Source organism: Erpetoichthys calabaricus, chromosome 2, assembly GCF_900747795.2.
Source record: "Erpetoichthys calabaricus chromosome 2, fErpCal1.3, whole genome shotgun sequence".
Lineage (NCBI taxonomy): Eukaryota > Metazoa > Chordata > Cladistia > Polypteriformes > Polypteridae > Erpetoichthys > Erpetoichthys calabaricus.
Genome location: NC_041395.2, coordinates 132,160,334 through 132,304,512, shown reverse-complemented (window position 1 = coordinate 132,304,512; position 144,179 = coordinate 132,160,334). Strand labels below are relative to the sequence as shown.

At 37.9% G+C, this 144,179-nt stretch overlaps 4 protein-coding genes across 4 annotated transcripts in view; all 4 read right to left on the bottom strand.

The window, feature by feature from the left end:
* LOC127526833 (extracellular calcium-sensing receptor-like) overlaps window positions 1-4,551 on the bottom strand; it is a 6,390-nt gene extending 1,839 nt beyond the window's left edge. Inside the window, exons 1-3 of the mRNA XM_051923779.1 lie at window positions 4,072-4,551; window positions 3,761-3,988; window positions 3,437-3,560 (exon numbers count right to left, since the gene is read on the bottom strand). Of these exons, the coding sequence (XP_051779739.1) occupies window positions 3,437-3,560; window positions 3,761-3,988; window positions 4,072-4,446 (727 nt within the window). The 5' untranslated portion in view covers window positions 4,447-4,551. The remainder of the gene's footprint in view (window positions 1-3,436; window positions 3,561-3,760; window positions 3,989-4,071) is intronic.
* On the bottom strand, window positions 4,469-7,148 carry LOC127526631 (vomeronasal type-2 receptor 1-like). The gene is made up of 4 exons (XM_051922546.1): window positions 6,946-7,148; window positions 6,216-6,507; window positions 4,655-4,866; window positions 4,469-4,535 (listed from the first exon to the last, which is right to left on the bottom strand). The coding sequence occupies exons 1-4, from the start codon at window positions 7,146-7,148 to the stop codon at window positions 4,469-4,471; spliced, it is 774 nt and encodes a 257-aa protein (XP_051778506.1).
* Window positions 7,149-23,371: 16,223 nt separating this feature from the next.
* On the bottom strand, window positions 23,372-132,351 carry LOC114645395 (extracellular calcium-sensing receptor-like). Its single transcript, XM_051922545.1, has 10 exons — window positions 132,069-132,351; window positions 131,189-131,941; window positions 130,859-131,086; window positions 34,072-34,195; window positions 33,781-33,944; window positions 25,637-25,797; window positions 25,098-25,389; window positions 23,816-24,622; window positions 23,503-23,730; window positions 23,372-23,389 (listed from the first exon to the last, which is right to left on the bottom strand). Exons 1-10 carry the CDS (start codon window positions 132,321-132,323, stop codon window positions 23,372-23,374), a joined length of 3,030 nt encoding a protein of 1,009 aa, XP_051778505.1. The 5' UTR covers window positions 132,324-132,351.
* On the bottom strand, window positions 54,455-74,936 carry LOC114643277 (extracellular calcium-sensing receptor-like). Its single transcript, XM_028791885.2, has 6 exons — window positions 74,731-74,936; window positions 74,273-74,561; window positions 72,833-73,642; window positions 72,119-72,346; window positions 61,574-61,697; window positions 54,455-56,074 (listed from the first exon to the last, which is right to left on the bottom strand). Exons 1-6 carry the CDS (start codon window positions 74,934-74,936, stop codon window positions 55,173-55,175), a joined length of 2,559 nt encoding a protein of 852 aa, XP_028647718.2. The 3' UTR covers window positions 54,455-55,172.
* Window positions 132,352-144,179: the final 11,828 nt, after the last annotated feature.

Genomic DNA, 144,179 nt, shown 5'->3' with positions numbered 1-144,179 from the left:
AGGCAACAGCCATTAGTGGTGATCAAAGACAATTAGAATAGTAAACTACAATAACTAAAAATATTTATTGTACTTTATAGATAAAATATTCTCTGATGTCTGTGTGAAATAAGGAAATGATGCTTCACTGTAATTCTTCATGCTATCAACTAACAAAAGTATTCTTAACTTGTTGTTTTGTTTTGATATACTGAATAATTATGCATTTACTCCTGGTCTTGTTTTGCCCTTTCGATGACATTGAAAAACTGATTTAAAAACTAAGTGTCACTTGTTAATTTTTGTTATAACCCTAAGCAATTATAGATTAATTTGGTAGAAGTGTCAGAAACTATTCTTTTCTGTTATGCCAAGCCTTTTAAGAAATATTTTGATCCTCCTTATTTGACAAAAATGATTTGTGCTGTTTGTAATGGGCAAGAAACTTATTTACCAATATAAAGGTAAGACTGAACATTTTAACAAACCAAAATGTACATTCTTATACAACTGGCAATGACACCAAATATGCGACTAATCAGGTAAATGTTTCAGAAAAATCATGCAAAAAATTAAAATAGCACAAACAGCACATGCGCCATAATAAGGGAGATCCGATTAGTGGCATAGTCCCACCACACCTTTATAGTAGTTGCCTTTGTCCTGTATTGTATAATAATTTCATAACCACATTTCAAAATTATCTATATCTTTAAATAGCATAACATGGTTTTTTTTTTTTAGATAAATATGTAAGATGGGCTCATATCTAATGACACTTCTTTTGGTCCTCCAGATATTTGCACAGAATATGTTTCCTTGGTGTGGCTTTTTACCTTTTTTATTAAAATCAGCACTTATTTTGTTGTGAAAATAATCAGGAAATCCTAGGACTCTAGCTTTAGAAGACAGAGGAAAAGATTAAATTTTTTTTTTCTACATTCAGATATAAAAATCATTGTAACATGCATTAGAGACGGAATTGCGTTCCCTTTCTTTGAAATACTTAATATTTTAGATGTAAGTAGCATTGAAAAATGAAGTGTTTCATTACCAGCATCAGTGTTTCATACCTCAATTTAAATTACAGTCACTCTAATATTTCAGTCAATCTGCCTTTTCATATGATCACGTTTTGTCATGTATTTCTAAAATGTTAACTCACAGAAAAATGATGCACCTTTGGGAAAAGGGTCTGCATTCCTCATTCACTAAGTTTCCATCCAGTTTTTTGCGACGTTTTGTTATCGACAAACAGAATATACGTAAAAAAAAATGTGCGAAATTTGCTGTCTCCAGCCTATTTCCATCAAACTGGCTTTTTATCGATAAAATGGTGTGCGTGATGACGTCATCCCCCCCAAAACGAACTGTCGCATAACTTTTGTTGTATCGCGAAAAAAATCTGCCCTTGAGCCGTTTCCATACATAATTTTGTGTATGTCGCAAATTATCTACCTTTTGTTTTCCACGTTACACCCCCTCCACTAAACAAAGAAACAAAGAAATGGAGAGATTATTCAGACAGTTTTTTGAAATTTGCCAGCTTACTGTTATTTCAGTTTCACAAATAATTGGAATTGTACATAATATCCGAAGACGACAGCAATATGAAGCAGTTGCTTGTCTGATAGCCTTAGAGCTCGAAGAAAGTACCCCAGTGCGACGAAACCCACGGGTATGGGAGAGACGACGGAATAAGACCTTCTGGGAGGAGGTGGTGGAGAGACACGTAACAGAAAATCTCTGGCTGCAACATTTTATAATGACATGGCCGACGTTTGAGATGTTGTGTGGATTCATCAGTCCTGATGTTGCGCCCATCACAGGTTGCCACCGACCACCGGTTCCAACCCAAAAGCGGATTGCCATCGCCCTTTACAAGCTGGCAACCTGCGCCGAGTACAGAGTAGTTGGAGAAACTTTCGGGGTTAGTAAAACTACCGTCCATCGATGTGTATATGCTGTGTGCACCGCTATTAAAGAAAAATTAATGCGGCGTTATATCAGACTTCTGACTGTAGTGGAGGCCAATGAAATTGCATACCGCAATTCCTTGGTGCATCTTGTGCCACAGATTTACGGTGCGCTGGATGGCACGCATGTGCCTATTCTTCCCCCGACGGAAGGCTACCGCGATTACATTAATCGCAAAGGGTGGCCATCTATTGTTCTCCAGGCCCTTGTTGATGACAGGTGCATGATACGAGACATTTGCGTTGGCACTCCTGGAAGTGCCCATGATGCAGCTGTGTTTGCAGCATCGGATCTGTACAGATGAGCCTACCTTTCAACATCCCTTCACAGTGCGATAACAACTGAATTAACCTGCTTCCCTTAAGGTTTTTAATTAAAACTGAAATTTGAATTAATACAAAATAACGACGTTTAATCAAAAAAAAAACTCTTCATCAGACCATGCGAACCGCTCCGCCATTCTCGTTTTGATTGCACGTGATGAAAATGTGACACATTTATTTGCGTTAAAGCCCTTTTTTCCAACAAAAACTGTTTCCAATGTAGTTTTTGCGACATCTGAAGTATCGATATGGAATTTATGCGCTAAAGTTAAATGGAAAAATATTATGTCGACATGTACAACATTTTATCGATAATTAGCATTTCCATCAGCTATATCGGTAAAAAAATTTGAAGCGCTAAATATTTTTTCGCAAAAACTCCTTGGATGGAAACCTGGCTACTGTCACTTTGTCCACTCTGCCCTTATATTACATTCATAAGTTTGGAAAGAAATACATTGTAATAAAAATAAAAAATATATTGTGGTCTGAGCATTATAGTTTGTAAAATTATGCCATTTTAAATTTTAAATTTGGAGAATCATATACATCAAAAACCAATGTTCTATTCAGTCTGGGCAGTTAAAATTTATGCTTGTTGTTTTATAAGACAAAGATCTTATATTTGCTAGCATTACAATTCTCAAGGAAGCTAAAAGTTGCCTTTGCTGTATGTAAAGTGTAAGAGCAGGGCTGGATTTACAAAGAGGCCAACCTAGGCCATTGCCTCAGGGCGCCACAATTTAGACAAAAAAATTTTTTTTTTAAGTAATGTGATTTCTCTTAAATTTCATTTTTATAGTAATAAATAATAAAAAAGGGGGGCCAGAAGAATATTGCCTAGGGGCGATGAAAACGCAAATCCGGGTCTGTGTAAGAGGGTTGCCATATAGTGATGCCAGTATAATGCAAAGTTAAAGCTTCCTAATACTGCAGCCTTTTGTATTTATAGCATATTCCAGCAAAAAAAGAAAAATGTACTTATACAGAATTGTCTATGGAAACTGTAAAGAAGCCATTTGTCAGTTCATAAACTTTTGAGGTATCTACATAAGACCACTCAAAATTTTATAAAGCCTATAGAAGACTTTCAGTTCATAGTCATTACATTGTAATAAAGTTACTTAGTTGTCATACAAAGTCACAATAGTCTGTACCTGTCGTGTTGCTGATTTCTCCTTCACCGCATATTAGGCAGTCAAAGCAACATATAGGTTTACCCTTTTGCACAGCCTTACGTGTGCCTGGCTGACAGCTCTCACTGCAGACAGATTTAGGCACCTACACAATAAAAACAATTACAGCATTTAGAAAAGAATATGGACATGTCAAAGCATTAGAAATCACTAGTTTCATAATGATGTCATATTGTGCAAAAACACACATTAGATAAACCAAATATTTTTTATATAAAAATAAATTTATGGTAAAAATAACAAAAAGCTCTGCAAAAAGACTGCAAAAATATATTTTTACCCAACCTTGTTATACCCATCTCTCCACATGATGCTAACATTATTCATGAAGAACTGCTTTCCCACTGGTAAGGAGGAATCATAGAGACCAACAGTGACAAATTTTATAGCCCCTTCCTCACTCTTCTGCCAGTTTATAAGATCATATTTTGCTACTGGATCTCCATTTTCATCAAAGTACACATTCTCTCCATAACTTGTGGTATAATTAACTTTTTTCAATTTTTCCAACACCTTGCAAAGAATAAAAAATGTACTTTAACACATGTGTTTTAATTAGTTACAAATGTTAAGTCATTTTAACCAAACTCTCTTACCTGCCAAGGTTCAACTTTGCTTTTATCACTGCATGTATCATTTGTTAAATTATACTGACATTCAAAGAGACTATGCAGAGAGTGTGCAATTGCATAGACTGCTTTGTATACATTGTTGGCAATTCTGACGTCAGGAACATCAGTGTATTGCTTGCTTATCTGTCTTGGTGCTTCTATACATGAGATATTGCGTAAGACTTCAGTTTCTAAGCTGCAGTTAAAGGCACTTACCCAAGACATGTTTAAATCAATACTCTTAGGAATTTCAGATGGACGTATATCGTTCAAATAATCTGGCAATGATGGTATTATGACATTACTGATTGCAAGTCCAAGTGCTCCCTTAAGAACACTGTAATTCTCCTTTGTTGCCATGTACTCACTTGAAATCCAACCTTCACTTCCTATCCACTGAAGGCTGGTGACATTCTGAAGGAAAAGCTCTTTTATCAGATCTTCTAAATCTGAGAATATGGCAAAAACAACAATTACTTTGGAGGAAGCCTTTTTTATAATATCCACAAGAGTAAGGACTTTTTCTCTTGGGCTGTTTCTATAAATTGAATGAGCGTATTCCACACACAAGCCTTCTTTCTGAACAGCTTCTATGAATGCTGCTATTCCAGCTTTGCCATAGTCATTGTCACTGCTTAATGCTCCAAGCCAAGTCCATCCAAAGTGCTTTACAAGCTGTGCCAGGGCTTTGCTTTGGTGATAGTCACTTGGGATAGTTCTGAAGAAAGTTGGAAAGTCCAGTTTCTTGCTGAGACATGCACATGTGGAATAGTAACTTATCTGGTCAAAATTAGGTCAAAGAGATTAAGAGAAAATATTAAAAGGATGATAGGTTTTACTGACAAAAAATTATATCTCATAGAATGTGTAACATATAATTATACAAAGATTGATGATTTTGATTTTAATACAATCCCCAGATAATTTCAGAAGACTGACCCAAATGGCAGAATATGAATACAATGTGTATAATTTAAAATACAGTTGAAAAGAATTGGATTAATTTTATTAATTGTTTTACATTTTTTTGGAATATTACATATCTATTTGGTAATGTCATTATTAAAATGAATATACTTTACTCATATAACTATACTATATCTATACATATACAATTGAATTTCTGTCTGTCTTCCTGTTAGAGTCTGATATGAATATCAGTGTACCTATTTCAGATTAGAACAATCTGAGGTTTTCTATGTATTAACCTCTAGAAAAAAATAAAGCTGAGACAACCTCCCTAAAAGTTAACCATTATCAGCTGAAGACAATAGTGTGCCTTATTGACATTGCTCAGAAGGAATGTCACTTTATTTATTTAGAATTTGTCTTATTTTATATTATATACCATATATATATATAGAAAATAATTAAAAACTGAGACAATCTTACTAAAAGTTGCTATTTTTGCTGGACCTTTGTGCCAATTAATCTTAGTATCTCCAGAACACAACAAGATATTGACATGATTTTTGCTTCGAAAAAATTTGAAACAATTGCGTAACAAAACAACGGCAATTTCAGGTGATTAGGTTGATCACTATACTTATTGGGAATTTAAAAATATTTAGGAGTGTTACTTTTGCCGCTCAAAGTTAATTGTATCATAAATCCGTTCCCTCTTTTATGATGAACAGAAAAGAGCATATTACATTTTTTCCTAGGACAAATAATAAGGAAGCAAATGACCAATTTGTGACATGATTAGTGCTTGGACTGGAGTAACAAAAATATTTTGAGACAGCTGGAGTGAGAGCAGACACTTTTTGGGGATCTGCCAGGATTGCTGCTGAGGGGGCGGGAGGGTATGTGTGCCACTTGACCCTCATTTGTTTCTCAGCAGTGTCTATTACTACTTAACTATTGAGATAATTATTACTGTTCTATGACTTGTTGTTTGCTACTAAATTGCTATTTCTCTAAATTTACTTTTAATTCAACTAGAAGTTAAATAATACTAAAAGATACATTTATTTCTTCCATGCTGAGGAGGACATATGTGTCAGAAATGCATTTTATTTATTTTCCTCATGTAATATACATTTTAAAACTTTTCTACACAAAGCTGGACTGATCAGCTAGTATCACTATAAATAACTGTATAAATGTATATATCATGCATGACTTACCACTGGTATATGGTACGATCTAATAGATGTTGTAACTGCTATGGTTGGCGTTGAATCAGACATTCCTATAATTGCATAAAAGTTTGAAGGTTTAGTGCATGAAAAATTGGTTACTGACTTTTCTAGGCCATTTACTAAAGCCATTGCTGCTTTCATTGCTAAAGGAACTGAACTGCAGTCATCATATATTTTATAACCCATAGAAATTCCAGGAAGAATATTTGAATTGTTGTTAATTTCTTCAGCAGCAAAAGCCATTGTTTTGGCAAAGAGAAATTCTTTAATATTAAAACTGTGAATGAAACAGAAAAGGTATACTTAGAATTTATGGATTCTCAAACAATCCCAACACAAAATGCATAGAAATAGAACATTAAAATTGTTTATATACCTACACAACACTGACTTTTACAGAAAAAGCCGCACATCATTGAAAACTGTTAACACCATAGCACAGTATGTACTATAAGTGCATGGATGTTTTTATCTGAGCTTGAGAAATTACAATGGTACTAAAATATATCCACATAAACTGTTGCTTTAATCGAATGCTCAAGTATGAGATGCATATGACAGTTAAATGCATAAACCTAGTTGTACTAGAAAATCTCTTTACACTTTAACATTAAGAAATAAAGTCAATTGTGCTATAATATAAATACCTGAATTATAAAAAATGTTCTTTTGGTAATTATTTAAAGTTCTAATGAGTACTGGAATTGACACTTACTCTTTACATTTGTAGGGCCCAGGCATTTCCTTAAACATAGGTTTCTCATCTGCTATGCTGTTATGAAAAGAAAAAATTCCTCCAATTATGATGTCACCATCTTTTGCAAAGAGAGGTTCATCTGGTTGGGTTTGCAGCATTTTGCAAATAGTATCTTCAGCTTTTACAAAGACTGCAAGCAGTACTAGTGTCACAGCTATCATTTTAAAAATGTACAATATGTCTCTTATTCTGTATGAAATTCCCATAAAGTGCTTTTATAATGTTTGCTATCATCTAAACATTTATTCTCCAGAGACTACTGGTCATTTGAGTTTCCTTCTTGTATGGAAAAATCAGTCACGCATTCCTGTGTTATTTATCATCTGAGTAAGAGATACTCTACAATTAATCATAGCAAGTAGAAAGCAACACACTTGGGAGATATTAAAAAAGTGCTACAGATGTGAGTAAAATGTATTTACCTGTGGACTGAAATAACTATACAAAATAACATCAAAGCTATCTGAAGGCCATATCCAATAACATGTAAATGCATTTTTTAAATTTGTGTTTTATAACTATTTATGACATTTGTTTCTTTACTGTTGTTTGTTGTTGTCTGTTTTAATAAACATTTGATAAAAAACAGAGTGGCATGATGATGCAGTTATTTACTCTGTTACTGTTTTTGCTCCACAGTGTTGATTTTAGTATATTGTGTCCCCCTGGTTTTTCTTCTGGTACTTTAATATCTTATTGTTCTGGTTTATGGCACATTGATTTCATTTTCAACATTAGTCATTCCAAGTTCAGATAATGTTAATGGTGTTGTTTGGCATGTGTATCTTTTACGTTTTAGAGAGTATGGGTTGTTAATTGATAAAGATGAATTAGAAAATGAGTGATTGGAAGACACACACCATTAGGAGTCCACACAAAATATATGTTCCTATTTTATGTTGCTTTGGTCACAACTGTATAAGCCCCTTGTAAATGGGAAAAGTGCCATATAAATAAATATATATTATTATTATTATTATATAAAAAGCTGTATCATTTTATATAGAATTTGAAATTATATATTATTTTAGAAAGGAATAACAAAGGTGCCCTAGCATTTACATTATACATGTTAATGCTAGAAATCCAAGAGTTTTTCATCTTTTAAATACAGCTCATTCAATGTAATATCTCCTGGAAATTTCTAGCAAAACCTGTGAGGCTTTTGATGTATTTTCTAACCACAAAATACATTATATTAGGTGTAATATAATATATCCCTTAAAGTTTTTCTGTTGAACCCCCGGCATTCTCTATTTAACAAATTAAATTCCTTTACTAAAATTGGTCTACTTGAGCGTTGTGGAATAATTTTTTAATTTAAACTCTCCACTTATGTCTTTGACCTAATCCAAACTGTCTTTTTGAAGACCTCTCTGATGTAATACTTGATGAGTTAACTATACTCATCATTAGACTGCAGTTGTTAAACCCCTGTTCAAGACATAAGCTAGACTCCTCTGTCTTTGACAACTTTTGACATATTTCTAATTAGCTTTCCTTAAGTAAAACTCTAGAAAAAGCATTTTTTCAGAGGTTAAATGACTAATGAACAAACATTCTATACTTGATATGTTTCAGTCAGGTGAACAAATCATAGTACAGAAACTGCACTAGATAAAGTAGTAAATGACTTGCAGGTTAATGAGGACACAAGCCAAGTATTGCTCTATTAGACCTTAGTACAGAATTTGACACCATAGACCACAGTATTCTAAAAAATTGGCTTAGTGAATGGGATGGTCTCCTTGGTAGTGTCTTGTGGTTTCAGTCGTATTTAACAAATAGGCATTTTTTTTTAGTTGTGGTGATTGGGGATGTCCATAATGGTTTATACAGAATGATATTATATATTGTGTACCACAAGGATTTATTCTGGGTCCACTGCTTTTTTAAATCGACATGCTTCCTTTTTTTGTTTACTGTAGATTTTATTTGAAGAAAATAACATTCCATATGATCAAGTGTAACTTATATAACAAAGGAAGCAATGTTACATACAATGAAGTCAAACCTAACAAACCAGAATTCAATCCCCACTGAGAGAAGAGCAGGAGACCCAATTATAAGTTGAATGACTGAATGCTTTATGCATACGGAGCTAGAGTGTATTCAATGCATGGCTGCCTTTCACTATGTTAAGTGAAAGATCCTTTCCCCACCGTACCCTGGGATCTTTGAAAGAAAAGGACTTTAAAATGTTTTTATATATTATTGAAATGCTGTCTGAGTCATCAAGACTGATCAGTATTTCTTCTGGAATTACTTTTATTGAAGTAGTGGAAAAAATGTTTGGATGAAAAGTTATATTTGAAGTGTAATTGAGACATTATCCTTATATAGTGTTAATAATACCAGATGTTTACCAAATATTAAATACGGTGTAGGTCTGAGAGATTAGAAAAAGGTGATTCTCATATAAATGAAGGCCTTAAAGCACTTCTCTGCCTTAAAGAGCTTGCAGCCTTGGTTCCACATTTATTTTTTATTTTTATTATTTATTTTTTATTCATAGTATATTGATAATTTGTATTTATTGGGGTATAAAGTGGCGCATATAAAGAAGTACAGCAAGATTTTATTTCTGTTGTAGACCAGACCAGAGAAGGATGTTCATCTTAACAGCATTGATTTTACTTGCTAAAGTGAGATGGAGGGTAGACCATCTGTTCACATCTTGTTTAATTTTTTCCATGCTGACAACAAAATTTTGTTGATAAAGATCTTTATAGTTAAATGTGATGTTTACACCTAGGTGTTTATACTGATCTGCTAAAATAAACGGGTAGATGTCCAGTCTAATAGTGTGTGCTAGTGAGATCACTGGACGAAGCACACTTTTATTCAAATTCATTTTGAGTCCAGATATGTTTTGAAATTCTCCTAGCACATTAAGGACTATTGGTAAGGAAGTTTGTGGGTCCGATATATACAGTACCATATCATCTGTATATAGTGATACTTTCTGTTCAAGTCCTCTGGTAACCCCATTTATTTCTGATGCATTTTGAAAGTGAACGGCCAAAGGCTCGATGGCGATTACAAAAAGCAATGGTGATGGGGGCGTCCATGTCAGGTACCATGATCTAGTTTGAAGTAGTTTGAAATAATGTTTTTAATACAAACTTAGGCTTCTGAACTGGTATAAAGTAGTTTTATTAATGAACATATGTTTGGGCCAAACCCAAATTTGTGCAATGTGGTAAATAGGTAGTCCCTTTCAACCATATCAAATGCTTTTTCTGTGTCCACAGATAATAAGATCTCTGGTGTGTTTGATTTTTATGGGAGAGAATATTACATTAAACAAACATCAAAGATTAGAAGCTAACTGTCTCACTTTAATAAGTCCGGTTTGGTTTTGTGATATTACAGAAGGAAGCACTACAGTGATCCCTCGCTATATCGCGCTTCGCCTTTCGCGGCTTCACTCCATCGCGGATTTTATATGTAAGCATATTTAAATATATATCGCGGATTTTTCGCTGCTTCGCGGGTTTCTGCGGACAATGGGTCTTTTAATTTCTGGTACATGCTTCCTCAGTTGGTTTGCCCAGTTGATTTCATACAAGGGACGCTATTGGCAGATGGCTGAGAAGCTACCCAACTTACTTTCTCTCTCTCTCTCTCTCTTGCGCTGACGTAGGGGGGTGTGAGCAGGGGGGCTGTTCGCACACCTAGACGATAGGGACGTTGCTACCTTCTGTGTGCAGCTGCTTCCTGAAGGACATGCTGCACGGTGCTTCGCATACTTAAAAGCTCAAAGGGCACGTATTGATTTTTGACTTTGTTTTTCTCTGGCTCTCTCTCTCTCCCTGCTCCTGATGGAGGGGGTGTGAGCTGCCGCCTTCAACAGCTTTGTGCCGCGGTGCTTCGCATACTTAAAAGCAAACAGCCCTATTGATTTGTTTGCTTTCCTCTGTCTTTCTGACAGACTCTGCTCCTGATGGGCACTCCTTTGAAAAGGAAGATATGTTTGCATTCTTTTAATTGTGAGACAGAACTGTCATCTCTGTCTTGTCATGGAGCACAGTTTAAACTTTTGAAAAAGAGACAAATGTTTGTTTGCAGTGTTTGAATAACGTTCCTGTCTCTCTACAACCTCCTGTGTTTCTGCGCAAATCTGTGACCCAAGCATGACAATATAAAAATAACCATATAAACATATGGTTTCTACTTCGCGGATTTTCTTATTTCACGGGTGGCTCTGGAACGCAACCCCCGCGATGGAGGAGGGATTACTGTATTTCAGTCCTTCTAGCTAGAACTTTGAAGAGTATTTTAACATCATTATTCAGATGTGAAATATGTCTGTATGATGCACATTGTAATACATCCTTATTTTCCTGTGGAAAGATAGTAATTAATGCTTGCCGAAAAGTTTGAAGTAGAATTTTGTTGTCTCTAGCTTTTACAAACGTTGTTAATAATAGTGGAGCTAATTTATTTGAATTTTTTTATATAATTCAGGGCCTGCTGCTTTCCCACTCTGGAGTGAGTTTATAGCATCCAGTAATTCTGAGAATATCAGGTTTGTCCAGTTCCTTTGCAGTAAGAGTATCTAGCTGTGCTATTTGTAAAGCATCAGAAAACCCATTAGATTGTGCCTTATCTTCTTTATTCTTCTAGAATATAAGAACTTCTAATACTCTCTAAATGTGTGGATTATGTTTTTATGGTCATTGATTTTATCTCCATCTATGTTGGTAATTTCTGTTATTGCACTGTGAACATCCTGCTTATGAATATGTTGAATTAAGATCTTATTAGCCTTCTCTCCATGTTCATAGTAATGAGTCATGATTTAAAAATAAGCTGTTCCATTTCTTTTGTTGACAGAGTATACCTACAAAGACCTCTGAGGATGCATTTGTCTCTAAAAAACAGTTTGTTTGGAGATGAATTCTGTATAGTTCTCATCAGCTGATGACATTGGATTAAGACGCCAGATACAAAATGAGTGTGTAGGACATTTAAGCTCCATGATCAGAGTGGTGTGGTTGGAGATAACAATAGCATTGTACTTACAAGATTTGATAGTGAGCAGTAAGTTATTATCAATAAAGAAATAATGAATTCCTGAGTAACTATGTCACAATGATGAGAAGAAGGAATATGCATTTCAGTTTGGATTTTCAAATCTCCATGGGTCTGATAAGTTATGATCCATTGCAAACTGCGTGATTATTTTGTAGTATTAGATGCTATTGGCACTGTAGTTGAAGATCTATCCAACGCTGGATTAAAAACACAATTAAAGTCTCTACCCATTATAATTTTATGAATGTTCATATTAGGGACAAATGCAAATACACTTTGGATGAAATCTCTATCATCCACATTAGGTGCATAGATATTTATTGAAATTATTTTAGATTTGAGTAAATTACCCATCACCATAACATATTGCTCTTCAGGATCACGTACTATATGTGATACTGAAAATTATTATTTATATTTAATTATTTTATTATTAAGATTCCCACACCTTTATTTTTCTTTGTATAGCTGGATTGAAAGATTTGGCCAATTCAATCCCTTTGCAACCGAAACTGGTCCTCCTATCTTGGCATTTAGGCCTGCGAGAAAATTCATTTTTTCTCCTTAGATCATGATTAAGACCTTTGACATTCCATCTCACAAAGTTCACTATTTGGTCAGACAGTCACTGCTTCTGAAAGTTTGAGGACATTTTGTAACCTTAAGTAAAGGTAGCATGTTTTTTTCATACAAAAGTTTTAACCTTGCTATCATATTGTTGCCAGGTATTATGGCTAAGGAGGCTATTATTATTTTGGCGCTTACAGTTCTTAGGTAAAAAAAAATGAAAAAATAAGAAGTACTGTAACTTGTTTTCTTTCTCTCCCCTCTCAGAGTCCTCCCCCAATTTGCCTACCAAAGTTAGGCTAGACCACACTTCAAGAAGTCCCATTGACATGATTCCATTAGGCAAGATTATATCAAAGCACAAGGTGAACTACCACAGCTATGCAGACAGCATGCAACGTTACTTATCTGAAGTACCTAATGACCCTAATGCTATGGCCTCTATGATCAATGTCTTACTTGTATTTCTGAATGGACGAGTAGTAACTTTCTCAAGCCAAATAAGGTAATCCCAGAATCCTAAATTGTCAGCAATATGGAAATGGATATAATGAGGGCATTAGAAGACAGATGTGATGCCTTAGCTTTAAAAGTCAAGGGGCAGGTAAAAGAATTTAGGTGTACTCATGTACTCTGACCCAACTTTAAATTGCACATTAACCAGATTACTAGGACTGCATTATTTCACATTGCAAAAATTAAACCTTTTATAACACTGCAAGATGCTGAGAAATTCATTTGCACATTTGTATTTAGTCTAGATTACTGTAATACACTACTAACAGGACATCTTAATAGGACATCCTAACAAAGACATCAAACGGTTATAATTAGTTCAGAATGCAGCAGGAAGAATCTTAACCAGAAAAAGAATTTGAGCACATTTCTCCAGTTTTAGCATTGTTACATTGGTTACCCATGTTCTTTAGAAAGGAGTTGTAAATACTTACAGTGGTATTTAAAGCTTTAAGTAATCTTGCACCTTTCTATATTTTGGAGTGCCTGTTAATCTACTTTCCAAGTTACAAAGTTAAATCTTCTAATAGTGGTCTGCTTATTATTCCATGAGTGAAGCATAAAAGAAGTGGCTTAGGCAGCTTTTAGCTGTTACACACCACAAGTCTGGAATACCAGATCTTACCAGTATCATATTCCTTAGGAATTTGAAATCATTAATAATCTCTACTTTTCTCTGTTTTATTTTCTTTTTTGTCTGTGGTGGCAACCACCTGATTGAGGCACTGTTCAGCAACCTGAGATGCCTGAATGAAGGTGGGTGCCCCAGCTATCCATGAGACCCACTGCAGAGAATCCTCTGGGACAAACCCTGGATACAATGGCAAATGACTTAAGAACATTTACGTTAGGTAAAATGCACAGTGGGGGCTGGGAAGTGTTTTGGCCTTGGAACCCCTGCAGATTTTGTTTGTTTGGTTTTTTTTTTTCTGTCTTCCTGGCCATCTGACCTTATCATTGTTCTCGTCTATGGAGACTTAGAATATGATATTATATATAAGGACTCTATATTTCTATTAATTTTATATTGATGTTATGTAACTTACTCATTATTATTATTTGTCTAAATTAATTTTTTTCTCTTTTCTTGTAATCACTTCTTTGACATGTTATAATGAACTTTGAGCTACATTCTGTGTATGAAAATGTGCTATAGAAATAAATGATAATTTTGATGTAAGTTATATATATTTCCAAACTTTGCTTCATTAAAGCTGTGTCAAGCTGTGGGGAAATTTTCTTGCAATAGATTGGACAAATTTTTAAGACTTTATTGGACTCCTCTAACATTTAGGATTCTGTATGACAGAACAAATCCTATGACTCCACACAGAATGTTTGGAGATACTGTATGTGATGATTACATAATTTTAATAATGATAGGAATGGATTACATATTTAAATTATATTTAGTAATAAATATTTTCTCTTTCTCTCTGTCATCTGAAAGAAGCTTGCCAAGATGTGAATCCCAAAAATCTAATCTGACTATTTACAAAAATAACTAATTTGGGTGCTCAACAGATAAAGAAATAATTAAATCAGAGATACAAAAAGATGGAGAGATACTGTGTGTATATACGTACTTCATTGGGGATGGTCAGTAACCATTTAGTGTATACTTCATTTTAAATTTTGCAACCCAGACAGCAGCTCTCTCTGATTTAATGAAGAATGCAAAAATCACATGAATATTTAAACTGACTGCTCTGAAGGAGCATTTCTGAGACTGATAAATATTCTATCCTCAAATCCTTCACTGGGCAATTAACTTTTTAAAAAGAATTTATCTTATCAGTTTAGACTTAGTGCTACACTATCATAAATTTGACATGGAGAGTACTATTGTATCATCTTGAATAGAAAAAAAAAGTTGTCTATTGGTTGTCTTTGATAGATCATTAGCCAAATATATAATTTCCATTAGTATTTATTGTCAGTGTTTTACAATATGGATATATTGAATGTCACATCTTTACTCCATTGCTTAATTTGTTATTTTCCCAATGCCTGGATCCAAAATATTAACTTTATTACTTTATTATTTTTTTATGTTGATGATAAGCCTGAAATAAATAATAAGACCAAAGGTTCACAAGACAGAATTGTAAATATAATTAAACTGCATAAATGTATTATTTATCAACCTTGCTCAGGATTAGAAAATGGTAAGGTTTGCAATGAATGTAGTATTTAATATTTAGCAGAACATATTTAATGAATGTTACAAATCAGCATTTCTTATTAGGTTGTACATTAAAAGGGATCATTTATGCAGGTGGGTGTTATGGTAGTACAGTGGTAGTGCTGCTGCCTCACAGTAAGGAGACCAGGGGAGCACGGAGGTTGCATGTTCTTTCTGTGTCCGTGTGGTTTTCCTTCTGGTTCTCCGATTTCCTTCCACAGTTTATAAAGACATGCAGGTTAGGTGCATTAGTGATACTAAATTGGTTCTAATGTGTGATTTGGGTGCCTGTGTAAGTGTTTTTGCACCCTGTCCAGGGTTTGTGTCTGCCTTGTGCCCTGTAATGGTTGGGATAGGCTCCAGCACCCTCCGCGATCCTGTTCCGGACTAAGTGGTTTAGAAAATAGAAAATAAGTTTACACTGGTTTTTATCACCTAAAAGACTATTCTGACATTTGGACCCACTGGGTCCTAGAATTATTATAAAAACACAAGGGACTTTAGGCTATTTTATTCTATAAGATTTTGAGCCACTAAGAGTAGGAAAAAGTTTTAACCATTGAATTAATAATACAGTTTAGGCTGAAGTAATAAGAGGGTAGATTTATGGACAGTAGATGTGAGTGCAAGCCTATTCTGTAAGAGAAGACATAAATGTGAAAAAAGTTAGATCAAGGTTGGTAAAAACAATTGTGACAACACATGATCCAAAAATTTAAAGAAAGCACCGGCTCATCAAGTCCTTGCAATTGGACAAAGTGCCAGATCCAAGTATCACTTCAAAATGCAATTCAAGAGATAAATACATGATAATTACATCTGCTTTCAAGCAAATTACATGTGATGAAATGGAACTTGTCCAGAGTTGGTTCCTGCTTTGTACCCAGTGCTAGTGGAATAAACTGTATCACCTTGCAACACTGAATTGGCTAAAGTGGGGTTTATTCTATACTAATTAATAAAAGGCAAAGCCCTCACTGACTCACTGACTGACTGACTGACTGGCTGACTGACTGACTCACTCATCACTAATTGTCCAACTTCCCGTGTAGGTGGAAGGCTAAAATTTGGCAGGCTGATTCCTTATAGCTTACTTACAAAAGTTAGGCAGGTTTCATTTCGAAATTCAACGCGTAATAGTCATAACTGGAACCTCTTTTTTGACAATATACTGTAATGGACGGCAGCTTGATGGCCGTGGGAGGCGGAGTTGAGTGTCACGTCATCACGCCTCCCACGTAATCACGTGAAAAGACTGTGAACGCAGTAGGGAGAAATGAAGGAAGAGCCGCAAACAGCGAAGAACAAAAAATTCATTAAACAATTGAGAAGGGAGCGAAACAATAAGAAGGGAGCGAGTGAAGCATACAAGCATGTTCATAAGGGAAACAAAGCACGGTGTAAAACGTAAGTTTAAATTAAGTTTATAGAAACGCTCCCGCTGCGGATTGCAATAACATATTCGCGAGATAAAAGTTCAATGAGAAGACACGAGGTATAAACGAACCACACGCCATAGCGCAACGTTAGGGGCAACAGTTTCAACCATTCTATGATCTGCTTCTCGCAACTGAAAGACGGCACATGGCGGATGTTAGCTGACTTGCTGACCGCAATGTTAGGGGCTTCAACTCTGGCGCTGACGATAGAGATTCGATTCCTGAGAGGGGATGCAGTGAGTGTGTATGCCTGATGAGCCCAGAATTAGGGAGAAACACGTGTCGCATACTCTTTGCATTATTTGAAAGTAAACTATTAAAACCATTCTATGATCAGCTTCTGGGAACAGAAAGAGGGCACGTGGCGGATGTAAGGCGACTTCCTGACCAACCACAAGCGGAACCTGGCAGGTAACCACCCATACAGTCAGATTGTGATTCAGAAAATGAATGCCATGAATGTAATTACCACGATCTACATACTGTCAAATAAACGAAACATACTCTGTAGCGCGACAGCTGTGAAAAGTGAGGTTCACAAAAAACCAGATCCTTAACAAATTGTTATTGGTATATTTTCGATCAGTTTAAAAAGGTTTTCTTTTCTTCTTAAAAAATTAAAAGCAGTACTTCGCCGTAACGAAGCGCGAGAATTTGGCTATATATATCTGCTTCTCGCAATTAAAAGAGGGCACATATATGACAGCAACACTCATAACAATGACAACACAATTACATTGACAATCATGTTACGTTATTTTTAAAATGTTTCCTTTACTTTTTCATAACCTCTTTAACACACTACTTCTCCGCTGCGAAGCACAGGTATTTTGCTATAATGGATAACTGAATGTACCTGCACATTGTAAAGTAGGGTTCTGTTACCAGATGGTAAGGGAAAAGAACTGAGCACTGGAAGCTCACAGGACAAGATGGCATTAGATTTGGTAATTAATTTACTTTACCATTTCAAACACATTAAATGGTGCTGCACCAGATAGACCTGAAACACCATGAAAGCAGAAATATTTGACGCTGAAGATAACCCTGAGGTTGCAGGTTCAGATCTTGCTACTAACACTGTGTAACCATGAGCAAGTTACTTGACCTGCCTGTGCTCCAATTGGACAACCAAAAAAAATGTAACCAAGTGTATCATAAATGTTGTAAGTCGCCTTAGATAAACGCGTCAGCCAAATAAGTAATTGTAAATTTGTGAGGAATGGAAAAGTGGGGAGAAGAGAATGAGTTGAAAAAAAAGGGAAAAGTGTTGGTGTATAAATAAAGGTCATAAGAAAGAACTCATGTTTTGAACTTGAAGTTTTATTAACCTATTCAATGATAGTACAATATAAAGTATTATACTAGTTGTAATGCTTGATACTGACCAGAATTTTAGAGCAAACACAACTAAAACCTTAACTGGCACATGAATTCCAAATTGATCATTCACTGGGAAAAAGAAATGTAGAAAAGAACAAAGTTTGACAATAATGTTGGAAATGTAAAATGAATGAGACAGACACTAAAAGTATCAATACAGTACTGTATAACATTACATTGTACTGTATTTTGGCTCTGGTCCAACCACAACTTTCAGTTTAATTATGCAGGTATGAGAATGACATGCTATATATACAGTACTGTGTGAAATTTCTGGCTCTCTGTAAAATGCACATGTGACTGTTCATGATGTTTTCCACAGAAATTTCCTAAGATTTCCCCATTACAAATTTTTTTGTATTTCTTTCTGGTTTTAACAATATTATATAGCATTTAGGGAGAAAAATGCAGAAAAGTAAACCAAAACTAGAAGCTAAGATTGCAAATATTTCAACAGCCACAGTATATTTGCCTGGAGAGCTCACGTAAGCTGGGATAAATGTAAGCCAAACAGCACAAAATATCACCATGCTGAATGTGATAAATTTACCTTCATTGAAATTATCTGGCAATTTCTGAGCCAGAAATGCCAGAAGAAAGCATATGACTGACAGAAATCCAATGTATCCCAAAACACCATAAAAGGTTATTGCAGAGCCCAGGTCACATTCTAAAATTATCTTGTTTTTGTAATGCTGTATGTTTTTCATAGGAAAAGGTGGTGATATCATCAACCACATGGCACAAATCAAGATCTGAATTGCAGTTAAAATGCAAACACTTAAACGTTGCTGACCAGGGCCAAAATATTTCATTACATTGTTACTTGGGATTGTAGCTCTAAAGGCCATCAGCACAACTAAAGGTTTCCCCAGCACACAAGAGACACAAAGAACAAATGTGATGCCAAAAGCTGTATGTTGTAACATACATGACCAGTCAGAGGGTCGTCCAATGAAAGTGAGCGAACAAAGAAAACAACATGTCAAAGAGAAAAGGAGAAGAAAGCTGAGCTCTCAGTTATTAGCTTTTACAATTGGGGTATCTCTATAGTAATAAAACACAACAGCAATACTTATGGTTTTACAAGCTCCTAAAATTGCTAAGATGGTTAACAACATTCTCATAATTTCTCCAGATGATAAAAATTCAACTTCCTTTAGTGTGCATTGGTCACTTTGCTCGTTGGCTGTATATTCAAGTGAACATTTTATACAATCAATGGCATCTGTAAGAGAAAAACAGTTTGCTCTTAGAATAGTTGCAAGGTAAAACAATACTACACACATTGCAAGCACAACATATAAAAAGCTTCTTTGTTTAAAAAGAGGCGTGTGTATATATCTACTCTATATATGTAAAAAGATTAGCGAAATCTTGCAATGTTTTCATGTGATGTTTTCATGAAACACTCATTTTTCTTCAAAACTGTACATCATATAGTATACATCTATATAAACATTTTTTTTCATCTTCATTAGGAGACTACAACAATGATACTCTCATGACAATACAGTACAACCAATTTAACATGCTTATGTAAAAACAAAATACCTTATATACATAAGCTCCACCAAGAATAGCATTAGTACAGTTGTGTGTTAGCAATCGATAAATAAAGCTTATGTAATGGCACACACAAATTGTAAAACTGCATAAACATTCAATTGCTGGCAAAATCATGACAGGTGATCATGCAGGAGAAGTCATATTCCTTGGATACTGGCGATGTTTCAGCAAGTAGATTACCATTCATCTTACATAGATGAAAATAATTTCCAATAGTTTTAGCATTTACTGTAACTATAAATAAATCTCAGGGTTTTGACCATGTTGGAATATACTCATGGACTGACAGTGAGCAAAGAAATCTATTTTTATTGGGCCGCCATAGGTGTCCAGGGTGGGCACACTCACCTAGCATGTACATATATCATCATGTGGTATCAGAAGGTAGAGCACATGTCCTGTCTAGAGCAGTCATCAAAGCAGCGCACAAGCCTAAAAACACACTGTGCACCGTCCTTTTTAATGCTAGAAGGAAGAATTCAGCAGCAGAGACATGTATCTGGGTTTACAGCATACAATTTAATACATGTTCAGCGGTATACATGGGACAAAAATCAAAAACGCTTGCCATACTTGTACAGTAGCATCGCAATACAGTTTTCAAGAAAGGACCAACAGTCTCTGGTTTACACACATACAAGGTCGACTGGACACACATTTAAAAGGGACTCAGTGCAAGTAAAATGCAAGGCTATTACTAAAATTGCCAGATAACTGACTGAAATGTGGCTATCCAATGAAAATGCCATTAACAGACATGAACATGAACTTGAACCCAGCATATGCAGGCTTGAAAAGAAGAACATGCAAATAATAAATAAGACTTTATGATCAACATCCTCCAAACCCCACTTCATCAACCCCCCACCCATCCACCTATCCTCCCCTCCGTATTTGCTATATATTGTCTTGGGTTCCTACAAGTCTAATAATTTTCCTCTGATGATGATTCCTAGTAGGAATGAAAAGCTTAGGAATGAAAATTATTTTAAGAAATGTGATTCACTTGCTCCCTTTGTGGATTTCCAGCTACAAATATGCAAACCGTATCACAGAGCTTCACCGCCACATATATATATATAGTGACCTGATAGGGACGTACAGTTTCACAAACATGCGACACATACAAAAGAGCAGCAAAATAAAAGGCTTTTATTCAGTGAGAAACATTTTCCATCTGTTTCCCACCAGCTCTAATTACAGTACAGCCCAAAACTATACCACACAGCATTTCTTTCTTTCTTTCTTTCTTTCTTTCTTTCTTTCTTTCTTTCTTTCTTTCTTTCTTTCTTTCTTCCTCCACTGACAAGCTTCATCCCTCTTCCTCCCGACTCTGGCTCCTTTTAAGCCAAAATCAGAAGTATTCCAGGTGGCTTGTTAGAGAGGTCTGGAATTACTCCCAGGTGTGGCAAAAGCCCAAAATAGGGATCTGCAGCTCCCCCTGGTGGCATCCAAACAACCCAACAGGGCTGATCTGACAAACAGCAATTCCCATGCAGCCCTGTGGTAAAGATGTTGGCCATCCACTCACAATATGTATACTGTAGGTGTGTGTGTTAAAATTTAACAATTAATATTTTTAATATTGCATAGTAAAGCATATAAAAAGAATGTCCACACAGTTCTCATAAACAACTTCTCTGTTGGTACTGCTGATGTTATTCAGAATTTGTAGCAGATTTACTTCCAGAGTGGTTCCACTAGTTTTCATTTATAATGCCAATAATGTGCAGTGACTGCAGTCGATTTTCTCAGAAGCTGATGAAAGTATTAAGGAGGATCACTAGAATGCAATCAGAGCAACAACAAGGAATGAAAACTCCCTTTTGGGTTCAATATGTGCACAGTAATGCAAATGGTTTTCTTTTATAAGTTTTCTCGTTTGAGCTTATGATATCTAGTGATTGACTAGTTCATCACAGGGCCCACTCACTCTTTGCCAAATGACCTAAAACAGATACCCTACACAGACACAGGGAGTGAAGGCAGACAACATGCAAACTGTGACATACACAGAATTTAAACCCATTAGGTAGAAGTGCTAACCATTGGGCAACCTTATTTTATAATCAAACACATAATTTTTTTAGCTCTATAAATATTAGGATATCTGTGCAATATAGGCTTTTTGAAATTTCAACCAGAGCAAATAAATAAACAAACCAATAATGCATAATATGGTAAAATGTGTAAGGGTTAAGTAAAGTTTGAAAAAGATAGACACTGTAAATATGTTCTGAAAAAGTGGCAACTAATTCACATTCATTCTTGTCTGTGTGCTTATTATCAAGGCAAGATCATCTCAAATAGGAAATTTCTGTACTGGCATACAAAATGTACACATATCTAAGTAACACTCTGTTTAATTAAACCAGGAAACTAACTAAAGGCAAGATCTACTCTTTTTGAATATTACCGTGAATTTTCACTGCTACTGTATATTAATGTGATCAGTGTGTAACTTATTACCACTCTTTGGCACCATGTAGCTTTAATGAAATCATTTTCTGTTTCTTCCTCTCCAAAATCATGTTTGATAAAAAAACATGTAAACTGGAATGTGCCTGCTGCAAGGCGTAATTTCAGATTTTTGATTTAAATCTTCAGATAAAATATCGGGTAGCGCACGAAAAACTGAACCATCTCTGACTCCAACATTGATGCACGTTTCTTAGCCCATACACGAAACGAATGATATGCAATACAAAAATCCAATTGCAATTGTTTGAAGGAACCATGTGCAATAAAATACACGTTTTTCCTTATCGTCGCCCTTCAGTTCTTGGACAGAAGTCATTCTGTATGGCTTCATTTGTAATGAGTGCAACACACATTGACAAGACCTGTGCAAAATATTCGCTTGTTGTGCCAATTTACGTGTTGATTTCCTAGGGCTTCTAGCCATCCGTTCCTGAATATCTGCTACGACCGCAGGAGTATGAATGTACGGGGCCCAATTCTTTTTGCAGTTCTTTTTGCAACTGACCCAGTCTTACGCCACTTCTTCACCAACTCGTGAATACTGCTCTTTGCTGGTAGGTTTACATAATACTGTTCGAAAATGCTCACAGCTTCCTTACTAATGCACAATTGGGGCTGCTGACCCTGTTGCGACAATGATGCTCTGCAATCACGACGGCACCTGCCAGTATAATAGCCCGAGCCAGCCGATCAGAGATGGTTCTGTTTTTCATGTGCCACACTGTATTAGCTGGGATACCTGAACTTAAACAAATATACTGTAAATATAAATAAAATATTGTCAAAGTTTTCCCATTTTTTGCATGATTCATCTATTTCAATCAAGTGAAACAGAATGTGAATAAATACTGCATATCCTTAACATGTGTGCATTTTCTGGATTCCTTGAGAATAGAGGTGCTGAACACTCTAGCATGAGGCCATCTGTATATTTATACCTAGCAACTACATCCTTGTTAGTTTTTCTGGCAAGATTTTGTGCACATTGACACGCTTTACATAAGCTGTACCTGTCATATTACTTATTTCTCCTTCCCCACATTCTAAACAATCAAAGCAGCATGCAGGCTTTCCTTTCCGAACAGCTTTACGTGTGCCTGGCTGACAGCTCTCACTGCAGATTGATCTGGGTATCTAAAATAAAGAACATACTATAGTAAACAATTAAAACATCCTCACTGTAGTTTTAATTTAAAAAAAAACATTAACAATGGCTTATTTTCTCATAACATAATTATTTTTAAAACTTCTCAAAGTACTATTACTGATAATAATAATAATGATAATAATAATAATTATAACCCTAAAATATTGAAAAATTATGCAGATTCTAACCTTTATTTCTGCATTTTTCCAAATAATATTAATGTTATTCATAACAAATTGTTGTCCCTCTTGTAAAGAAGAATCATAGAGGCCAACAATGACAAATTGTATAGATCCTTTCTCATTTAACTGCCAGTTTATTATTTCATATCTTGCTACTGAGTTTCCATTGCTATCGAAATAAACATTTTCTCCATAACTGGTCGTATAATTAACTTGCTTTATCTTTTCTAACACCTGTTAAAAAAGTAGTCAATTTAAATGATTTTGAACAATAAATATTTACTTCTAATATACATAATGTAAAGTAATGAGTCCTTACCTGTCGAGAGTCAACTTTCCTGTTAGGGCTGCATGTATTATTTGTTTCAGTGATTTGGCATTCATAGAGATTATGCAGAGCATGTGCTACTGCATACATTGCTTTATAGACATTATTAGCGATTCTGACTTCAGGAATATCAAAATAAAGTTTGTTTATTTGCAATCCAAATTCAGGTGCTTGACATGAATTATTAGGTGGAGATTTGTTCTCTCTTTTTAAACTGCAGTTAAATGTGCTTCTCCAGGATATATTTAAGTCAATATTATTGGGAATTTCAGATGGACTTGTGTCTTTTAAATAATCTCCCAAAGACGGTATTGTGGAACTACTGATTGCAAGTCCAAGTGCTCCCCCAAGGACACCGTAATTCTCTTTGGTTGCCAGATATTCACTTGAAATCCAGCCTTCACTGCCAATCCACTGCAGGTTGGTGACATTCTGAAAATAAAGCTCTTTTAGAAGAGCTTCTAAATCTGTAAATGTGGCAAAGACAACTATTACTTTAGAAGAAGCCTGCTTCATAATATCTACAATTTTAAGCACTTTTGCTCTAGGGCTGTTTCTGTATATTGATTCAGAATATTCAATGCACAGCCCTTCTTTCTGAACAGCCTCTATGAATGTAGCAATGCCAGCTTTACCATAATCATCATCAGCACTTAAAGTTCCAAGCCAGTTCCATCCAAAATATTTGATAAGTTTTGCTAGAGCTCTACTTTGGTGGTAGTCACTTGGTATGGTTCGAAAGAAAGTTGGATAATTGTATTTGTTGCTGAGACACGCACAAGTCGAGTAGTAACTTATCTGTTGAAAAAGAAGTTACATATAAAAATAAATCTGTGTTTCCATGATGTTGTTATGGTCATAATACTATAACCATATATACCATATATTATATATAGACCATATAGACCATATATTATGCAAGTATAGTATAGTATTACTATACTATACTATACTTGCATAAATACATTTTTAAAAACTCTATGCATTGTCATGACCTTGTTAAATATTACTTTTGTATTATCTGCCAGTTACCAAACTGTCACCAGATTTTCTTGCTATATCTATTGCTATTTTTTTTTCTGTCACCCTTTTTCACTCATTCACTCTTTTCCTTATCTATCTATGCCCAAAAGGCTTCTTGCCATTAACAAAGCACTCCTGTTTGAAACTAATCCTATATTCCTTTGCCTTTATATACCCCTGCCCAGACTGTATACTGTGAACTGTATTCTGTAAATATATTTATAGGAGCAAAACCATGCTCATTTCTTACCAGTGGTATGAAATATGGTCCAAGTGTGGCTGCAATTGCAATGGCTGGTGTGGAATCAGACGTTCCTATAATAGCATAAACAGTAGATGGTTTGCCGCAAGTATCAAAGGCAAATGACTTTTCTTGTCCATTTGCTAATGCCAGTGCTGGTTTCATAGCTAAATTTAAAGATGTGCAATCATCATATATTTTGTACCCAAGAGAAATTCCAGGAAGAATGCTAGTATTGTTGTTTAATTCTTCAGAAGCAAACACCATTGCTTTTGCAAAAATAAATTCTTTAATATTAAAGCTGTCAGGAAATTCCAGAAAGTAACACATTTAAGATGATGATAACAGCAATAACAAATTATTACACACAATATTGCAGTTAATAGAATTTTTGTGTTTGTTGTTATTTTGAAGCATGCCCTATGCTATTGTATTTTCAATAATAAACACCTGAAATTCATTATGTCAGAGTTTGAGAAATATTTACCTATTATGTAGCATAAAAAAATTAATCACGTCTGTTCAAAAATATTATTGGTTTTACTTACTCTGTACATTTTAAAGGCTGTGGCATCTCTTTAAATGATAATTCAAAATCTTCAACACTTTTGTGGAATGAAAAGACTCCTCCAATGATAATGTCACCGTCCTTTGAGATCAAAGGTTGTGCAGGTTGTCTCTGTAGTAGCTCACAAACTGGATCTTCAGCCTTTACAAAGAGTGCTGCTAATGCTATTGCAATGAAGATCATTTTTAATAGAATGTCACCTTATAAAGAGTTAGTGTGATATTAGTCACTGATACTTCTTGACTTATTATACCTTTACCTCAGTATTTATGTCATTTATATCCATCATTACATGCATGTGTTTACCTAGGAACCACACTTTACTGTTCTGTTTTTGAATTAGTAGCTATTGAAAATTTATGATTTTATACTGTACGGACCACATTTATGTATCCTAAAGTGTGATAAGAAAGCAGTAAATGTTTTTGTATTCAAAACAAAATAATAACTTGGCTTTAGTCATTTATCATTGTCGTACAGCAGAAGTTGTTAGTCCATCCATCCATCCATCCTCTTCCGCTTATCCGAGGTCGGGTCGCGGGGGCAGCAGCTTGAGCAGAGATGCCCAGACTTCCCTCTCCCCGGCCATTTCTTCTAGCTCTTCCGGGAGAATCCCAAGGCGTTCCCAGGCCAGCCGGGAGACATAGTCCCTCCAGCGTGTCCTGGGTCTTCCCCGGGGCCTCCTCCCGGTTGGACGTGCCCAGAACACCTCACCAGGGAGTCGTCCAGGAGGCATCCTGATCAGATGCCCGAGCCACCTCATCTGACTCCTCTCGATGCGGAGGAGCAGCGTCTCTACTCTCAGCCCCTCCCGGATGACTGAGCTTCTCACCCTATCTTTAAGGGAGAGCCCAGACACCCTGCGGAGGAAACTCATTTCAGCCGCTTGTATTCGCGATCTCGTTCTTGCGGTCACTACCCATAGCTCATGACCATAGGTGAGGGTAGGAACATAGATCGACCGGTAAATTGAGAGCTTTGCCTTACGGCTGAGCTCCTTTTTCACCACGACAGACCGATTCAGAGCCCTCATCACTGCGGACACCGCACCGATCCGCCTGTCGATCTCACGCTCCATTCTTCCCTCACTCGTGAGCAAGACCCCGAGATACTTGAACTCCTCCACTTGAGGCAGGATCTCGCTCCCAACCCTGAGAGGGCACTCCACCCTTTTCCGGCTGAGGACCATGGTCTCAGATTTGGAGGTGCTGATTCCCATCCCAGCCGCTTCACAGTCAGCTGCGAACTGATCCAGAGAGAGCTGAAGATCACGGCCTGATGAAGCAAACAGGACAACATCATCTGCAAAAAGCAGTGACCCAATCCTGAGTCCACCAAACCGGACCCCCTCAACACCCTGGCTGCGCCTAGAAATTCTGTCCATAAAAGTTATGAACAGAATCGGTGACAAAGGGCAGCCCTGGCGGAGTCCAACTCTCACTGGAAACGGGTTCGACTTACTGCCAGCAATGCGGACCAAGCTCTGACACCGGTTGTACAGGGACCGAACAGCCCTGGTACCCCATACTCCTGGAGCACCCCCCACAGGATTCCCCGAGGGACACGGTCGGACGCCTTTTCCAAGTCCACAAAACACATGTAGACTGGTTGGGCGAACTCCCATGCACCCTCCAGGACTCTGCTAAGGGTGTAGAGCTGGTCCACTGTTCCGCGACCAGGACGAAAACCACACTGTTCCTCCTGAATCCGAGGTTTGACTATCCGACGGACCCTCCTCTCCAGAACCCCCAAATAGACTTTTCCAGGGAGGCTGAGGAGTGTGATCCCTCTGTAGTTGGAACACACCCTCCAGTCCCCCTTCTTAAAGAGGGGGACCACCACCCCGGTCTGCCAATCCAGAGGCACTGTCCCTGATGTCCATGCGATGTTGTAGAGACGTGTCAACCAAGACAGCCCTACAACATCCAGAGCCTTGAGGAACTCCGGGCGTATCTCATCCACCCCCGGGGCCCTGCCACCAAGGAGTTTTTTGACCACCTCGATGACCTCAGTCCCAGAGATGGGGGAGCCCACCTCCGAGTCCCCAGGCTCTGCTTCCTCATTGGAATGCATGTTATTGGGATTGAGGAGGTCTTCAAAGTACTCCCCCCCACCGACCCACAACGTCCCGAGTCGAGGTCAGCAGCGCACCATCCCCACCATATACAGTGTTGACACTGCACTGCTTCCCCCTCCTGAGACGCCGGATGGTGGACCAGAATCTCCTCGAAGCCATCCGAAAGTCGTTCTCCATGGCCTCCCCAAACTCCTCCCATGCCTGAGTTTTTGCCTCAGCAACCACCGAAGTTGCATTCCTCTTGGCCTGCAGGTACCTATTAGCTGCCTCCAGAGTCCCAGAGGACAAAAGGGACCGGTAGGACTCCTTCTTCAGCTTGACAGCATCCCTCACCGCCGGTGTCCACCAACGGGTTCGGGGATTGCCGCCACGACAGGCACCGACCACCTTACGGCCACAGCTCTGGTCAGCCGCCTCAACAATAGAGGCACGGAACATGGCCCATTCGGACTCAATGTCCCCCACCTCCCTCGGGACATGGTCAAAGTTCTGCCGGAGGTGGGAGTTGAAGCTACTTCTGACAGGGGGCTCTGCCAGACGTTCCCATCAGACCCTCACAACACGTTTGGGCCTACCAGGCCTGACCGGCATCCTCCCCCACCATCGAAGCCAACTCACCACCAGGTGGTGATCAGTTGATAGCTCCGCCCCTCTCTTCACCCGAGTGTCCAAGGCCTAGGGTGTCCTGGTGCCAAGTGCACATATGAACACCCCTATGCTTGAACATGGTGTTTGTTATGGACAATCCGTGATGAGCACATGAGTTAGTTTGTTAATAATATATAGTGTTATCTGCCTTCCCTTTAATTTATTTTCACCAGTATGTCAATGACTAATTTTTTTTGTTTTCTTCTTCCCTTAGCCAGGGCCTAACCCAGCAACAGTGGGCTCATGGCAGAAACCTGGCATACAGGGATCATAATCAGGAAAATAATGAGTAGAAGGTTAAAATATCTTATGGCTTTACATAAATGAATGAAAAGCTGATTATTATTTAACATGACTAAAGATAATCCAAAACCTTAATAATGGAGAGAACTATAGGATCATGTGGCTCTCTAAAGGTTATATATTACGTAGCCTCTTTTTGAAGCACACCGATGTAATAAAGATTGCTCCTCATTTGCATTCAAGGTACAGTAATGTGTAAGAAGTGAAACACATGGTTTTCCTAGTGTTAACTCAGATGGGTTCCATGGTTGTAAATTAGTTGGTTAGTTCTGAATATCTTGTTCTATCTCATTCCACTGCCTGACTGGAATAAGATTAGATGTGTTATAATTTTAAGGGAATGGAGCAATATTCTATTGTTTATTTTGTGACATTTTGTTCTGTTACCAGTTTTTTTTGACTTTTTGTTTCTCACATTTACTCCCATTTGCTGTGTTGCTTTGGGTTTTGCAGCCATCTTCTTAACATCAACATATTGCAGTTGCTATCACATAATGCTTGGAAGTTTTGTATTGTTGCATTTCTTCCAGAAGTTTATAAGGCAGTGGCAAATTTCTCCTCATGTCCAAGATTCTGGATTCAAAAACCAAACCAAAATCAATTGCAGCTATGTTAGAAGTGATATTTCAACAAGGATATTCAGGGGAAAAGACTTTAACGTATTTCTTGACTTCTAGCTTTGGGACATTTCTGGCTTAGTAGTTTTGGTTTCTTTTCTAACCTTCTGGTATAATTGACTTTAGCTTTGTTTATGATTTGTCTCTTCCATCTCCTGGTCCTATATAATCATTTTTTTTTTTTTACTTTAGCATTTTCTACTTGTGGCTGAACATGGTATTTATAATTCCTCAGACCAGATAATGTTTTTACAGGCATCCGTTGCCGATGTGTGTCTTAACCACTACAACTGCACCTTGTTGTTTTTACTGACAAAAGTGAAATCCAGCTGGACTACTGGCTATAATAAGCATTAATGTGCATCCAGCAGGGGATGCACACTCCCCTGTGATATGTTCGTTAGAGATTGTAGCTTTTATTGAACCAAAAGTCACAATAATGCAATTTTCAAAGGAATTCTCCTGGCAAAAATATGCAGTGCTAGGGTTGGCCACTTTTAGAGTGCAGGAGGCATATTTCCTAGGTAAGTGCAGGAGTGATGTCTTCCATCTACCCGTCAGTGAGCTTTAATGTTCAGTGCAGTTGCCAAAGCTTCATAGTTTTCCCACAGTTTTAGTTCTAAAATAAGCACATGCACTTGCCAAACATGGGCTAGAATCTTTTTCCGTCATAAGGTAAATGGAAATAGCATACAGTAATTGTTGATCATAAACATACCATCAGATTACACATACTCTCTTTTAATTGCCTGCCTGAGTTGTCTCCACTTGTCTCTTCCCTGATCCCTGTCAGTTTTCTTACCTGGCAGTAATGTTTCCTCCTTGTCAGCCTACCTCAGCTGTGTTTATTCCATGCCTTAGTTACCCATTTGGATTGCGCTGTGGAATAAACCTCACAGATCACAGTGGCACACTTCAAAACTTTGGCTACGTAATGACAAGATACAATTGTTGTAAACATACATGGAGCACACTTTATAGCTAATAGATAACAGAGGATTAATAAGCAAGTGTGAAGAATTTTTTTTTCTAGAAACATATTAGTTGCATTTCTGGATTCTCATTATGCATTTATTAGGTTATTTATGTATTTTATTGTTATTATGGTGATGGCATCTTATGTTCCAGTTTTCTGGATGGTGCTTCCATTTTGGCAATTGCCTATGTGTTCAGAAACACAACTTACGTTAATTATGATTTATTTTGAGACATTTGTACAGGTGATTTGGGGAGGGGAAGGTGGACTTTTGTTTTGTATTTCTTAGTTTTATTTCATGTTGGATTTTGGGGTACTGGGATTCAGTTGTTTTTGTTGCGAGGATCCCTCAAACTCAGTGTGATTGGAAAAATAATGAGTGTGTAACATTATTCCTTCTCTTTTTCCACAATCTTAATATTTCTCATTTAGACTTATTGCTAGGCTAATGGTTGCTTCCTGATGTCTGGGGTCTCAGCTTTAAAATGAAAAGAACCACCATCCTTGATATTTTTTGGTACAATCAATAGATATCATCACCTTTCTTAAGAGATTCTAAAATTCTAAGCAAAGATGGGCTCCAACATAATAACATGGGTAATTGCATGGCAGCTTTCTCCTCAGCAAACACTCGCAAATGTAATGTGATGATTGTGATGCAACAGAACTTGCAGTTTAAAACCATTGATTTAAATTCAGTGCACAAGTGCCAAATATTATATAACAGGAGCTAAGTAGCAGATTATTGGCACTCAGACGATTGTAAGTTGTTTTTATCTATCTGTCATTAAAAATTAATTTTAGTTCTCCATTAACCACAGGTTTCCTTTCCCCATTTTGTATGCACTCTCCCCTTTACCTCCTTAATGTTAAAGCCCCTTCTTTTTATATAGGGCCCTTTCATCCCTTTTGCTTTGAAGACATGACACTGGCTTGATAAGCTTTGAGATTCAATTCCTGTTTAGCACATAAACACTGCCATTTTTCATAATAAAGCTTTATGTATCAGTGGATACTCCATTTCTTTCCCATGTTGTTTTTTTCTTGTTTTGTACATTTTAATACTCTAGGAGATATTTTGATGACTTGGAACTGTAGACATTCCAGGCACTAAGGTCTCTTTTTTGATCCCCCCTGTCCCAAATTCCTCTTTCAACTAATATTTTCCTTCTTCTTCTTGCTGTCAGACTGGCATTGTCCTCTCACTGGAAAACTTTTGTTTTTCTTCATTGTATAACCTAATTCTTCTTGAGCTTTCAACAGTGACGATAATGGAGCATGTGGCCAAAACATCAGGGAATGATATAAATACAACAGAAATGTGTCATGATTTATTTTTATGCAAATTATTTAGTATATTTTTATACTTGTAGTTGCTTGAAATTAGTAATGGTTTAGATGTATTTTGTTTTGCAACATCCTGGCCACTATTTTAGGTCTTCAATTCCTTTATTAGGTCTGCTTCCCTGTGTTTCTAGGAGCATGGCCTCTGATGTTCATGACCTTTTTTATAATCAACACAATGGAATAAAAGGGTGGCTAGGGATTCATTAACTTATCTGATCTCTGATTACCAAAACTCTCAAAGAAGCTTTATTTGAACTTGTGCATTTTTTTGGTTTTGACATTTTTGCTTGTTCTCTCTTGTTTTGGCTTCTTTTTCCTTTTATTCTCAACCTTTTATTGTTTCCCTATCCACATCTTCTAATCTTGCTCAAAAAGTCAACCTGCCAGTTCGCTGACAGAACAAAAAGAATCTCTCTGTTAGCAACACTCTGATGATGAATTATTCTGACCCTGCAGTTATAATATTAGTTGACTTCAATGTATTATGTTAGGTTCATGGACACTACAAGGTGGACCTGCTTTTTTCAAATGTAAAACCGTAGCAAAGTTGTGCAGATGTGACCACTATCTATCTATCTATCTATCTATCTATCTATCTATCTATCTATCTATCTATCTATCTATCTATCTATCTATCTATCTATCGTCACACACGTGTGAATAGGAGGCAGCTAAAGGGCCTGAGTAATTGTAATTCCTCAACAGACCAGGGGGCAGCAGGGTGTGCTGACTGTCTCTCTCAGTTGCTTGCAGACTATTCTTGGGAAATCCCGCCAGGTTCCAGCGCTGCTCATGATGTCACTTTCTGTTCCCGATGACTTCACTTCCGTTTTCTGCCACCAATGATGACGGTATTTTCCGGTTCCGATAACATCACTTCTGGTTATGGGGCCAATGATGATGTCACTTCCTGTACTGACCTTTAAAGCCGCCATCTTGCCTCCAAAAAATCAGTGCTGTCTTGGACTCAGATCAGTGAACATCTCTGTTCAACTTAAATACTATTTTGCAGCTGTAGAACAATATATGGGTGGCTGCCCTAAACCTTTATAATGTCTTTGTCTCATCCTTATCACACTATTTATCTGTCTATCTATCTACAATATGTGAAATGCACAATTGAAATGTCATTTTAACAGTTAATCATATTTACAATACAGGGAAAATATGTACATGAATCTCCTGTTTGTTCTTATTCCCCTTTAAGATTGGCTTAAATGGCACTCTGTATGACTGTATTCAGTTTCCTTCAATGTAAAGATGATCATACACATACTTAATTTTGAAAACTATTTATTTAAAATGTAGTTTACAATAAACATATGTTGATAACTTTAGTAGACAATTGGGGAAAAATATAAACTTAAAGCTTAATGTGGTCTAAAACAAAACAGACTCATTATATGTTAAAGCGATGCCGACTGCACTTTACCCATTAAGAATTTTTTGGTATTTTTGTGTGGTTTCAGCAGTATCACATAACACTTTGGGACAAAAATGCAGAAAAGCAGACCAAAGCTTGAAGCTAAAATTGCAAATATTTCCACAGCTACAGTGTATTTTCCTGGGGAGCTGATATAAGCAGGAATGAAAGTAATCCAGACAGCACAGAATATTAACATGCTGAATGTGATGAATTTAGCTTCATTAAAATTATCGGGTAGCTTACGAGCCAGAAAAGCAAGAATGAAGCACATAGTGGACAGTAGACCAATGTAACCTAAAACTGCACAAAATGTTATTGTTGATCCAAGGCTGCATTCAAGTATAATTCTGTCTTTATAATGTTCTGTGTTTTTGCTAGGAAAGGGAGGTGATAAAATTATCCACAAAGCACAAATCAAGATCTGTATAAAAGTTAATATAAAAACACAAAAGCGTTGTTGACTGGGGCCAAACCATTTCATGATATTGTTACCAGGAAGGGTAGCCCGAAATGCCATTAACACTACTATAGTCTTCCCCAGGACACATGAAATGCATAAAACAAACGTGATCCCAAAAACCATGTGTCGCAACATGCAAGACCAATGCGACGGTTGACCAATAAATGTGAGTGAACAGAGGAAGCACAGAGAGAGTGAAAATAAGAGAAGGAAACTCAATTCAGAATTGTTGGCTCTAACAATTGGGGTGTCTCTGTAGGATAAAAATACCATTGTCACAGCCATGGTGAAACAAGTTCCCAGCAAGGAAAAAAACACTAGTAGTATTCCGGTAGTTTCTTCAAATGCTAAGAATTCAATCTCTTTTAAAATGCATTGGCTTTTTAGGTCATTTGATTTGTACTCAATGGGACACTTTAAACAGTCAGGAGAATCTGGAAACATAAAATCACACATGTATCAGTCCAAAGTAAACTATGGAACTGACAAAAAAGCCAATAATAAACATTCATTTTCTATATTATGAGTGCAAAAAGAAGAAAAAATCCTAATTGCCTATACCTGTTATATTAGTAATTTCCCCTTCAGCACAAGGAATACAATCAAAACAGCAAATAGGCTTTCCTTTCTGGACAGCCTTACGAGTGCCTGGAAAGCAACTTTGGCTACATGCAGATCTGGGAACCTACAAAAAAATGTGATTTTATTCAAAAACTATACAGAGTCTCTTACAGACAAAAGTAAAATATCAGCAAAATATTTAAAATTAAATATTTCTAGGACTACTTTCATAATTCAAACAAAACAGCATTGTAGATTTAAATATTGCATAAATTGTTAACCTTGCAACTGTACACTCACGTAGGGAATACACTGGCTATGAATTCCCTAAACTGTGTGGACAGCAGCCCGGACACAGGCAGGCATTATAAGTCACCCCAACACACACTTTATTTATAAATACTATATACAGTGAAGCACACAATCCTAAAACTCCCCCAAAGTTCAGGCCTATCCAAAATGCCTCTTTCTCTTCAGGCCACCTCCTTTCATCTCCTCCTGAGCTCCGTCCTTCTCCGCTCCCGACTCAAGCCCCTGAACGGAGGGAGGCAGCCCCTTTTATAATCACCCGGATGTGCTCCAGGTGCCTCCCGATTAACCTCCGCCGACACTCCCCAGTGTGGCGGAAGTACCGGCCACTCACCCGGAAGCACTCCGGGTGTCCCTGGTCGTCTTCCCCCCAGCACTTCCAGGTGTGGTGCAAGTGCTGAGGACCAGGGCTTTTCAGGCATCAGGGCGCTCCCTGGTGGTTACCACGGGCCCCTATAAGGTTGAGCTTCCAAGCTCAGTTCCTGTGGTCCCCAAAGCTACCAGGGCGGTCACCCCCTTGTGGTCTGGAGGAGGCATAATCCCTCCTCTGGTCCTTCCGGGCATCCCGGCTGGGTGCCACCCCCAGCCGCTTGCCACAGTGCCCCACCGCAAGCTGAGACCTCTAGGCACCAGCAGCCTGTCCCACGAGGGCAGGTGTCCCACAGCGGGAAGCCGACACGCTCCATTCCAGGGTCTGGTCCTGCAAAACATAAATCAGAACAAGGGGCGGAGATGTTGCCCTGACGCTGCCACTGACACGTCTCTCTGCTTTGAATACGGGCAACGCTCCCCCCCTCTGACCGGGACGCCGGTGCTTGCCACTTTGGCTCCCCTTCCGAGACCTCCGTGTGTTGGGACATCGGACGGAACCGCATACGCTTCCGTCACCTCAGCCGGCTGTGGGGTTTCCCTCTGCCTCCGCAGAGGGTGGCCCTTCTCTAGATGTGAGCTCCGGTTTGGGTCTTCCTATGGGAAAGGTATAGACCCTATCCCGCCTGCATCCCTGTGGAGCGACATGAGACCGTCGCTGGCTCGGGGCGTAGGGCGCTAGGACCTGCGGCACTCAGCAGCCAGCGTCCTGCCTGCCCTCTTGCTCTCTCCCCCCTCACCGTGCGCTCGGCTCTCACCATCGCGTTCACCATCGGAGCTCCCCCTACTTGAAGCCGATCACTTACGTCACGGTTCTTTTCGGTGGAGCCTCCCTTATCCTGTACGGGGCCGGTTCTACTCACCTGCCCCATCGTACCACTCCGGCTGAAGAATCCAGCATCGCGTCGTTCCGTCCACTCACGCAGCAACTTCACGGACGCGACTGCCTTCCTCTCCAGCTTCTTCAATTCCTCACGGAGGGCACATATCACCTGTGAAAGCGACTCTGCGGGCTGAAGGCACTCCTCCAGCTCACACAGAGCCGCCAGCAAGCACAGAAAGTGAGCTGACGTTGCACTTACCTGTCTATCAGTCACACTTGCTGGCTGGTTCCTGCGGGGCCTCTCTCTTGGCCCAATCAGGTCCTTCCCCGGCTCAGGATGGACATTCCTTGGTCCCACCTCCATCCAATCATCAGCGGGCACACAAGACACACCGTCCAACCCCTTGCCTGTCTCGGGGAGGGACTTCCGGTGTGTGGCCATCTTGTCTCCCCTCCTCCCGGTGCAGTGGCGTGCCTCCGGACAGCCTCGCAACTGCCTTGTCTTCTCAAGCTGCAGCAACTCCTCCTCCGCAGCCTCTCCTGCTGCTGCCACGCTGGGGAAGCCCCACAGACCAGCACGTGTCTGCCACCGACACGGATCCAGACAGTCCCTGCCTACAACACACAAAACACGCCTGGCCATCCAGGGCCGGCTGCCGGTGAACAGGGAACTTACGTCCTAGGTCCTGTCTGTCCAAAGAAATGTCCTCGGTGTGGCCTCGCTAGACGCAATACCGTCCCGGGCACCTCCAGCGACGGCGCGCTCATAGGAGCCCGCTACACTCCTGCAACACCCGTTGTCTTCCCGCACCAGGGGGAAACGGCCCTTCTGTGGACCGGTGGCGGTCTGTGGGGCGAGTCTCTCTCGTGGGGTTGTGTGCGAGCCGCTCCTGTGGCACGTGTGTGGGCGCACCTGCTGCGCCAGGCCATCCACAAAATTATTTAAGTCGATGGGTCCCCACTTTGAAACAGGCAGAGAGTCCCATCTAGGATGCCATTGTGGACTGCAGCCCGGACACAGACAGGCAGACATCACTATAAGTCACCCAACACACGCTTTATGTATAAATACTATATATAGTGAAGCACACAACGCCAAAACTCCCCAAAGTCCAGGCCTATCCAAAATGCCTCTCTCTCTTCAGGCTGCCTCCTTTCCTCTCCTCCCGAGGTCCGTCCGTCCTCCGCTCCCGACTCAAGCCCCTGAACAGAGGGAGGCGGCCCCTTTTATAATCACCCGGATGTGCTCCAGGTGCCTCCCGATTAACCTCTACCGACACTCCCCAGTGTGGCGGAAGTACTGGTCGCGCACCCGGAAGCACTCCAGGTTTCCCTGGTCGTCTTCCCACTTCTGGGTGTGGCGGAAGTGCTGAGACCAGGGCTCTCCAGGCATCGGGGCGCCCCCTGGCATTGACCATGGGCCCCTATAGGGTTAAGCTTCCAAGCTCAGTTCCCGTGGTCCCCAAAGCTACCAGGGCGGTCGCCCCCTCATGGTCTGGAGGAGGCATAATCCCTCCTCTGGTCCTTCCGGGCTTCCCGGCTGGGTGCCACCCCCTGCCGCTTGCCACAACTGATACAGCAGTGCATTGGATTTCAAATTACATAACTTTCACCTGTGGAAGGACACCCTACAATGACACATAATGGACCTACGAGCACATACTACATTCAAACATAGCACTCTGAAATGTTGTACATCTTGCTAGACAGTGTGAGGTTGGCAACACACTAAGACATGTCTCCACATACCTTTCTATTTTGACTGTCCATTCCTTTAAAATTGGGACATTATACCCAAGCCAATTTTCTAGGGATATGTGTCTTTTCCACAAAGCAGAAGGAGCACACTTACAGATTCTTAGGCAGCTTTTTCAAGTTAAGGGCCTTCACCCAGAAATGATGGTCATCTTCATGTCTTGGCAGCAGATGAAAAACAAAAGGTGCTCCACATCCACATTCTCTTTGGCTTAAAGCTGAAAACATTTATGGTTTAAGATCTCATTTCATTTTTTACTCATTATGTCACTCTAAAGAAGCAAATACTGCTGTATCTCTGGTAGCTTGCTCTGTCTACCATTGACTAGGAAAGCTCAAAACAAAAGTGTGCTTGTTACAGGCCAAACTAGATTTTTGGATTAACAAGCTTACCCGAGGCCAAAGTACTTTGTCCACAGCGCGATAGGATGAATCAAAGTACTGCCTAATTTTTTAGTGGGAATAAAATGTAGCATTTTGAACAGCCTGAGAGTATATAATCGTTCTTCTTTTTAATAAATCAATTTAATCAAATTTGGAGTGGAGACAAAACCTATCTGGTAATCACTGGACACAAATCAGAAATTTAGCAACTTCATTCACTCTAACCCTCTAACCTAGACATTTTTGGGTTGTGATAGTGGCCAGAGAAACCACAGAGAGTAGACAGTAGACTCCATAGAGGTAGCGACTGAGCAAGGATTCAAACTCAGTCACCAGGAGCTAAGAGGAAGCAATGTTACTCATTTTGTCACCACACTAAGTGTATATTAAGTGCAGTATTTCATTATTGTTAATTATCTGAAAAAGGAAACGAGCCCTACCTTTTTGTTATTACCTTTCCACATAATGGTAATGTTATTCATTACAATTTGCTGTCCTTCTGGCAGTGAAGCATCATACACACCAATTTTGACAAACTTAATCATTCCTTCTTTACTGAGCTGCCAGTTTAACAAGTCATATCTTGCAGCTGGGTCACCATTTTCATCAAAATATAAAGTCTCTCCATAACTTGTTGTAAAATTAACATGCTTCATATTATCTAGTACCTTTTAGGAAGCAACAGTTAGTTACATACTAACATACAATAAACAAACAAAGAAGTCAACTGCCATATCTATCAGTCATTCGTGTACCTTAAAATCCCTTACCTGCCAAGGTTCAATGTTCATTGCATTACCACAAGAATAATTTTCATGCTGGTTACTCTGACATTTAAAAAGATGGCGTACAGCATACGCTATGGCGTACACTGCTTTATATGCAGTTTCTGAGCCAAGGCACTCATTGCCTTTTACTGTGTTATCTTCTCCTGCTGATGTGCAATTCATTGTGCTTTCCCAAAAGCTTTCCAAACCTGTATTGTTGGGAATGTTGTTTGGGATAAATTTCATTAAGAAATTTTGTAGGCCTGGTACAACTGGATTCATGATATTAATACCAATAGTGCCTTCAAGGACTTTGTAATTTTCCTCTGTTGCAAGGTACTCATTGTATATCCAGCCATCACTGCCTACCCATTGCAAGTATGTGATATTTTGATGAAGAAGTTCATTTATTAAATATTCCAGGTCAAGAAATATTGCAAATGCAACAACTACTTTTGACGAAGCTTTTTTCATAGTTTCTACTACTTTCAGAATTTTGTCTCTTGGACTATTTCTATAAATTACTTCAGAATATTCAATGCATATTTCTTCATTCTGGAGAGCTTCTATAAATGTGGTAATACCAGCTTTACCATAGTCATTATCACTGCTCACTGCTCCGACCCAGGTCCACCCAAAGTGCTTCACAAGCTGTGCTAGGGCTCTGCTTTGATAATAGTCACTGGGTATTGTTCTAAAGAAAGTAGGAAACTCATGTTTGTTGCTAAGACAGGCACAAGTAGAGTAGTAACTTACCTATATAAAATAAATCAATAGCAACAAAATTTAGTTATTGAAATTTAAATTCCAGATGAATTTAAAAAAGAAACAATTTAACAAAGAAACAAATATACGTAAAATAATATAAATATAATAAAATTACACACCACCGGTATGTGAAGAGGTCCAAGTAACTCAGCAACAGCAACGGTAGGTGATGATTCCGGCATTCCTATGATTGCATGTACAGTTGATGGTTTAATGCAAGATATATCAGAAAGCGTTCCTTCAGGACCATTCACTAAATCCATTGCTGCCTTTATAGCCAAAGGGACAGAACTGCAGTCATCATATATTTTATAACCCAGAGAAGCACCAGGCAGTAGCATTGAATTGTTTATTTCTTCAATGGCAAATATCATTGTTTTAGCAAATAGAAATTCCTTCACATTTACACTGCAAGGAAAATGAATATATATTTTACTCTCATTGTTAATCTGAATATGTCATTTTGCAACTACAAAGGTTTCCTATTATTATACATAAACTTGTATATTACAATAATGCAGTTGAATGTACAACTATTAATAGTTCTATTATTTAGTACTGTATATAGTTAGGTTTAATTCATCAAAATTAACGTTCTTCCTTTTGATAAGGCTTTAACTATCAGACACCATAGTAGCTTATCACTTGATTGAAGTGAAATCCCATCCTAGTCACTTGAAGTATGCATTTTCTTCTACATAATGTTTGGGTTTCTATTAGGCTTTCCACATTCAAATCATGGATGTGAAGTTGACCAGTGACTCTAAACTGGCATTTTGTGTACATGTGTGAATGAGCGGACTGGCATCTTAACCAGTGTGTATTCTTGTATTGTGTCAAATGCTGCAAACACAGACTGTGGCTTCCTCTAACCTAATTTGGATTAAGTGATAGTAGAAAATGGATGGATACAGGAAACATTAATTATTAGGAATTATTCATCCATGCATCCATTTTATATATCTTCTTATTTCAGAGACTGATAACATGGAAGACATTCTGGTAAGAAGCTATCTTGTAGTAAAGGTAAACACATCCACTCACATTGATATAATTTAGCATCCATAATTAGTCTACCTATATGTCAGAAATTAAACTAGTTGTGTAGGACTATATGCCTAAGCACCATGGACAGAAGCTTTTCCTGCTACATAATCATTTGCATATTATATTCAGTGCAATTTACACACTACAATAAACTCTTTTTTAAACCTTGCAAAATTTGTCTACATAGATATAGTTATTTTTCTGTTTAATTTACCCAATAAATTCATTTAAAAAAACAAGTTAAATAATTACTTTTAAAGGTTAAGTAATGGTAAAGGAAGTTATGTATATACTTTCATAGTATACTATAATGAATCTTACAATGTTTATACAGTGTTATCACAAGTATGATACTGTACAACTAAGCTATAAAAAGACAGGGAAATATTTAATTCTCATTTCAATAGGTAAATCATTATATACTTACTCTGTACATATTATTGGCTTTGGTAAAGTGTTAAACATCGGATTGAATTCTTCAATAGTATTGTGAAGTGAAAAGACTGCTCCAATCATTATGTCTCCTGCTTTAGAAAGTAAAGGCATATCTGATCTGCCCTGTAACCTACAAATAGGTTCTTCTGCTCTTACAAAAAGAGGTATAAGAGTAAAAGTAAGAAATATCATTTCAGTCTTTTATTTTAGTATTGCAGCACTTTTGACAGACAGTGTTCTTATATAGTGCTGTACCTTGAGAATCAACAGTGATTACCTAGTGGAAATATTCATATGAATCAAAGTAGTAATTCTCAAAGGAAGACCTGACAAGAGAGAAAAACCATACCTCATCTGTATCATATCAGATAATCTTTGGAGTAAATTTAGGAAGAGAATAATTTTAGGAAAATCATCACAATATACCACTAGTTGAACACAGAAAACAAGATAGGTAAAATAATTAAAGATTACATCATGTCATATTTAAGTGGATTTCATTATGCAAAAAAATTGACACTGTACAGTATATATTTCAGTACCTTTAATGTAAAATAAAAATATTTAGGGTACATTGATGACATAATAAATAGTTTTAATTAATTATATTTATTACCTGCAGAAGGACATTAACACCTCTTATAAATAATGTTTAAATCAAATACCTATAAAATATGCAGCATGTCATAAACAAAAGTTGTTCTTTCCAAAGCATGTAAAATTATAAATTGCATATCTATTACAAACCCTGGTACACACAACAACTCTCAGTTATGCAAGTCCAGATAGCAGATTCATTTATTTTATATTCTTTTTTTCATCTCATACTAGAACACTTTAATGAGTGTTATCATACAGTGTTAGATACTCAATAAGTTGCATTAACTTTAAGTGTAGTCTGTCAAGCTGTGCCAGTGGCTCAAAAGACACAAGCCCTTTTCTTTACTTTCAATGTTTTTGCACCTCTTTCACCAGCAGATTCCACCTGGAAGTCCTGTAACAAAGGAAGGGAATAAGCAGGGAGAGCAACTAGAGAATATATGGTATTCACAATTGTTTAGGAAAAGAATGCAATAGAAAGCATCTGTAATCATCTAAATATAGACAATAACAAAAACTGGAAATGGAGAACTAAATTGGAACAAAATGCTTATATACAAAGGTTCACTCCAGCATAAACACAACTTCTATAGTTAGGTCAGTAACATGAACATGCTTAAGCAAATTTATGAAATTTTGAAAGCAAACACACAAAGATGTAACATGCAATTTAAATGTAGATTCTGTAAAATTTAAAACAATCTGAGTTCTTAACCTCAGAAGCAGCATGAAGTTATGTATGGAGACCTTTTAATGGACAGTGACTGAAAAGTGAAAAAGGGACACATTGCGTGTCACAGTTTTTTTACATTATGGTGGTTCTCACCAGTGGCTCCAAGTGTGAGTCATGTGGTCTGAAAGCTAACCGTCATCAGGCAAGCTGACTTTTAAATTACACAGATTCACTTTTTCCATCATTTATCTGCTTAAGTATTTATTTGTATCAATCAAGACTTCTAGCCAATATTGGTGCTACTAAATTAATATACTTTGATTAATAAAGAACACCAAGTAACTTTCTTGTGGATGGTAACATTTACTTCAGTTCTGGTGTCATGAAACCACACCTTCCTGCTATGCTCCTGTTTGCTTAATGTTGTCACCTCTTTCTCCTTCATACATCTACATGTATAAGGGGTTATTATGGACAATATTATGGGCTTAAATCTGGAACTTTGCTGGATTAGAATCTTCGTATTTCTCACATAAATACCTTTTGTAAAATAATTCTGTGAAAAGAAAAGCCGAGTTACACTAACAGTGAAGCTACAAGAAGATTTGAATTCATTTAATAGCGCAGTCATATTGTTATGGTTTTAACAGGGTTTCTTTCCAAGTTTTAATCATTTATTGTACTGTTTTTTTTTGTAATATTTTGATTTATTTGTTAAAAAAGTGTTTTTTATTAAATTCTTTCTTCTTTGTTTTAATTGTTACACACTTGTCTGTTTTTCAGTTATTCTTAAGAGAAAAAAGAAAGAGAAAAAAGGAAAACAAGCAACTGAGGAAATTCTCTAACATCAAATAAGGAAAACCACTACTAATGTCTCCCACCCTTAAGACTGAGGGAACAAATAAGGATAGAGAGAAAAAGAAGAACTATGCTGATGACATTATGCCTTTATCATCCTGATAAAAACAAAATAAAAGGTTCTTAATAAGTGAAACTGTCTTTTCAAGAGATGATGTAATAGATAGAGAAGAGACATTAATGCAATGTGGTGATAGTTCTAAAAAAGTAAAAAATAAATTAATTGAGGTAGCTATTGAACAATGGTCTGGATTTTCCCAGTGTGATGCCATGAGGATATCAGCAGCCCTAGATGTGATAAGTCGTGCAATGGTGACAGTGTTTGCTTGAGCATATGTGTGAGTGAATAGGAAACGTGGGTGTAGCTATTTATAGAACATGTAGCATAGCAGGTTAAGTAGTTACACGGTGGCACTTACCTCAAGCAGGTTAGGTGTTGAAGTTCTGGTAGTGGCAGGAGAAACAGTAAATGGCTACGGGCAGGATGTGCCTGTTAGAGGCAAGATGGGAGGTTCATTGTGCACAACATGAGTCGACCAGGCTGCAGTGTACAATGTATCCAGATGCTAAGGTACCTAGCTGCAGATAGAAGTAGGAAAAAGTGTGCTGTTTAGGGTACAAAGAAGAAAAGGTCCCTAAGAGTGTGAACGGGCAGTGATTACTTACCGAAGCGTAATGGGAAGTTGGAATTGCCATTGTGTGGCTTGTTGTGGATACATGTGTCGGTAAAAAGCAAATGGCTTTGTAAGCTTTCTTCTTTCTAGGTCACAACACGTAGAATAGAAGTCAAGCGAGATGTCCTTCGGGATTGGTTGTAGAAGTCCCGGAGGATGTATTAGAGGGTAAGACTGACGTCAGTAGAGGAAACAGTAGTCAGTAAGCCAGAGACAGAATGTGTGCATTGAAATAGGCTATTGTGATGGAGAGAGTGTGACGGGAATCTGTAGAATAGCTGGAATGAGCGCTAGGAAAAAATAAATGTACAACAAAACACTAATAATGACTCTAAGGTTACTGCTCTAACTATTTTTCATTAAGTCCATTTGGAAAAACCGTCCCCAATGCCGTAATCCATTGTAATTCTTTTTTTAGTCTATCCGTCTTAGTCCAAAAACTGGCACTTTCTAAGGGAAAGAAGAGAGGTTCATGACCTACCTGACTAAAATGTGTATATAATATTGTCTGTTTACTTTGATTTTCTATTAACCTCAAGTGTTGGATAAACCTAACTTTTATTGTATTTTTTGTTTCTCCAATATATGTTTGTCCACAATTATTACATTGTATTGCATATATGCAATTTTTAGAAGTCAATTGCAATTGTTGATAAATAGGAAATTCATCACCTGTACTAAGATTTTTGATCATTTTCTTATTTTTAAAGGGAATGCACAATGCTGTCTTATTCTTTTTCCTTAGGGTACATGAAGCCCTCACCAAGTAGTCTTTTAAATTTTTATTTCTCCGATAGACCGAAACCAGTCTAACTTCCGCCAACCCCTCTTCCATCAATTGGGCCCCTCTAAAATTATTTTTCAACCCCTTCACTACCTCCTGTGCTTGTTTGGAAAAAGTAAACACCATCGGCAATATGTTTTTATCAGGTACTCCGTTCCTACCCTGACCATCCCGTTCATGTACTTCCAATCCCGGGGTCCGCACCAATCCACCATTCCCTATATTTTCCTCCACCCCATTATATAATGGGAATACTGTTCTAATTGCAGGTCCCCCCTCCGAGTTATTGTTATTAGGGCTCACCCCCATTACCTCCATCCTATCGGGTTGAAAATTAACTCCAGGGTTCCCCCTCATCTGATTAGCCTCAGAACTCCCCCCATGGGCTTTAGGATTAGGATTATACAATGGGGGTGATAATCTAATTTCAAATCCCTCCTCATAGCTCAAGGGATTCCAATTCCCCTCCAATGTCTCTAGCCCATCTAATTGGAACTTAACCTTAGGGCTCCAATCCCACTGATTAACCTCAGGGACCCTCCTCTGATTAACATCAGGGACCCCCCCATGGGCCTTAAGGTCAGGGTTGTGTGTAGGGGGTGATGACCTAATTTTAAAGCCCCCCCCACAGCCCATAAAACTGGGATTGCCATCCATTATCTGATTCACCTGGAGTTGATTGGAGACCTTAACCTTTAGAGCTCTTGGGATAAGTCCTACCTCTTCCATTATTACCATATCACTGCTCACATCCTCTTCCACTAAAATGGACCGATACTTATACTTATTCCCCTGATCCCCTTGCAGTTGTTCACTATCTTGTTTATTAATCTTTTGTTTCTTATTTTGCAGGTCTTGGATGTTCCAACGAGGAAGATAAGCAAAAGAAGGAAGGAATCGATAGAAGAGAAGGTAAGTACCCCCGTTCAGAAAACTAATTAACTGTTTAAACCTAGGTACCCATGAAGCAGAAAAGCAGGAAGTCTCATCCATCAATATAGACATGAATCTAATCCCCTGTACATATAAAGACTTTTCTAACCCCAAGGAATCTCCCACCTCCAAATCCTCTTCTAAGTCATACGTTGTTAACCAGGAAATATCTGACCCCTCCATCCCAATAGCCTCATCCATACGAATCTGAGGAACTCCTGTATTTTTATTCAAATTAATGACTGGGTAATTAAGATATCTCTGTTGTGTCTGCGCCACCTCATGCCTAATCTCCCTTAAAAATCTTCTACTATAACCCCTTTTCCTAAGAGATTTAAATAGAATACTAACAGCCTCATCTATGTATTCCTCCTCCATATTAATCCTATAAAATCTAATTAACTGTGATTTAACAATACCCCTAAAGGTATGTCTTGGATGATAGCTAGATTTTTGTAAAAGAGCATGCGTATCTGTTTCCTTGAAAAAAACTTTAGAGAAAATTCTCCTATCCCCCTCCGGTATTGTTTTAACATATAATTGCGTATCCAGAAAGCTCAGGGAGTCCGCACTAATCTCTGCTGTCAAATTAATAGTTTGGTGTACACTATTCAAAGTATATACAAATACTTCAAACTCCTCTCTAGTGTACGTCCAAATCCCAAAAATATCATCCAAATATCTAAGGTATAAATATGGTAACCTATGACACCTAGAAAAGGCCTGTTCCTCCCAATCTGCCATATATATATTAGCATAGGCAGGGGCATATCTCTTACCCATAGCTGTCCCATAGGTTTGTAAATAAAGAACCCCATTGAATTCAAATTCGTTGGTTTTCAAATTTAGCCTTAATAACTCTAGGAGGCTTTTGTCTGGCCTGGTCGCATCCGGATATCGTCGAAATGTCCTATCTATTGCCTCCAATCCCAGATCAATATCTATATTGGTGTATAGGGATTTGACGTCCATAGAAAACATAAACGCCCCTGGTGGCATTATTTTATTTTTGACCAACTGCAGAAAATGATACGTATCTTGTACATAGCTGTTGTGTTTCTGAGATAACGGATTCAGATAATAGTCAATAAATTCTGAAGCCCTATACGATTCCGAAGAACAATCTGAGATGATTGGTCGGCCTGATGGAATCTCATACGGAATTGTCCAACTTTCCGGCTTTTTATGGATCTTAGGTAATAAATAAAATTTCCATGTAGATGGATCTCCGGGACCTTTTAAATACCTTTTCTGTTTAGCCGTTATAAACCCTTCCTCTTGCATAGTTTCCAAAATCTTGACCATTTTTGAATATGTCTTTTCCCGATTAGATTTTTTAAGCGGTCTATAATGTAATCTATTAGATAACTGTCTCTTAGCTTCCAGGATATATTGTTCCCTGTCCATCAGAATTGTCATGGAGCCCTTATCAGCAGGTTTAATAATAATTTCTTTACTATTCAATCTCAAATATTCTAAAGAGATTCTTTCTGCTGGAGTCAAATTATCTGGAGCCCCAGACTTAACCTGCAATGTTCTTAAGTCCTGCCGGTCGTCTTTAATCAGATTTAAAATAGTCGAACTAATTTTACTATTTACTGGTTCCCAATGTGACGGTTCAATAAATCTCTCTGGTATCTGACCTCCCTGGTATTCAAAATAATCCAATAACTTCAATCGTCGATGGTATTTATATACGTCTCTCTTAATCTCCTCCAAATCTGTTTCCATCGGCACCGGAATAAAGGTAAGTCCCTTTTGCAGTAATGATATATCTGATTGTGTCAATCTAAACTTATTACTTAAATTATAAATATTCACTTCCTTTGCATCCACAAACCTATAAGATTCCTGAATTAAGTCCAAACAATCTAGTCAATGATCAGCAATCTCATAGGCCTGTTCTGGTTTCCAATGCAAATTATCTCCCTCCACTAACTCAACATCCCCCTGGCCAAGACTATCTACTATTTCAATCGCTCGCAATGTCGATAAATAATCATTAAGCTCTCGTATTCTAGTAACTACCTCCTCCGACTGTTCCTCTACTGAGTACGGTAACTTAGCCATATAGATTGTAGCCTTAGGAAACATTCTAGTCATACTACTCAAAAGAGGAGGCACAATCTTATTCCATCTAGTAGGTCTAGTTTTATTACAATCATTTAACCCAACTGACACCAATACTTTCAATATTTTATAATTTGGTTTCCCCATACGCTGTATAATATCTTGCAATCCTCCAACCGTTATACCTGGGAAACTAAATGCTTCCACCTGGTCCTGCCTAAAATGGGGGATCCGAGCAATATTGGAATCCCCAAGAATTACAAAAGGTTTACTAATAATTGGAATCTTAAAGCCTACATCCCTCCACCCTTTCACTCTAACCGGACGATCTACAATCTCGATTTTATTAATATCCTTCATATTATTAGTGGGATCAGTTTGGGATGTGGAGTCACTCATGACCTCAGATGTCAACTCCTCCCGTCTCATCTTTTCCCCAAAACCTACAATCTGTTTTAACTGTTGGTCACCAGGGTGTTGTTCACTAGATATGGAGGATGTCCCTATAAGAGATAACCCACAATCAGATGATTTATCACATTCTATTTCCTTCTGTTCACCCATCATTCTAAACTCTTCTATCATATCTCTCTCCCCTCCAGGATTCAAAGACGTACTGTCTGCTGTCTCGAGACTCTTAAAGGTAAGTAACCCTTCTTTTTGTATATTTAAATCTCTAGCACTTCTTTTAGTTTATACCCCAAGATTGTTTCAAGAATGGGGGAATAAACATGGTGAGCCGGATTTTTTTTTATTTGTTTTTTTTTTTGTATTTTAAGTTATCCCTACCCTAAAGTGACCTCAAAAGATGATGAAGGGGCAAAGGATCGGAGTGGAGGAGTAGACTCTGAGTGTCTTGGTAGATGTTTTCTGAGTAAGCTGGATAAGGAGAAATAGGGGCATAGGCCCAGAGTGCCAACATTTTTGTTTTCTTTTTTTTTTTTATATATATTCAACTGCATACATATGGACTATTTAATGAGCTCTGCACTACTTGCACTTTATTTGTTCGTCTGATGATTTTTTGAAGACACCAAAAACTTATATATTGTCATATCGCTTGTTTTTAATGAAGAACTGTATATATTTTGTTTAACATCTTGTCTCTGTCTCACTCACTCTCCATGGTTTTGGCTTGGACATGACTACTCTTGTGGCGAGCTTGGGGCAAACAGTAGAACTTACAATAATCAACCTCTTATTAACAGCTGAAGAGGAATGTGATGAAAAATATATAAGTAAAAAAAGTGAAGAACATGGAAAAGTAATATCTAAAGTGATTTAAGGACAGGTGGAAATTGAGGTGTGGGTAGCATCACACTTGCATAATCTAGGCATGTTAGTCATCTTAATTATAGAAAGACAAAATTGAATTAGGCTGCATTATGCAAAACCATTTAACTTTTTTCAAAACTCAGAAAATATTTTACACAGCAATATGAATTGGAGGAGGAGTTGTAATTATGGGGAAGGTATTTAAAGGAATTCAAAATAGTGATGAAATGGAATAGATGGTGATCTGTTAAAGAAATTTAAAAGAGTGGGGGGGGGGGCAATTTGCTTCAATTAATATTATACTCCACATAGTTCTTCTTATTTATGAAATATGTATAAAGTATGAGGTAAATTCTTTAGAAATACCATACAAGTAGCAGAATATTATCAGTTTACATAGATATTTTATGAGATGTATCATTAATAGTTATAGGGGAAAACAACTAAGTGTCACATAAAAATGCTTTAGTAAATATAAATAATTAAGTAAATAAATAAATCTAAATAAATTCATAAGCTGTTTGTTTATCTTATTGTCTGATTGCTCAGTTATTACACAAAAAGCCCTAAACAGAATTTCACCACGGTCTGCATGTGTGTTTTCATTGGTTCAACTTAAAATATGTTATATGATGTATTGAGGAAAATGTTTGTAATGGAGGGGGGCAACCCAAAAACTAGTACCAATAAAAGGGGCTAAAGTTCTTATCATGCAGAAGTGCAATGCAGCTGATGGGAGGACACCATTATCAACATGTAGTACATTTTGTACTGGCCAGAGCAGGATCTCATTTAAGACTTTTAGCAGGTTCAGTATTTTATTCTCAAATAATTCTGATAACAGTTTTACCGATTTCCTGGATTACAACTTTTGTATGTCACTTTGTTTCTTTGTGGTTGTGTTTAGTTATGCTGAATTTTTTCCCATTTATTTTCATGTAAACGCACATTCCAAAACGGGTGTAAGGTGTTGCCAAACCATGTTGGAGCAATTTTTGTTTCTTTCAACCCCCTTTTTGTTGAGTTTTGGGATTGCAAAATTTCAGGCAAAATTAAATTTAGAGTTAATTTCACAAAACTGTATGCGAAAAGAGAGTCAGCCGTCTTCCTCACCACTACCTGTTATTTAGTAATGTTATACACAGGTTTTAGAAAATGTATTGATGGATGGATGTATATTATACATAACCAATGATGCACGATTCTAACTACTGGACAAGGACAAAGGCAGCTGTAATAATTATTGCAGTATATATGTATAATTTTATTTAGTTTATGGTTATGTATTGTGCATGGTATGTTTTAAAGATTTTATTTTAGATTCAATGTATTTTGAGAAAGTTTTATTTTTTATTTCCTTTCTAATTCTTTGTTTATGTGACACGTTAGAAGCCTTCATGTAACCTCTAATTGTCTTGCCAGTTACTTCACAAGACGTGAGGTATACAGTATGTGAAGTTTGCACATTCTCCCTACATCTGGTTAGATTGTCCTCAAGCTACTCTGGTTTTACTCCCCACATCCTTAAAGATGTGCATATTCTTTTAATTAGCAGGTCCAAACAGACCCCTTTAGAGAATGAGATTGTCCTTAAGTGGGCCCTGCAATAGACTGACTTCTTGTCTTGATCTTCTACAACAGGCATGAGTCAGGTATGTTACATTATTTTATATTATGTTATATATGAAGTGTTGCCATGGAAAGGAGGTACCAGGAAGAAAGGGAGCAAAAAGAGGCAAGCGTGGTATAGCCCCTTTGGGAGAAGAACTTACACTTGTAATAGGAGAACCCTTTAAATACTACTGTGGGATAATAGCTGACAAGGGGCCATATGCCATTTACTGTATTTGAGAAGAGGCAATTTCACTGTCATCATGTACAGTATGTCTGGCCTTCTGACCAGCGAGCTAGACTGGTAGAGGCCTTGGTAAATTCCATGAAACTGCAGGTGGAAGCACAATGTAATGATATAGTACAAATGCAAACACGTGTTCTTTTATGAGGAACATTTGAGGGTTGAAGAAACCAGGTGTACCTGGTTCATTGAGACCAAGGAATACAGAGAGACATGGGTCTAACAGAGACAACACTGGGTGAAAGGCTACAGGACTCTGAAAGTGATTTTGGAGAATTGCCTTAAAAGCAGATCAAGAATTCAGTATACAGTTGGTCCTTGGGTATAGGTGAACTAAATATGGAGTGTAGAGGTGTTTTAGGGTAAGTACTAAAAACAAAACGAAACAAAGGCCATGGCTAATAGATAGAGGGAGACATCAAGAGGAAAGAAAAGGGGAGCTGTTTTTGACTTTGTGGCACAGTGTTTAGGTGAGGGGGCAAGTGCATAAGCAACCCCATTGGATATATTGGAGGACAAGCATTAAAGATAGACCTAGTCCAAACCAACAATGATATATTTGAAAGGGCATATTTTGTTATTTGGATTGGCATTCCATTCACATTGAAACAGTGTTTCTGACCACTGAAAATGGATCATTTTGAAAATGCACCCAAACGTGTATAAATTACAAAACACAGGGTTTTGCGTAGCAGTGTGGATGGGAAAAATAGATTTTTTAAATATTTATATATAATTGGCCTGTAATAAGACACTTGTAACATTAAAAGCAGTTGTAATTCTTTTTGTGTTTAGACAAGGAACTAGGTTAAGGGTTTTTTTCTCATTCTTTATGCATTTTATTTTAATTTCAGTTTGCTCCATAAACAAACCGAGTGCTTGTCTGTGCATGCCCAATAGGGTAGTTTTACGGTACAGATTTTTATCATTTCAGTTTGGATGACAAACTTAAAAACAATCTGAAAACATTAGTGTGGACGGAAAACTTCTAAAATGAAAATGGCCTTATCAATTTGTTTTCTGTTTATTAATTTGGTACATTGTTTTTATTTATACCTCCCTTATGTTTATTCTTTGTACAGTTTCATTCTTTCCTAGATGAATTCTTTTGTCTTTTGAGATCACTTATCTTGTGGGGACAGATGTGATTCGTAAACGAGAATACACGTTTGAGGACAAAAAATTTGCAGTGAATAGAAGCAAAATTTGTCACTGCAATTGCTACACTCACAGGGCATCCTCCTGAAAGACACACCCTTAATTCCTCCAGCCTTGTCAGCGGTTTACTGGTGTTGTTAGGCAGATTTGATGATTCTGGTGTTTTGAGTGCTGAAATCTGCATCTACTGTGGCTCTTCGTTATCAGCTCTGTAACGGCAGTCCTTTTGATGATGTGTGACACACTGTTTGTTTCAAATGCATATTTTGCAGTTCATGTATTCACAAGCATAGCTGCCAATTGTTCGACTGTTAGACTATTGTTGTAACGGTGAACAACAGAAAGCACATGACACCTATAACAACATATTCTTCATGTTTACTACTCGCCCATTGATGTCTTTGAATGCCACTTTATAATCTGATGTTATATAAAATGGTTTTGCTTGCAACAGGTTGTTTATTCTTAACATGTTTTGGCAAAGGCGCTTTATTGGCGCCGACCCGACACAGACTGACACCGGAGGCACGGGTAAAATAAACTATTTTTTCTTCAGCCGTGGGGCACGTCTTCCCCGTATCCCACAGGCCCTACGCAGTCCCCAAAACACACAAAGAAAAATCTCCCCAAATCACACTCTTTGTCTTCCTCCACTACTCCTCCCAGGCAGCTTTGTCCTTCTCCTTCCGACTCTGGCGCCCTGAGTAGTGGCTGCAGACTCCTCTTATAGCCCACCCACAAGTTCTGCAGGTGCTCGTTAACCTACTTCTGGCTGCACTTCTGGGTGTGGCTACGCTCCTGCCCAGACGGGCTCGTTAGGCCATGCAGCTCTATGCAGCTCCCCCTGGCGGAGGCCATGGAGCCCAATCAAGATGAGCTCCGGTGTTCCATGAAAGTGGCCCCGACGCAACCCAGGTGGGCTGGCAACAAAGGTTCCGAGGGATGTAGTGTGGCTCCCATGGCTGCTCCGTTGGGATCTAGTGACAAAGGGGCGTCCCGGCAGACATGGGTCCCGGCTGTCCGCCACAATGTGCAATGTAATCGCTGCACAAGCAACAACCATTTGTATGCCTAATAGTTTTTTTAGGACACTTTTCAACAACAAACGATTCAGCATAAACCACTGCTTGCTCTCTGTCGGACAAAGTTAACAAGAGCAAGACTGCTCTTTGCAGTTTGAAATCACTGCTCCTAATTGAGTGCTGCCTTTGTGAGGTGTTGGATTGGTTTAGAAATGAGACATTCAGTGAGCAATTCTACCACCCACTTTTAAGCAAAATTCACTCATGGCCATCTTTAGATGTATATATTATATGTCTGGCTTCAGCAAAACTATGAGAGCACCACCAAACCAAGGAAAAGAACAATATTCATTGTTTGATAAAAATATCTACCTTCTTTGCTGAAATAAAAAACAAAAATAAACAGGTGCTGAAACCTTATCTACAGGGACAACACTGAGCAGCTTAATCAGTACTGAAGGATCGGCGCTCAAGGGACGGAATGCTCCTACTGAAAGGGAGAGTGAGTACAATCGTGGAGGAGTCTGCCCTAGGGATCCGAGGGATGACTACGAGTGCGGGAAGGAAGATGGGAGGACAAATGACCCCAAGCGGTCTGGCAGATGCCGGTGGAGGCAGCCAAGACGGGGGTCGGTAGTGTTAGAACCGCAGCGGTTGAAGTAGCTCCCGCTGAGCAATCCTTGGGTGAGCTGGAGAGACAGAGAAGGAGCTGTGCTTGGCTGGTGTGATCCCAAATGTCTGCTGCAGGTTTTAATCTCGTTTTAGCCTTGTTTTAAACATCTGGATTTTACCTGATTTTATGGATTATTTATTTATGGACACTTGAAGCACTGCACTTTATTTGGGCACTGTTTTGTTTTTGGATTTCTAATATTGAATAAAAGCACTTGCGCCTTTTTCCACCACCCTCTTGCTTCGTTTGGTGCCCTCATTGTCCTCATTAATTAAACAGGATGACTCGGCTAAAGGATACATCTGAATTATCAACACATCTCATGTCTCACAATAATAAAAGTGTTTATAAGTGTTTGTTTCTCTAATGCAAGCAGCATTATAGTTTGCATAAACTTCACATAAATGTTGTCAGTTATACATGTACACTTTGTATAGATTTATGCAGAAGGGTGAGGAATCACATTATTAATAATAATAATAATATAATAATAATAAATAATAATAATATTATTATAATCATTGTGTTTTAGTAGATCAACTCATTCCTAATAGTGACTAGTGCATCCTCTTACTGAAGTGCTGCTTGCAGGAATCAAGTCCACATATATGATATGGGAGTGCCAAAAAAAGATTATAATATATAGGTCATAGTACCTTGAAAAGAGGTGATGTCTGCATCAATGAAGCATTTAACACTACTCTATAATCAAGGTCTTGTATCCATTGTTCTGTAAACCTAGTTACCAATAGATAGTGATAAATGACACAATATAACAGTGATTATTGTTTTAAGAGTTTCAGTGACAAAGATGCCTCAACTTGCTGACATTTTAGTAAAAACATTAACAGGACTGAGGCTGGTAATAAACTCAGAGAACAAGACATCATCAGCAAAGGGCATTTGTAGTTAGAGGCACATTCTCCTGCAGTGTGAGGTGTCACCTTAAAACAGTTTGTAAGCACAGGTTTAATGTACATCGTGAGAAGTCATTTTCAAACTTTTAACTTTGCAGCAGGAAAGTATATTTGGGTTGTATTGCACTTGCCACTTTTTACATTTTGTAATAAATGTTTTTAATGATAATGAGGAAATTTAAACAGGTAATTATTTAGCAGTTAAGAAATTTTAATATCCATCCATCCATTCATCCATCCATTCAGCCAGCAATCTGCCAAACCCACTATTTCAGAGCAGGGTTGCTGGGTAGCTTTGAATCCATCTTCACTTTATTTACTGTAAATAAATTCAAGTGTGATGAACTGGAAAAGAAAAGTAATTATTGTCACAATTATTTGACCACAAAACATGAAAGGTTCATAATATTATGGGTTGCATTTGCACGGAATAATGTAGGCTCATTCATCATGTGGAAAGAATTGAAAAAAATCATCATTGCTGAATTATTCTTTGTGCTCCCTTGTAACCTAATTTGATTCATTAATCGACTGCCCCACTAGGTTGGTTATCTTTTAGGATTACTATGCCTCCATCAGCAGTATTTTCAGACTTCCATTTTTTATGAATGTGTAGAAGCCAGATAAAAAAATGAGGATGCAGTCAACAAGTAAAAAATAAACTGAGCATTTATGAGAAAAATTTGAACAGCATCCTGAGACATTTTCAGCCTTCATTAATAAGACATCAGATAACTGACTTTCTCATGAAATTGTAGACAGTGTCAAATTGTAGGCAGCAGAAAATTCAGTACACATTTTGCAAATAGTACATGATGGGTTAGTACAGTATATAAAAAAATCATATTTGCATTTCCAACCTTTGTTAGCACTACCTGTATATCACAGAACACCATCCATTCTCATGTTTTTAATAGATTTTACACATGTTCAAGAGTCAAAAAACATTAAATTATTTTATTTTACCCATCAAATGTTTCTTTGTATTACTTTCTGGTTTTAACAAAATAACATAACATTTAGGAATAAAAATACAGAATAATAATGCAAAACTTGATGCTAAAATGGCAAAAATTTCCACAGCAACGGTAAATTTCCCTGGGGAGCTAATATAAGCAGGAATAAAAGTTATCCAAACGGCACAGAATATCAGCATGCTGAATGTGATAAATTTCGCTTCATTAAAATTATCGGGAAGATTTCGAGCCAAGAAAGCCAGGAAAAAGCATACTAAAGAAAGAATTCCAATGTATCCTAATGCAGTACAGAATGCTACTGCAGACCCTAAGTCACATTCTAAAATGATAATTTCTTTATAAAGCTTAACATTCTTAGTGGGAAATGGAGGTGAAGTAGCCAACCATAGAGAACAAATTAGGACCTGTATTAAAGTAAAGGTACAAACACTGGCTCTCTGCTGGTTTACTCCAAACCATTTCATGATATTATTACCTGGCAGTGTAGCCCTAAAAGCCATTAATACAACTACTGTTTTTGCCAAAACACAGGAAATGCACAAGACAAATGTTATGCCAAATGCTGTATGACGCAACATACAGGAATATTCACTGGGTTGACCAATGAAGGTTAGAGAACACAGGAAGCACAGGGTCAAGGAAAAGAGGAGAAGAAAACTTAGTTCTGCATTATTTGCTCTAACAACAGGAGTATCACGAAAATAAAAGAAGACCAATGTGATGAACATGGTAACACTTGCTCCCAGGAGTGAAAGTGTTCCAAGCAAAATTCCCATAATGTCACCGAATGACAGGAACTCCATACTTTTCAAAAGGCACAGGTCTTTTTTCTCATTTGGCCAGAAATCAAGAGGACATTTCAAACAATCAACAGAATCTGTTAAAAAAAATGAAAACAAAATTGAAAAAAGTCTTTTACATAATTTGCTTACATTATTATTATTTTTTTTACCCATAATGTTTCAAAAAAAAATTGTGCCCTCAAATGCAATATATTTTTAAATGTTTTGGAAGTTCCATTTTAATCCTTCAATAATTAATCTGTAACTAAACAATATATTTCCTGTTTGGAATCAAGGCTGTTTTACTGTGTAGTAAGTAGTATGTCATGCAAGTTAATATATGTAATTTTCTATAGGCTTATAGAGTTATTAATGTCACATGTACAGAGAATAATTACATTTTTACTTGCATGTGCTATGAACATGCAACATGTTGCCATAAAGTCAATGTATGCCTAAAGTTGAAACAGTTGCACTCCAGTTCCACTAAACTATATTCAACATTTTAGTAGATTCCTTGTAGGCACAAAATTTCCACTATAAATCCATCCTTCCATATTCTGAACTTAGACTTTCCACTAGAGTGTCATGAAGAATCAGTATCCCTTAGCAAGATTCAGTTACAGTGCCAGTTAGCTTAACCAACACATCATAGGCATGTGCAGTGAAATCAGAGAACTCATAGTAAAGCTACAGTATGTGGAAAACTGGACTTACAGAGGCATTGTTAATAATTAAACCTTGATCTTTGCAGAAATTAAATGACAGTGTTAGCAGTCAATGTGCTACAGAACTATCTCTAACAGAATTAAAAAAGCAAGTTGACACATATTTGAAAATACTTACACGCTTTGAAATTCTCCAATGTCACTCACTATTTAATATGATTTATTTGTTTATAATACTACTATGATTTGTATTAAGTTGGTTGTTTATGCCCACCCTAGAATTATGAACTATGAACTACAGAACAATATTTTCTAGAGATATGCATAGAGCCCCTCTAGAACAGGGACATAGAACCATCTCTTGGATCTGGGCCTGGTGGCAGAGTGACAGAAGTTGTGCACCCAGACCCAGTCCAAAAATGCTGAGTGGAGCTTCTTGAAAAATACCAGCTTAACATTATATATATATATATATATATATATATATATATATATATATATATATATATATATATATATGGAAGAGAAGGTCTGTGATACGGTTTGCATATTTGCAGTTGGAGATCCACAAAGGGAGAAAAAACGAATCACGTATCATAAAATAGTTTTATTCCTGAGCTTTCAACCCCTATCAGGGGTCTTCATCAGAGGATAATGCTTAGACTTACAAGAATCAAAGGCAATATCTAGCAACACATTCAGTATTGGGGGTGGCGGTGACTAAGTCAGTATGATCAAGGGGGGGGGGGGGTGTATCGTTTAATTAATGTGCATATGTCCTTCTTAAGTTGGCATATGCTGGGTTTATGTCCAAGTGTCTGTTAATGGCGTTTTCATATATATACAGTATATATATATTGTGGTGGGTGGCCGGCTAAATATTCCGGTCCTCACCCCCAGGCCGCCAGGAGGATCTCTCCCGACAGCATGGATGTGCCCCGAATTCCACCAGGGCCTCATGGACTTTGTAGTTTTTATGCACAGCCCTGCTGGATACCCTGGGGACCACCAGGAGTCGCTGTAAGGGGGCTATCAGACTCTTACGTGCCCTATAACCCGGAAGTGCGTCATGATCATATGACAAGAAGAAACAATGTGCTTCCGGGTTGAAGAAAGGAGCTTTTTATCCGACCCGGAAGTGTTCATGATCACACGGACAGAAGAGAGAAACGCTTCCGGGTCATGGACTATATAAAGGACTCTGGGAAACCAGTACAGGGAGCTGAACTGGGAGGAAGGGTGGCGAAGTGTCTAGGAGTGTGGAGGATTGAGTATTGTATTGATTAGAGTAGTGATTAATTTATGAGTATTGTGGAGTGGAGGGTGCTTTGTGTACGTTATCGTTCAAATAAAAGTAATATTTGGACTTTTACCTGGTGTTTGGCGTATTGTCCAAGGATTCAAGAGGACGACAGCGACCTCTATCTGTCACAATATATATATATATATATATATTTGCAGTTGGAGATCCACAAAGGGAGAAAAAACGAATCACGTATCATAAAATAGTTTTATTCCTGAGCTTTCAACCCCTATCAGGGGTCTTAATCAGAAGATAATGCTTAGACTTACAAGAATCAAAGGCAATATATAGCAACACATTCAGTATTGGTGGGGGGGGGGATGGGGGGGTGGGTGGCGGTGACTAAGTCAGTATGATCAAGGGGGGGGGGGGTGTATCGTTTAATTAATTTTTTTAATTAATTTAATTACACCCAAAATTTGGATACGCTATGTAGACGACACATTCGTCATATTAAGAAAGAACCAGCTGAATGAGTTCTTCAATCATATTAACACAATATTCCCTGCAATCCAGTTCATAATGGAAAAAGAAAACAATCGACACATCAATTTCCTGGACATTTACATCAAAAGAAATAGTGACGCCACCCTGACCACAAGTGTTTACCGCAAACAATGCTACGCAGACAAGATCCTACACTACGCCAGCAACCATCCGGTATCTCATAAACGGAGCTGCGTGAAAACCCTATTTAAACGAGTACACACTCATTGTAATACCAAGGAAACAAAAATTAATGAGAGACGCTATCTGTTTCAACTTTTCACCTCGAACAGATACTCAAAATCATTCATTATATCGGAGTCTACACAGCAGACGCCAAAGGAATCAGCATACAATCGACGTAAATCAGAACCCCCACCCCACCTGGCATTCACTCCCGTATCACCATAATGTGTCAGAAGGCACGGCACGCACCCTGACCAAGTGGGGCATCAGAATAGCACATAAACCCACCAACAATCTGCGCATGGACCTGTTTAATGCTAAAAACAAGAAATCGACAGCCGAAACACGAAACGCAGTTTATAGTATTCTATGCAATTCTTACTCAGCTGTATACATAGGACAAACGTCAAAAAAAATCTCAACACGTGTACAGGAACATCGCAACGCCGTCAGAAGAAAGAACGCACTATCTTTGATATATGCACATACTAAATCGACAGGACACACATTCAACTGGGACAACGTAAAAGTAAAATTTAAGGCCAGTACAAAAAGCGGCAGAGAGTTGGCCGAGTCTTCTCTTCCATATATATATATATATATATATATATATATTTTTTTTTTTTTTTTTTTTTTTGTTCTTTATTTCGCCTTATACAATTTCTTGTATTAGGAATTTGTTAGTTTTTCACATACCCCTTGGGGTCAGAGTGCAGGGTCAGCCATTGTACAGCGCCCCTGGAGCAATTACAGGTTAAGGGCCTTGCTCAAGGGCCCAACAGAGTAGGACCTTTTTTTTTTTTTTGGCAGTGGCGGGGATTCGAACCGGCAACCTTTTGGATACCAGCGCAGATCCTTAGCCTCAGAGCCACCACTCCGCCCTATATATATAGTGGCAGGCAGCTGGGGGCTATGCCCAGCCGAGATGCCTAGAAGGATCAGGAGAGGGACTACACCTCCCCCGGACCACGAGAGGGCAGCTCAACCCTATAGGGGCCTGTGGCCACCGCCAGGGGGTGCCCAGATAACTGAGGAGCCCTGGACGTCAGCACTTCCGCCACACCCGGAAGTGCTGGCGGAAGTATTACCAGGGACACCCAGAGTGCTTCTGGGTGCTCATGCGGCACTTCTGCCAAACAAGGAAATGCTGCAAGAAGTTCATCAGGAGGCACCTGGAGCACATCTGGGTGGGAATAAAAGGGGCCACCTCCCTCCAGTCATGAGCCAGATTTGGGTGGAAGAGGACGAAGCTCGGAGGAGAGGAGTGGAGGCGGTGATGGAAGGACGAACTAATGGAAGGCCCAGACTTCGGGGTGTGTAGTGAAGGGACACTGGGTTATGTGGAGGACTGGAAACTTTGGAACATTGGTGTCTGCCTGTCTGTGTCAGGGCTGGTCTTCCACTAATATATATATATATATATATATATATATATATATATATATATATATATATATATATATATATATATATATAAAATCAGGCACACCTCTGTATAAAGCAATTAAACTGGAACTGGACTTTATGATCAAAATTGGTTTCTCTCCTTCTGTGAAGATGCCACATGTTAGATACCCTAGCAAGCTGTAGGGATATTCACACTTCCCCTACTGCCAGCCATACAGTCGGAGCTTGTTCCCATTGTTGAAAGGTTCATCACAATTCAACTTTAAAATGCAGAGAGGAAAACAGAGTGTTGTTTGCATGTTTACATTATACTATACAATACACTATACTATACAATACAAATGTCTCAAAGTCATAATTTGAGTATAAATCACATAGAGTACACCCAAACTAATTTCATCCAATTAACATGGGCATTGAACTCCACCAAAGGTTAATTTTCACTACTCTCCTTTCATGATTTAACATACACTCCATATTGGGAATTTAAGGATTACATCTCTTCTGCTCCTCCTTCAGGGTTGCTAAGCATGATGACCTTGGATTACAACTGATGCTTTTCCATATAAAAGTGTGTTTTGGTCATGTAGTTACAATGCCCCTTTAGCACCTACCATGGGAGGTGTACAAAGCACAGCCCTATGCAAGAATATCTTGTTGCGAAACCTGGACACTCTGGACTGATGAGTTGGTCTGGGTGTATCTTAGAATTCCCCAGGAAGTTTTTTGAAGAAGTTAGTAAAGATAGGGTGGCCTAGTCAGCTCAACTCAGCATGTGACTACTGTGATCCTCATCAAGGAATGAGTTATGGAAATAATGATGATTATGTTGAGGCTGATAAGAATGATGATGATGATAATGATGGCTGTTAGTGGGTTGTTGGTAATGATGGCATAATGTTATTGGTGGCCTTATGTTGTATGTCTTTATTGATAATTTTTTTTTTTTTGCATTTATATAGCGCTTTCTCACTACTCAAAGCGCTTAGCAATTGCAGGTTAAGGGCCTTGCTGAAGGGCCCAAAAGAGCAGAGTCCCTTTTGGCATTTTACAGGATTTGAACTGGCAACCTTCCGATTGCCAGTGCAGATCCGTAGTCTCAGAGCCACCACTCCACCCTGATGTTTTATTTGTATGAGCTTCACCAAGTCTACTTGTTTGATCACTTTTAGTTTTACTTATATTTTTAAAGGAATACAATACAATACAAATTAACAGCCATATAAATTACAATCATATATCTTATCCTAACCATCCACCTAACAGGAGATCTTCCATAACTCTTTGACTAATCTTTTTGACTGCTGATTCACCACATATTGGAAGGCTAAGCATTTTAACATGAGAAATACAAAACATTTTCTAAAACAGAGGTAAGCTCATGCCTAGTGTGTGTAACAGTGGACACATATATTTCTTGTTATAATGTTTTTCAGTCATTATCCATAATAAATCATGCCATTAATTGAAGTCTTTCATGAACCAGCATTATAGTTTGTATATAAAAACATTTTTTCTGTTTTCTAGAATATAAAATTTCGTACCTGTTGTGTTACTTATTTCACCCTCAGCACATGGCAAACAGTCAAAACAGCAAGCAGGTCTTCCCTTCTGAATAGCTTTTCGGGTTCCGGGGAGACAGCTTACACTGCAAACTGATATAGGCACCTAAAACAGAAGGATACAGGTATTTTTTAGTTCTCTTTTTTAATCTTTGATTAAAAATAAAGACTGTTTAAAAACCTGATTTAAAATCCTGAAAATTACAATGGTACAAATGTAAGATCTATCAGGATCAACCAATAAACAATAAGGACATATATCAGAAGTAATACCTAATAGTGCTTGTTTGTACTGAAGTAATTTAAAATAGCACTTCTCAAAATTGTTTCCATATTCTTTCAATATAATATAAGTTGAATGATTTTTTTTTACTTTGGTTATATTCTTGAATAAAAGCATGCATGTTTATTTCATATTTGGACTAAAGTCTTCACACATTATACACTTCACATCATTATTAATATAACATGGAAAAAGTTTCTGCTTTAGGCATGTGTGCAGCATTTCCTACACTTCAACAGATCATTGTAGACACAGAACACACATGACATGTATGTATTCCAAATAACGATATTATTTAGCCTATACTACTCCAGGCACCTCACACTACAATAAAGAGACTTGAGCTGGCAGACATTTGCGACTAACTTCAGCTGTTGGTATGGTTGGATAGTAGGCTGCTTGCTGCTTGTGTTGATTGACACATTTGCAAAACAAAAGACACTGATGAGGAAAGGAATTTAAGGTGTCCCGGGATTAGGAGTTTTTCGTATGTGTCAGGGATTCTAGTGTTAAAAAAATATTACTTAAGTCATTCCTGCTGCCTCTGGTAGCTATATGCTGCCATTAAAGTATTATTTTGTGATCAAAATCAAAAATGATAATGTAATAATCTCAAACCTACTATTTAGGGTCATGGGCGGACACACACTATCACAGCTATATTGTGCACAAGGCAGGAACCTACCCTGGACATGATGGCAGTCCATCGCAGGGCCCATTAATCACAGTGTCAATTAAGAACCAACAAAATGTATCAGAATGTTGACTAGCCAAACATCAGTCATTCAAGCTGCCAGTTACCTGAAGCATCGCCACTCTCCAAAAAGAAAACAAACTTACAGTATCTACTTTTAGTATACTGGTTGATATGCTAAAGTATTACTCCTGCTGCTTAATGCATTCATTTTCAATTATTTATTTGAAGATAAATGCAGTACAGTTTGTGGTGAGTGGAACAACTTAGGTTTGTTTCTCATACAGTTTTGTGAGGATTCCCCCAAAAAATCATTTTGTGTTCAATTTCCCAGTTGTGAAATGTAAAACTCACTGAAAGTTGTTTTGAGTGAAAAAAACATTGCCCCCTAAGAATTTTTTTGCAGCCAGGCCCTCCACCGCCACCTAATCTTCCACACCTCCTTCTATTTGGCTGCATATTCACATGACCTCACAATGGTCATTTCATGTCAGAGGTAACACCATCTGCAGTCACTTTCCTTAACTCTGTAAGCTGATCCATGCCGGGATCCTTCTACAGCAGTGTTACTTAAACAAGATATCTCTAATTAGGTCATGTCGATTTGTGATTTACAATTGAAGTGAATGAGAAAGAGTCACAAAAGATTTGAAAAACGTTTACAGAAAAGGCCGCAATGGGGTGCTGCTTGCAAGGCTGGAACAAACCTCTGGGTCCTGTATATCTGTGAATCTTCAAGAGTGCTCCATCCCTCAGATGATCTTCGGTGATGATTTTCCACATGGGAAACAAGCAGCAATGTTAGGGGAAACGGCACGATGATAGGCCGCTGTTTCATAGTAGTTATGGGTCATGAAGACAAGCAATGGGCAAAATTGGGTCACAAGAAAAAAGGTTTAAGAATCACTGTTCTAGAGGTTCACCAATGGCCACACACAAAGGCCAGTGGATTTTAGGAGGAAAGAAGTGTCCCTGAAATGCGTGCAGGTATGTGCAATCTATTTGCACTCCCTTTTCCCATTCTGCACCAGAATACATTTCCCCATGCTGTTGCACAAGGAGAAAAGGCCTGCAGATGAGGCACAAATACAGTACATGGTAAAACTACTATAAATATAGTATAATGATATGTGGTATAATGGTATATGGTTAAAAACTGGAATGGCATGATATGAGCAACAGTCTAAATGCATTTCTAAGGAGATGCTTCTGTTAAAAAGGATGAGAGACCTTTTTGCCAAAAAATGTTTAAAAAGAAAATTCAAGTTTACATATAGTATTTAAAAAAACCTTCCCAGATTTGTGTGCAATTAATTGTGTAATTTTATTTTTTCTTGTGATTAAAAAGGTTACCATAAAACAGTTAACTAAGTTTAAAATAAAAATAATATAGTATACAGTACATTGTTTCTTCAAAAGATTTTGGTTATTATGTACAAAGCACTTCCTAAATAAATTTTTATAATTTTTTTATATTTCAAAATACAATGGTAACAGTGTATAAAAATGCAATTGTAGGCCTAACCCTTTGTATTGTATAAACAGGGTATTCTCGTATATCTTTGATTATTTAAATTATTTAATTAGCTGAACCAAACTTGTCCCTAAATAGTTTCATTAATCAATGTTCTACTGTAACACACACATATATGGGATGTAACAGGAAAACTGGAATATCGAGTTTAGTAACTTTCATTGGTTCCATACATTGGAACCTCAGTTTACAAGCATAATTCATTCAGGAAACGTACGTGCTCGCAGTCCAAAGCACTCATGTATCAAAGCGAATTTCCCCATAAGAAATAATGGAAACTCAGATGATTCGTTCCACAACCCAAAACTATTCATATAAAAATGAATAATCCATATTACTAACCGAGAATGCTAAACCGGATGATTGACGCAGGCACATCCGGCCATGGGCCGTAGCTGCAAAAAGACGTACTGCGCAGGCGCAAAATGAGTCCGCGAGAGGCGGATGAGGAGCCGCGAGAGGCGGACAAGACCACGGAAAAAAGGAGTGAGCACAGAAAAAAGACAAAAAAGGAGAAATGACGCGCGACAAGCACCGAAAAAAGGAAAAGGCACATAAAAAAAGTAGTCAAACGCAGGCAAAGCACGAAACACATTGCACACGAAACTAGACCCAAAAAAAAAAAAAAAAAAAGAGGCTCGCGCACAACAGCAAGGCAACACCCCCCCCCCCTACAGGCACCGGACGGGACACACACCAAGAGGGGGATTCAACAAGCCCATGGAACACAAAAAAAAGAACACAAAACCACCCCACAGACCCTACAAGCAAGGGACGGGACACACACAAAGAGGGGAATTCAAACAAGACACAGGAACACAAAAAGAAAGAAGACGCTCGCGCAACAACAATCCTCACCCCCCCCCACCCCCCCCCCCACACACATCCATAAGAAGTGACACCCAAAGCCACGTATTCTAAAGTGAACGTCAACACCTTCACACTAGACAGCATAGGTGTCAGCATAGGTGGATCTCCTTACAATAAAGCACTATTAACCGTTCAACTGCAGAAAAGGAAACATATTCACAGTGACTGCGATCCTCCTTATTACTTATCCATATTTCGCATGCTGAGAAAGAAACAAGTCATGAATACACAGTCACGGGTACAAAACGAAAAGGAAAGGATAACAGGAACAACCACACGAACACGAAAGAAACAACAAAATAGATGGCTATGCAGCATAGGTGGATCTCATTACAATAAGGCACTATTAACCGTTCAACCGCAGGAAAGGCTCCATATTAACAGTGAGTGCAATACTCCTTATTACTTATCCATATTTCTAAAAGAAAAAATGTCTCGACTCCAAAAACGCAAAGCTCAACTAAAGCTTCTAACTAACGATGTACCTAAAAGTAAAAACTTTATGAACTGCATTAGATCCTACAATAGTTCATTTGTTTTTGCATCTACCGGAGTAAATATCAGGCCACCAAAAGGCAATGGCCCATACTGCTTTCCCATATGTGCACAAATACTGCATCGCATTGGAACAGTGCACCCTGAAACAAATCAACAACGCAAATATGCACAAATCTACATCCTAGATCCACATGACGCAAGATATCAATCAAAGTGCTGCATCGCAACAGTCACGGATTCAAAACGAAACACCTCCCGTCTCAGACATACGTTAACGGCAAGGAAGGCTACAACAGGCTTCTCACACAGCACAGGCAAATCGATTACAGCTCCAAAACAACACGTCCCAAATACTACACATGCAACAACGCGCCTCTCAAACGGCACAAGCAAAACATACACCAGGAAAATTCATTCGGATTAATGAATGTCATTTGCAATCATTGTCATTCAGTTCACTTCCCAGAAAAAACAACTGGCAATACAAGTAATACATTTACACGTTGTTGTCAAAAGGGTCAAATTAGACTGCCTTCTTTACATTCATATACTGAATATCTACAAAAGCTTCTAACTAACGATGTACCTGAAAGTGAAATCTTTATCAACTGCATTAGATCCTACAAATCGGTATCCACTATGAACATTAACGGTGGCACTGCACGTGACATCCGTCTTGAAAAAATGTTAATTATTGATGAATGTACAATGGCATGAAGTCACTTACTCAACACCATTCATAAACTTCTACAAACGTTTATGAATAATAATATTCGATTTGGATGAAAGGTACTTTTATGAGGAGGAGATTTTAGACAGTGCTTAGCTATTCTTCCAGATGCCATGCACTCAGCTATTGTTCAGTGCACCTTAAAATACGCAGACAATTGGCATTGCTTTCAAAAGATACAGTTAGTAAAAAAGATACGATGTCCAGAACCAGATCATAACAATTGTTTATTACAACTGAGAGATGGTACACTCACCAATACAGATGGACTTCAGCCACATATTATTACAATTCCTCAAGCCTTTATCTGCGACAACTTAGTTACAGAGAGATTTGGAACAGCAATCTCATTAGACCAAATGCCCCTTTTAACACAACGCACTATATTAGGTCCAAAAAATATTAATGTGCAAAACATAAATACCCAAGTCATTCCATTACTTCCTGGAGAGACACAACTCTTTCTAAGCTCTGACAAACTTGACTCTGATCACAACAATAACCATCTTCATTGACCTTTCAAGTTCTGAGCTGGAATTACCTTTTACACTTAAACGGCGTGTACAAATAAATTTTCAAATAAACCTTTACACTGTGCCACACACTTTATTGTTTGCTTTCTATTTGCATCATCTACACCGTCACACTATTCTATATCTCATTCATACATCACGCTCTTTGTCATTCCCAACACCAGGGGTTGGCGAGCGAAGCGAGCAGGGGGCGGAGCCCCCTAGTACAAAATATAAAGTAAAAAAACATAAAACAAATTAACCTGCACTTTACCTTTAAAAAGAATCATGGTTGGTGTGAGTGAGTTTCTAAACTCTTGTGGGATTCCACCCAACGGGACGACACGCGGAAGAGCGTCCCAAAGTAATCGCAGTCTCCCATTCGCCATAAAAGCGAATCCAAAAAGGTCGTGGACATGCTATAAGCGCCTGCCGTCAATGGGTGATACAAGGAACAAGGAACATTATAAAATGCGCAGGGCACAGTATTACTTGGCCACGGCCCTGCCTGACTGCTGTGTCTGTGAATAGGAGAGTGGCAGTAAATAACCGCTCTGTTACTGTTTCAAGCTGAATAAAGCTGGTGTTGCTAAAGTATTGAGACTCAGCTTCGTGTTTTGGGGTGCAAGACGGGGACTCGCACATCACAGCGCGCACACACACACACAGTCACAATGCTGTAGTAAACAGTATACGCGCATACGGATGTTGACTATATGAGTGAGGCATGCCGACTAAGATGGAGAATAGGAGACAGCGAGAGAGAGAAGCACCATCAGCTCAGTTGTGATCACATGACGCTCAGCAGACAAAGCGTATACATACTACTCGTATTGCAAGACCTCACTCGTTTATCAAGTCAAAATTTATTAAAAATTTTAGCTCGTCTTGCAAAACACTCATAAACCAAGTTACTCGCAAACCGAGGTTCCACTGTATCTCACTTGAGCGTATAATCATGTTAGACACCTGAGATGTTTTGGTATTTATTGGCAAATGTTTATTTACTTCCCTCATATTATGAGGGAATGTCTGACCAGGTCACTATAATGTTTTCTTCTACTACTACTAGTACTATAGATACCACTATACCAACCATAAAGATACAGACTGCTGTGGTATCAATTCTAATTTTCAATCAACTTAACATTATATATATCCAGCTGTTATTTATTCCCTTTTGATGATTTTTACCAATGTCTCTGGATTTTTCACTAATGTTTCTTACATTTGAATTATTTTGTAATCCACTATAAGGTGTTCTGCTGCTTTGAAATATATTATAGTTTACTTTGAAAATTACTTTTGAGGATGCTTCCTTGTTTTGGACTGGCATCACATTTGTAGTTGTCTTTGGCCTTTTGCCCTTTGCTTCTAGAATAAGCTTTGTCTCTTTATGACACAACAGGTTGATGAATTGGAAGGGTGGATGGATGAAATTTTAAGCTGTTCATACATTATGTAAAAATGTATATTTATTTCCATTTAGATATGTATTCACTGTGGAGACTGGCTCGGACACAGACAGGCAGACACGCTCATGTCACCCAACACACATTTATTTACACTATTATTTACAAGTATTGTGCCACAAACCCCAATCTTCCCCAAAGTCCAGGCCAACCACTCTGCCTCTTTGGACCGCCTCCTTCTCTCTTTCTAACACCTTGTCCTGCTTCCACCCGACTCCAGCCTCGAATGAAGGGAGGCGGCCCCCTTTATCCGTACCCGGATGAGTTCCAGGTGTGCACTGGCAATCCTGCGGACACGCCCCAGTGTGGCGGAAATGCCGGCTGTCCTCCCGGAAGCACTCCGGGTGTTCCCTCTCTTCTTCCCCCCAGCACTTCCTGGTGTGGCAGATGTACTGGGGTCCAGGGTCCTTGAGAATGAGCCCTTCTCCTGTCTTCCTGGGCATCCTGGCCGGGCATGAGTCCCGTCCTGGTGCCACATCACGTATATGCTTCCCATGGGCTCACCACCTATGGGAGGGGCCAAGGAGGTCGGGTGCAGTGTGAGTTGGGTGGTGGCCGAAGGCGGAGACCTTGGCGGTCCGATCCTCAGCTACAGAAGCTGGCTCTTGGGACGTGGAATGTCACCTCTCTGAAGGGGAAGGAGCCTGAGCTAGTGCGCAAGGTAGAGAGGTTCCGGCTAGATATAGTTGGGCTCACCTCGACGCACAGCTTGGATTCTAAAACCAATCTCCTTGAGAGGGGCTGGACTCTCTACCACTCTGGAGTTGCCCCCGGTGAGAGGTGCAGAGTGGGTGTGGGCATACTTATTGCCCCCCGACTTGGAGCCTGTACATTGGGGTTTACCCTGGTGGACGAGAGGGTAGCCTCCCTCTGCCTTCGGGTGGGGGGACGGGTCCTAACAGTTGTTTGTGCGTATGCACCGAATGGCAGTTTGGAGTACCCACCCTTTTTGGAGTCCCTGGAGGGGGTGCTAGAGGGCATACCTTCTGGGCACTCCCTTGTACTGCTGGGAGACTTCAGTGCTCACGTGGGAAATGACAGTGAGAAATGGAAGGGCGTGATTGGAAGGAATGGCCCCCCGATCTGAACCCGAGTGGTGTTTTGTTATTGGACTTCTGTGCTCGTCACGGATTGTCCATAACGAACACCATGTTCAAGCATAGGGGTGTTCATATGTGCACTTGGCACCAGGACACCCTAGGCATCAGTTTGATGATCGACTTTGTAGTCATGTCGTCGGACTTGCGGCCACATGTCTTGGACACTCGGGTGAAGAGAAGGGCGGAGCTGTCAACTGATCACCACCTGGTTGTGAGTTGGCTTCAGTGGTGGGGGAGGATGCCGGTCAGGCCTGGTAGGCCCAAACGTGTTGTGAGGGTCTGCTGGGAGCATCTGGCAGAGTCTCCTGTCAGAAGTAGCTTCAACTCCCACCTCCGACAGAACTTCGACCACGTCCCAAGGGAGGTGGGGGACTTTGAGTCCGAATGGACCATGTTCCGTGCCTCTATTGTTGAGGCGGCTGTCCGGAGCTGTGGCCGTAAGGTGATCTGTGCCTGTCGTGGTGGCAATCCCCAAACCCTTTGGTGGACACCGGCGGTGAGGGAGGCTGTCAAGCTGAAGAAGGAGTCTTACCGGACCCTTTTGTCCTGTGGGACTCTGGAGGCAGCTAATAGGTACCAGCAGGCCAAGCAGAATGCGGCTTCGGTGGTTGCTGAAGCAAAAACTCGGGCATGGGAGGAGTTTAGGGAGGCCATGGAGAACGACTTTCGGACGGTTTCGAGGAGATTCTGGTCCACCATCCGGCGTCTCAGAAGGGGAAAGCAGTGCAGTGTCAACACTGTATATGGTGAGGATAGTGCGCTGCTGACCTCGACTCAGGACGTTGTGGGTCAGTCGGGGGAGTACTTCAAAGACCTCCTCAATCCCACTAACATGCCTTCCAATGAGGAAGCAGAGCCTGGGGACTCGGAGGTGGGCTCCCCCATCTCTGGGACTGAGATCACCGAGGTGGTCAAAAAACTCCATGGTGGCAGGGCCCCGGGGGTGGATGAGATACGCCCGGAGTTCCTCAAGGCTCTGGATGTTGTAGGACTGTCTTGGTTGACACGTCTCTGCAACATCGCATGGACATCGGGGACAGTGCCTCTGGATTGGCAGACCGGGGTGGCGGTCCCCCTCTTTAAGAAGGGGGACCAGAGGGTGTGTTCCAACTACAGAGGAATCACACTCCTCAGTCTCCCTGGAAAAGTCTATTCAGGGGTTCTGGAGAGGAGGGTCCGTCGGATAGTCGAACCTCGGATTCAGGAGGAACAGTGTGGTTTTCGTCCTGGTCGTTGAACAGTGGACCAGCTCTACACCCTTAGCAGAGTCCTGGAGGGTGCATGGGAGTTTGCCCAACCAGTCTACATGTGTTTTGTGGACTTGGAAAAGGCATTCGACCGTGTCCCTTGGGGAATCCTGTGGGGGGTGCTCCGGGAGTATGGGGTACCGGACCCCCTGATAAGGGCTGTTCGGTCCCTGTACAACTGGTGTCAGAGCTTGGTCCGCATTGCTGGCAGTAAGTCGAACCCGTTTCCAGTGAGAGTTGGACTCCACCAGAGCTGCCCTTTGTCACTGATTCTGTTCATAACTTTTATGGACAGAATTTCTAGGTGTAGCCAGGGTGTTGAGGGGGTCCGGTTTGGTGGACTCAGGATTGGGTCACTGCTTTTTGCAGATGATGTTGTCCTGTTTGCTTCATCAGGCCATGATCTTCAGCTCTCTCTGGATCGGTTCGCAGCTGAGTGTGAAGCGGCTAGGATGGGAATCAGCACCTCCAAATCTGAGACCATGGTCCTCAGCCGGAAAAGGGTGGTGTGCCCTCTCAGGGTGGGAGGCGAGATCCTGCCCCAAGTGGAGGAATTCAAGTATCTCAGGGTCTTGTTCACGAGCGAGGAAAGAATGGAGCATGAGATCGACAGGCGGATCGGTGCGGCATCCGCAGTGATGCGGGCTCTGCATCAGTCTGTCGTAGTGAAAAAGGAGCTGAGCCGTAAGGCAAAGCTCTCAATTTACCAGTCGATCTATGTTCCTACCCTCACCTATGGTCATGAGCTATGGGTAGTGACCGAAAGAACAAGATCGTGAATACAAGCGGCTGAAATGAGTTTCCACCACAGGGTGTCTGGGCTTTCTCTTAAAGACAGGGTGAGAAGCTCAGTCATCCGGGAGGGGCTCAGAGTAGAGTAGCTTCTCTTCCGCATCAAGAGGAGTCAGATGAGGTGGCTCGGGCATTTGATCAGGATGATTCCTGGACGCCTCCCTGGTGAGGTGTTCCAGGCACGTCCAACTGGGTGGAGGCCCCGGGGAAGACCCAGGGCACGCTGGAGGGACTATGTCTCCCGGCCAGCCTGGGAACGCCTTGGGATTCTCCCAGAAGAGCTAGAAGAAGTGGCCGGGAAGAGGGAAGTCTGGGCATCTCTGCTCAAGCTGCTGCCCCCGCGACCCGACCAAGGATAAGCAGAAGAGGATGGATGAATGGATGGATGGATGGATGTATTCACGTATATGAAAATTTTGCATAGTTTGTCATCTTTCTATTACAATTTTATACTTACAAGAAAAACACTCTACAAGAATAAAATGAGCAATAATCTATAGTACTGTATTATAGGAAAATAGTATTTGGATCAAGGAAGGAACCAATCTTGAAAGCACCTCTTGTTAATTTAACATCACCACAACATATTCCTATGAAAAGGCAATCTGCTAAATGTAATAGCTGTTTATATATTTTAAGACGTATATATCAGAAGCAAAATATTTTTTTTAATTTACATAATTGTTAAAATTAGTTTCAGTATATTAACTCTGAGGCAAGACAATGCTGATAATGAAAATGCCTTAACGGATTAAATAACACTATCATCATATCTCATATGAATTTAACTCTTACCTTAACGCTGCCATTTACCCAAACAATTTTAGAATTGTTCATGATAAATTGTTTATCAGAAGGTAATGATGCATCATAGAATCCAACTGTCATGAATTCAGTGAACCCTTCATTTGTGAGCTGCCAATTTATTAACTCATATCTCGCCACTGGATCTCCATTTTCATCAAAATATACCCTTTCTCCATTCTTCGTTGTAAAATTAACCCTTTTAATGTAATCTAAAACCTGAAGGAATCATTAATAAAGTGAATGTTTATAAAGAATACATGATGACAGTTTAATTTTAATATATGTGCATGAATATCCACTCATTCACTTACAGCACCCCGCTAATTCAATGTTAGGCTTGTTTTAGCAGCCCTAAACACAAGGCAGATCTCAACCTAGGTTGGAATGTCACACATTAATGGCCCTCTCACCTCTACTAGATCAATCAATATTTGACAGTCTACCTCAGTTTGACATCCATAGGATGATAGAAGGCATGGTGGGGAACTAAACTTATCATATCTCAAGGAAAAGTACATGTTTATAAAAAATGAAACACATACAGACTGAGAAAAATTCGCACACTTTAACCATGCAGTGATCAAGCTGGCTTTCTAACTTAGACTACTTGGGCTTTAAAGCACCAGTATTGGTCGCCTCATCATTATACCACCTTTAAATAAATACTGTACATATAAATAGAATCATAATTTTGTTTCTTACCTCCCATGGTTCAATATTAAGTTTGATTGAACAACTTCCATTATTAGTTTGATAATTTTGACATGAGAAAAGATTATGGAGAGACCATGCTATAGCATATACTGCTTTATAGACATTATTCGAAATTCTTAGCTCGGATACATCACTATACTGATTATATATATTAGTCAGATTTTCAAATCCGGTGCAAACATTAGGATTTTCAGATGTGCTTTGGATTTCAAAAGAGCAGCTAAATACAGTTTCCCAAAACTCCCTTACAAAATTGTTCTTCATAATCTCAGCTGGACCAAGCTTAATTAAAAACTCTTTTAAGCCTGGTATTACTGCATTTCCTACTGCAAATCCAATTGCACCACCAAGAACTTTATAACTATTTCCCAAAGCCAGGAACTGATCAGTAATCCATGATTCACTTCCAATCCATTGGAGCCCCGTTACATTCTGCAGCAAAAGCTCTCGCTGCAGAACAATAATATCTCCTTGTGCAAGAAAAGTCACAACTACTTTTGCAGTGGATGTTTTAATCACTTCAACAATTTTAAGAATTTTTTCTCTGGGGTCTGTTCTAAAAAATGCCTCTGAATATGCAATGCAGACTCCTTCCAGTTGAGCTGCTTGTACAAAAGTGGCCATTCCATAGTTTCCATAATCATTGTCACTTCTTATTGCTCCAACCCAAGTCCATCCAAAATGCTTTACAAGTTGGGCCATTGCTCTACTCTGATAATAATCACTTGGTATGGTTCTAAAAAATGCTGGAAATTCGTTTCTATTGCTTAAACATGCACAGGTTGCAAAGTGACTTATCTGTTATATAAAAATGATACATTAGTTATAAAAACATTAAAATTCATATGCGAAGAATATAAAGTTGATTGCTATCTTCTAAAATATGTGCATTTATTTGATCTTATTCATCCATTGTTTCCTTTTTATAAGCTCTTTTATGCAGTTTTTAGAGTTTAGAAACATTATATCATTTATAAAGTAAAATAATACCACATGGAAAAAATATTGTTTACCAGAACAAGTTTTTTTGGGAGTGGTAGCCATATCACTACCAACACTCAGTACAAAGCAAGAACCAAATGCAAGTAGGTTACAAGTCCATCACACTCACCCACACCCATACGGCTGCTAATTTTTAGCTGCCAATTAATCTAACATGCATGTCTTTGGAATATCAGAGTGGCTAGACAGACAATCTGAATGGAATACAAGAAAAATGTAAAAATATATATATAGACGGGCAATGACCATTACTCTTCAATTGGTACAGATTGTGAAAATCTGTCTTTAATTGTTAGATGGGGCTTTTAGATACAGACACTGAAACTGAAGTACTGTATCAACGGGACTCTTTACATGCAATGTTATCATTCCAAATGTACTTCAGACAACAAAATTAACATTAAAAGTAGACAAAGCAGGTCTTACCACAGGCACACGGAAAGGGCCAGAGGTGGTGGCTATTGCAATAGTCTGCGATGATGAAGATTGTGCAATTATTGCATGAACAGGTCTCTTGGTGCAGAATTTGTCTGAGATTGTTTCCTGTTGTCCATTAACTAAAGCCATGGCTGCTCTTACAGACTGTGGTACAGACTCACATGCATCATAGATGTTGTAGCCCAATGAAATGTTAGGAAGAATGCTGGTATTGTTATTAATCTCTTCAATTGCAAACATCATAGTTTTTGCAAACTGAAATTCTCTGAAATTTAAACTGAATTGTTGAATACAAGAGTTTAATATAGATTACTTTTCATGCATGAGAACATTTATTAGTAGAACCATTTTGATTTGAATTTTAAGATATTCTAGGCATGTTAGGCATTACTATAAATTACATTATAAAGTAAGGTGGTGATAAAATGTTAAATTATATATGTTACCTTTTGCATAGTAGAGGTTCTGGAAAGGAGTTAAAAATTGGTTTTGTTGGATTATTGCTTGTGTGTAATGAAAAGATTCCTCCAATCATAATATCTCCATCTTTGGAAAACTGAGGGAAACTGAGATTTGCTTGCAGCCTACATAATGGCTCTTCTGCTCTTATTAACAGCACAAGTAATACAACTGCCAAGAATATCATTTCCATTTAGCATCGGTGCTTTGCATGTGAACACTAGCCTTTGATTACATGCTTTATATAGTTTGCTACATCTCTTGTGTTTTAAGTAAATGCTATTTGATATATGGCACTAATTCCCAAAGTAAGGTTGAGAAATACATTAGATCATTATATTTGTAAATGAAGTGATTATATCAGTATTTTTTCTAGAAGCATTTTTGAATAAATTAACAACCTTGGATTTCAGGAATCATTTCAAAGCATTCTATTATAGATATCAACAAAAGCAAATCAATTTAATAGTAACTGCTGAAAATGTAAATTTCAATTTGGTGAATTCAACTGTTTGAGTTTGATGAAATGTAGTAGTTTAATGCAATTTTCTTACATCACAAGCCACTGACATCCTTATACTGTACATTTTCAAACCAATTTTGGAAATCTTCTCAGCAAATAAGATGTTTATTTGATATACAGCAAAATGTTCTAACTATTATTCAGGGCATCTTTTGATGACAGCAGTTTGATAACGGAACCCTTGAGCATTCTGTCCATTTCATGATTAGCCTTAAGTTATACCTTTTTCCATACCAATTTAATGGTGAAAGGGATGGCCACCTATCCATTATACATAGTTACAGCCTAAGCCTAACTTTTCTATAGTTGTTTTTGAAACAGTATTGTGTTAGCCTTTTTTGCAATACCTGGCCTAGGAAAGTAATACACATCTCAAGTCTTTCTCATAAATATAGTTTCTTAATCAGTGCCACCATTGTGTAAGTACTTTAACCCTTTAAACTCCTTCATATTTGTCAGTTTTCTGCTATTTTGATTCAACTGGCTATAACTTCATCATCCTTCACTCAATATTCACGTTCTACCCCTCAAAAAGGTCAGACATTCTGTTTCAGATTTGTTACAGACTTTTTTACCTCCAAGAATACTGGTCTGTTATACACATATGATGCAGCAGAATAAGTTGCAAAATTCAGTAATATTTTAATGAACCATGCACTTTAAATAAGCTTGCAAACATTATAAATGTGTCAGTGAATGTGTCAGGAACACACAGCAAAAAAACTGACAAAACTGACAATCCTGCCAGTTCTCAGAATCTCAGTTCACATTTTTGGCCACAGTAATCAGTCCAGCATAGTTAGCAGATGCTTCTCTAGCATTCAGGGGTATTTAAATGACAATTGTACTATTATAATCCATTCAAAACTAGTTCACTTCTCCATTCCCATTGATTTCCATTCATTTCTCTGAGTTCTGTGAAATTTCGGAACATTTCCACAGTTTCGTTGAACTCAGGGTGAAGCAAATTAAGCAGGATTCAGTCATCACTACTCATGAGATGAACTATTATATGGTTTTAGTATATACAGTAATGTAAACTAAAACATTTTATTGAAATATTATTGAAACATGATCTTTCCTCTCTAAACTCATTTTGACACATCTGTCTTACCTCTGGTTGGCGACTCTGTCATTAAAAATTGTTTCCATTGTGGCAGGCGGCTTGGGATCAGACCCAGCTGGGACGCCTGGAAGGACCGGGAGGTGGACTATACATCCCCCGAGCCATGAGGGGGCAACCTCCCTGGTTAGTGATGGGACCACGGGAACGGAGCCTGGAGGCTCAAACCCACTGGGGCCCGTGGCCACAGCCAGGGGGTGCCCTGAGCTTCACAGAGCACGGATGTCTGCACTTCCGCCACACCGGGGAGTGCCACCGGAAGAACGTCAGGAAGCACTTGGAGAACATCCAGTTGAACATAAAAGGAGCTGCCTCCCTCGACAGCTGGAGTTGGGAGGAAGTGGACAGAGCTCGGTGGAAAGGAGTGGAGGCGGTGAAGGACCATTGGAAGGCCCGTAAAGAGATTGTTTGGTGTAGGGACACTGTGTGTTGTGTGGACAATCTGTAAATAAATGTGTGCTTTTAGGAACCATCGTTGTGTGCCTGTCTGTGTTCCATGCCTGAGCTTCCACACCATGTATTTATTAGTTAAGCACATTAAACTTACTGAACTTCAGTTATGGGCATTGGACAAATCATGGGCCAAATTAACCATCAGTTCCATTATTAGGAAATCCTGATTTTAGAAAAAGTACAGTTCATAATAAAGGGTTTATATACAGTAGTATACCAAACATAAAACATGTTTTCTTTAAATGCTATTGAGTAAATATTGTCTGTTTGATTAATTCTGCCTGTTCCAATTGATAAGTTGTATAGCAGTGGGTCTTATTTTCCACTTAAAGTCTTGTATTTCAAGTACATACCTATGCATCCATCTATTAATACTTTACAGTCTTTTGTTTTTAATACCCATCGATGTTATGTTCACTCATAACTAGTCAGTTAAAGACTATAAACTCGCATTTTGCTGACTTGCACTGGTAATTGATGGATTTTTATGAGGTTCTTGTTATTTTTACTTTTATAATCTTACAGCTTTCATCTCAGTCAAAAATTCTGACTCATACATAAGTGTGTCCATTCATGCATGCTACATGATCAATCCAAACAAGCTTTCTGGGTGAGACAAATCAAAATAAATGTTCCATTAACATTCACTTCAGATACATACTACCAGGTTTTCTGTATTACCTTGTGTAGTCTATCAGCAAAAATATTTGGTTGTCTTGAATAAAATAGATTAACTAGTTTTCAGATCCATAAGGAATGAACTGACAAATTGACATTTAACTTCAGATCCTATATACATCAATAATACAGAGTTTTCAGATTAAGTATTACTAGTATATATTTACAATATAGTCAATATAGCCTTTAATGCATTAATATTTCAGTCCAAGTATAGAAAGTATTTAATGAATTATTGTTATGTAAATAATGTTCTGATCATGAAATCAATAAAAAGACATTCACCAACAATGGTACATTATTACATGCATATGTTAATTGTAAATACATTAGTTAATTACCTAAATGGAGCTACATCCCATTGTGGCAGATTATAGTTTAAATATTAATTGTAGGGTTGAAAGATAAGCATGAACTCCACAGTAAAATGTCAAATCAAGTACTATATATAATTTTCTTATTTTGTATGATTATTAACCAATTAATTTAATTAATATTAAGGTTTGGACTCTGACTTGTTACTACTAATATTAAATGAATTTTTAAATCAAAGATATGCTGCTGTCATCGCAGACACAGACCCGTGTCAAATACTTTTTAAATGAGTTGGGAAAGTTGTTACAGACTGAGTGAAGAGGATCAGAAGAATGTGATGGCTATAACATCAGAGAATGTAATGACAACATAAATCAGGATATATATTAAACGTTTCAGTACTCTGCTGGCAGCTCTGTGGTCACCCCTGCCTGTTGCACCTTACTACACAAGTAGCTCATCCAAAAATGGAAAGAATACAGAGCAAAGATAAAAGTAAAGTGGAAAGTACTCAGGACTGATCTGTCTCCATAAATGGGGAATGTTCAATCATTTTAAATAAGTTGGATGAACTTTTATATGTCATGTTGAGTCATGGCGAGTTCATTTACTCTGGCATTTATTTATTGTGGAGAACCCTCTTAAACTTCATATTTCAGCTGCTTTTTTAATGCTGGAAAGTCTTTACCTGATACAATCAGACAGAGTGGAAAAGGCAGAAGAGGGACTGGAAATGAGTGAATAAGTAATGGTAAAAAAAAGCACATTACAATTAAAACTAAAATGTGTTATCTAGTCATTGAAATACTGACTACTGCCTAGAGATATGTTACATCATTCAGATTAACGTTAACTCAGGAACAGAAATGATTCACTTTGCACTAAAATTCTAACGAAGAATCATTCTGGCCCTAGAATGCTGTTCACCTAATCAGGGGGATGTTGGAGCAAACAAACTACAATTACCATGTTGGAATTGTGGAAACAACAAGCCAGACACTAGCTAAGTTTCCATCCAGTTTTTTGCGACGTTTTGTTATCGACAAACAGAATATACGTAAAAAAAATGTGCGAAATTTGCTGTCCCCAGCCTGTTTCCATCAAACTGGCTTTTTATCGATAAAATGGTGTGCGTGGTGACGTCATCCCCCCCAAAACGAACTGTTGCATAACTTTTGTTGTATCGCGAAAAAAATCTGCCCTTGAGCCGTTTCCATACATAATTTTGTGTATGTCGCAAATTATCTACCTTTTGTTTTCCACGTTACACCCCCTCCACTAAACAAAGAAACAAAGAAATGGAGAGATTATTCAGACAGTTTTTTGAAATTTGCCAGCTTACTGTTATTTCAGTTTCACAAATAATTGGAATTGTACATAATATCCGAAGACGACAGCAGAATGAAGCAGTTGCTTGTCTGATAGCCCTAGAGCTCGAAGAAAGTACCCCAGTGCAACGAAGCCCACGGGTATGGGAGAGACGACAGAATAAGACCTTCTGGGAGGAGGTGGTGGAGAGACACTTCACAGAAAATCTCTGGCTGCAACATTTTATAATGACACGGCCGACGTTTGAGATGTGTGGATTCATCAGTCCTGATGTTGCGCCCATCACAGGTTGCCACCGACCACCGGTTCCAACCCAAAAGCGGATTGCCATCGCCCTTTACAAACTGGCAACCTGCGCCGAGTATAGAGTAGTTGGAGAAACTTTCGGGGTTAGTAAAACTACCGTCCATCGATGTGTATATGCTGTGTGCACCGCTATTAAAGAAAAATTAATGCGGCGTTATATCAGACTTCCGACTGTAGCGGAGGCCAATGAAATTGCATACCGCAATTCCTTGGTGCATCTTGTGCCACAGATTTACGGTGCGCTGGATGGCACGCATGTGTCTATTCTTCCCCCGACAGAAGGCTACCGCGATTACATTAATCGCAAAGGGTGGCCATCTATTGTTCTCCAGGCCCTTGTTGATGACAGGTGCATGATACGAGACATTTGCGTTGGCACTCCTGGAAGTGCCCATGATGCAGCTGTGTTTGCAGCATCGGATCTGTACAGGTGAGCCTACCTTTCAACATCCCTTCACAGTGCGATAACAACTGAATTAACCTGCTTCCCTTAAGGTTTTTAATTAAAACTGAAATTTGAATTAATACAAAATAACGACGTTTAATCAAAAAAAAAACTCTCTTCATCAGACCATGCGAACCGCTCTGCCATTCTCGTTTTGATTGCACGTGATGAAAATGTGACACATTTATTTGCGTTAAAGCCCTTTTTTGCGACAAAAACTGTTTCCAATGTAGTTTTTGCGACATCTGAAGTATCGATATGGAATTTATGCGCTAAAGTTAAACGGAAAAATATTATGTCGACATGTACAACATTTTATCGATAATTAGCATTTCCATCCGCTATATCGGTAAAAAAATTGAAGCGCTAAATATTTTTTCGCAAAAACTCCTTGGATGGAAACCTGGCTATTGACAAGCTGCATTTAAATGTCAATGCCTTTAAATGTAAACCTGCAGTGCAACTGAGCAGATCTGACCACATCTTACTCCCACCTAAAAGCCTGGAACTGACAGTAGCAGCTCTCTTATTCAAGCCAGAAGTCTTCAGCTTCTCTAAAACTTTCATTTCCCCTTGAAAAATAAAGTCTATCTATCTATCTATCTATCTATCTATCTATCTATCTATCTATCTATCTATCTATCTATCTATCTATCTATCTATCTATCTATCTATCTATCTATCTATCTATCTATCTATCTATCTATCTATCTTTAATGATGAAAATAAAACAGAGAGCGGTTCAGTGATCCATCAATGCCGTTTACCCATTAACAGTTTTCTTGTATTTTTCTCTGGTTTCAACAATATAACGTAACATTTGGGAACAAAAATGCAGAAAAGTAACCCAATGTATTCCAAAACAATATAAAAAGCTGCTACAGATCCTGGATTGCATTCAAGAATGATTTTGAATTTGTAGTAGATCAGGTTCTTTGAGGAAAAAGGAGGTGAAATCATCAACCAAACTGCACAAATGCACACCTGTATTAATGTGGAAACAGAAACGGTGAGCTGTTGTTGTGCAGGCCCAAACCATTTCATAACGTTGCTGCCTGGAAGTGTAGCAGTGAAGGCCATTACCACCACAATTGTTTTTCCCAGGACACAAGAAATGCACATGACAAATGTTATTCAAAATGTTGTGTGGCGCAGCATACAGGACAAATCCGAGGGTTGGCCAATGAATGTCACAGAGCAAAGAAAGCATAGAGTCAAGGAAAAGAGAAGCAGAAAACTTAGTTCAGAATTATTTGCTTTCACCACATGTGTATCTCTGAAATAAAAAAAGATTGCTGCCACAGATATGGTTATGGCAGCACCCACCAAGGCAAAGGTCGCAAGTAACAATCCCATTGTCTCCTCCAGAGAGAGGAATTCTGTTTTTTTTCAAGATGCACTGATCTCTTCTCTCATTGGGCCAATGAATTTCCCATTGGGATTAATAAAGTATCTATCTATCTATCTATCTATCTATCTATCTATCTATCTATCTATCTATCTATCTATCTATCTATCTATCTATTCGGGAGGACATTTTAAGCAATCTGTAGAATTTAAAAACATGATAAATACATATTTGATTATTGTTTTTAATTTTGTTTTACAAATAAATCTATAAATAAAAATATTTCTGCATAAAGGCATTGTTATTATTTTAAATACAGTCAGGATATAACAGCGATTGCACTTTTAGAGAACTAAGAATAAACTATACAGCCTCGTCACTTAGATGCTACTTTATGGCATTTAAGACTATTCAAATTTGATAACTGACTTAAGTAGTGGACTTGAAATGATATTGTTTTGAAAACATGAGTGTACAGGAAGAATTAAAAAAAATGAGCCTCATCTTTAGCATTTGGCTGATTATTGCTTCCTTTCTTACATCCATCCATCCATCCATTATCCAACCCGCTGAATCCGAACACAGGGTCACGGGGGTCTGCTGGAGCCAATCCCAGCCAACACAGGGCACAAGGCAGGAACCAATCCTGGGCAGGGTGCCAACCCACCGCAGGACACACACAAACACACCCACACACCAAGCACACACTAGGGCCAATTTAGAATCGCCAATCCACCTAACCTGCATGTCTTTGGACTGTGGGAGGAAACCGGAGCGCCCGGAGGAAACCCACGCAGACACGGGGAGAACATGCAAACTCCACGCAGGGAAAACCTTTTTTTCTTGTCTTCTTATAGAGTCAATGTTGCTGGGCTGTAAAAAAACATGGCCTGTTAAAGCTCATTGAGGCATTCCTTGAGTAATTTTTGGGCTGTACAAGAAATAAATTGTTGTTGTTGTTATCTTTAATCCATGACTAGCTAATAAATCTGATATCAATTCATTAATTTGATACAAAATAGGCTGGTGTCTAATGTTGCGATGTTCTTCCAAAAAATGCACCTCCAAGTGTTTCTCTTGCTCCCCAGGTAAATATTGCTCTCAAAAAAGGACAACTGAAATGGCCAATTTACATTTTTCAGTTGACCTTTTGTAACATGTACATATTTTAAACTTGTGAGTATAACCAGAGCACTCAGAGAAAAAGCATTGTTGACTGGGGAGTACAGTGGAACCTCGGTTCACGAACGTCTCGGTACACGTACAAATCGGTTTACAACCAAAAAGTTTGCCAAACTTTTGCCTCAGTTCACGACCACACACTCGGTATACGAACAAGCCAGGTTCCCTTTCGGTTTGTACATGTTTAGTCTCTCCCTGTGCATTTCCTGTGCAGCGATCAAGAGAGAGAGCGAGACACACACACATACAGGCAGCGCAAGAGAGAGACAGACGCACACACACAGGCAGCGAGAGAGAGATGCGCACACACACAGGCAGCATGAGAGAGAGACAGACGCACAAACACAGGAGCTCGCGAGAGAGAGGCGCGCACACACACAGGAACGCAAGAGAGAGAGAGAGCGAGCAAGTGAGAGAGGGAGGGACGCATAAGGTAGAGAAGGCTTGTTTTTGTTTTCAGTTCTGTTTACAGTGATCGGTTCATAGCCTGCATTGTTGCAATGTTACTTTTCTTGGTGGTTTATTAAATTACGGATTTTTCAAATGTTCATTTTTTCCCTTGTGCTTAAAACTCATTAAAAAAAAGTGTTTTTAGCGAGCGGTTCCTAGCACTATAGCAAGAACTATTGCAGTGTTAGTTTTCTCTGTAATGTTCAAGGTTTTCTCAGTGTTATTCAATGTTTTTACATTTAGTTTACTATTACGCTGTGCTTTCTATGGTATAATTAACAATATTTGTGCTTAAAAATTTAAAAAAATATATATTTACATACAGTTCGTACGGTCTGGAACGGATTAATTCTATTTACATACAATCCTATGGGGGAAATTGCTTCGGTTCACGACCAGAGTTTTGGAACGACTTATGGTCGTGAACCGAGGTTCCACTGTACGTACAAACTCCTCACAGACAAGGCAAGGATTTTAAGCCATTCTGCCATAACTGTAAGGCAGCAGGGAAAAAAACAGCTCTCATCAGACAGTTTGGACATTACTTGTTTCATTGCTGATTTCTCCTTCAGCACATAATATACAGTCAAAGCAGCAGACAGGCCGTCTTTTCTGAGCAGCTTTCCGAGTTCCTTGTGGACACTCTTCACTGCAAACTGATTTAGGAACCTTTTAAAAAAACAAATCCATCCATCCATTTTCCAACCCGTTGAATCCGAACACAGGGTCACGGGGGTCTGCTGGAGCCAATCCCAGCCAACACAGGGCACAAGGCAGGAACCAATCCCGGGCAGGGTGCCAACCCACCACAGAAAAACAAATCCTCTGCTAAAATATTTTACTTTATATACTTTAGCTTTATGGTATATACAGTGTAAAAAATTCACAAAAATATGGTAAAAAGTAAGGCAGCAATTTAAAATATTTAAAACATTTTAATATATGAAAAACATGGTTTTTAACAGCTATTTACGTGAGAAAAAAAGAGTATAATTTTAAATGAATGACATAATAGAAATTACTTTTTTTAATATGGTAAATGATTGTCACTTTCAGGGTTTTTGGTTGGCACCCATTGTCGCTGTATTTTTACTGTATTTTTACAATTTTGTAAAAGTGTATACTTTTTGTGTGTATTTTTGAATAATTTTTTTCTGTAATACTGCTTGAATTTCCAAATAAAACCAAATTTACAGGTATAAAATTTAAAGAAAGAGATTGTTTTTAAGTGACACACAAAATCCATTATTTGTCAAAGAAAATGTTAAAATGCAATTGAATACCGTTTTTTATATGAACATATCAGTTATTTGGAGTAACATCAAAACAGTGTAAAATTTGACTGTACTGTAAAACAATTTTTTATGTAATTTTTTAAACAGTATATCCATTTATTTTGTTTTTGAACTTCCTTTTGTTATGAGGATTGTCTGAGGATATCTGGTGTACAACAGGAAGTAGCTTTAATGGGACTCATGTTCAGCCACACAACAGCACCCACTTATAATTGACTTATCTGGATTTGACAGTTACCCTAAAATACATCTGTCTAGGATTGAACTGGAGTATGTGGAGAAAATCTTTTTAGACACAGAAAAATTATGCAGTCTCCATACAGTCTCCATACAGAGAATGACTAGACGAGAAGTTAAATCCAGGTCAATGTGAAGTGGCAGTGCTAACGACTGTATGACATTGGTATCATAAGTACAGAGAGAAGTTTCAAATGCATAGAGGTCTTACTTTGTTACTTCCACTTGACCAGATGATGTTGGTGTTGCCCAGGATCAACTGCTGTCTTGCTGATAAGGAGGCATCATATAGTCCAACTGTAACAAGCTCAAGTAATCCCTGTTTATTCAGCTGCCAATTAACTAACTCGTACCTTGCAGCAGGGTCTCGATTCTCATCAACGTAGACCCTCTCTCCATTTGATGATGTAAAATTTACATTTTTTAATTCATGAAGTAACTGGGAAATGGAACACATATTTTACTTTTAATTCCTTATCATGTAAGGAAAACACATTCTTCATAACATGAGTGATAAACTTGTTTCAGTTTCTTACCTGCTGTGGCTCAATTTGCATCTTCGTTGAGCAAGTCACATTGGCTTGCAGTCCTCCATTATTTTCACAAGAGACTAGATTATGCAGAGACCAAGCTATGGCATAAACTGCTTTGTAAACATTATTGGAAATTCTCAGCTCTGATACATCAGTATACTGATTATTAATATTAATTAAACTCTCAGAGCCCTTGCAGGAGTTGAGATCAGTCTCACTTTTACTTGAGACACTACAGTTGAATACTGTTTCCCAGAACTCCTTTAAAAAACTGTTTCCTGGGTCATCAGAGAGATGGACATTTAACAGAAACTCTTTGAGACCAGCGATTTTTGCATTTCCTGTTACAAATCCAAGTGCTCCACCTAGGACCTCGTGAAATCCAAGATATTTATCAGCAATCCATGATTCGCTGCCAATCCACTGGAGTCCTGTCACATTCTCCTGAAGCAGTTCTGGCAACACAGTCAGTGCCTCTCCATGAGCCAGAAAAGCAACAATAACTTTAGAAATTGACTTTTTGATTAAGTTCACAATTTTAAGGATTTTCTCTCTAGGATCAGTTCTAAAAAATGCCTTCCATTTGGGCCTCTTGAGCAAATGCTGCCATTCCAAAATTGCCATAATCTGAGTCACTTCTGATTGCTCCCACCCAAGTCCAACCAAAGTATTTAACAAGCTGAACAAGTGCTTTGCTTTGATAATAATCACTAGGAACAGTTTGAAAAAAAGTAGGAAACTCATGTCTGTTGCTGAGACATGCACATGTCGCAAGGTGACTGATCTGTGGATATAGTGTAGCAAATAGTACGTACATTAATCAGGTACTCGAAAACTCATAGCAAAATTGTACTTCATTTCTAGAGCTTACATGTTTAGTTAATATTACTATTGCTGTTTGTGGAATTATCTATCTATGTCTGTGTGTCTGTCTGTCTGTATCGGTGCATTATAACCTAATGGATGATGAACGTTTAACCAAAAGTCTTCACTCTCTCTGTGGCCCTGAATAAATTGCTTAACCTGCCAATTGAAATTAAAAATCCAAAAGATTACACTGTAGGCCTTTACCTGTAAGGGGGATACTGTTCATTACATAAAAGACATACGCAAAGCAAATTATTTTGATTTGTTTTTGACTATGCCATTATTAGTTATTTGCTTAACTACAAAATATTCATATTTCTGGAGAGGAAGACAATGATAATTGGAGAAATAGAAGGTTATAAAATGCATTCATTGCCTGGGACATAAAACAACAAACAATTAACTGTTATTTCATATTGAAAATGTGCTATGTAAATAAATGTCTTTATTTTCACATACCTATACTTCATTTTCAACATTTATCTGTCAAAATCAATGGAAATTAAAAATAAAACCCCACTGTTGTTTTACGTAGGTGAAATTTAAACCACAAGCTTACGTTTAAATTTGATCCATGACAAAGTCTGCTGTTAAAAACAAGTCAAATGACTTGGCAACACCATAGTAGTAAAAAATTAATTTTTAAAATTAATATACTGTACGTGGCTGTTACAGTGCAATGTATAGCGAAACTCGTACTCGCACAGAACAGACATGTTAACACGACTGAGTCCAAAACAGTACTGATTCACTAGAAACAAGATGGCGGCTTTAAAGGCCAGTATGGGAAGTGATGTCATCAGGACTGGAACCGGAAGTGACATCATTGGCTGCCCCAGAGCCGGGCAGGATTTCCCTAGAATTGACTGCAAGGAATCGAGAGAGAGAACTAGTGCACTTTACCACCCCCTGGTCCGGTGTGGAATTAGAGCTACTCAGGCCCTTTAGCTGTCCCCTAAACACGCGTGTGTGACGCAGGGTAAATCTGAAAAAAGTAGCTCGAGTCAGGTTGAAAGTGGAAGTAAACATAAGTCAAAGAGCAAGTTGGATACCTTTTAATTTGTCTGAGTACCACTACATTCATGCAGGTACTCATTAGAATACAACAACCAAAAAATAATGTCAACCTCTGATTACACAAAGCCACAAAGCAGATTTTTTCAAAATTCCAATCTTAAGTGCCTATCTTGTATAAACATCAGTGACATTTAACAATGACTTTTTGCTATACAAAAGCTTCTTCTAGCACTCTAGCACTTGATGAAAAATGATGAATGTCTTTTGTACCTTCTAGTTTTGTTTAGTTTTTTTGTAGGGGTTCATTGAGACAGTTGGTTCAAAAATGTAATTCCACTTTCCTCCTCTGTACTATCTTTAAGTGTCTTTTTTTGAGATTTTTATCCTTTGACCATGTGTGTGTTTTGTATCATGTTTCTACTTGATCTGTTGTATATGTGACAAATTAAAATAAATGTATACAGTAATGTAAAACTCATAGTATATTATTATAAAGCATATTACATGATTATGAAAGAAAGGCTGGGAATCTTCAAATAGATGTAGAAACCTGTTCACTGCAGGCATAAAGGACGAAAACAAAAAATGAGAAAAGGGAGAAATAAAAACATTGTTTAATTGAATTATTTTCAGTTAGTTTTACTTATTCCTTGACTTATTAAATAATGCACACATTGCTGATCATTTTTAATTGCACATATCCTGAGCAGGAAAAATAACCACAAGAGTCTTTCATGATAGAGCTGTGACCCTTGGGTTTAAGGTATAAACCTTGTGGGGGAAGGTGGGCAAAGGTAGGAGCCTGAACAAGAGATCCAAGCTCCCCATGGTGACATAACAACCTAAAAGAATTAAAGCAAGAAAGCACATGGAAGTTGAAAAATATCTAGACTATAGACAGATGTCTCATGTGTTGCTTCATGCCTATTGAGCAATGGCCTTAAGGAAATATTAGTGCCTGTGAACTGAATGTGCATTTGTTATCTGAATTTCAAGGGTGAGCACCCCATGGGAATCTTTCAGAGTGTTCATTGTAACCACTTTTTAGTTCTTGAACAGAAAAAAAACATGCTTTAATGGTACTTCAAATGAAAGGCTTTTGGTCTTTTAAACAATGTAACCTGAGTTTTAGAATAAGATTATTTTAAATGAATCACTAAAAATAAGTATATACATTTTTAGAGTAAATTATATTAAACAATCCATTAAATAAATGCAAAAATTCTATATTAAATTATATTAAGTAATTCACAAAAACTAATATAATAATAAAGAATAATAAAAAATTTTTTACATTTTTTGTTCATACGCAAAATATTATCTACAACATATACATTTCCCCATATAAGCTGGACATTGAACTGGATTCTAGTCATTATGAAACAGACATGTTTACTGCTTCAGAACCTAAGCGCATCATCAGGTTATTGATTTTCTGATATCAATATTGTTACCTTTTAATTAATGTTAATGTTATTTTTATTCATTTAATTAGGTTCAAGTTACTAAATCTAAATCGACTTTAAGCTAAATTTCATCTATGCATGTTTAGAAGTTATGGATTACGCAGAACCTACTACATGAAAGTGTTTTTTTAGAGGAATGCATTAATGCATCGGCCCAGATATTGGAGCCCAGTTTGATATTCCAGTTTTGATCATTAGTACACAATGTGATCAAAAGGCCTGTTTACAAAATTGCACCTATTATTGCTAGTTTAGGAATCAACTTCACATGGCCCCACAGGAAAAGTTCATATAAAAGTCCAGAGATACTAATGTTTAAACTGCAACTCACTGAAGAAAAATAAATGGATAAACATATTCCACATGCATATATGTGATTAGCAGCAGAGGTCATTTAAAGTAGGAATAAGAAGGTCAACAATCTCCAAATCATCAAATACATACATATGTATTGTGATGGACGACCGGCTACAGACTCCGGTCACCACCCCCAGGCCGCTAGGAGGAGCCCTCCGGACAGCATGATGGTGCCCCAAATGCCAGCAGGGCCACATGGACTTTGTAGTTTATACACACAGCCCTGCTGGATACCTTGGGGGCCACCGGGAGTCGCTGTAGGGGGGCTAGTGGGCTCTTGTATGCCCTATAACCTGGGAGTGCGTCAGCATCACGTGTCCGGAAGAAACAACGTGCTCCCGGGGTGAAGAAGAGGACTGTTTGCCCTGACCCGGAAGGAAAACGGACTTGTGGGTTTGGCCAGGAACCACTTCCGGGTCAGGGGCTATAAAAGGATTGTGGGAAGCCCAGAACACTGAGCTGAGCTGGGAGGTAGGGTGGCGAAGTGTCTGGGCGAGGAGGTATTGGTATTGTAAGAGTTTATTGAGTATATGAGTAGTGTGGTGTGTGGAGTGCTTTGTGCACAGTATAATTATAAAATAAATAATAGTTATTATACTTTCACCTGGTCATCAGAGTGGTACCTGAGGGTTCAAGAGGTGGACAAAAGCCTTAACTGCTACAGTATTTATTTAGTTTCTGCCAGCAAATAAAGGTGAATATGTTTTAGTGGGAACATGTGATATTACCATCACTTTGATAGTAAGAACCAAAACTTTATAGTTAACAGGGCTAATGTGTGCCAGTTTGTATTATTAATGTAAACATGAAACAACTGACCTAAATTAGCAGGTGTGATGATATTGCACATCAAAAAACTGAAAGACACAGCAAACTTTGCTGTCATATTATCTCTCCTACACCGTCCCCATATATACTAAAACAACATCTAGAAATTCTGGACCACATTCATTGTAAAAACAATGCAATAATACATAAAAATCAAAAGCTGACTGGCAGTGTAGTCTGAATATACTGCAGATACAAATGTGTTTATTTTAAGACCATCTGAAGGCAGAAGTAGCACAATATAAAATTTGTTTTGACTCTTGAATAAATGCTGTACTTTAAAAATACAAGATCACAGGAGTTTGAAAATAAACATTATCCTCTGATTCAGTATGTAAGTATAAAGCACATTTCTGGCTTAGTATGACTCACTGACTTAATGATGCAATGCTGCCTTATTCCACAAGGTGTCACATATTTTACAGTCTGCTGCATTTCTCCTAAGGCCTACTGACTGACTAAACTGAAACAGTAAACAGGTTAAATAAAGGCTCATTAGCTGTGCAGTGCTGTCACAATGAGCTGGGTGATTAACTTGTCATTAAATGCCTGCAGGGTGGAAAGGAAAATAATAACAGTTGTACCGTGAGCATTGAATGATCAGCAGAGAATCAGACTGTGTACAGATCTTGAGGAACAGTTTAAAAATATATAAAACACTTTTGATATTAATGTATGAAGTATCAGTACTAAAAGATACAATATTAACAGTTTATAATAATTGTTTATAATATAAACTGTATATTTATGAAATGAAACTGTGCTAGGTGGAAAGCACATGATATGCCATGTGCAGGTTTATGACATAAATATAGTAGTAAAGATCTTCATTAAGGCCAGCAAAGTCCATTCTAATCAGGAACACTAGTAAGATCTAAAAAAATGTTTGGCATTAGTAAAATATTTAATAGCGAGGCCAGTGGACAGAATAGTTGTAGTAATAAGTAAAACAAACAAAATCCCTGCACAATAGCACAACAGAAAAGACAGCTGTAGCAGTCCAAATAAATAAAGGTTTCCCAGATCGTGGAGGCACAGACAACTTGTCAGAGTCTTCTGCAGATCATCAGAGTCCATACTTTGAGGTCATACTGTTTTTCAAAGCCCTGACCAGAAGAGATGGGGACAGCTCTGGGTGCTGTGGCCGTGTTTGGGTGCCCTCACTGGATGGCTTCTTGGAGCTGGGGTTGGAAAAGGAGAGACAGTTAGCGTGAAAGCCCCCTGTTGTCCTGAGTGGTACCGCTTACCTCAGCTGAGGCAGGAAGGTAATCCCCATGTGTGACAATGGACATCTCAACACAGTACAGGAAGGCCCACTTGGAACTAGGGTTCTAATAGTTTATATTTTTATATTTTTTTATTAAGAGAACAAAATAAGCACTAAAGCATAGTTTTGTCAAAGATACAACCAATACAAAACATACCAACAGTTTTATACTGCTCAGAACAGGTTCTGAGTATTAGATGTTTTGCCAGTGAAACTGGGCTGCCACCACTAGGAGGAATTACACTCTATAATTATTCAAGGTGTCCTGAAAAAAAAATGACGGTGTTTTTACCCAGGATTCTAGAGAGCATTTGGCACAGTGGTTAACAGGACTGACAGAGTCTATGCTAATGACGCACATGTGAAGAGGTGGTAGTAGAGGAAATCCTAGACTTATGAACTCCAGAGCAGTGGAAATAAGAAAAGACAATGGGGGATAATGGATAGAGGGATGATGGATAATATAGGTTGCCAGTCTGAAAAAAGGTAGCATGAAGGCAGTTTATCCACTGAAAAAATCCATCCATTATCCAACCACAATATCCTAACTGCAGGGTCACGGGGGTCTGGTGGAGCCAATCCCAGCCAGCACAGGGCGCAAGGCAGGAAACAAACCCCGGGCAGGGCACCAGCCCACCGCAGACTGAAGAAATCTCCAGTGCTAAATTGAATCTTAAAGTGTATGTAAAGAAACATTTTTTTTCATGTATACAATTTAAAGGTTGACTTTGATACTACAATAGATCATTTAAAATTGGAAGTTTTGCTTTTGTGTTATACATGGCTGCTAGGTACACATTATATTAGAAAGACAACCTGTGGATTTGGGAGGAAAGCAAGTGGTCAGTAATCGAGAAAGGAAAGGAAACAGAAGGCAATAGAAATAGGAGGCCTTAGTTTAGGTACTACAAGTGGACGAGCCTCTCCATACTGTATGAGCTGCTTTATCCCTCTGATTTCTTAAGACTAGAATCCTTGAAGCATACAAAAAAAGTTGTAATGCAGAGCCACCTTAAATTCCCTCGCACCTCCTTATTAGCGTCTTTGTTTTGAAAATGGCACTGGCAGCAAGCAGTTTGCTATCCCATCCCCAGCAGACGCAGTTCAAGTTGGATAAAAAGTTCTCAAAACTCAAGTCTATTTATCTGGATGTGTGATGTACGTCTGGAATTGTACAGGGTAAATAATATACATCGTTATTTGGAACACATGCATTTCATGTGTGTTCAATGTCTACAATGATCCGGGTAAACGTAGGATGACAGGAAATGCGAGGCAAAAAATGTTGAACACATAACTAAAACAGAAACTTTTTTCATGTTATAGTACTAATGACAAAATGTTGACATGAACTGTATAATGTGTGAAGACTGAAGTCTAAATATCAAATAAACACTTTCACAAATTGTACAAGTATAACAAACCAAGTGTGGTTTTATTGAAGAATATAACCAAAGAAAAAGAAATCAGGTTAGGTTACGATGCTGACACATCTCCTTGGCTGTTGCAGAGGTTAGAACTACTGTCTCATAATCATGAGGTTGATGGTTCGATTCCGGTACCCCTCATTTTTAACCATAGGTATCCCTGTGGCAGACTGTTTTACTGACTGGGTCTGTCTATATTTTCACTTCTAAACTTCAACCCAATTTACCACCAGTAGAAAGCAATAAACAAGACTTTCAGGCTAAGGCCTATCACCTGAAACCTGTCATTTGATAAGGTAGAAGTATTTTCTTGGTCTGTAAATAAAGACTCATTGTTCAGCCATTAGAAAATCTGATAGACAGAACTTTCCACCAATTATAAGCCAAGAGATTGGACCCATGTGAACTGAAAAATGTCAATGGCAAAATTTTTACTCCTTCCTTTATAAACCTTTGCAAGCATTAACTCCCTTGCCCACTATCTACCTGGTGTTAAATTCTATTCTACAGTAGGTCCACTACTGCCTCAGATGTTGGCAAACCCTTCCATTCCAAATGGTAACCTAGTGAAGAACTGTAAGAATGGAAGAGCGTCTGTAATTGAGTTGGAAGTGGGTGCCACATTGAGTCTAACTTTGTTAAAGAAAATCAAGATGCACAAGGAAGAGAGCAAGCACATGTAAAGCAACATATTCACGTTGCTGATAAATAGATTTGACTGATCACTGGCCTCCCAGCATCCACAATTTTTATGCTAGCAAATAAGGTGCTATGTTTATAACACCTTCAAAACTGTAAACTGCAGTACAGCCCAAAAGCACAAGGTGTAACCAAAGACAAGAAGGACCTGGACAAAGAAAGTATTTAAAAGCTGCTATAGAAGCTTTCTAGGTTCTGTAAAAATTAGCAGCTTCAGCAAGTACTTCACACATACATCTTTACTATGAGCGGTTTGCTGTAAGTAAGTGCATTTGAGCTATGAAGAAATCAACGCCTCTGAGAAACGTTATAATGAGCTAAGAACTCATCCATGTAATTGGCTGAAAGACCAGAATTGCGATAAGGACATCAACCTAGGAATAATGTTTCCTCGGTTAAATCTTTAGGAAGGATCAAACCAATCAAACATAGATTAATGTTTTGTCTTGTGTCTATACTGTGACACGTGAATCATTGTCTTGCACCCCAAAAAAGAGGCTGAGTCTCAGTACTTTAGCAAAACCAGCTTTATTCAACTTGAAACAGGAACAGCGCGGTTATTTATTGTAGCAGGATCTACCACTCTCCTATACACAGACACAGCAAACAGGCAGGGTCAGTGTCCTGTCAGTGGCCAAGTTATACTGTTCCCTGCATTTATAATGTTCCTTGCATCACCCATCGGTGACAGGCAGTTATTGTGCTATGCTGTTGCAATTCGAACCTACGGTTGCTTTGGCTCCGGACAAGCATTCTTACACTGACGTGGCAATCGTGTTTCTGAGTGTCTTTCCATTGGGGGGGGGGTCCCAAAAGAGTTCAGAAACCTCATCACCATTGGTGTGTGCAGCTCCAGGACAGAGGCAAACATCAAAAGCAAAAGCCTGCAAACTAATACACCACCAAGTGTCCAAGGTGTTCGAATCCTTCTATTTGTATAGCCACTGAAGCAGGGCGTGGTCAGTCACCAGGGTATACCGCCGTCCCCAGAGGTATTAGCGGAGGGCCTCCACCATCCACTTAATCGCTAAACATGCCTTTTCAATATTCAAATAATTACGCTCCCTGGGCAGCAGTTTCCTGCTGAGAAATGCGATAGGTGTTCTTCCCCTTCAAAACGCTGTGACAGCACAGCTCCTAAACCGAAAGTGCTTGCAACTGTTTTCAGAATAAATTTCTTTGAAAAGTCTGAATTGCACAGAACTGGGAACAAGGATAAATTGACTTTTAAATCCGAGAAGGCTCTGTTACAGGCATCGGTCCAGAAAACATTACGATTCTTTCTGCCCTTTGTCAAGTCAGTGAGGGGGGGTGGCCCGATGCGCAAAATTGGGAATGAACCACCTGTAGTATCCCGGGAGCCAAAGAAAAGCATGAACCTGCCTCTGTGTTTCGGGACAGGGATATACAAGCACCTCTCCTACCTTGTCCATTTGAGGCTTGAGCAAACCCTTGGATTATCCCAGATTGTGAATTTTCGACATACCCAGCTTGCACTTCTTAGGGTTAGCTGTCAACCCCACCAGCCACAAACTGTCAAGCACCACCTGAAGGCGAACAACATGAGAGTCCCAATTATTATTGAAAATAACTATATCATCAAGATAGGCACCTGCGTACGCAGAATGGGGACACAGGTTCTGGTTCATCATCTGCTGGAAGGTCAACGGTGCACCATGGAGACCAAAAGGAAGCGCCGTAAATTCAAACAGCCCGTCCAGAGTGGTGAAGGCTGTCTTCTCACAACTGGACTCCTCCAAGGGCACCTACCAATAACCCTTCATGAGGTCCAGGGTGGAAATACAGTATATGAGGCCTGCCCAAGCTTTTCCAACAGTTCATCCACATGCGGCATCGGGTATGCATCAAACTTGGAAATCTTATTCAAACACCTAAAATTAATACATAACCAAACCAAACCAAACCATCGGGCTATGCAATCAGAAATGATCTGATACAGAAAACAATCCTTAATTAAAAAATGTAGTTTTTAAAGTTTGGGTCCCCTCTCTCTAGATAGTAATAGTCATTTGCGATGTGGGCTCGTTGCAGATGAGCAAACTCCATCTGAATGGCAGTCTCAGCTTCCTCTGTGTCCGATGCAGCATTGCACTCACCTCCCACTATTTCATCTGGGTCCATATTGGGTGTCCGGTCTGGGGAGGTTGTTAGTGAAAGCAACAGCATGGGCAAGTCTGCCAGCTGTCCTGGGTCCTCACTTGACGATTCGTGTGTCCCCCCCCTTGATGGACAATTCCAGTTCGATTTCAAACCTGACCCCTTGACTGACACTGTCTGTGGCAAGCCCCTCTTTATCCACTACTGGGGGAGACGTTCTGCAGGTGGCAAAGACCCTTGGGAGGAGGGCATTCCTTTATCCTATTAGGAGTGGCCAGGCTGAGGTGTCTGATATGGCAGCCCAAACCTTAAAGTTCTTCCCTTTAAATTTCAGAGGGAGTAAATTTAGTCTTGTATGTTTTAATGTCCCCATGGATGAAGCAGATGTTCACTTAGTCTGTGGTCTCATAAGGGGTCAGCCGGAGGAAGTCATGGTAGACTACACAGAGGTTGCTGCCAGAGTCCAACACTTCCCACCAATAATAATAACAATAAGAGCAACTCACTACTCAAAACAGTAAATTTGCGAGGCAACCAGAATTGAACCGGTGGCCTCTTGATTATAAGTCAGCAGTTCTTACCGCTGCACCTGTTGTGTTTTCCTTGTACCTTTTGTGAAAGTGTTTATTTGATATTTGGACTTCAGGCTTCACACATTATACAGTTCATGTCTACATTTTTTCATTTATTACTAAAACATGAAAAACTTCTCTGTTTTAACAATGTATTTACATAGATTGTTGTAGACACGGAACACACATGAAATGCATGTGTTCCAAATAACGATATATTATTAACTCTAGGTATCTCACTCCCAGATAATCAAGGCTTGAGCTGGGAGAACGTTTTGTCCTTTCTGTGGCAGTGGGGGGATGGAATAGTAGGCTGCTTGCTGCTTGTCTTGATCGACACATTTACAACACAAAAGACACTGACGGAGAATTGCAAAGAGATTTAAGGTGGGCTGGGTTTACAAGTTTTTTCATAGGCTTTGGAAATTCTAGTGATAACTGGTTGATTTCAGATTTTTCCAGGGATGCAATTCTCTGTGCCCCAAACACTCCCACGTTTATTGGCAGCAAATTAGTATTATTATATTGGACAATTGTCACTGCACTATTTCATGTTCACATCCATGGTTCACAGTTCACACCCTACATTAACTTAACTACAGATAAGCAAGCACAATTTTAGGGAGATGGCAACTTCAAGTGGAACTTCAGAAATCAAAGAAATTTCCCCCTTACCAAAACAAAAAATGCTCCTTCATAAATCATTCACTTGAAGAAAAAAGAAGACGAGCTTTCACACCTACTTTTTCTCACTCTTGTTATGAGAAATGGAACTGGCTAACAGGATGCGGTGTAGGTAATGCCTTTTTTGCTTTCCCTGTTTGCTGTTTCAAAGTTTCTGTACCAAAGCATTGAGGACAGTGACAGGGGTATGAAACCTAAAACATCTTTCTGAAAAATGCAACCAGCATGAAAGTAGCTGCAGTCATCTAGACCAGTGTTTTTCACCCAGTGTGCTGCAGTGCAGTGGCACACCATGACAGCTAGCCAGGTGTGCCTTGGAAATAATAGTGTAGCACACTTGGGTCTGAACCTGAGAGGGATATCTCCATAGGTGGTCGACACCTGTCTGAAGAGGATAGGACTACCCGGAGAAGCTGGCATACAAGCAGCTCCATGATCACCATGCTAGATCACTTCAGACATTTCTCCTGGCTTTTATAGTCCATCTGCCCTTGGTGTGTACTCACCAGTGAGCCTCCCAGAACTGGTGGATAGTGGGCATATGAGTTGTCTCTGAAGCAGGAATGGGTGGGCAAAGGGGCGAAGCAGCTTGGAGATGCCTCCAAAGTGCTCAGTAAGTGCCACGTCTGCGAATACTGATCTCGGAGCTCCTTTTTTACCAGCTTCTCCGGTAGTCCATTATATGTATGACATATACAGTATATGAGTTTGTGGTTAGCAAAATATTAGTGTTCCTTAGGATGATTTTAAATACGAAAGTGTGCCACAACAGAAAAAAAAAATTTGGGAAACACTGACAATAATATGAGGCTATTGAGACATTTTCAGGCCCGAAGGAAAGTAGGGCAAGGTTTATGTTTAAGGAAATATAGGTATCCTGATCATAAAGATTGAATAAGATTTAGGTTGGACTTGTCCTGTGGGTGAAGTACAATACAGGTTGGGGGGGGGGGGGGGGGGGGGGGGGTGCACGTTATAATTTAAGATGTGTGTGTGTATGGGGGTTGTAGATCTTACAATCTGAATTTATGCCCAGATGAGGTAAGCCTGGCAAACTTGTATAGGACAGGGCAGACTGGCAGCAAGTGTAGAATAAAATTAGGGTGGGAATGACTCTGTAGGTACGCTCAATGATAAACTGAGATGCAAGACTTGAGAAAAATCAGAGGACTAGTGATTATATGATGTGGATTTATGGAATACAGTGGAAATGGCCAAGGACTGGGCACTCTGTTAGCAGAGGCAGAAGAAGACTTATGCTTATGGATGTGTTATACGACAGATTATGGAGATGGGGGTGCAGGCATTATGGTGTTTATTTTAGCAGAATGAGGAATTAGGCAAGTTGGCAGAGGATTGGGCAGTTTAGAGACAGGTGTAGAATAAAATTTGCGAAGCAGATACGCCTGTTCCTTTCCATGTCTATAGAGAAGAATAGGGGGACTATGGATGTCATGGATTGAAGTTTTAGAACACAGTAGAAATGGGAAAGCTGGCATCAGATTGGGCTGCATGGTAGAAAGGGTATAATACATTTTAGCCTGGATTTGTCCTATGGGTCTGGTACTGGAAAGGCCGAGATGTGCATTGACACTCTGATGAGGACCATGAGAGCATATGGAATTACCAGATAGATATGAAAGATACTATATAATAAATAGACATTAAAGGCACTATATAATAGATAAATAGATATGAAATGCACTATATAATTGATAAGTGCTGCTTCAGTTGTTTGTCCCTCCAAAAACATGCGCCCCTGTCCAAATATTTTTCACCAGCTGCCACTGCTACCTCCGCTGTTTCTAATGAACTACAATGACAAGGACATGGGCGTTTGTATTATGTTTCCATTTATTATACTGACTTTTTGTCAATAAAAATTAAATATTATACATATTGTCGTATATATTGTCATGTGCGTGTGCCTAGGAGACGGTTTAAGGGCTTTGGTGATGGTAATTCTCCGTCGCACCAGGAGATGGCGTGATGTGATGTGTGATAATGTTCTTTTTTCCTTCTCTCTGTAGACTGGGAGATTGACAGCTCTCCTAAACTGATGTCAATTCTGGTGTCCATTCACCTGAGCCTGCCTCTTGCTGCCTGGTTGCCATATGACAGGATGAATTGCCATTGTTAGGAGTCACATCTGAACAATTGTGTAGTTCACACGAGGCAGGATCTAAGCCAGTGATAAATAACTAAAATATATTGTGAAGAAATTCTTGGAATGCACAGTGCCACCTGAAACTGTGTGGGAAAGGCAGAACTGTTGCTTAAGACCTTAGTTAAATAACTAACTTAGCTGTATGGACTACTCTGCACTGGAGTGAATAAACTATTAGGAGCCATGGTTTGGCAAAAGTGTGAGTTTCTCTAAGCTTGAATGTATAGTACATTCTAAATGAATCTCAAAAATGAACAGATATCTCCAAATTCATCATATTAAATAATTAAATTAATATTTATTTTATCTCACAATCTTAAATAATAAATAACAGAAGAAATGCCCCAAATATTTTGGAAGTAATAACATTTTAAAAAGTAGATCAATTATAAATGGCAAAAATATTTTGGTTTACTTCATCTCATATGATGGGGTTTGAAATACTGTTCAAATAATTATCCATTTTGAGAAATACTTCTGCACCTCACGGTGGCGCAGTGGTAGCGCTGCTGCCTCACAGTTAGGAGACCCGGGTTCGCTTCCCGGTCCTCCCTGTGTGGAGTTTGCATGTTCTCACCGTGTCTGCGTGGGTTTCCTCCAGGTACTCCGGTTTCCTCCCACAGTCCAAAGACATGCAGGTTAGGTCAATTGCTGATTCTAAATTGGGCTTGGTGTGTATGTGTGTCCTGCGGTGGGTTGGCGCCCTGCCTGGGATTGGTTCCCTGCCTTGTGCCCTGTGTTGGCTGGGATTGGCTCCAGCAGACCCCTGTGACCCTGTGTTCAGAATCAGCGGGTTGGAAAATGGATGGATGAATAAAATTACAATCAAAAATACATCTTCACACAAAGATTAATAATATCATTGTACAAAATATCACTTATTGTTAGTTGAATGAATTTAAATGAATTTTGTGGGCATTTTTCCCATGACAATTTTTTTTGTATTCTTTTCTGGTTTCAGTAAAATTATATAGCATTTATGGGCAAAGATGCAGAAAAGCAAACCAAAACTGGAAGCTAAAATTGCAATAATTTCTAAGGCTACTGTAGAAATTTCTACACAAAATATCAGCATACTGAAAGTAATAAATTTTGCCTAATTAAAGTTATCTGGGAGATTCCGAGCCAGAAAAGACAGAATAAAACAAATTATAGGTAGAAGTCCTATATAACCTAAAACAATATAAAAGCCTAATGTGGATACTACATTACATTCTAAAATTATTTTTTCTTTGTAGGATCTCATATTCTTACTAGGAAAAGGAGGTGATAATGTTATCCAAAATATACATATGAAGACCTGAATTAGTGTAAGACCTAAAACACTTAATCGTTGCTGGCTTGGACCAAACCACTTCATCACATTGTTTCCAGGCTTTGTAGCTCTGAACACCATTAAAACAACAATGGTTTTTCCTAGAATACAAGAAACACACAGAACAAATGTGATTCCAAATGATGTGTGGCGCAACATACAAGACCAACCAGTGGGCTGACCAATAAAAGTAAGAGAACATAAGAAGCATAAAGACAATGAAAACAAAAGAAGAAAACTTAGTTCAGAGTTATTTGCTTTGACTATTGGTGTATTCCTGTAATAAAAGAAAATACAAATAATGGATGTGGTGAGGGAAGCTCCAGTCAGAGAAAAGATAGCTGGAATTATTCCCATAACTTCTCCAAAGGATAAAAATTCAACATCTTTTAAGATGCATTGATCTATTTGGTAATTTGACCTATACTCCAAAGGACACTTCAGACAATCAATTGAATCTGTGAAAATATAAATATATATTGGAAAAAATGAACACATTAAATATTGTGTAAATATAGTAAAAGTTTATAAAGCACATGTAAAGACTTTTGCATTCAATGAACAATTTGAAACATTGTATGTAGCACTCCTTTCTAGGATTGTGTGGTTGGTGTGATGAAGTGTATTACATGTTTGTTGGTCTTTAATGTGAAGTTGTTGAGAGGCTTCTTTTCCTGGTAGAGTTACCCTTAGCATATGATCTAACAGAAGAAGGTAAACAAAATCAGTTAAAGAATTCATTTCTTTGATGGTTCAAACAACAAAGAGAAGCTCATTGGGGATGCTGGAACCCGAGGAATGTGGCACTTGCTGATGGGTGTCTGGTGGTAAGATGATACTTGTGGCCCAGAGAGGCTAAGCCTGGAGAAAACTATGGAGCTATTGTATTAGTTCACAACCTGCAAGGTAGTGGGTGGTGCTCAATGGCACTCAGGTGAGGAACTTGAACGAGACATTTTAGAATGCTCCTTTACTGGTAAAGAAGGATCTAACACTTATATGGTGTGTTGGGAAAGCTAAGACTGTGTGTATGATTAGTGGAGCTTGTAAGTAATGGCAGGAATGAATAGCAACAAGGATAAAAACACCACTCATGAAACAAATAGCACCTAATAAAGCTGCAAGTTCACAAATAAATTTATGACAAAGTGAAGCTAATAATATTGGGAATGCATGAACACTTTCTTATGCCTCAGTAATGCAGAGAACTGCAAGGATCTGTTGACAAAAACTGTTAATTTGCCCCATGGTTCAACTCTTTTTTGATGAGAAGTTATGGTAATACAGTATGGCATTACTGTCAATGAGTAGTTTATGGAATGGTAAATGCCACATAAATACTGCACAGTATCTTCTGGCAGGGGCTGAAAGAATATATGCTATATAAATGTAATGAATTATTATTATTATTATTATTAACTATGAAACTCAATCCATTAGATTATTCTTAAAATCAGGATTTGTGTTCAGTTTTTCTTTCCTTTGAAACAAATTTTTGACACCTACAAGGAAACATCTTGCCTCCTCCCTTGTACATAAGACTACCAAGGCACTGAAGTAGCTTGAAGACAATTCAGTTCAGACAAGATTTTATTTAGGTATTTGATATGCATGTAAGGAAAAGCTACTTTAATCAGTCTACAAAGAATTTCAAGTTAAGCTATTTCTCCTTTAGGTATATTAGGCATTCAGTAAGGCTCACTGGGGAAACACTCAGAGCACACTGTAAGAGTTATATTTGTCAAAGAACCTGATGGAACATGTCAGGTCTTGAGGAGTAACTGGAGTACATTTCTAGAAATGTGAGAATTTGTTATTCACTCACAGTATTTTACTGCTGTTTAGGAAAAATATTAATTGCCTTTGCATTTTTATAAATAAAAATGCAGCATGTTTGCATGTCTTATAATATATAAGATTGTCTATGCCTTGTCTTCCTATGTTCTTGTGCACTTTCAGATACAGGCTTCCACAGTTTGAACTAGTGATGCTAATTTGCCATATTACATTTAAGTGTACATGTGTTTGCCATTTTTGATGAGGGGTGGTTTTCTCAAGCATTCTGCAGCTAGATTTGAACCACATAAGTAGATTTATAAACCTTTATTGAAAACCTAAAAAAGATGATAAACAATAGCCAATAAAGAATTTTGATGAAAACCAACATATTGTGAAGACAGCTATATGGATATGTGTGACATTCCTTTAAGGTTATTTTGTATTCAATAAATGAACATTTTGGTTTAGCCTAAACATAACTGTATAACAATTTTAATACCTGTTACGTTGCTGATTTCCCCTTCAGCACATGGTATGCAATCATAGCAACATACTGGCTTTCCTTTTTGAACAGCTTTACGAGTTCCAGGTGGGCAGCTCTGACTGCACAAAGACATAGGTACCTTTAGGAAAAACATTTTTTTAAATTCTATTTAATTTCTTTATTTTTATACTGTAAACCTGTTAAATCAAATAGTAACATTAAAAGTAGCTAACCATGCAATATCTGAATATTATACAAATAAGCACATATTTAAAATTAAATTGTAATTAAAATTACAAGTAGCAGATCAATAAACTTACACAAAAGTGTAACATGAATATGCATAAGAGGTAAACCATCTAGTATATGTCCTGCTCAATTAAAAACAATTTCATTAAGAAACTTTATGCAAATGCTAATTTGGAGTTTCAAGCAAACATATTGTGATGACTTGCTGAGACAGGACACAAGTCAAACTGTTTTACTGGTAAGCCCAATGCCTTTATTGCTTAAGGTTTCTTTACTAAAAGTGGGTCCTAACCATTTTCCGATGTTTGGGTCTCAGAAAACACCTCAAAAATAATAAATGTTCGCCTATTACCCTTCTGCAAAAACAACTGGCTTCACTTCTTCCTTCTAGCTCTTACCCTGATCTAGCTAGAACACCTCATGATGCACTCCCGTGACACGCTCACCTTTTTGGCGGCAAGCACACCTATTTTTTTAAGGTTCTTTTCCCACAATTCTCTGACCAGTGCACCAGTACATCATAATATTCTACGAAATTATTTAATTAAGTGATAATAGCAGATTTTATATAAGTACATTATTTAAACACATGTTATTAGTCAATGACAAGAAAATATTTATATATATACTTCACCTTGTTAATGAAGCCTGCCCAAACAATACTCCTGTTATTCATGACAAATTGTTGCCCTCTTGGTAAACATGCATCATAGATGCCAATTGTTACAAACTTTACCATGTTTTCTTTCAACTGCTAATTTATCAATTCATAACGTGCTGATGGATCACCATTTTCATCAAAATACACGTTTTTACCATTCCTAGTTGTAATATCCACTTCTTACATATTATAAAGTACCTGTCAGGAAAAACAAAAAAAACACTATTGAATTATCCACCGAAGAGAGATTAGGAAAACCAGCAAAAAGAGGCTATGTGCTCACTGGGAAAAATCAAGAGGTTGACACCAAAAAGAACTCCTTTCTTCTATGTGCACAATACCAACCAATTAGAAGAAACTAGACATGACATTTATTAATATTTCTGTGATTTATCATTCATGAGTAAATGATATGATGAAACTAAGAATACTGATACTGTTGCTGATATGCCATGCTGGAGACTTAGAGCAGTGTAATGTTTTACACTGCAGTACCTTTATTTCCATGTTGCTGTATTTCTTTGTCTATCCATATTACTAACCGAGAATGCTAAACCGGATGATGGACGCAGGCACATCCGGCAATGGGCCGTAGCTGCAAAAAGACGTACTGCGCAGGCGCAAAAAGAGTCCGCGAGAGTCGGCTGAGGAGCCGAGAAAGGCGGACAAAAGAGGGCGAGAGAGGCGGATGAGGGGCCGCGAGAGGCGGACAAGACCACAGAAAAAGGAGTGAGCACAGGAAAAATGGAGAAATGAGGAGCAACGAGCACCGAAAAAAGGAAAAGGCACATAAAAAAGTAGTCAAACGCAGGCAAAGCACGAAACACATTGCACACGAAACTAAACCCAAAAAAAAAAAAAAAAAAAAAAAAGAGGCTCGCGCACAACAGCAAGGCACCCCCCCCCCTACAGGCACCGGACGGGACACACACCAAGAGGGGGATTCAACAAGCCCATGGAACACAAAAAAAAGAACACAAAACCACCCCACAGACCCTACAAGCAAGGGACGGGACACACACAAAGAGGGGGATTCAACAAGACACAGGAGCACAAAAAGAAAGAAGACGCTCGCGCGACAACAATCCTCAACCCCCCCCCACACACACACACACACACACACATCCATAAGAAGTGACACCCAAAGCCACATATTCTAAAGTGAACATCAACACCTTCACACTAGACAGCATAGGTGTCAGCATTGGTGGATCTCCTTACAATAAAGCACTATTAACCGTTCAACTGCAGAAAAGGAAACATATTAACAGTGACTGCGATTCTCCTTATTACTTATCCATATTTCGCATGCTGAGAAAGAAACAAGTCATGAATACACGGTCACAGGTACAAAACGAAAAGGAAAGGATAACAGGAACAAACACACGAACACGAAAGAAACAACAAAATAGACGGCTATGCAGCATAGGTGGATCTCATTACAAGAAGGCACTATTAACCGTTCAACCGCAGAAAAGGCTCCATATTAACAGTGAGTGCAATACTCCTTATTACTTATCCATATTTCTAAAAGAAAAAATGTCTCGACTCCAAAAACGCAAAGCTCAACTAAAGCTTCTAACTAACGATGTACCTAAAAGTAAAAACTTTATGAACTGCATTAGATCCTACAATAGTTCATTTGCTTTTGCATCTACCGGAGTAAATATCAGGCCACCAAAAGGCAATGGCCCATACTGCTTTCGCATATGTGCACAAATACTGCATCGCATTGGAACAGTGCACCCTGAAACAAATCAACAACGCAAATATGCACAAATCTACATCCTAGATCCACATGACGCAAACTATCAATCAAAGTGCTGCATCGCAACAGGCACGGATTCAAAACGAAACACCTCCCGTCTCAGACATACGTTAATGGCAGCGAAGGCTACAACGGGCTTCTCACACAGCACAGGCAAATCGATTACAGCTCCAAAACAACACGTCCCAAATACTACACATGCAACAACGCGCCTCTCAAACGGCACAAGCAAAACATACACCAGGAAAATTCATTCGGATTAATGAATGTCGTTTGCAATCATTGTCATTCAGTTCACTTCCCTGAAGAAACAACTGGCAATACAAGTTATACATTTACACGTTGTTGTCAATAGAAGTGACACCCAAAGCCCCATTTCTAAAGGAACCGTCCATATTAAACATACGTCATCTCAACACCTTCACACTAGGCAGCATAGGTGGATCTCCTTACAATAAAGCACTATTAACCGTTCAACTGCAGAAAAGGCTCCATATTAACAGTGAGTGCGATCCTCCTTATTACTTATCCATATTTCGCATGCTGAGGAACAAACAAGTCATGAATACACGCTCACGGGTACAAAACGATTCGGCTCGGATAACGGGACCAAACACACGAACCCGCATGAAAAAAAAAAATACACGGCGGTTCATCTGCATTACATCCTACAATAGTTCATTTGATTTTGCATCTACCGTTGTAAATATCATGTCACCAAAAGGCAATGACCCAAACTGCTTTCGTGTATGTGGACAAATATTACATCGCATTGGAACAGTGCACCCTGAAACAAATCAAGAACGCAAATATGCACAAATCACGTCGGCACCTACAAAGCGCTTCTGAAACCGCGGAAGAGAAAATGTCTCGGCTCCAAAAACACATGTCACTCCTTATTCCAAATACCGGTCCCAATCACAGAAACATCGGTATCCACTATGACTATCTATCTATCTATCTATCTATGACAATTCACAGTAACAATGCACGTGACATCTGTCTTGCCACACTATTAATTATAAATGAATGTACAATGGCATCTAGTCACTTACTCAACACCATTGATAAACTTCTACAAACGTTGATGAATAAGAATATTCCCTTTGCGAGAAAGGTACTTTTATTAGGAGGAGATTTTAGACAGTGCTTAACTATTACTCCACTTACAATCCGCTCAGCTATTGTTCAGTCCAACTTAAAATACGCGGACAATTGGCATTGCGTTGATGAATAATAATATTCCCTTTGGAGTAAAGGTACTTTTATTAGGAGTAGATTTTAGACAGTGCTTAGCTATTGCTCCACATACCGTGCGCTCAGCTATTATTCAGTCCACCTTAAAATACACGACAACGTCATATAAACAACACCAGACCGAATTCCAATACATATACAGGCGCGAGACCTGATTGGTGATAATACGAAGAAACGAACAGTCCGCATATTAACAGTGAATTCCATCCTCCTTATTACTTATCCATATTCCTAACGATAAAGATCAAACAAGTCATCAATTCACGATCACGGATACAAAACTAGACGGCTCGAGTAACGGGACCACAAACACGAACCCGCATCAAACAAAAAAATTCACCTCAGCGCGCTTCTATAACCGCGGAACAAAAAATGTTACGCGAACAACTGGCTTTGCTTTCTAAACATACACTTGGTACAAAACATGCGATTTCAAGATCCCGAAAATAACACTTGGTTATTACAACTAGAACATTGTACACTCACCAATACAGTTACAGGATCACATTCTAACAATACTGTTCTCATTCCTAGAATTGACCTTACGAGTTCTGACCTAGAATTACCTTTTACATTGAAATGCAGACAGTTCCCCATTAAACCTGCATTTGCCATGAGCATCAACAAATCACAAGGACAAACCATGCACAAGGTTGGCATCTACCTCTCTGAGCCCGTTTTTGGACATGGACAACTTTATGTTGCCTTCTCACGTGTTCGACGTTTACCTGACGTTAAAGTTAAAGTTATAAATGCTCCATGCCAAGGAAGACTCATTCAAGGACAGGACACCATCTTTACTACTAATGTTGTGTACAAAGAAATATTCCACTAAACCATTACTCTGTGCCAAACACTGTATTTTTGGCTTTCTATATGCATCATCCACACCTGCACACTATTCTATATCTAATTCATACATCTCACTCTTTGTCATGCCCCAACGCCAGGGGTTGGCGAGCGAAGCGAGCAGGGGGCGGAGCCCCCTAGTTTTAAATAAATGTAAAATGCATTCACTTAAAAAGTTTTTTTCAGTTGCAATATACACTTTTATTAATATGACTGTAAAACAAAATGATTGTGTGAAGTCAAGTTTAAAGTGCATCCTTGTCAATTAAAAATGCAAACACCTTTGAGAGAAGAATTTCAGAAAATGCAACAGCATTTGAAATGATGTAAACATTTTTATTAGTGAATCTTAATGGTATGTTGCATCCAACAACATTTTATCAAACCTTCTTGAAGGAAGCCATATTATACTACAGAGTATATAACAATTATTAAAACATTTTGGATATCATGCCAACTTGATTTTATAATTAATGCCAACTCTTTAAGTGCAAAATAATCTTTGTTACTTCTTTAAGTTTATTGTGGAATAAATAATTTCATTATAATTCAAAACTGAATACACTATTCTCCATTCATGCATTTACTATGGTTCAAATCAACACATAATAAACATTAAAATGCATCAACAAATGAACCCTGAAAAGCTGTATTACAGTAATTTGAAATCTACTAAAATTGTGTTGCATTGTTTGGCACCTTACCAGTGGAACTGAAAAAGGTTGAATACTTGTTGCAACTCCTATACTGAGAGATGACCCAGATTGACCAATGATAGCATGAACAGAAGAAGATTTAGTGCAGGCGTCATTGGGGTCAATTTGCTCATCCTGACCATTCACCAGGGACATTGCTGCTCTTATGGCCAAAGGCATGGAGCTGCAGTCATCATATATTTTGTACCCAATGGAAACTCCAGGAAGAATATCTGTAGTGTTGTTTATTTCTTCGATAGCAAAGATCATGGTTTCAGGAAACTGATATTCACGTAAGTTAATGCTAAAATAAATAAATACACTTCTAATAAAAGAATTACAGAATCACTAAAGATGACTAATTGCATTAGTTTTATATATTTAAAAACCAAATTACTTATTTTTGCTATACTGAATACAAAATATATCAGAGTAATTGATTTGTTTTCAGAAAAGCAGTGAAATTACCAAGATAAGTTAGGACAATCAATTTGTTTGTGTTTTAAAAATATATTTTTTATCAAAAGGTAAAATACAATCTGCTATGGAACTGTGATATGAATGAAAGGTAGAAAGGATGAATTTAATTCAGAAGCATACAATTAAGATCAGAATTAACAGTACACATAACAAATATATAAAATTTTATCTTTTTTAAAATAAATAACTATATTCGGTATTGTAAAATATGTCAAATTTTTACTTACTCCTTGCATTTTAAGGATTCCGGTAAAACATTAAATGTTAGCTTTACATTGACAAGGTTGTCATGAAAGGAAAAAATGCCTCCAATTATAATATCTCCATCTTTTGAAAACTGAGGCAATTCTGGTTGGCCCTGCAGTCTACAAATAGACCCTCCTGTGAAATGTAAAGGCCATATTAGAATTATTGCTGATAACAGGAGCATTTCCAAAGAGGAACTAAATCCTGCCAAAGAAAGGGTGGTGTCATGTAAGTTAAATAGGGTGTCCGAAAAATCCTTGGTGGTTAGATGATAATCATATTCTGAGAAACCACATATTCTCAAAGGTATGAAATAAATGAACTGAGATGAAAAACAAGAAACAACTACCTAATACAGTGACTGAAACTGTAGTGTGTTGTTTTATGTGTCAAGCTAATAAATCTTGGCAAATCCAATTTAAATATATAAGGTCACACAAAACACATATAAGCACAGACATACTTTCAATAGAATTCAAAGTCAAAACTCATTTAATAGCTAAATCAAAGTGAAGCATGTTTACACTTTTATTTTACATACATTTAGTTTAGCACTTATTAAAAATAATGTGAACTGTAAGGGAATATACCTTCTTAACATGCATCCCGAAATTAATTTTATGTAACAGATAATAGATAGATAAGAAAGGCACTATATCACATAGATCAACAGATACAAAAGGCTCCACATCACATACAGTAGATACAGTAGATAGCCAAAGTGGAAACAGAATGATGTCTACTCTTACTTGTAAAGCCTCATTCTCCTCTGAATCCAGTGTACACAATTTTATGCAGTCCAGGATAAGGATATGGATTACAGTTACTCACAAATAAACCCATCTAAGAGGTGTATTTCATTTTAGGTTTTAACTGATTTTGGACTAGACAATCATTGCAGAAGTGTTGTCTGTAAGATTTTTTTGGTACTTTTTTTTTGCTTTTTTATTTTGAATGTTGAGAGTAATGATTTTCAAAACTGTGGTGCTTTTGTAAAACAATTAATAATATTCACTGAAGTTCATCATCAGAGGAGCAAATCTAGACATTACATATCAGAATGACTAATTTACACCGGTATGTATATTGTTTTATATATTATTTAACATTGTAATCACCACACCATACTTGTGTAGAAAAAATAGTGGAAAATTTGAATCACACCAAAAAGGCATTTGGTATATACTTTATATGTTAATGAGGGGGTTTTCTTATAAACTTATTTAAGTTCAATGCATTCAATGCTCTTGATAACTGAACATTTAATAACATAAGTTATTAACAACAAAATGATCAGAATTCAAATAAGAAAGAAAACATTCTTTAGTTTATTTACTTTTTTATTAAACAATTTATGCACACTATGGTATCTATACCAATGACAAAGTTCATTTACACACAGTGTTAATTCTAGCAACAGATTATTTCTCAGAAAGCATTCTGTGTTTGAAGGATCTCTATATATATATAAATAACATCAGAGAAAACACATGTTGTATCACCTGTTTAATGGTAATTCTCATGTGTGAATTAAATATTTATGGGTAGACAACAATATTCAATTTGTCTTAATTAATATAATTTGGACACATTAATCAGCATAGTAAACTAATAAAAGCCTGCATTATTCATTTATTGTTTTAAAAGTATTTTACCCATTAAATGTTTTTTGGTATTTTTCTCAGGATGAATTGTCATGATATAACACTTAGGAAGAAAAATACAGAAAAGCAAAGCAAAACTGAATGCTAAAATAGCAAATATTTCCACTGCTACTGTAAATTTTCCTGAAGAGCTAATATAAGCTGGGATACATGTAATCCATACCATACAGAAAATCAACATGCTGAAAGTAATAAACTTTGCTTCATTAAAATTATCTAGCAATTTCCGTGCCAAAAAAGAGAGAATAAAGCATAAGGAAGACAGAAATCCATTGTATCCTAGAACTGCATAAAATGGTAGTGACGATCCTAAATAGCATTCCAGTATAATTTTTTCTTGTGTGGAGTTTGCATGTTCTCCCCGTGTCTGTGTGGGTTTCCTCCTGGTGCACCGGTTTCCTCCCACAGTCCAAAGACATGCAGGTTAGGTGCATTGGAGAATCCAAATTGGTCCTAGTGTGTGCTTGGTGTATGGGTGTGTGTGTGTGTGTGTCCTACGGTGGGTTGGCGCCTTGTGCCCTGTGTTGGCTGGAACTGGCTCCAGCAGACCCCCGTGACCCTGTGTTCGGATTCAGTGGGTTGGAAAATGGATGGATGGATATACAAACGCATTATACCATGGTATTTTCTAAGACTGTTTAATCCTGAGTAGGTTTGCAAGGGGGCTAGAGCCTATCCCAGCAAGCATAGGGTGCAAGGAAGGAACAACCCCATGGAAAGGGTGCCAGTCTATCATGGAGGAATACACTCATGCTTACACACCCACTAAGGTCAATAAGGCCAATCCACCTACCCTGCATGTCTTTGGACTGTGAAAAGAAGCCCACTCAGATACAGGGAGAACATGCAAAATCCATGCACACTGGACCTGGGACACAAATCCTTGTCACCCTACTGCAAGGCATCAAAGCTACAAATCCACCACCTGGAAACACATTATAACTTTTCTAAATTCTACTAGTAATGTAGTTGTATATATACAGAACATTACACAGTATATGGTATATTATTCATTTAGAAACACCTATGAAATTTATATAGCTAGTTTTCATTAAAATTTGATCAATTTAGGAATATGACAGATTTTACTTATTTATTTATTTACATCTTTTAAACATGCTTGCTCCATTATGAGTTTACAATGAGTATCGGAAGCATTGAGTGCAAGGCAGAAACCAGCCCTACTACAGTAGTGAGCCAGTCTAACTCTAAGCAAACTTTCACACCACTCACACAAACACCAAAAACATGGACAATTTAGAGTTGTGAATTAAAATATATAAGGCATGGGAAAAGGTCAAATTACTTGGAGAAAACACACACAAGCACTGGAAGGATTTATACACTCATATAGTGATTTAGCTTATAATCCTTTCTATTTTCTGCTAGTTACCATGTGATACCTTGCCACTCATAATTTCTAAATATTGCTTTTTCACTAAACTGAACCAAATTTCCCCAAAAAATCATTGTATTTCTCACCACTGTAATTCCAAAAGGTCCAAATGACGTTGCAACTGCTATGGTAGGTGATGAATCTGAAAGTCCAATTATTGCATGAACTGATGAAGATTTGGTGCAGTGAACATCAGAGAATGTTCTGTCTTGACCATTTACTAAAGCCATTGCTGCTTTCATTGCTAACTGTACTGAGCTACAGTCGTCATATATTTTATATCCCAGAGTAGCAAAGTACTGTTGTTTATTTCTTCAATGACAAAAATCATCGTTTCTGCAAACTGAAATTCTCTGAAATTTAAACTTTGGAAAAAAATATAGGCTTTATTTAGATCATGAAAGCAAGTATTTTGATCAAATCTAATATATTAATAGGCACTTTCCTGAATCAGTATATACAGCACTTAACAACACACGGCTTTAATATGATCTCCCCTTCAAGGCTGTCATTTACTGTAGTTTCCCATATTTAATCTTGAATATACTGTACTTGCAGTTGATCCCTTCATTTGTTTTCAGTTGTATTGTTTTCTAACCTGTAAACTATATTGTGATTGTGCTTAACATTAATGCTTCTATATGCAGCTATTCAAAATACATATTTAAATATACTATTGAAAACATGAGGAAAACAAGGCATTAATTATCATTAAGAACACTTAGGTTACAGTATATCATATGATATTATTAAAGGTTATATTTACTTCTTATTTCAGAATAACATTAAAGCTTACAGCAAATAAACGTATTATATACTAGATAATTTTTAAAATTTTATTTTTAAGTTTATTGTAATCATTCCATTCAAATAGATCAATTAATACAAAAAAGAATTGAAGACAAATTAAACCCCACCCTTGAGAAGGAGAGCATGGCCAAAGGAGAATTACTTAGGGCTTTTTAATAGGGCAAAAATAAACCAAAGGAAAAAAAAAAAAAAAATATATATATATATATATATATATATATATTATATATATATATATATAAATAAATAAATGTAGAGGGAAAAGAAATGCAGAAATAATTATTTCTTCTTATTCTAAAATATTATTGATTAGATCCTGCCAGGTTTTGAAAAAATTCTGTACAGATCCTCTAACTGAGAATTTGATTTTTTCCAATTTCAAATAATATAAAACATCGGTTTCCCACTGACTTATCAGAGGAGAACTAGGATTTTTCCAATTTAACAAAATAAGTCTGCGTGCCAAAAGTGTAGTGAATGCAATTACAGTTTACTTGTCCTTCTCCACTTCAAGTCTATCTGCGAAGAACATCGAACACAGCTGTTAATGGGTTAGGAGGAATTGCAATACCAAGGCTGTCTGAAAGGCACTTAAAAATTTTGGTCCAGAATGATGTTAATTTGGTGCATGCCCAAAACATGTGACCCAGTGAGGCAAGAGCTTGGTTGCAGCGTTCGCAGGTTGGGCCTTGCCCTGGAAACATTTTGGACAGTTTTAAGCGAGACAGATGAGCTCGATATATAATTTTTAGTTGAATAATTGTATGCTTTGCACATATGGAGCTCGAGTGAATTCTCTGCAATGCTACCTTCCACTCCTTTTCTGATATATTAATTAAGAGATATTTTTCCCATTGTCCTCTTGGATCTTTGAAAGGAAGGGACTCTAATCAAATTTTATATAATGTGGAAATGGTGTCTAATTCTTTGAAATTGAGCAGTATTTTTTCCAGCATGGTGGATGATCAATGTATTACTTGTATTTCTGAATGGACGAGTAGTAACTTTCTCAAGCCAAATAAGAAAATCCCAGAATTCTTAGTTGTCAGCAATATGGATATGGATATAATGAGGGCATTAGAAGACAAATGTGATGCCTTAGCTTTAAAAGTCAAGGGGCAGGTAAAAGAATTTAGGTGTAATCATGTACTCTGACCAAACTTTAAATTGCTCATTAACCAGATTACTGGGACTACATTTTTTCACATTGCAAAAATTAGACTTTTTATAACACTGCAAGATGCTGAGAAATTCATTTGCACATTTGTATTCAGTCTAGATTACTGTAATACACTCCTAACAGGACATCTTAATAGGACATCCTAACAAAGACATCAATCGGTTGTAATTAGTTCAGAATGCAGCAGCAAGAATCTTAACCAGAAAAAGAATCTGAGCACATTTCTCCAGTTTTAGCATTGTTACATTGGTTACCAATGTTCTTTAGAAAGGAGTTGTAAATACTTACAGTGGTATTTAAATTTTTAAGTAATCTTGCACTTTTCTATATTTTGGAGTGCCTGTCAATCTACTTTCCAAATTACAAAGTTAAATCTTCTAATAGTGGTCTGCTTATTATTCCATGAGCGAAGCATAAAAGAAGTGGTTAGGCAGCTTTTAGCTGTTATACACCACAAGTCTGGAATACCAGATCTTACCAGTATCATATTCCTTAGGAATCTGAAATCATTACTAATCTCTACTTTTCTCTGTTTTATTTTCTTTTTTGTCTGTGGTGGCAACCACCTGATTGAGGCACTGTTCAGCAACATTAGATGCCCGAATGAAGGTGGGTGCCCCAGCTATCAATGAGTCCCACTGCAGAGAATCCTCTGGGACAAACCCTGGAAACAATGGCAAATGACTTAAGAACATTTATGTTAGGTAAAATGCACAGTGGCGGCTGGGAAGTCTTTTGGCCTTGGAACCCCTGCAGATTTTGTTTGTTTGTTTTTTTTTCTGTCTTCCTGGCCATCTGACCTTATCATTGTACTCGTCTATGGAGACTTAGAATATAATATTATATATAAGGACTCTATATTTCTATTAATTTTATATCGATGTTATGTAACTTATTCATTATTATTATTTGTTTAATTCATTTTTTTCTGTTTTGTTGTAATCACTTCTTTGACATGTTATAATGAACTTTGAGCTACATTCTGTGTATGAAAATGTGCCATAGAAATTAATGATAATGTTGATGTAAGTTATATATATTTCCAAACTTTGCTTCATTAAAGTTGTGTCAAGCTGTGGAGAAATTTTCTTGTAATAGATTGGACAAATTTGTAAGACTTTATTGGGCTCCTCTAACATTTAGGATTCTGTATGACAGAACAAATCCTATGACTCCACACAGAATGTTTGGAGATACTGTATGTGATGATTACATAATTTTAATAATGATAGGAATGGATTACATATTTAAATTATATTTAGTAATAAATATTTTCTCTTTCTCTCTCTCATCTGAAAGAAGCTTGCCAAGATGTGAATCCCAAAAATGTAATCTGACTATGTACAAAAATCACTAACTTGGATGCTCAACAGATAAAGAAATAATTAAATCAGAGATACAAAAAGATGGAGAGATACTGTGTGTATATACGTACTTCATTGGGGATGGTCAGTAACCATTTAGTGTACACTTTATTTTAAATTTTGCAACCCAGACAGCAGCTCTCTCTGATTTAATGAAGAATGCAAAAATCACATGAATATTTAAACTGACTGCTCTGAAGGAGCATTTCTGAGCCTAATAAATGTTCTATCCTCAAATCCTTCACTGGGCGATTAACCTTTTAAAAAGAATTTATCATTCAGTTTAGACTTAGAATACAATACAATACAGTTTATTTTTGTATAGCCCAAAATCACAAAGGAAGTGCCGCAATGGGCTTCATAAATTTGACATGGAGAGTACTATTGTATCATCTTAAATAGAAAAAAAAAGTTGTGTATTGGTTGTCTTTGATAGATCATTAGCTAAATATATAATTTATAATTTCCATTAGTATTTATTGTCAGTGTTTTACAATATGGATATATTGAATGTCACACCTTTACTCCATTGCTTAATTTGTTATTTTCCCAATGCCTGGATCCAAAATATTAACTTTATTACTTTATTATTTTTTTATGTTGATGATAAGCCTGAAATAAATAATAAGACCAAAGGTTCACAAGACAGAATTGTAAATATAATTAAACTGCATAAATGTATTATTTATCAACCTTGCTCAGGATTAGAAAATGGTAAGGTTTGCAATGAATGTAGTATTTAATATTTAGCAGAACATATTTAATGAATGTTACAAATCAGCATTTCTTATTAGGTTGTACATTAAAAGGGATCATTTATGCAGGTGGGTGTTATGGTAGTACAGTGGTAGTGCTGCTGCCTCACAGTAAGGAGACCAGGGGAACGCGGAGGTTGAATGTTCTCTCTGTGTCTTTGTGGGTTTCCTTCTGGTTCTCCGATTTCCTCCCACAGTTTAAAGACATGCAGGTTAGGTGCATTAGTGATACTAAATTGGTTCTAATGTGTGGTTTGGGTGCGTGTGTAAGTTTTTTTGCACCCTGTCCAGGGTTTGTGTCTGCCTTGTGCCCTATACTGGTTGGGATAGGCTCCAGCACCCTCCGCGACCCTGTACAGGACTAAATGGTTTAGAAAATAGAAAATAAGTTTACACTGGTTTTTATCACCTAAAAAACTATTCTGACATTTGGACCCACTGGGTCCTAGAGTTATTATAAAAACACAAGGGACTTTAGGCTATTTTATTCTATAAGATTGTGAGCCACTAAGAGTAGGAAAAAGTTTTAACCATTGAATTAATAATACAGTTTAGGCTGAAGTAATAAGAGGGTAGATTTATGGACAGTAGATGTGAGTGCAAGCCTACTCTCTAAGAGAAGACATAAATGTGAAAAAAGTTAGATCAAGGTTGGTAAAAACAATTGTGACAACACATCATCCAAAAATTTAAAGAAAGCACCGGCTCATCAAGTGCTTGCAATTGGACAAAGTGCCAGATCCAAGTATCACTTCAAAATGCAATTCAAGAGATAAATACATGATAATTACATCTGCTTTCAAGAAAATGACATGTGATGAAATGGAACTTGTCCAGAGTTGGTTCCTGCTTTGTACCCAGTGCTAGTGGAATAAACTGTATCACCTTGCAACACTGAATTGGCTAAAGTGGGGTTTAATACTGGATAACTGAATGTACCTGCACATTGTAAAGTAGTGTTCTGTTACCAGATTGTAAGGGAAAAGAACTGAGCACTGGAAGCTCACAGGACAAGATGGCATTTGATTTGGTAATTAATTTACTTTACCATTTCAAACACATTAAATGGTGCTGCACCAGATGGACCTGAATCACCATGAGAGCAGAAATATTTGATGCTGAAGATAACCCTGAGGTTGCAGGTTCAGATCTTGCTACTAACACTGTGTAACCATGAGCAAGTTACTTGACCTGCCTGTGCTCCAATTGGACAACCAAAAGAAATGTAACCAAGTGTATCATAAATGTTGTAAGTCGCCTTAGATAAAGACATCAGCCAAATAAGTAATTGTAAATTTGTGAGGAATGGATAAGTGGGGAGAAGAGAATGAGTTGAAAAAAAAGGGAAAAGTGTTGGTGTATAAATAAAGGTCATAAGAAAGAACTCATGTTTTGAAGTTTTATTAACCTATTCAATGATAGTACAATATAAAGTATTATACTAGTTGTAATGCTTGATACTGACCAGAATTTTAGAGCAAACACAACTAAAACCTTAACTGGCACATGAATTCCAAATTGATCATTCACTGGGAAAAAGAAATGTAGAAAAGAACAAAATTTGACAATGATGTTGGAAATGTAAAATGAATGAGACAGACACTAAAAGTATCAATACAGTACTGTATAACATTACATTGTACTGTATTTTGGCTCTGGTCCAACCACAACTTTCAGTTTAATTATGCAGGTATGAGAATGACATGCTATATATACAGTACTGTGTGAAATTTCTGGCTCTCTGTAAAATGCACATGTGACTGTTCATGATGTTTTCCACAGAAATTTCCTAAGATTTCCCCATTACAAATTTTTTTGTATTTCTTTCTGGTTTTAACAATATTATATAGCATTTAGGGAGAAAAATGCAGAAAAGTAAACCAAAACTAGAAGCTAAGATTGCAAATATTTCAACAGCCACAGTATATTTGCCTGGAGAGCTAACGTAAGCTGGGATAAATGTAAGCCAAACAGCACAAAATATCACCATGCTGAATGTGATAAATTTACCTTCATTGAAATTATCTGGCAATTTCCGAGCCAGAAATGCCAGAAGAAAGCATATGACTGACAGAAATCCAATGTATCCCAAAACACCATAAAAGGTTATTGCAGAGCCCAGGTCACATTCTAAAATTATCTTGTTTTTGTAATGTTGCATGTTTTTCATAGGAAAAGGTGGTGATATCATCAACCACATGGCACAAATCAAGATCTGAATTGCAGTTAAAATACAAACACTTAAACGTTGCTGACCAGGGCCAAAATATTTCATTACATTGTTACTTGGGATTGTAGCTCTAAAGGCCATCAGCACAACTAAAGTTTTCCCCAGCACACAAGAGACACAGAGAACAAATGTGATGCCAAAAGCTGTATGTCGTAACATACACGACCAGTCAGAGGGTCGTCCAATGAAAGTGAGCGAACAAAGAAAACAACATGTCAAAGAGAAAAGGAGAAGAAAGCTGAGCTCTGAGTTATTAGCTTTTACAATTGGGGTATCTCTATAGTAATAAAACACAATAGCAATACTTATGGTTTTACAAGCTCCTAAAATTGCTAAGATGGTTAACAACATTCCCATAATTTCTCCAGATGATAAAAATTCAACTTCTTTTAGTGTGCATTGGTCACTTTGCTCGTTGGCTGTATATTCAAGTGAACATTTTATACAATCAATGGCATCTGTAAGAGAAAAACAGTTTGCTCTTAGAATAGTTGCAAGGTAAAACAATACTACACACATTGCAAGCACAACATATAAAAAAAAACCTGTCTTTGTTTAAAAAGAGGCGTGTGTATATATCTACTCTCTATATATAAAAAGATTAGCGAAATCTTGCAACATTTTCATGTGAGGTTTTCATGAAACGCTCATTTTGCTTCAAAACTGCACATCATATAGTATACATCTATATATAATTTTTTTTCATCTTCATTAGGAGACTACCACAATGATACTCTCATGACAATACAAACAATTTAACATGCTTATGTAAAACAAAATACCTTATATACATCAGCTCCACCAAGAATAGTAGTAGTTCAGTTGTGTGTTAGCAGTCGATAAATAAAGCTTATGTAATGGCACACACTTACAAATTGTAAAACTGAATAAACATTCAATTGCTGGCAAAATCATGACAGGTGATCATGCAGGAGAAGTCATATTCCTCGGATACTGGCGATGCTTCAGCAAGTAGATTACCATTCATCTTACATAGACGAAAATTTCCAATAGTTTTAGCATTTACTGTAACTATAAATAAATCTCAGGGTTTTGACCATGTTGAAATATACTCATGGATCGATACCGAGCGAAGCAATCTATTTTTATTGGGCCACCATAGGTGTCCAGGGTGGGCACACTCACCTAGCGTGTACATATATCATCATGTGGTATCAGAAGGTACAGCACATATCCTGTCTAGAGTAGTCATTAAAGCAGTGCACAAGCCTACAAACACACTCCTTCTAGTCCTTTTTAATGCTAGAAGTAAGAATTCAGCAGCAGGAACTCGGTTTACAGCATACAATTTAATACATGTCCAGCGGTATACATGGGACAAAAATAAAAAACACTTGCCATATAGCATCGCAATACAGTTTTCAAGAAAGGACCCACAGTCTCTGATTTACACACATACAAAGTCGACTGGACACACATTTAAAAGGGACTCAGTGCAAGTAAAATTCAAGCCTATTACTAAAATTGCCAGATAACTGACTGAAACGTGGCTATCCAATGAAAATGCCATTAACAGACATGAATATGAACTTGAACCCAGCATATGCAGGCTTGAAAAGAAGAACATGCAAATAATAAATAAGACTTTATGATCAACATCCTCCAAACCCCACTTCATCAATCCAAAACCACCACCCCCCCCCCCCCCCATCCACCCCTCCTTATTTGCTATATATTGTCTTGGGTTCCTGCAAGTCTAATAATTTTCCTCTGATGATGATTCCTAGTAGGAGTCAAAAGCTTAGGAATGAAAACTATTTTAAGAAATGTGACTCACTTACTCACTTGCTCCCTTTGTGGATTTCAGGCTACAAATATGCAAACTGCATCACAGAGCTTCACCGCCACATATATATATATATATATATATATATATTATATATATATATATATATATATTATATATATATATATATATATATATATATATATATATATAGTGACCTGACAGGGGTGTACAATTTCCCAAACACGCGACACATACAAAGCAGCAGCAAAATAAAAGGCTTTTATTCAGTGAGAAACATTTTCCGTTTCCCACCAGCTCCAATTACAGTACAGCCCAAAAATATACCACACAGCACTTCTTTCTTTCTTTCTTTCTTTCTTTCTTTCTTTCTTTCTTTCTTTCTTTCTTTCTTTATTCCTCCACTGACAAGCTTCATCCCTCTTCCTCCCGACTCTGGCTCCTTTTAAGCCACAATCAGAAGTATTCCAGGTGGCTTGTTAGAGAGGTCTGGAATTACTCCCAGGTGTGGCAAAAGCCCAAAATAGGGATCTGCAGCTCCCCCTGGTGGCATCCAAAGAATCCAACAGGGCTGATCCGACAAACAGAAATTCCCATACAGCCCTGTGGTAAAGATGTTGGCCATCCACTCACAATATGTATACTGTAGGTGTGTGTGTTAATATTTAACAATTAATATTTTTAATATTGCATAGTGAAGCATATAAAAAGATGTCCACACAATTTTTATAAACAACTTCTCTGTTGGTACTGCTGATTTACTTCCAGAGTGGTTCCACTAGTTTTCATTTATAATGCCAATAATGTGCAGTAGATTTTCTCAGAAGCTGATGAAAGTATTAAGGAGGATCACTAGAATGCAATCAGAGCAACAACAAGGAGCTTATGATATCTAGTGATTGACCAGTTCATCACAGGGCCCACTCACTCTTTGCCAAATGACCTAAAACAGATACCCTACACAGACACAGGGAGTGAAGGCAGATGACATGCAAACTGTGACATACACAGAATTTAAACCCATGAGGTAGAAGAGCTAACCATTGGGCAACCTTATTTTATAATCAAACACATAATTTTCTTAGCTCTATAAATATTAGGATATCTGTGCAATATAGGCTTTTTGAAATTTCAACCAGAGCAAATAAATAAACAAACCAATAATGCATAATATGGTAAAATGTGTAAGGGTTAAATAAAGTTTGAAAAAGATAGACACTGTAAATGTGTTCTGAAAAAGTGCAATTAATTCACATTCATTCTTGTCTGTGTGCTTATTATCAAGGCAAGATCATCTCAAACAGGGAATTTCTGTACTGGCATACAAAATGTACACATATCTAAGTAACACTCTGTTTAATTAAACTAGGAAACTAACTAAAGGCAAGATCTACTCTTTTTGAATATTACCGTGAATTTTCACTGCTACTGTATATTGATGTGATCAGTGTGTAACTTATTACCACTCTTTGGCACCATGTAGTTTTAATGAAATCATTTTCTGTTTCTTACTCTCCAAAATCATGTTTGATAAAAAAACAACATGTAAACTGGAATGTGCCTGCTGCAAGATATCATTTCAGATTTCTGATTTAAATCTTCAGATAAAATAGTGGGTGGCGCACAAAAAACTGAACCATCTCTGACTCCAACGTCGATGCACGTTTCTTAGCCCATACACGAAACGAAAGATATGCAATACAAAAATCCAATTGCAATTGTTTGAAAGAGCCATGTGCAATAAAATACACGTTTTTCTTTATCGTCGTCCTTCAGTTCTTGGACACAAGTCATTCTGTACGGCTTCATTTGTAATGAGTGCAACACACATTGACAAGACCTGTGCAAAACATTCGCTTGTTGTGCCAATTTACGTGTTGATTTCCTAGGGCTTCTGGCCATCCGTTCCTGAATATCTGCTACGACCGCAGGTATACGAACGGACGGGGCCCGATTCTTTTTGCAGTTCTTTTTGCAACTGACCTAGTCTTACGCCACTCATTCACCAACTCGTGAATACTGCTCTTTGCTGGTAGGTTTACACCAGGAAACTTCTGTTTGAAAATGTCCCACATTTCCTTAAAAGAACCGGTAGACACATACGCCTCCACTATGCCAATCTTTTGTTGCAGAGAATACCTATCTTTCACGCATGTCTGTACCCACTGGCTCACAGCTTCCTTACTAATGCACAGTTGGGGCTGCTGACCCTGTCGCGGCAATGAGGCTCTGCAATCACGACAGCACCTGCCTGTATAATAGCCCGAGCCAGCCGATCTGAGACAGTTTGGTTTTTCGTGTGCCACATTGTATTAGCTGGGATACCTGAACTTAAACAAATATACTGTAAATATAAATAAAACATTGTTAAAGTTTTCCAGTTTTTTGCATTATTCATCTATTCCAATCATGTAAAACAGAATGACAATAAATACTGCATATCCTTAACATGTGTGCATTTTCTGGATTCCTTGAGAATAGAGGTACCAGTGCTGAACACTCTAGCATGAGGCCATCTGTATATTTATACCTAGCAACTACATCCTTGTTAGTTTTTCTGGCAAGATTTTGTGCACATTGACACGCTTTACATAAGCTGTACCTGTCATATTACTTATTTCTCCTTCCCCACATGCTAAACAATCAAAGCAGCATGCAGGCTTTCCTTTCTGAACAGCTTTACGTGTGCCTGGCTGACAGCTCTCACTGCAGATTGATCTGGGAATCTAAAATAAAGAACATACTATAGTAAACAATTAAAACCTCCTCACTGTAGTTTTAATTTTAAAAAAAAACATTAAAAGTGGCTTATTTTCTCATAACATAATTATTTTTAAAACTTCTCAAAGTGCTACTACTGATAATAATCATAATAATTATAACCCTAAAATACTGAAAAATGATGCAGATTCTAACCTTTATTTCTCCATTTTTCCAAATAATACTAATGTTATTCATAACAAATTGTTGTCCCTCTTGTAAAGAAGAATCATAGAGGCCAACAGTGACAAATTGTATAGATCCTTTCTCATTTAACTGCCAGTTTATTATTTCATATCTTGCTACTGGGTCTCCATTGCTATCGAAATAAACATTTTCTCCATAACTGGTTGTATAATTAACTTGCTTTACCTTTTCTAACACCTGTTAAAAAAGTAGTCAATTTAAATGATTTTGAACAATAAATATTTACTTCTAATATACATAATGTAAAGTAATGAGTCCTTACCTGTCGAGAGTCAACTTTCCTGTTAGGGCTGCATGTATTATTTGTTTCAGTAATTTGGCATTCATAGAGATTATGCAGAGCATGTGCTACTGCATACATTGCTTTATAGACATTATTAGCGATTCTGACTTCAGGAATATCAAAATAAAGTTTGTTTATTTGCAATCCAAATTCAGGTGCTTGACATGAATTATTAGGTGGAGATTTGTTCTCTCTTTTTAAACTGCAGTTAAATGTGCTTCTCCAGGATATATTTAAGTCAATATTATTGGGAATTTCAGATGGACTTGTGTCTTTTAAATAATCTCCCAAAGACGGTATTGTGGAACTACTGATTGCAAGTCCAAGTGCTCCCCCAAGGACACCGTAATTCTCTTTGGTTGCCAGATATTCACTTGAAATCCAGCCTTCACTGCCAATCCACTGCAGGTTGGTGACATTCTGAAAATAAAGCTCTTTTAGAAGAGCTTCTAAATCTGTAAATGTGGCAAAGACAACTATTACTTTAGAAGAAGCCTGCTTCATAATATCTACAATTTTAAGCACTTTTGCTCTAGGGCTGTTTCTGTATATTGATTCAGAATATTCAATGCACAGCCCTTCTTTCTGAACAGCCTCTATGAATGTAGCAATGCCAGCTTTACCATAATCATCATCAGCACTTAAAGTTCCAAGCCAATTCCATCCAAAATATTTGATAAGTTTTGCTAGAGCTCTACTTTGGTGGTAGTCACTTGGTATGGTTCGAAAGAAAGTTGGATAATTGTATTTGTTGCTGAGACACGCACAAGTCGAGTAGTAACTTATCTGTTGAAAAAGAAGTTACATATAAAAATAAATCTGTGTTTCCATGATGTTGTTATGGTCATAATACTATAACCATATATACCATATATTATATATAGACCATATAGACCATATATTATGCAAGTATAGTATAGTATTACTATACTATACTATACTTGCATAAATACATTTTTAAAAACTCTATGCATTGTCATGACCTTGTTAAATATTACTTTTGTATTATCTGCCAGTTACCAAACTGTCACCAGATTTTCTTGCTATATCTATTGCTATTTTTTTTTCTGTCACCCTTTTTCACTCATTCACTCTTTTCCTTATCTATCTATGCCCAAAAGGCTTCTTGCCATTAACAAAGCACTCCTGTTTGAAACTAATCCTATATTCCTTTGCCTTTATATACCCCTGCCCAGACTGTATACTGTGAACTGTATTCTGTAAATATATTTATAGGAGCAAAACCATGCTCATTTCTTACCAGTGGTATGAAATATGGTCCAAGTGTGGCTGCAATTGCAATGGCTGGTGTGGAATCAGACATTCCTATAATAGCATAAACAGTAGATGGTTTGCCACAAGTATCAAAGGCAAATGACGTTTCTTGTCCATTTGCTAATGCCAGTGCTGCTTTCATTGCTAAATTTAAAGATGTGCAATCATCATATATTTTGTACCCAAGAGAAATTCCAGGAAGAATGCTAGTATTGTTGTTTAATTCTTCAGAAGCAAAGACCATTGCTTTTGCAAAAATAAATTCTTTAATATTAAAGCTGTCAGGAAATTCCAGAAAGTAACACATTTAAGATGATGATAACAGCAATAACAAATTATTACACACAATATTGCAGTTGATAGAATTTTTGTGTTTGTTGTTATTTTGAAGCATGCCCTATGCTATTGTATTTTCAATAATAAACACCTGAAATTCATTATGTCAGAGTTTGAGAAATACTTACCTATTATGTAACATAAAAAGATTAATCATGTCTGTTCAAAAATATTATTGGTTTTACTTACTCTGTACATTTTAAAGGCTGTGGCATCTCTTTAAATGATAATTCAAAATCTTCAACACTTTTGTGGAATGAAAAGATTCCTCCAATGATAATGTCACCGTCCTTTGAGATCAAAGGTTGTGCAGGTTGTCTCTGTAGTAGCTCACAAACTGGATCTTCAGCCTTTACAAAGAGTGCTGCTAATGCTATTGCAATGAAGATCATTTTTAATAGAATATCACCTTATAAAGAGTTAGTGTGATATTAGTCACTGATACTTCTTGACTTATTATACCTTTACCTCAGTATTTATGTTATTTACATCCATCATTACATTTACTCTTGATGGTTAACTAATTTTCTTTCTAGGGAGAAGGATTTGGAAATTGTGTCCCAGATAGTCATATGTCTTGAAAGCTGCTCTCACAACAGTTTGAAAAATACATTACACTCTGGAGAATTCTGAGAATGCATGTGTTTACCTAGGAACCACATTTTACTGTTTTGTTTTTGAATTAGTAGCTATTGAATATTTATGATTTTATACTGTATGGACCACATTGATGTATCCTAAAATGTGATAAGAAAGCAGTAAATGTTTTTATATTCAAAACAAAATAATAACTTGGCTTTAGTCATTTACCATTGTCATACAGCAGACGTTGTTAGTTTGTTAATAATCTATAGCGTTATCTGCCTTCCCTTTAATTTATTTTCACCAGTATGTCAATGACTAATTTTTTTTGTTTTCTTCTTCCCTTAGCCAGGGCCTAACACAGCAACAGTGGCATGCAGGGATCATAATCAGGAAAACAATAAGTAGAAGGTTGAAATATCTTATGGCTTTACATAAATGAATGAAAAGCTGATAATTATTTAACATGACTAAAGATAACCCAAACCCTTAATAATGGACAGAACTATAGAATCATGTGGCTCTCTAAAGGTTATATATTATGTAGCCTCTTTTTTTAAGCACACCGATGTAATAAAGATTTGATCCTCATTTGCATTCAAAGTACAGTAATGTGTAAGAAGTGAAGCACAGGGGTTGCTAGTGTTAACTCAGATGGGTTCCATGGTTGTAAATTAGTTGGTTAGTTCTGAATATCTTGTAATCTTATTCCAGTCAGGCAATGGAATGAGATAGAACATGTGTTAGAATTTTGGGGAATGGAGCAATATTCTATTGTTTATTATGAGACTTTTTGTTCCGTTACCATTTTTTTTCGACGTTTTGTTTCTCACATTTGCTCCCATTTGCTGTGTTGTTGTTGGGTAACATCAACATGTTGCATTTGCTATCAAATAATGGTTGGAATTTTTGTATTGTTGCATTTCTTCCAGAAGTGTATAAGGCCCTTTCATCCCTTTTGCTTTGAAGACATGGCACTGGCTCGATAAGCTTTGAGATTCAATTCCTGTTTAGCACATAAACACTACCATTTTTCATAATAAAGCTTTATGTATAAGTGGATGCTCCATTTCTTTCCCATGTTGTTTTTTTCTTGTTTTGTAGATTTTAATACTCTAGGAGATATTTTGATGACTTGGAACTGTAGACATTCCAGGCACTAAGGTCTCTTTTTTTGAGCCCCCCTGTCCAAATTTCTCTTCAACTAATATTTTCCTTCTTCTTCTTGCTGTCAGACTGGCATTGTCCTCTTGCTGGAAAACTTTTCTTTTTCTTCATTGTATAACCTAATTCTTCTTGAGCTTTCAACAGTGAGGATAATGGAGCATGTGGCCAAAACATCAGGAAATGGTATAAATACAACAGAAATGTGTCATGATTTAGTTTTATGCAAATTATTTAGTATACTTTTATACTTGTAGTTGCTTGAAATTAGTAATGGTTTAGATGTTGTATTTTGTTTTGCAACATCCTGGCCACTATTTTAGGTCTTCAATTCCTTTATTAGATAGATAGATAGATAGGTCTGCTTCCCTGTGTTTCTAGAAGCATGGCCTCTGATGTTCATGACCTTTTTTTATAATCAACACAATGGGATAAAAGGGTGGCTAGGGATTCATTAACTTATCTGATCTCTGATTACCAAAACTCTCAAAGAAGCCTTATTTGAACTTGTGCATTTTTTTGGTTTTGATATTTTTGCTTATTCTCTCTTGTTTTGGCTTCTTTTTCCTTTTATTCTCAACCTTTTATTGTTTCCCTATCCACATCTTCTAATCTTGCTCAAAAAGTCAACCTGCCAGTTCGCTGACAGAACAAAAAGAATCTCTCTGTTAGGAACACTCTGATGATGAATTATTATAATATTAGTTGACTTCAATGTATTATGTTAGGTTCATGGACACTACAAGGTGGACCTGCTTTTTTCAAATGTAAAGCCGTGGTAAAGTTGTGCAGATGTGACCACAATCTGATACACCTTACTTCAACCTACCAGCTTGTTATTAGGCTGCAACCGCTCTCTAATCATTATCCAAACCATAAGTTCTGCACTGTCTTAATTTCCCTTTGGGATCTATCTATCTATCTATCTATCTATCTATCTATCTATCTATCTATCTATCTATCTATCTATCTATCTATCTATCTATCTATCTATCTATCTATCTATCTATCTGTCACACACGTGTGAATAGGAGGTAGCTAAAAGGCCTGAATAACTGTAATTCCTCAACAGACCAGGGGGTGGCAGGGTGTGCTGACTGTCTCTCTCAGTTGCTTACAGACTATTCTTGGGAAATCCTGCCAGGTTCCTGTGCCGCTCATGCTTTCTGGTCCCAATGACTTCACTTCCGTTTTCTGCCCCCAGTGATGACGGTATTTTCCGGTTCCGATGACATCACTTCTGGTTATGGGGCCAATGATGATGTCACTTCCTGTACTGACCTTTAAAGCCGCCATCTTGCCTCCAAAAAATCAGTTCTGTCTTGGACTCAGATCAGTGAACATCTCTGTTCAACTTAAATACTATTTTGCAGCTGTGGAACAATATATGGGTGGCTGCCCCAAACCTTTATAATGTCTTTGTCTCATCCTTATCACACTATCTATTTATCTGTCTATCTATCTACAATATGTGAAATGCACAATTGAAATGTCATTTTAACAGTTAATCATATTTACAATACAGGGAAAATATGTACATGAATCTCCTGTTTGTTCTTATTCCCCTTTAAGATTGGCTTAAATGGCACTCTGTATGACTGTATTCAGTTTCCTTCAAAGTAAAGATGATCATACACTTACTTAATTTTGAAAACTATTTATTTAAAATGTAGTTTACAATAAACATATGTTGATAACTTCAGTAGACAATTAGGGAAAAATATAAACTTAAAGCTTAATGTGGTCTAAAACAAAACAGACTCATTATATGTTAAAGCGATGCCGACTGCACTTTACCCATTAAGAATTTTTTGGTATTTTTGTGTGGTTTCAGCAGTATCACATAACACTTTGGGACAAAAATGCAGAAAAGCAGACCAAAGCTTGAAGCTAAAATTGCAAATATTTCCACAGCTACAGTGTATTTTCCTGGGGAGCTGATATAAGCAGGAATGAAAGTAATCCAGACAGCACAGAATATTAACATGCTGAATGTGATGAATTTAGCTTCATTAAAATTATCGGGTAGCTTACGAGCCAGAAAAGCAAGAATGAAGCACATAGTGGACAGTAGACCAATGTAACCTAAAACTGCACAAAATGTTATTGTTGATCCAAGGCTGCATTCAAGTATAATTCTGTCTTTATAATGTTCTGTGTTTTTGCTGGGAAAGGGAGGTGATACAATTATCCACAAAGCACAAATCAAGATCTGTATAAAAGTTAATATAAAAACACAAAAGCGTTGTTGACTGGGGCCAAACCATTTCATGATATTGTTACCAGGAAGGGTAGCCCGAAATGCCATTAACACTACTATAGTCTTCCCCAGGACACATGAAATGCATAAAACAAACGTGATCCCAAAAACCGTGTGTCGCAACATGCAAGACCAATGCGACGGTTGACCAACAAATGTGAGTGAACAGAGGAAGCACAGAGAGAGTGAAAATAAGAGAAGGAAACTCAATTCAGAATTGTTGGCTCTAACAATTGGGGTGTCTCTGTAGTATAAAAATACCATTGTCACAGCCATGGTGAAACAAGTTCCCAGCAAGGAAAAAAACACTAGTAGTATTCCGGTAGTTTCTTCAAATGCTAAGAATTCAATCTCTTTTAAAATGCATTGGCTTTTTAGGTCATTTGATTTGTACTCAATGGGACACTTTAAACAGTCAGGAGAATCTGGAAACATAAAAGCACACATGTATCAGTCCAAAGTAAACTATGGAACTGGCAAAAGAGCCATTAATAAACATTCATTTTCTATATTATGAATGCAAAAAGAAGAAAAAAATCCTAATTGCCTATACCTGTTATATTAGTAATTTCCCCTTCAGCACAAGGAATACAATCAAAACAGCAAATAGGCTTTCCTTTCTGGACAGCCTTACGAGTGCCCGGAAAGCAACTTTGGCTACATGAAGATCTGGGAACCTACAAAAAAAATGTGATTTTATTCAAATACTATACAGAGTCTCTTACAGACAAAAGTAAAACATTAGCAAAATATTTAAAATTAAATATTTCTATGACTACTTTCATAATTCAAACAAAACAGCATTGTAGATTTAAATATTACATAAATTGTTAACCTTGCAACTGTACACTCACGTAGGGAATACACTGGCCATGAATTCCCTAAATTGATACAGCAGTGCATTGGATTTCAAATTACACAACTTTCACCTGTGGAAGGACACCCTACAATGACACACAATGGACCTACAAGCACATACTACATTCAAACATGGCACTCTGAAATGTTGTACATCTTGCTAGACAGTGTGAGGCTGGCAACACACTAAGATATATCTCCACATCTCCACATCTTTCTATTTGGACTGTCCAGTCCTTTAAAATTGGGACTTTATACCCAAGCCAATTTTCTAGGGATATGTGTCTTTTCCACAAAGCAGAAGGAGCACACTTACAGATTCTTTTTCAAGTTAAGGGCCTTCACCCAGAAATGATGGTCATCTTCATGTCTTGCCAGCAGATGAAAAGCAAAAGGTGCTCCACATCCACATTCTATTTGGCTTAAAGCTGAAAGCATTTCTGGTTTAAGATCTCATTTCATTTTTTTACTCATTATGTCACTCTAAAGGAGCAAATACTGCTGTATCTCTTGTAGCTTGCTCTGTCTATCATTGCCTAGGAAAGCTCAAAACAAAATTGTGCTTGTTACAGGCCAAACTAGATTTTTAGATTAACAAGTTTACCCTAGGCCAAAGTACTTTGTCCGCAGCGTGATAGGATGAATCAAGGTGCTGTCTATAATTTTTCCCTGTGATCATCAGAGGTGACTGTGTGCAGAGGGTACAGACCTATAAATACCTTGGAGTGCAGCTGGATGATAAATTGGACTGGACTGCCAATACTGATGCTCTGTGCAAGAGAGGACAGAGCCAACTATACTTCCTTAGAAGGCTGGCGTCTTTCAACATCTGCAATAAGATGCTGCAGATGTTCTATCAGACGGTTGTGACGAGTGCCCTCTTCTATGCGGTGGTGTGCTGGGGAGGCAGCATAAAGAAGAGGGACGCCTCACGCCTGGACAAACTGGTGAGGAAGGCAGGCTCTATTGTAGGCATGGAGCTGGACAGTTTGATATCTGTGGTGGAGTGACGGGCGCTGAGCAGGCTCCTGTCAATCATGGATAATCCACTGCATCCACTGAACAGTATCATCTCCAGACAGAGGTGCAGCTTCAGCGACAGACTGCTGTCACTGTCCTGCTCCACTGACAGACTGAGGAGATTGTTCCTCCCCCACACTATGCGACTCTTCAGTTTCACCGGGGGGGTAAACATTAACATTATTCAAAGTTATTGTCTGTTATATCTACATTTTTATCACTCTTCAATTTAATATTGTTTTTTGTATCAGTATGCTGCTGCTGGAATATGTGAATTTCCCCTTGGGGATTAATAAAGTATCTATCTATCTATCTATGTAGTGGGAATAAGATGTAGAATTTTGAACAGCCTGAGAGTATATAATCGTTCTTCTTTTTAATAAATCAATTTGATCAAATTTGGAGTGGAGACAAAACCTATCTAGTAATCATTGGACACAAGTCAGAAACTGCCGCTTCTGCACACATATACACATTCACTTATAATAGATCAATTTACGAACTTCATTCATCTAACCCTCTAACCTAGAAATTTTTGGGTTGTGATAGTGCCCAGAGAAACCACAAAGAGTAGACAGTACAGACTCCATAGAGGTAGCAACTGAGCAAAGATTCAAAGCCAGTCACCAGGAGCTAAGAGGAAGCAATGTTAATCATTTTGTCACCACACTAAATGTATATTAAGTACAGTATTTCATTATTGTTTATTATCTGAAAAACGAAATGAGCCCTACCTTTTTGTTATTACCTTTCCACATAATGGTAATGTTATTCATTACAAATTGCTGTCCTTCTGGCAGTGAAGCATCATACACACCAATTTTGACAAACTTAATCATTCCCTCTTTACTGGGCTGCCAGTTTATCAATTCATATCTTGCCGCTGGGTCACCATTTTCATCAAAATATAAAGTCTCTCCATAACTTGTTGTAAAATTAACATGCTTCATATTATCTAGTACCTTTTAGGAAGCAACAGTTAGTAACATACTAACATACAATAAACAAACAAAGAAGTCAACTGCCATATCTATCAGTCATTTGTGTACCTTAAAATCCCTTACCTGCCAAGGCTCAATGTTCATTGCATTACCACAAGAATAATTTCCATGCTGGTTACTCTGACATTTAAAAAGATGGTGTACAGAATACGCTATGGCGTACACTGCTCTATATACAGTTTCTGAGCCAAGGCACTCATTGCCATTTGCTGTGTTTTCTTCTCCTGCTGATGTGCAATTCATTGTGCTTTCCCAAAAGCTTTCCAGACCTGTATTGTTGGGAATGTTGGTTGGGATAAATTTCATTAAGAATTTTTGTAGACCTGGTACAACTGGATTCATGATATTAATACCAATAGCGCCTCCAAGGACTTTGTAATTTTCCTCTGTTGCAAGGTACTCATTGTATATCCAGCCTTCACTGCCTACCCATTGCAAGCTTGTGATATTTTGAAGAAGCAGTTCATTTATTAAATATTCCAGGTCAATAAATGTTGCAAATGCAACAACTACTTTTGACGAAGCTTTTTTCATAGTTTCTACTACTTTCAGAATTTTGTCTCTTGGACTATTTCTATAAATTACTTCAGAATACTCAATGCATATTTCTTCATTCTGGAGAGCTTCTATAAATGTGGTAATACCAGCTTTACCATAGTCATTATCACTGCTCACTGCTCCGACCCAGGTCCACCCAAAGTGCTTCACAAGCTGCGCTAGGGCTCTGCTTTGATAATAGTCACTGGGTATTGTTCTAAAGAAAGTAGGAAACTCATGTTTGTTGCTAAGACATGCACAAGTAGAGTAGTAACTTACCTATACAAAATAAATCAATAGCAACAAAACTTAGGTATTGAAATTTAAATTCCAGATCAACTTAAAGAAACAATTTAACAAAAAAAATATATATGTAAAATAAAATCAATATAATAAAATTACACACCACCGGTATGTGAAGAGGTCCAAGTGATTTAGCAACAGCAATGGTAGGTGATGAATCTGACATTCCTATGATTGCATGTACAGTTGATGGTTTAATGCAAGATATATCAGAAAGCGTTCCTTCAGGACCATTCACTAAATCCATTGCTGCTTTTGTAGCCAAAGGGATAGAACTGCAGTCATCATATATTTTATAACCCAGAGAAGCACCAGGCAGTAGCATTGAATTGTTTATTTCTTCAATGGCAAATATCATTGTTTTAGCAAATAGAAATTCCTTCACATTTACACTGCAAGGAAAATTAATATAGTTTTACTCTCATTGTTAATCTGAATATGTTAACTACAAAGGTTTCCTATTATTATACATAACCTTGTATATTACAATAATGCAGCTGATTGTACAACTATTAATAGTCCTACTATTTGTAATAATAATTATAGTACTGTACTATACATAGTTAGGTTTAATTCGTCAAAATTAACGTTCTTCCTTTTGATAAGGCATTAACTATCAGACACCATAGTAGCTTACACTTATCACTTGATTGAAGTGAAATCCCATCCTAGTCACTTGAAGTATGCATTTTCCTCTACATAATGTTTGGGTTTCTATTAGGCTTTCCACATTCAAATCATGGATGTGAAGTTGACCAGTGACTCTAAACTGGCATTTTGTGTACATGTGTGAATGAGCGGACTGGCATCTTAACCAGTGTGTATTCTTGTATTGTGTCAAATGCTGCTAACACAGACTGTGGCTTCCTCTAACCTAATTTGGATTAAGTGATAGTAGAAAATGGATGGATACAGGAAACATTAATTATTAGGAATTATTCATCCATGAATCCATTTTATATATCTTCTTATTTCAGAGACTGATAAAATGGAAGACATTCTGGCAAGAAGCTATCTTGTAGTAAAAGTAAACACATCCACTCACATTGATATAATTTAGCATCCATAATTAGTCTACCTATATGTCAGAAATTAAACTAGTTGTGTAGGACTATATGCCTAAGCACCATGGACAGAAGCTATTCCTGCTACATAATCATTTGCATATTATATTCAGTGCAATTTACACACTACAATAAACTCTTTTTTAAACCTTGCAAAATTTGTCTACATAGATATAGTTATTTTTCTGTTTAGTTTACGCAATAAATTCATTTAAAAAAACAAGTTAAATAATTACTTTTAAAGGTTAAGTAATGGTAAAGGAAGTTATTTATATACTTTTCATGGTATACTATAATGAATCTTACAATGTTTATACAGTGTTATCACAAGTATGATACTGTACAACTAAGCTATAAAAAGAAAGGAAAATATTTAATTCTTATTTCAATAGGTAAATCATTATATACTTACTCTGTACATATTATTGGCTTTGGTAAAGTGTTAAACATCGGATTGAATTCTTCAATAGTATTGTGAAATGAAAAGATTGCTCCAATCATTATGTCTCCTGCTTTAGAAAGTAAAGGCATATCTGATCTGCCCTGTAACCTACAAATAGGTTCTTCCGCTCTTGTAAAAAGAGCTATAAGAGTAAAAATAAGAAATATCATTTCAGTCTTTTATTTTAGTATTGCAGCAGTTTTGACAGACAGTGTTCTTATATAGTGCTGTACCTTGAGAATCAACAGTGATTACCTAGTGGAAATCTTTATATGAATCAAAGCAGTAATTCTCAAAGGAAGACCTGACAAGAGAGAAAAACCATACCTCATCTGTATCATATCAGATAATCTTTGGAGTAATTTTAGGAAGAGAATAATTTTAGGAAAATCATCACAATATAAGACTGATATACCACTAGTTGAACACAGAAAATAAGATTACATCATGTCATATTTAAGTGGATTTCATTATGCAAAAAAATTGACACTGTATATATTTCAGTACCTTTAATGTAAAATAAAAAATTTTGGGTACATTTATGACATAATAAATAGTTTTAATTAATTATATTTATTACATGCAGAAGGACATTAACACCTCTCATAAATAATGTTTAAAACAAATACCTATAAAATATGCAGCATGTCATAAACAAAAGTTGTTCTTTCCAAGGCATGTAAAATTATAAATTGCATATCTGTATTACAAACCATGGTACACACAACAACTCTCAGTTATGCAAGTCCAGATAGCAGATACATTTATTTTATATTCTTTATTTCATCTCATACTAGAACGCTTTAATGAGTGTTATCATACAGTGCTAGATACTCAGTAAGTTGCATTAACTTTAAGTGTAGTCTGTCAAGCTGTGCCGGTGGCTCCAAACACACAAGCCCTTTTCTTTTCTTTCAGTGTTTTTGCACCTCTTTCACCAGCAGATTCCACCTGGAAGTCCAGTAACAAAGGAAATGAATAAGCAGGAAGAGCAACTAGAGAGTACAGTGCATCCGGAAAGTATTCATAGCGCATCACTTTTTCCACATTTTGTTATGTTACAGCCTTATTCCAAAATGGATTAAATTCATTTTTTTCCTCAGAATTCTACACACAACACCCCATAATGACAACATGAAAAAAGTTTACTTGAGGTTTTTGCAAATTTATTAAAAATAAAAAAATCTGAGAAATCCCATGTACATAAGTATTCACAGCCTTTGCTCAATACTTTGTTGGTGCACCTTTGGCAGCAATTACAGCCTCAGGTCTTTTTGAATATGATGCCACAAGCTTGGCACACCTATCCTTGGCCAGTTTCGCCCATTCCTCTTTGCAGCACCTCTCAAGCTCCATCAGGTTGGATGGGAAGCGTTGGTGCACAGCCGTTTTAAGATCTCTTCAGAGATGTTCAATCGGATTCAAGTCTGGGCTCTGGCTGGGCCACTCAAGGACATTCACAGAGTTGTCCTGAAGCCACTCCTTTGATATCTTGGCTGTGTGCTTAGGGTCGTTGTCCTGCTAAAAGATGAACCGTCACCCCAGTCTGAGGTCAAGAGCGCTCTGGAGCAGGTTTTCTTCCAGGATGTCTCTGTACATTGCTGCAGTCATCTTTCCCTTTATCCTGACTAGTCTCCCAGTCCCTGCTGCTGAAAAACATCCCCACAGCATGATGCTGCCACCACTATGCTTCACTGTAGGGATGGTGCCAGGTTTCCTCCAAACGTGATGCCTGGCATTCACACCAAAGAGTTCAATCTTTCTCTCATCAGACCAGAGAATTTTCTTTCTCATGGTTTGAGAGTCCTTCAGGTGCCTTTTGGCAAACTCCAGGTGGGCTGCCATGTGCCTTTTACTAAGGAGTGGCTTCCGTCTGGCCACTCTACCATACAGGCCTGATTGGTGGATTGCTGCAGAGATGGTTGTCCTTCTGGAAGGTTCTCCTCTCTCCACGGAGGACCTCTGGAGCTCTGACAGAGTGACAATCGGGTTCTTGGTCACCTCCCTGACTAAGGCCGTTCTCCCCCAATCGCTCAGTTTAGATGGCCGGCCAGCTCTAGGAAGAGTCCTGGTGGTTTCGAACTTCTTCCACTTACGGATGATGGAGGCCACTGTGCTCATTGGAACCTTCAAAGCAGCAGAGATTTTTCTGTAACTTTCCCCAGATTTGTGCCGCGAGACAATCCTGTCTCGGAGGTCTACAGACAATTCCTTTGACTTCATGCTTAGTTTATGCTCTGACATGAACTTTCAACAGTGGGACCTTATATAGACAGGTGTGTGTGCCTTTCCAAATCATGTCCAGTCACCTAAATTTACCACAAGTGGACTCCAATTAAGCTGCAGAAACATCTCAAGGATGATCAGGGGAAACAGGATGCACCTGAGCCTAATTTTGAGCTTCATGGCAAAGGCTGTGAATACTTATGTACATGTGCTTTCTCAATTTTTTTATTTTTAATAAATTTGCAAAAATCTCAAGTAAACTTTTTTCATGTTGTCATTATGGGGTGTTGTGTGTAGAATTCTGAGGGAAAAAAATGAATTTAATCCATTTTGGAATAAGGCTGTAACATAACAAAATGTGGAAAAAGTGATGCGCTGTAAATACTTTCCGGATGCACTGTATATGGTATTCACAATTGTTTAGGAAAAGAATGCAATAGAAAGCATCTGTAATCATCTAAATATAGACAATAACAAAAACTGGAAATGGAGAACTAAATTTGAACAAAATGCTTATATACAAAGGTTCACTCCAGCATAAACACAACTTCTATAGTTAGGTCAGTAACATGAACATGCTTAAGCAAAATTATAAAATTTTTAAAGCAAACACACAAAGATGTAACGTGCATTTTAAATGTAGATTCTGTAAAATTTAAAATAATCTTACTTCTTAACCTCAGAAGCAGCATGAAGTTATGTATGGAGACCTTTTAATGGGCAGTGACTGAAAAGTGAAAAAGGGACACATTGCGTGTCACAGTTTTTTTACATTAGGGTGGTTCTCACCAGTGACTCCAAGTGTGAGTCATGTGGTCTGAAAGCTAACCGTCATCAGGCAAGCTGACTTTTAAATTACACAGATTCACTTTTTCCATTTATCAATTGCTTAAGCATTTATTTGTATCAATCAAGACTTCTAGCCAATATTGGTGCTACTAAATTAATATACTTTGATTAATAAAGAACACCATGTAACTAACTTTCTTGTGGATAACAACATTTACTTCAGTTCTGGTGTCATGAAACCACACCTTCCTGCTATGCTCCTGTTTGCTTAATGTTGTTGCGTCTTTCTTCAAACATCTACATGTATAAGGGGTTATTATGGACAATATTATGGGCTTAAATCTGGAACTTTGCTGGATTTGAATCTTTGTATTTCTCACATAAATACCTTTTGTAAAATAATTCTGTGAAAAGAAAAGCTGAGTTACATTAACATTGAAGCTACAAGAAGATTTGTTATGGGTTTAACAGGGTTTCTTCCCAGGTTTTAATCTTTTTATCATTGCTCACTCATTGTGCTGTTTTTTTTTGTAATATTTTGATTTATTTGTTAAAAAAATGTTTTTTTTATTAAATTGTTTCTTCTTTGTTTTAATTGTTACACACTTGTCTGTTTTTCAGTTATTCTTAAGAGAAAAAAGGAAAAGAAAAAAGGAAAAAAGCAACTGAGGAAATTCTCTAACATCAAATAAGGAAAACCACTACTAATGTCTCCCACCCTGAAGACTGAGGGAACAAGCAAGGATAGAGAGATGCTGATGCCATTATGCCTTTATCATCCTGATGCCATTATGCCTTTATCATCCTGATAAAAACAAAATAAAAGGTTCTTAATAATTGAAACTGTCTTTTCAAGAGATGATGTAGTAGATAGAGAAGAGAAATTAATGCAATGTGGTGATAGTTCTAAAAAAGTAAAAAATAAATTCATTGAGATAGCTATTGAACAATGGTCTGGATTTTCCCAGTGTGATGCCAGGAGGATATTAGCAGCCCTAGATTTGGTAAGTCGTGCTAGGGCGACAGTGTTTGCTTGAGCATACGTGTGAGTGAATAGGAAACGTGGGTGTAGCTATTTATAGAACATGGAGAATAGCAGGTTAAGTAGTTACACGGTGGCACTTACCTCGAGCAGGTTAGGTGTCGAAGCTCTGGTAGTGACAGGAGGAACAGTAAATGGCTACGGGCAAGGTGTGCATGTTAGCAGCAAGATGGGAGGTTCATGGTGCTCAACATGAGTCGACCAGGCTGCAGCGTACAATGCATCCAGACGCTAAGGTACCTAGCTGCAGATAGAAGTAGGAAAAAGTGTGCTGTTTAGGGTACAGAGAAGAAAGGGGCCCTAAGAATGTGAACGGGCAGTGATTACTTACCGAAGCGTAATGGGAAGTTGGAATTGCCATTGTGTGGCTTGTTGTGGATACAAGTGCCGGTAAAAAGCAGATGGCTTTGTAAGCTTTCTTCTTTCTAGATCACAACACGTAGAATAGATTAAGGGGGCATGCGTGGTGATTGTTGGAAGTCAGGCAAGATGTCCTTCGGGATTGGTGGTAGAAGTAGTGGTGGTAGAGGATGTATAAGCGGGTAAGACTGATGTCAGTAGGGGAAACAGTAGTTAGTAAGCCAGAGAGAGAATGTGTGCATTGAAATAGGCTATTGTGATGGAGAGAGTGTGACGGGAATCTATAGAATAGCTGGAATGAGCGCTAGGAGAGATGCACTTCTTTTAGTTTATACCCCAAGATTGTTTCAAGAATGGGGGAAAAAACATGGTGAGCAGGATTTTTTTTTATTTGTTTTTTTTGTATTTTATGTTATCCCTACCCTAAAGTGACCTCAAATGATGATGAAGGGGCAAAGGATCAGAGTGCAGGAGTAGACTGAGTGACTTGGTAGACGTTTTCTGAAACAGCTAGATAAGGAGAGATACTGTAGGTGAATAGGCCCAGAGTGCCAACATTTTTGTTTGTTTTTTTTTTTTTTATATTTTCAAGTGCATACATATGGACTATTTAATGAGCTTTGCACTGCTTGCACTTTATTTGTTCGTCTGATGAATTTTTGAAGACACCAAAAACTGATATATTGTCATGTCACTTGTTTTTAATAAAGAACTGTCTATATTTTGTTTAATATCTTATCTGGATCTCATTCACTCTCCATGGTTTAACCTCTTATTAACAGCTGAAAAGGAATGTGATGAAAAATATATAAGTAAAAAAAGTGAAGAACATGGAAAAGTAATATCTAAAGTGATTGAAGGAGAGGTGGAAATTGAGGTGTGGATAGCATCACACTTGCATAATTTAGGCATGTTAGTCATCTTAATTATAGAAAGACAAAATTGAATTAGGCTGCATTATGCAAAACCATTTAACTTTTTTCAAAACTTGGAAAATATTTTACACAGCAATATGAGTTGGAGGATGAGTTGTAATTATTGGGAAGGTATTTAAAGGAATTCGCAATACTGATGAAATGGAATAGATAGTGATATATTAAAGAACTTTAAAAGGATGGGAGGCAATTTGCTTCAATTACCATATATACTCAAGTATAAGCCAACCCGAATATAAGCCAAGGTACCTAATGTTACCTACAAAAACTGTGAAAAACTTATTGATTCGAGTATAAGCCTAGGGTGGGAAATGCAGCAGCTACTGGTAAGTTTCAATAATCAAAATAAATACCAATAACATTACCATACATTAATTTAAATCTTTAAAAACAAGCCTGGTGCATTCTTTAACTGCCTTCTCTGCCTTATGCAGCCAGCCCTCTCTTTCACTCTCTCGCACGGCGCAGCGTGTGTGTGTGTGTGTATCTCTCACACGGCGCACGCGTGTGTGTGACTGTATGTGTCTCTTTCTCTCTCTCTCGCGCACGCTGTGTGTGTGTGTCTCTTTCTCTCTCGCGCGTCTGTCTGTCTCTCACTTGCAGCGAGACCTGACTCGAATATAAGCTGAGGGTGAGGTTTTTCAGCACATTTTGGGTATATACGGTAAAATTATACTCCACATAGTTCTTCTTATTTATGAAATATATATAAAGTATGAGGTAAATTCTTTAGAAATACCACACAAGTAGCAGAATATTATCAGTTTACATAGATATTTTATGAGATGTATCATTAATAGTTATAGGGGAAAACAACTAAGTGTCACATAAAAATGCTTCAATACATATAAATAAATAAGTAAATAAATCTAAATAAATTCATAAGCTTTTTGTTTATCTTATTGTCTGATTGCTCAGTTATCGCACAAAAAGCCCTAAACCAATTTTCACCATGGTCTGCATGTGTGTTTTCATTGGTTCAACTTAAAATACATGTTATATGATGTATTGAGGAAAGAGCTTGTAATGGAGGGGGGCAACCCAAAAACTAGTACCAATAAGGGGATTAAAGTTCTTATCATGCAGAAGTGCAATGCAGCTGATGGGAGGACACCATTATCAACATGTAGTACATTTTGTACTGGCCAGAGCAGGATCTCATTTAAGACTTTTAGCAGGTTCAGTATTTTATTCTCAAATAATTCTGATAACAGTTTTACCGATTTCCTGGATTACAACTTTTGTATGTCACTTTGTTTCTTTGTGGTTGTGTTTAGTTATGCTGAATTTTTTCCCATTTATTTTCATGTAAACGCACAGTCCAAAACAGGTGTAAGGTGTTGCCAAACCATGTTGGAGCAATTTTCATTTCTTTCAACCCCCTTTTTGTTGAGTTTTGGGATTGCAAAATTTCAGGCAAAATTAAATTTAGAGTTAATTTCACAAAACTGTATGCGAAAAGAGAGTCAGTCGTCTTCCTCACCACTACCTGTTATTTAGTAATGTTATACACAGGTTTTAGAAAATGTATTGATGGATAGATGTATATTATACATAATCAATGATATACAATTCTCACTGCTGGACAAGGACAAAGGCAGCTGTAATAATTATTGCAGTATATATGTATAATTTTATTTATTTTATGGTTATGTATTGTGCATGATATGTTTTAAAGATTTTATTTGAGATTCAATGTATTTTGAGAAAGTTTTATTTTTTATTTCCTTTCTAATTCTTTGTTTATGTGACACGTTAGAAGCCTTCATGTAACCTCTAATTGTCTTGCCAGTTACTTCACAAGACGTGAGGTATAAGTATGGCTTAATGGTTTCAACATTTCTTATCTCTGTGTCGGATAAAATTCTATAAAATCAATTTTAGTGTTAGCTTTCAAACGAGCAGAACCTAGTGTCAGTTTTCCTTTTGGCTTATAGAACATTCTGCCTTCAACTTTGCTTCTCGTGTTGCCCTCTTGTTTTGTTTGCATGATTTTTTGCCTCTTTTGATACTGACCTGTTTGCTCTCTAAGCTCACATTTCCAAGCTCATGTAATCATATCCTGGTTATTTTCCCCTTCTCACAATAATACTTCAACGTGGAGTCATTACAGAACCAGTTACCCCCGCGATAATTAACTGAAGTTACAAATGTTTGAAAGAGAAGGTCGTGATGAAAGAGCAAATGAATACACTCGTGGCTGCCATTTATCATGTACCAAAATTAAATCACTGACTTGAAACAAGCTAGTAATTCCCCTTTTCAGGTTGAACTGCATATTCCCCATCTAAAGTGCTTCTCAAGAGACCTTAAGAAATTCTGTGGATTTGTTAGCCAGTGTAGTATTGAGTTTGTAACCTTACACTTATACTGATGATAAGGATAAGGAAGCATTTAATTTTTTGTTTTCAGATAAGCCAATTAAATAGGTGTCTGCTCTTCATGTAAACAAGCACCCATGCACCCACAATCTAAATGCTTTTCTGAATGAATTTACCAGGGTTTTTGGCACAACCTGAGAAAGCTCAGACTGCTTGCAAAACATTATTACAATTAAAACAAGGCATTAGTGCTATTGTCTCTTTCAAAATGCGGGCAGCTGACTGAGGATAGGATGATGCTTCTTTAGTTACAGTTTTCCAAAGTGGTTTATCTGGTGAGATTAAGGATAAAATCACTAAATATAATTGGGAGAAACATTAGAGGAACTACTTACTATTGTGCAAAAATCAGTACTAGATGTGAGGAATGAAAGCATGAAAAGTTAAACCTATTTGGTTCCATTTCTCAAAAAGTGTAATTCTTCCACTTCTGAGCAACAGGAGCCTGTATAAATAGACAAAACCAATATAAACACACAAGAAAGATGCCGTTGCATAATATCTGGGTTGGGCATTTATTGTTTATTATTTATATCTTCCTACTGTAACAATAAGGATCACAAGACATTGCGAAGGTTTTGGGCAGCCACCCATATAATTGTTCCTGGCTGCAAAACTTCTTTAGTAACAGTTCCATGTTCACTCTACTCAGTCCAAAACAGAACTAACACAATATTAATAAGATGGTGGCTTTAAAGGCCATTACAGGAAGCGATGTCATCAGGACCGGAACCGGAAGTGACGTTGTTGGCTGCCCCAGAGCCGGGCGGGATTTCCCTAGAATGGTCTGAAAGAGATTGAGAGGGAGAATTAGTGCACTTCGACACCCCCTTATCCGGCATGGAATTACATGTATTTGAGCCCTTTAACTGCCTCCTAAGCACGCGTGTGTGACAGTTACCCCCCCCTTTCAGCCCAGACCCGTCGGGTCGGGCGTCCTGCACCGAAAGGTTGTGATTATGAGAAAGTGCATCAGCGTTGGAATGGAGAGAACCCTTCCGATGAATGAGTGAGAACTTATAAGGTTGTAGATCAAGGAACCACCTAGTGAATCGTGGGTTCCACTCCTTGTGCAGGACCATCCACTGTAAAGGTGCATGGTCCGTGACAAGTGTAAACTCACGACCTAGGAGGTAATACCTCAACTGTGTAATCGCCCATTTAATCGCAAGAGCCTCTCTTTACACCGCCGCATACCTGGTTTCCCGATCCAGCAGTTTCCGGCTCAGGAACATGACGGGGTGTTCAGCACCATCGATGCTTTGACTCAGCACTGCTCTGAGGCCTGTGTCCGAAGCGTCCATTTGGAGGATAAAAGGAAGCGAAAAGTCAGGTGCTTTCAAAACAGGTGCTGATGTCAGGGCCTTTTTCAAGTCACTGAATGCAGCTTCAGTCTTATCAGTCCATACCACAATGTTAGGAGCCCTCTTCTTTGTTAAATCACTCTCTCTGAAAAGCGTGGAACAAACCGGCGGTAGTACCCAGCTGACCGAGAAATGCTTGGACATGCCTCTTGGTTCACGGACGGGGCCATTTCCAAATGGTATCTATTTCAGAGCACTGTGGCTTTACAGTACCACGACCCATCAGGTAGCCCAAGTATTTGGCTTCTTTCAACCCAAAAAAACATTTTCTTGGATTGATACGAAGACCGGCTTCACCCAGCGTCCGTAATACCGCTTGGACATGCTGTATGTGTTCCTTCCATGTGCTGGAAAAGATGACAATGTCATCCAGATAGGCAACACTATACGTGTTATGGGGTCGGAGCACTTTGTCCACCAGACGCTGGAAAGTGGCTGGAGCCCTATGTAACCCGAATGGGAGTACACAATACTGCCAGTGTCCGCTAGGGGTGCTAAATGCGGTTTTAACCTTTGCGGAGTCCGTTAAAGGAACCTGCCAGTACCCCTTGGTCATGTCAAGTGTTGTCAAAAATTCTGCCTGTCCGAGCCTCTCAAGGAGGACGTCCACTCAAGGCATAGGATAAGCATCAAATTGTGAAACCTGATTAAGTTGACGGAAGTCATTGCAAAACCTCCAACTTCCGTCAGGCTTACTAACCAAGACTATTGGGCTGGACCAGGGACTATAACTTTCCTCTATGACTCCTAAGTCCAGCATATGCTTGATTTCAAGTTCCACTTCTGCCTTCTTTGCCTCAGGAAGCCGATAAGGGCGTTCTCAGACTATAGTCCCGGGTTCGGTCACAATGTCGTGGGCAATCAGAGAGGTCCTTCCAGGGTTTTCATCAACCACCTCCTGGACAGACGTGATAACTGCTTCGAGCTCTCGCCTCTGTCGGGTACTCAGATTAGGGTCGAAGTTAAGTGGGATGGTCCGAGCAAAGAATGAGCGGGGCTGGCCGGAGGAGGGATCAGGGTCCCTTTCCTTCCATGGTTTCAGCAGATTCACATGATATACCCACTTGCTCGGCCGACGATTGGGTTGTTTCACCAAATAGTCAACAAGCCCTTTCCTCTCGTTAACTTCGCACGGTCCTTGCCATTGGGCAAGTAATTTAGAATTAGAGGTGAGAACCAACACCATGACCCGATCCCCCGGTTGGAACTCCCGGAGTGTTGTGCCACGGTCATAATAGTGGGCCTGAGCTGCTTGCGCCTCTTCCATGTGACTTTTTAGTACAGGTCGAATTTTCTCAAATCTATCGCATAATTGAGCTATATATTCCAAAATATTAGTTGTGGGAAGAGCCTCTCCTTCCCAACCTTCCTTTAGAATGTCTAATATGCCCCGGGGTTGTCGTCCATTTATTAATTCAAAGGGTGAGAACCCCGTTGAGGCTTGAGGGACTTCCTGATAGGCAAAGAGTACGAGGGGGAGGAGCTGATCCCAATTCCTTCCATCCCCGCTGACCACCTTGTGAAGCATCTGTTTGAGAGTTTGATTGAACCTCTCTACTAGACTATCGGTTTGAGAATGATACACCGCGGTCTTTAAGTGCTTTATTTTAA

Bases quoted from the DNA above. Each gene is read 5' to 3' on its own strand.
- LOC114645395 (XM_051922545.1), bottom strand. From the start codon at position 132,323: ATGATATTTGCCATTGAAGAAATAAACAATTCAATGCTACTGCCTGGT. The intron at 34,196-130,858 runs GTAGGGCTCATT...ATTTTTTTGTAG, and splicing joins GGAAAGGTAATAACAAAAAG to GTTCCCAGATCTGCATGTAG. The intron at 23,731-23,815 runs GTAAGGACTCAT...CTTTTTTAACAG, and splicing joins GGAAAGTTGACTCTCGACAG to GTGTTAGAAAAGATAAAGCA.
- LOC114643277 (XM_028791885.2), bottom strand. From the start codon at position 74,936: ATGGAAATGATATTCTTGGCAGTTGTATTACTTGTGCTGTTAATAAGA. The intron at 74,562-74,730 runs GTAACATATATA...TCAACAATTCAG, and splicing joins GAACCTCTACTATGCAAAAG to TTTAAATTTCAGAGAATTTC. The intron at 61,698-72,118 runs GTAAGAGTTAAA...CTTCTGTTTTAG, and splicing joins GGGTAAATGGCAGCGTTAAG to GTGCCTATATCAGTTTGCAG.
- LOC127526631 (XM_051922546.1), bottom strand. From the start codon at position 7,148: ATGATAGCTGTGACACTAGTACTGCTTGCAGTCTTTGTAAAAGCTGAA. The intron at 4,867-6,215 runs GTAAGTCATGCA...AATTTTGACCAG, and splicing joins GATCGTACCATATACCAGTG to ATAAGTTACTATTCCACATG. The intron at 4,536-4,654 runs GTGTGTGGAATA...CCATATTCTCAG, and splicing joins GCTGTTCAGAAAGAAGGCTT to ATTTAGAAGATCTGATAAAA.